Below are 144179 nucleotides of genomic sequence, written 5' to 3'. Positions count from 1 at the left end.
GGAAGCTTGATGAGCACACGTATCCAACATGCCAATCTATTCACTTAGTTTAAACACAAACAGTAGACTATGTCAGAAGGATGTGTGTCTTTTGCTTATTTATTCTACTACCCTTTTAGTAGTTTGGGTGCCATGCGGCTGCAGATGGAGTGGCTGTGGTGCTGCTGCCTCTGCGGCCACTTAAAGCAAGGTGGAGGTGATTCATCAAAGGGCTCTGCGGGGCCATCTGTAGAACAGACTGACAAATGTCTCCCTCCTTTGTCATAAGGACACACGTCTCACAAAGCTGGCGATTAATGCCCCTTTTACAACACATTTATTTGTCACCCAGGTATTTATCCCTGTGGTGTCTTGCACTGTATTACCATCACTGACAAGACCAGGAGCCATTTTCCAAAGCCGTTCTCCAAGGAGGGCAGTCCATGAGGGACCGGCCGGGGTTATTCTTGCAGAATTTTGATAGGCTCTCCTTGCTGTTTCCAACCCCCCCTTCCCTTCTTCCTCTAGTCTAGCTCGGGGGGAAACATCAGAGCTGGAGATGAAAACGTTGCCCAAAGACTTCATTCACATTCAGGCGTTCATGCATTTAACAGAAGTGAGGAAAAGGGAAGGGTGGAAAGAGGCCCAAGAAAAAAGGTGGCGAGGCTGCAACCTGTTGTTTAAACATTCACTCTCTGACCCAATCATGTGTGCTGAAATCAGAGTGTAGAACGAACCGCCGATGGCGCCCTTGCCTTGACAAAGAATAAGAGGGGAAGCAGGTTGTGTCAGTGATGAAATCCTTCTTGTTCCCCCTGCATTAAGAACAGGTTGTAGTTGGGAAAAGCCACTTTGGGGGCACACACACACACACACCCTTGTGGATCTGATTGCTTCGTTGTCAATCTATCTATCTCGCTGGAACGTTGGTGATTGCTCCAATGCACCACTTGGTAAATATGACGGAGGTGCCATTAGACAAGGTCAGGGCCGCTACACTTGTTATCTCATTGCATGGGTGTAGCGTTTTCAGTGCATCAGCCCCTGGCCCCTTCACCTGCTAAAGGAAAGATAGTTTATTTTCAGGAGGGACCATCCCTGAGGAAACATGGTGTCTTAATATTTTATTTTTTTGAGAAAACTACACAGTAACTTTGTTTTAATGTGCAGATTTTTTTTTTGATTTTTGATTTTTTTTGGGCGGGGGGGGTGTACGTTTCCTCAAAAAGTGCAAATACTTCCCTTCCTCTGTTAATGTCTTCCCGGCAGTTTTGATATCATTACCGTTTTGCCTCCATCTGCAAAACGGACCATCCTGCTGCTTCTGTTTTGTGAGAGATGCAGAAAAAAGACGTGCACAAAAAAAAAAAAACCCAGAAGAAGACAGGTGCCTGTGTGTGTATGCACGTGTAAAGTGTGTGTGTGCAACAACAAGAAAAAACAACAAGACAGAGGATGAGGAGGATAGAAAGAAACTAAAATATACACTCCAAAGGACGACAAATATTTCCTCACTTTCACACACTCTCCTGGTGTGTAATCAGGGAGTATCACACACACACACACACACACACACACACACACACACACACACACACACACACACACACACCTACTGATGACAGGGAAAGTGAAGCTTAAAGCTTGCTCTGCAGAGGACTTGCCCTCTGGAACCGAATGTGCACACACACACACCAATACAGAGTCACTTGTTGGTAATGAGGGACTCAAATCAGAATCAATTATGAATGTTCCATCACGAGGCTTTGGGGCAATATCAAGGGAGCCAGGTATTAGACAGTAATGAGAAATGGAACACAGAGAAGTGTGGCCCTGCAGGCGCCTTGTGATGTCTGCAGGCGAAGTGTGACTCAATGGTTTAAATACATTTGCATTCATTCAATTGGCAAGAAGGCCATATTTTATTAAAGTGGAACGCATTCCTTCATGTGCCTCTAACAATCATGCGGGTAGACAAAGCCTTTGATTCTTGGTTAGAAGGAAACCAACTCTTTTGTGACTGATATGGACTGGCATAATTGTACCGTGTGTGTAAAAGAAGAAAGAGAAAGAAAAAGGGGAGAAGGAGAGAGAGAGAGTGAGAGTTAGTTCTGATCCCAGCCAGTCTACAATTTCTCTGCTGGCCAGAGCCTCGTCCGCCTCAGCCCGATGATTGATTCTTGTTTGGGGCCATACCTATGGGCATTATTAAATCAAAATGTAAACTCACTTTTATAACAAATTGCAGAGAAAATGCCAGTAGCCAGCTCCCCTCCTTAGGGCCGGACCTGGATTACTCTGACAAGTTAAGAACCCAATGAAGCTTTGCAGCGCTCTCCTCACCTGCTTACACAGCTTGGATATTTCCTCTGAATCCCAAAGAAAATTGAAGATTTATTCCTCTCTCTTCCTCTTCTTCTGGTCTGTTGTTGTGATGCCTCACGTTGTGTTTTCCACTGAAATAAATCATCGGATTACAACCAAATTAAAAAAACAAAAGTAAGTCATAACAATGATAAAGAAAAGAAAGACAGGCAGATTGAAAGTTACAGCTTTAGTGCACTAATCCACTAAAAATAATGAAACTAACAATGGACTGATCCCAGTATCTAGTATGGTCTGTGCCAAAGACTGGTTTGGATGATAACTCAGTGCCTTAATGCTCCATGTTTGTTATTTTAACAGATAAATGTATCTCACTTTCATCAAGATGAATACAGCAACTGTAGTTTAGTCAAGCTTATACGTAGATCTTGCTAGATATTGGACCGAAAAAACCCTCTCTTTTAAAATTGAAGAGGCTGTTGGTGAATGTGCACTGATACCAATGGTAGTTACAACTGAAAGACAATTCACCTTGAGTAACAGATCACAGTTTGAAGGCCTTTCAGATAAAAAAAAAAAAAACTGCCCAGATTTCGAGTACTTTAAGACCGAATATTATACTTCTTTAAAGGTGCAATATGTAACTATGACACCTAGTGGTTAAAACTGGTACTGCAGTCCAAAATAGGGGTGCAGAAATGCAACATTTTCTCTAATCGATTACTCTTCCCATTGTTAAAGCGAGTACTCGAGTAATCGTTTTGTAGTTCTTTTTTTTTCTGTGATTCTTTTCCCCCACGGGAGGCCCCGCCCCCAACTATGATGCGATGCCAACTGTATTTATTGATTGATTTGAATCTTCAGGATTTTAATAATTGTTAGTAAGATGCCTTTGTATTAACATTCAAATATGACTTTCTTACTTCAACAGGCAGCAAACCTCAAATAAAAATTCATATAGACATATCTTATGACCGTTTTAACACTTAGTTATAATTAGAGCAGTGAGTGTGGCGAGCAGACGTGCAGACATCAATGCGCACTCATCGCACATTAAAACTATTTTGACAGCAACATTCTGTTAACAAAGACTACAGTCTGCAGTGTAGAGCACACTTTACTCTGGTAAATGAAGTTACAATAGAACAGGTGAACAATTTAAGTGTCTGTCTGTTTCATCTTTCTCCTCTGTACGTAATTACACACTCGCTCAATCTCGCTCGTCCGTCCACTATGAGCTATTTCTCCCTATAAGGTTGTTCCATTTTGTAGTTATTAAAAGAATAATCATCTAAAATTCCAAAATATAGGAAAACATCTAGTTATGCTGCTCTGCCATTGGTTTAGCGGAGTAAAGCTGTAATCGCAAAGTGAAACTCCTTCTTTTTCTGTGCACTAAAAAGACAATTTGAACTGAACTTTCGTATATCATATTGCATATTTTGTTTGTTTGGGACTTTTTGTTCATTGTGAATTCATAGGGGGGTTAATTAAAGGGATATTTTTGTTCGGGTAGCAGCGTACAGATCAACAACGGACACGTTTCAGCACAGAGCCTTTATCAGCGCTTTGTTTGTCATCTATTTTCTTTTAGTACCTGAGTACTCGTTTGCACCCCTAGTCCAAAACAAAACATTGGAGAGAGCTGTCTCCCCCCGTCCCTCCCCTTGAAACCCGATGCCCACACGGGGTTGCCATGTCACGGACGTGAAAGCTTCAGTGTTTAGCCAGCTCTGCACCGGCCTTGAAATCTTTTTGTATTCAAATCTCTCTACATTTTTCAAACATTTCTGCTGGAGGAGTTTATTAGAAAAATGCAGAGGCTTTTAAGGTCGGGTAGAATCAGTTATATCTGGCCTGCATTTTCCATAAAACCGCCTTCCTTCTCTGGTCAAAACAAATACCATTACAGACTTGAAGAAGCCAACACTTTAACATAGCATGTTTCATTAATGTCTGATGATTTAGTAAGGTCATTTTATGATTAAATTCAGTAGATATCTTACATATTGCTACTTTAGAATCAACATTGTACAATAATTTAATGTTAGAGTACAAATGATTTCTCTAAGTACACATTTTATCACTTTTTGGCAGAATAAAGCTCTACAGGAAGCCTTTAATTCATAGTTTTCCAAACAAATATTCACTCAGTCTCCAGAACAACCACTGTGTCATCTTTTCTTCTGATTAAGTTTTTAAGAAAAAGACATCTTTTTAGGATTTTTTTGGACTTTTATGTCATTAAATAGCCTACGTTCGTAAGGAATAAATGTACTACAGGGGGCGTACAGCTACAGACAAGGTTCAAAATGAGTAACTCATTGAGGAACACATACTTTGGCATGTTTGGTCTTGTAAAAAGATTTGGTCACCGAAATTTGAAATTTAAATATCAGCAATCTTTTCAGTGACACAGTTATGTGACGAAGCTTTGTATGTTGCTGCTATCCAACAACATTTATCAGAGAAGTGCACAATTAAACAAGCACAGTTACACACACACACACGCACACACACAGACACACAGAAGTGGGCTGTCACTATCCCTCACTGAGCATAGCAGGGTTCTGAAAGGGCAACTTGGCCGGCCATCTGGCTTGCATATCAGCAGAGGTTATTGTGTCGACATCATCATTACTGAACACATTGCTGTTTAGCAAAGGTTATCCACAATCTGCACAATTATCTAGTACAACACGTGGACACACATCAAGGCCAGGAAATGGAGATATCAATGTAGGAAATTGTTATCTTAATTTTTACTCAGAACTGACAATAAATCAAATATTAATGTGTCAATCTGCATGGGGTAAATACATACATGAACACAGTTTCTTATTCCATAGAAATATATCTGTAGATCACTTTGTTTTCATTCTTTTTGACTGTACTTATTTTATATTTTATCAAATCAGTATATATTATGTTCATGTATCAGTTATATCCATACTATCTAAATGCTTTAAATTAATAGGTATAGAAACTAAATGATCTCAGCCTATGATTATGATTTTTTCACGTCTTAACAGTTATTCCATGAACTTAAAGCTTTTTTGATTATCATACTGAAATGAATTCATTCTGGTTTTGTTCCTAATTGCTTTACTGTCCCAGTTCCCGGTTCATAATTGCAAATATGGACACTAACACAAATACAGATTAGTAAATGGGCTGTGTTGAGCGAAATGATTAATGATGATATATGAAAGAAGCTATTTGCTGAAGGGGGAAACCCTTTTTAACACCTCTGTAATTCCATCTCTCCAACACAAGCATGCAGTAATTGTTTGGTATAGCGAGTCTCGCCTTCCAACTGTCACAATAAACTACTTACATGTTCGAGCTAATCAGAACATTTATACTGAGCAAAGACGTTGGTAAAGCTGTCAAACACACAATGAACAGTACGCACAGAGCCTACACGAGGCTGACTCCCTGTCTGTCTTCTCATGGTAGCGCCATCAGAAACCTGCAGGCTGAAACAAGGAAGAGGTGATGAGAAAAAAGACGGCTGGGAGGAGGAGGAGAAGAGGAGCGAGCTTCTTTGAGTTTTGATTGATATTCACACTCGGAGGCAGAGCTAAATATGATTCCTCATTAGACGGCAGCCAAGGCTCTTTTCAGGTACAGCCTTGCACTGTTGAGCTGAAGCTACTTAGCACCTGATTAAAACATGGAAACACTCCCTGTGGTGTTATAGGATCTGTGATAAAGCTACTCCCCCATAATTGCATTAACCATGTTGAAGTGTAAAGTAAAACGTCTCGGCTACAGTATGCTGCTAAATTATTTTATTTTTTCCTATGTTTTGAATTCAATATTGGTGTTATTAAAGATCTCCATAAAATATCTAGTTTGAGTTTTGCCATCTAGAACTGAAGTTTGATTAAATGTCAAGGTCCTCAAAAAGTTGAAACAGAAACCTTAAGCAAATATTTATTCATTAGGACTGTGCAAATGTTTGTTTTTTTGTTTTTTGTTTTTTTAAATCTGGATTAATAACTGAATTTGGTCATCCTGACTAACATCACCACCAGGGAAATCTGCCAATTTTTCCAAATGCCAACGTGTTAGGTACCATTTCATCTGCAGCTGCAGGTCTATCATTGCAGGTTTCCTTTTTTGTGTAATACGTATTATATTATGTTTGGCAAATTGTTATTTTTTACCACTTGGGTTTGGACCCCATTGCTGGAGGACTGCCTTATTTTTGCTTCTTTAATGTCTTTTTTTCCAAACGTTTTCTAATTCTTGTTTGGATTCATGAAAATGCTAGCAGCATTAGCAAAATGATAGCAATCTTGGGACCTTTCCTACAATCCAACAACAGAAAAGCTGTGGAAAATGGCTTTTTCCAAAACAACAAATTACTTCACTTCCTTCATAATTTGATTTGTATCCCCCAGTCATGGCTGCAACCTTCCCTGTGTTACGGTCTAAGTTAGTGACACGCCTGATGCACACAAGATGATTTTTCAGTGATGACTTTATGGTCTTGGTCTTGACTCGTCTCGATCCCTAAATGTCTCAGTCACGGAGTATGTCTTGATCTCGGTTAGTGTGGTCTTGACTACAACACTAATTCCTACAGGCAGCAGCTTTGTCTTAGCAGGCAAACACCAGCATGGTAAACACTGCACACATTTTACCTTCCAAATATTAGTACATCAACATCTTCACAATGAGCATTCAAACATACAGTTAGCATTAAGCATTTTTAAGTACAGCTGCACCGTCACTAGCATGACTATAGACCCGTTGTCTTAAATGTTTCACCTGCAGTCACACAATTTGACTTAGAGGTTTTTTTTTTACTCAGGGCAACTCAACTTTTTAACACTGTTCTTTTTGCTCAGTCACCACTGTTGCCAGATGATACAAAGCCAATGAGACAGTCAGCCAAGTGTTTCCATATTTCTAAATTATGTGTCTGTCAATCACTTCAACTTGAAAAATAATTATCACAGCTACAAGCTACAAATGGACCATCGCAGCCTTTAACTCATTCATTTGCTGCTTGTTGCTTAATTCAACAACCTTTCACATCCCTTTATCCCAGTACTCCAAGTGGGTAAAGGGATTCTGTCGCTCAGTTGGTAGAGTCTGTCGTCGCTCGACTCTCAAATGGAAGGTCGGGGGTTTGATCCCCAGCTCCTGCAGCAACATGTCCGATGTGTCCTTGGACAAGACACTTAACCCCAAGCTCCCATTGTTTCTTTGGCAGTGTATGGATGTGTATGAATGGATCAGTTAATATACTGATGATCACTTTACATAGCAACCTCTGCCATCAGTGTGTGATTGGGTGTGAATGGGTAGGTGTGACCTGCGACGTAGAAGCACTTTGAGTAGTCAGAAGACTAGAAAAATGTTATACAAAGCATGTTGGACCACAATTTCCACAATCACGTATATGACAACAGGTTCAAGTTTAGCTATTTTTTAAAGATTATATGCTTTAATATCAATATGCATAACTTTGCAACTAGTGCAGTTTTTAGAAATAAAAGTTTGTGTTGCAGCCAAACAAACTTATTCTCTGATGGCTATGTTTTCCCCCACCTTGGTCCTGCGAATGCTCTGGGGTTGGTAATGATGTTCTTCCTACCTATGACTTCCTACGCCTTGCCATAAACAAGCATAAGGTATGTTTGAACCAGCTGCATCCAGCTGTTTGTTACACAGGTTTGTTACAAGAGCAGTTGACAGGAGAGTTCTTACAGTGGAGAAAAACAAGAGTCTCAGGCTGAAGAACTGACCTGACTTAACTGCAGTAGATTCCCTCATGTGTTTCTCTTAAAAATTGGAGTAAAGTGTTTGTTTTTTTCATGCTTAAGGGGTTGCAAGTCATCTCAACTGAAATACTCTTAATTATACAGACCTAAATCCTGACCTTGTCCATTTGCTTGTGTTTGTTTATCTGATCACTGACCCGTTCTGTTCCTTCTGTGCTTTAAGAGGAAAATCACTGCTGAATGGTAATTATGTATTTTGACGAAACAATCTGAAACCCTTCTGAAGGAAACAGCTCCACCGACAAAAACTAAGTGGATAATTTAGTTTACTGCAACTGGCCAGAAGTTATAGTCACATAAGTTGTAGGAAAAAAAACATGAGGGCTTCAAACCCCGACAGTCATACAGGCTTAAACAGCTGCCCTGTTCCTTGTTAACCGTTTAAACTCTCTTGAGCCTCGAACGCTAATTGTCATGAGATACTCAATAGACATAATGAAGTCTTATATGAAAACAACATATTCTGCCAAAGTTAAAGCTGTATATGAGTTTTTGTTTTTGGTGGGGCTCAGTCGAAGAAAAGTGATGTCATGCCTTAGTGCACCAATCACATGTTAGCAAAGTCATCAAGAGCTTTCAGATTAAATACATCCCTGTTGTTGTAGATTTCAATCCTCACCAATTTAGCATAGCACTTTGTCAGACTCACGGTGGATAATTAATCACACATTCGAAAGAATCATCTTTCTTTTTTTTATTATTATTATTCTTTCTCAAAATGTTGTGCCTTCGTGACTCACAATCCATCATCCTTCAACTGTAGACGCTAATGTAGCCTTTAACACTTCTTTCTGACTCCACAACCTGCCAGTTGTTAAATTGTTCTAGTTTTTCTAGTTTTTTGTCTACGGCACCAACTGAAGCTGATTCAAGTGACATCATTTAAGGCAGTTTATCAGATTTCAAACCCACAAGCCATCAGCATAGCAGCTAAAGTAGTCTTTAGTCCTTCCTTCTGATTCAATATTCCCAAATTAATTTAATGTTTTCAAAAAATGTCAACCATTTGTTTGTCTTCAGAAAATGAAATCACACGAGGCAGTTTAATCAGAACAAGCATGGCTCTCACATAGGGACAAATGACTTTTTTTATATGTATAAATCCCCTAGACCAATGACCTTGCACAACTGTTAGCAAACAAGCTAGACCACATTTAGAGGACACCTTAAACACTACACAAAATAAGTAATTCAGTACATGCCGTTTCTTCATTTCATTTTTAATTTTCTGTTCTAGCGTGTCAGTGAGGTTAAGAAAAAGTTCCCTCTTATCCTTCGACTTGAGACCGGTGTGGTGATAAAGAATTTGATTTAAATTCAACTTCCTGTCTTTTATTAGGAACACAAAGAAACTTGGAGCACGAGGCAGATGGAAGTGGCTTATGTCTCCTTGGTAGCACACTGAGATGAAACCCGGATGGCAGCCAAAAAACAATGACACACAGACACACACCACAAACACTCTGACACACATGCACACTACATTTGCACTCCTACACATGCGCACACAAACACAGTCAATATTTCACCCCTTGCATCTGCCAATTACGAACTAGATTCGTTTGTGGAGAAAACATACACAAGTCTAAACTTAGCGGCGCTCCATACACACACACACTGTGAGTCAGTAGTGCACAACACAACAGCAGAGGACCCCCCAGGTGAAATCCCAGAATATCGACTGAATGATTCAACTCTTTAAAGTCGTTAGACTTCCCCCTTTTTTTTCCATATCTTTTGTAAACACCCAGAGAAAAACCTTCACTCAGATTTCCTCCCTTTTCTCTGTTGAAAATAATCCTCTCTGTGACAGCATATATTCATCGTGCAAGTATGATAACAGTGCCGAGTCCATTGAGAAAACCTCAGAAACCGATTCCCATCCAGCAAACAGCTTGAGGGTGACATGGCCTGGAGGCTTTTCTCTGTCCCTCCGTCTGGGTTTCAAGAGGGCTTTTTGGATCTGCAGAGGAAGGCGACCACATGCTAAGAAAAACTCACGCTACGCTAGGTGTGTCTTCCTATCATGCTGGACCACAGGGAAATTTGATAAGCGCTGAATTGTGAGTCTCTGTGCGACCCTGATGTGCTCACTACCCATGTCAGACGCTTCCCTGAGCCTTGTTTACAACACCCTTAAGAATGCAGTACATTAGATGAAAAACTTTGGACAGCAAATACGTTGTTTGAGCTGTTGTGCCCTCTCCTCTGCCTCAAAGCTGTTTGCTACCTTTGTTCTTTTTCCCTGTCTGCAATGAAACAGCCAGCAGTTCAAACTTTGCTGAATTCTTGTTTATATTAGAGGCTGCAATATCTTACCTCACACTGAGAATACATTTGCAGCAAAATAATCCAATCATGTTCCATTCCTGTGGTACGTTTTATTGTTATCTTTGGTTTCTTTGTGTACAAAACCATTTAATTTCATTTTTTCCCTTCCAAGATGATGTCTGGCTTTATTAAAATGATTTTATGAAGCTCTGGGACACTGCTGAAACAGCTTATAAATATGGCAACAAGCTTGCTGTGTTCTTAAAGTCACACAAATAGATCTGGGGAAAAGAGACATTGACACTAGCTGCTCTGTTTCAAAAAGACAGAAAGAGAAAGCTAATAATGAGGGGCTAAAGAAGTGCAACATGGAGGAGGGGAGAGAGAGGCGAAGGGCTCCAGACAAACTGCTTTCATTAATTCCATTTGTTTCTGTAAAAGGGTGTGAGTGTGTGACCTTTGCGGGATCCAACCCAGCTCCATCATTTTTACTCATTATGCAAGAGCCGATAAGATCCAGGCTGACACCTGTCTCCTCAGGGAGCGATTAAACAATAAAAACAATAAATGAATCCTCTGAAACTTTGTAAACCTACTATCCGTGTCTTGTTAAGTGAAGAGTAAAAATAAACCACAGAATGGATAAAAAGACTAAAAAGCTAATAAGACTTGAGAGCATTTTCAAGAAGCCATAAAAGCCGCCATTAGCCTCGATCGTCTGAACTTCAAGACGGCAACAAAAAAAATGATTCTGTTGGGAGAAAAAAAAAGACTTTATTCAGCATAAACACGGTGTTTTATTCTAGTGTTTATCAGGAATGAGAGATAGATATTATTTAGAAAATCATTTTCTAAGAAGAGCCTTTCCTTCTAAGATCAGTTTTACTGAGTGACCAATCTTGGGACCAATAGAATTTTAGTAAAGGGGGGGGGGGTACATTTAGGAAAAGGTTACCATACATATATCCATTTTAAGTCTGAATAGCACTTTGTCTCATTAAAGATATTTTCTCAGCTCACTTCATTAATTCAAGCACAACAGTTAATTAGGCAATAGATTTTTATATTAGATACTTTCATGCTGCTGCAGCATGATGCACACATATTCTGCTATCACTGGTGAATTTTAATCAGCTACAATGCAGCTGTTTTGAAACTCATGGCAAACTATAGGGATACATACTATGTGGTTTATGCAATGGTTACAGAAGCCTTACATCAAATCGCATGGTTCCTCCATATACAGACTTCCACAATGGGAATATAATGGAAGAAAGATGTGGAGGATGTCAATAACTCTGTTGGGTGGTACCACATGGAGGCAGTGTATTCTCCATACTTGTTAAGTTAATTGTGGCTGGTGTTGTGAGAGAACATGTAAACATTTGGTAAATGGACATGGACTTACAGTATATGGTACTTTTTCTAGACTTCTGATTACTGAATTCAATTCAATTTCAATTCAATTTATTTTGTATAGCGTCAACTCATAACAAGTGTTATCTCGAGACACTTTACAAAAAGCAGGTAAAATACCTTACTCTTTGTCTGTTAACATTACAAAAGAGCAGGTAAAAAGACCTTACTCAAAGTGCTTTTACACTATAATTCCCAATCAACCATTCACTCCACATTCACACTGATGGCAGAAGCTGCCAAATGGCAAAAGTGCTCAACCACCTGACAGTATTACTCCATTCAAATGCCACTGGTGTAGCCGCGGGAGAAATTCAAGGGTTCAGTGTCATTCCCAGGGACACTTTAACATGTGACTCCAGGAGTTTGGGATTGAACCCCTGACATTCTGATAGAGAGAGGGCCGACTCTACCACTGAGCCCACAGCCGCCTCCATTTTAAGAAAAGTCATTAAATCTGCGTGTGAAGACACGACCATAAACCAAACCTTGTTACATCAGACTAATGAGGGCACAAAGTATCTCGTACTTTTCATGTTCAACTTTGAAAAGGCCAGATAGTTTTTCAGTTTATTTTGTCCAATCTGCTAGCTTTCGGGTTTTGTTTTTTCAAACACAGGTTTTCATCTGACCTGATTCCTGGCTTTCCTTACTAAGTAAATGTCTATAGTTTCATTTTGTTGTTTTTTGTAACAACACAATTTTGTAACTTGTTGCTTTTAAACTTTGTTGGTTTTCGAGCTGTAAAATCAAGATATTAATTATTAATTAGCTCTTGCAGTGTTGATAGAGAGTTTATTCAGCCTCTTAAAATAATTGGGATACATGTTCCTTTAGTTTCCTGTGTTTGTGCTAAGCTAGGCTACTTACTAGCACTTAATATGCTAGCTTGATATTCCGATTAAAGCCATAAGAGAAGTGTCTTCTTTAAGCAAAACTTTCAACATAATGTAAAGGCTTATTTCCCAAAATATCCGGAGTCTTCCAGGCTTTTTGTTTCAGAATAATCAGTTTGATCTATTCCAGTGAACTTAGTCTTTGTCTCTCTGAGCTGTTGCTCTGAATTCAAACAAAGGAGGGGAAGTGATGTTCCTACCACTTACAAACAGCCCTGAGGGGCTCCTACCTTGTGAGGGGCATCGGAGGCCATGGCACCACCCTCCTCCAGGCATCTGGGCACCAGCTTGAGATATATTAACTTTCACATTAGAGCCTAATAAGGGAGAGCAGCGGCGGCTCCTGCGCCCTGCCAGTATCTTTCATGTGCCCAATTACTGACAGATCCCCAAAATCATATTCACCTTTTACCACCTTTAATTAGTTCTTTATCGCTACTGCTTTTCCTGGATGTCGACTCCAAGCCCAATATACTGCTGTCAGCACGGTGCGAGACGACTGCATTAATCAGAACCTGATATCCCCCAAAGATGCATAAGCATTTACAATCTGTCTCACACTATGGATTCCAGGGGTTTCTGTCACCGTGGGTTATCTACACTTGGCATTGTCATACTGGGCAGAAGTGCAACTGATACTGTGTGGTTGAATGGAATAAAGAAACAGACAACAGCAGGGGAACAAGAACTGAATAGCAGAGGAGCTGAATGTCAATAAAAGTCAATGCAGGTTTTTTGGTTGAGCAAAAGATGACAGTCAGATGCATTATGTTTGCAACTAAGACATTTTTGGAAACAGTAAATTGTCCTAAATTTCTATCTGCGTTGTTTTTTTTCTTCTATAAGTCGGCATTAACTGTGACATTTAAGATCAAATTTACATAAACAAACTCCCCTTTGATTTGTTTACTGCATATCTCTGCAGAGTGTTTATTAGCGAGGATTCTGACAGCCGATACAGATTTAAAGGGCGGGGGTGTTCAAAACATGTGATAGGTCTGACATGTTTTTAATTCCGCATTAACGTCTTCCTGTTGGAGCCAAACAGGCTTGCCATTAGACGTTCATTATATTGATCGCTCAGCAGCGTCGAGTCTCGTAGGAAAATGAGGTTTCTCTCCTTTTTGTCTGTCAGCTAATTATTGAAAACAAGATTTGCTTGTGATTAAAAGAGAGGATCGTTGTCGCTGCAGACACATTGACATGCTCAAAACACCTCAGGTGAGTGGAGGGAGGTGGGTGGATATGGTCAGGGCAAGGTCTTTCCTCCTTAAGCCTATTAAAAAAACAGATGCCAGATTTTGCAAGGTTTGCCACAACAAGATGGATTAAATTGCACCATATGTCCGGATTATTTTTCTCCTGATTAAGGCACTGATTTTGTGCAAACCTTTATGTAGTAGTGTTTGCAGTTCTAGATAGCCCATTGAGGAAAAGGTTATCGATGCTTTCTGGGTTTATTATTTAAAGAGTGATTTCAGAGACAATAGCTGAGATTTTTCTAACACTCTCTTTGATGTTTGCTATGGCACACAAACAAAAAATCAAAATTCTAACATAATTAGAAAATGATCCACTGAAAACCTTAAAACTATTTTTAATTAAAAATCTGTTTCTTTTTTAAAATCTGCATCACCTCCTTTTTGGTAAGCTGCTCAAATGTTATTATTTCCCTTTCTATTAACAGCACTCACAAGACAGTGGTCTAGTAGTGACGTTCACATATAGACAAGCTCTTTGATGCTTTTAATTGTATCAGGATATTATTATTATTTTTTTTTTAATCTATGTAATAAGGGAACTGCACACTAGCGTCAGAAGAAATATAGACATATTGAATCTAGAGTAATCGATTACTCCTTGCAAATTTAATTTTTATTTCTCTAACTTTAAAAATGTGTTTTTATTTTAATTTTTTTGTTTAACACTTGCTCAGAGTTTCTGTCACATCAGTGTCTCTGAGCTATTCTGGCACCACTCTGGTGTCAAGTTGGTAAAGTAGCCTACTTTAAAACAAAGCTTTGATAGTTATCTTAGTGTAAAATAAATGTATAATCAGCAAATAAAGTGTCTATTTATTCAACTCAAGCACATACATGTATTATATAGAGCTCCTTACATCAGCAGGTGAGTTGTTTTCCTCTAAAATCTTGATATTAATGGCCTCAAAAGTCAAAGAAAATTGAGAACAATCTGTCAGCCACTTGAACATAGCCGAGTCTTGTTTGGATATTATTTAATTTTATCTACATACTGAGGACAAAACGCAATGAATTTCAAGAACACGTGTTCATTCTTGGTTTCTCAATGAGCTGAATCACTGTAAAATGGCTAACTTTTAAAAGTGTATCTATATAGATGGTGGTGTGGCAGGAAATGTGAATTTGTGGATTGGGTGGCCATTTGTTTTGGGCTTGAGCCTCGGCCCCCCAAAATCTCTGTGCATGTCCCTGTTGGGCAAACATTATTGACTTCTACTTTGATTTCTTTAGAAAAAGATAAACAATATATATAATTTGACACATAGGTTCAATGTTTAGCTTACTATTACAATTCTAGGATATATAAAGTAGCCATTAACTCTCTATTGACTTGTCTGTATAGTCCTGTGGCTGATTCTATATTGTGGTACTGTAGCATCACTCTATGCAAACACAGGTTTCCCCTCATTATATCAGGCCAAGCTGTATATGATAAATCAGTAATGGAGAAATTTGATCATAGTTCCCCATGGAGCTTGTCTTCCTCTTCGATCCTATGCCATAAACCGTCTCCTGTCCCAAGAGGAAGAAAGTAATTGCTCATTTTGTAGATACAGCACCTTGTGACCAATACACTACTTAATTATTTACATGTCTTCCTAGTGGGCCTTTGCTATGTATCGCACAGAGTTATTGAAATATGACAGGGAGTCGTCCCCCCCCCCCCCCTTATATCTTTGAAAATACTGAGAATTGATTTTCTTTTTCATTTTGCAAGACAATAAGAGCGAGTAAAGTGTGTCTGACTGGCAATGCATATTTTTGTTGCATGTTGTAAGGAGTGACAGGTTGATTCTGCTGTGATGTAGTGAAGGTAAAGTCTGTAGCCGCAGGTAGAGGAATGCCAGAATACACAATGTGGAGCTGTGGAGTAATTGATCAGCATTGCTGTCTATTCTCGGTTTCACTGCAATATTTCTGGATCGGGTACTGTTGTAAGAACCCTTGATCAACATGCTGAATCATTACATGTAATTTTCAAGTTGAATCATAAATCACATCAGGGTGGAAGGAGGAGGTAAGGTGCTTTTTTCTTCTCGAGTTTCTCTGCGCAACATTTTTAAATTTGACTTCTCGCCATCGTCATTTCTCCCTCATTGTTATTCAAGTGCCTCCTTTTAAAAAGAAAAGGTGGAAAAACATTGGCTCCCTATAAGTCAGGCTTTTGACTTTGCCACACATAACTTATTTTGGAAGCGGAAAAAATAGATTCTGGGTACAATAAAGTTGCAGACATCCTCCCTCGACCCAAAAAAGAGAAAATCAATAAAACAGATAATAAATTGTGTGGGCGTGCTTTGTCTTTTTTTCTTTTCTTTTTTTTGCCTTTTTTCTGCTCTGGTGAGGCTCCCTCGCACAGCAGCAGCCACACTCTCAGATGGCATTGTGGGACTATGAATAATGCATTTTTCATTTACATTCACCCTCATCCTACAGTATGTTGGGGGCATTAAGAGATGGTGGGATGTACAAACACAGAGGTTGGAGATTATTGATTCAAGAAGGGCCTGTGAGGAAAAACGCAGTGCATCTGTTGTTTCTATCAGGGCTATTTTCTTCTTTTGGCAAAGATTCAATTGGCGTGAAGGTGGGGATGATTTCAAATGTAGGCAAATGTGCGCATGCAGGCGGCTAACGAGCGAGTTACAGGGAGAGAGAGAGAGAGAGAAGGAGATGTGTGTGAGAGACAATCCTCTCCGTGTTTATCAAAGTGGAGTAATCAGGTCAGTTACTCATCTCTGACGTCAGCTAATCTCACACTTGTTTGTCCCTACCACGGACGGATGACACTTTATGAGCCATTCCTCACTGATAATATTTACCCGTGTGCATTGTTAAATGCATGATGTCATCTGATGTAGTATTGAATCACACAGGCTGCATCATAAACTTAGTTTGCACCCTGACATCAGGAGGGGTGGAATCTAAAATAAAGTAAAGGCTGTGTTGGTGAATATGATTGGACCGATAAGGAAACCGAGACTAAGCCAGATGTTGTATTCCTGGGTGTGTCTTTGGAAGTCTCGGCTTGCTTATTTCCTGGTTGCTGAGCTAAGCTGTATGAGCAAAGCATCGTGGGAACCGTCATCTAAAGTCAGTCGGTCATCCTGCAGAGAGGAGACACAAAAAACTGAGCCAGATTTTTCCCCAGAAACTGAAAAACTTTTTTTCCTCAGGAACAAAAATGTTATGCAATGAAAGCTTCATTTTCTTTCAAAATGAAGACAAGCCACCCCCCTCCCCCTCCCCCCCCTCCCCCCCCACAACACCACCACCACCACCTTTTTTAGTGCAGTCTTGGCAGAATCTCTCTAAACTGAATTATGTAGCAATTTGCCATGTCTTTGATGTGATAAATTTGAAGCCCTCCTGAAAAGTACACAGACTAGAGGGTCTGGGAGGAACCATATTTGCTGTTGTGTGGCTCTTTCCCCCCTCCTGAAAAAAAAAAAAAACAGAAAGATGAGACTGTAGCTGTCGGGCTTTTTTTTTTTTTTTTTTTGCATAAAAGTGCTTCGTTTATAGTCCGGGGGCTTCCTGATCGGGGCCGATTATACCTCTGTGGCTATACAAAAATGATGACTATTCAGGAGTGGAGAAGGATGCTGACTGCTAGTAACCTCAGGAAAAGGACGGTGAAATGAAGGCTGGGAAGGGTGTGTGTGTGGCTGTGTATGTGATGTAAGTTTAGATTCATTATAATGAGAGGTTAAATTAAGAACACTCATCTCAGATGATGTTTCCTTCGTGAAAAATGAAATGCAACTACGTTGTACCTCCTGTTTTTTGTTTTTTTTAAAGCGTTGTGAAAAAAGGTTGGGGGTCTTTCATTTGTTTTCTCTTTCATTCGGTGTAAAAAAACAACAACATAAGGTTGTGTGGATCAATAGTGCTGCTCCATTGGTGAGTTCCTTGGTATGGGTGACACAGCTCCGCAGTTATTTGGAATTGAATTAGGGGGGCCGGGGAGGGAGGCAGAGATGATGAAGAGTATCAATCATCCTGTCTCTCGTGTGAAGTTATTTGTGGGTCGACAGAATCGGCAATAATGAAAGTTCACTTGTTCACCACTGAGGGGTTTGTGGCTTCAAAATTTACGCTCCCCGGGATGCCAGACCTGGAACAAAGGAGGGCAAACGTTGAGTTTAGAAAGCAATGTCGAAACAATTCTGGTGATTCTTTACAAGCGTTTCTGTCTTTTGTCAGTGTTTGTTATGGCAGGAGCCTTAGGGGTTTTGAGGTGCAGCATTGTTCAGCTCAAACACAGATTGCAATGTCCGTTCAGTTTTATCACCCGTATTAACAGAATCCGAGCTGCTGTTATGAGTTTTTCCTCATATCTAACTGATATCTGACACTGTAAATACTCCCTTTTGTTCACAACTTGTCCATGATGGCAGAGCAACAACATAAAAAGCCCTTCAACCTCTCCATTCTCCTCTTTTCCCCCACTCTGACAAGACATTTCCCCTCCCTCTTCCTCTATTTTTTTTACAGCTTAGTAATCACGCCATCCCTCCTCAAAGATTTTATAACATTACTGTGAAACTGCCCTCTCTGCTGTCTCAGTATTAGAGCTCCTGGTTGCGATGGAGAATAGCGTAAGTGAGATTGATTGAACCCAGCTGGTCTGGATTCCTGCTGTGTTGGAGTCATTTATGCAGGGATTGGCTCATAACCTGTCAATCAGATGGATGGATAGACAAGGAGGAAAAGCAGAGGGTGGGACTGAGGAAGTGTCACTGCTGTACCACCCTGACTGTGTGAAAGGTGCAGGTTCCTCCTGTTTAACCCATCTGCCACAACACATATGGAGGACTAAATCTGTCCTGGGTTATTTTGGGGAACTTATGTTTGAGTTTGTCTTGATACCATAGCTACATTAAGACCTATAGGACACCGTTAAACCTGAGATAAATATTCATTCTGAGCAGGCTGTACTGAAAGCAAACTGACATGGTTGAAAATTTACCCATATTCCATTGTAGTGCTTGGGTTTTTTTTGTTTTTTTGCAGATATATGTATGGATATGGATTTGTGGATTTACGTAGTTACAGTTTTGCACAAATAATTTTTCCATACACAGGAAATTCATCCTGTACACTTAGAGTACACAGATTCTTTCCTAAAATGTAATCTTTTTCTAAACCCTTCCAAGTATTTTTGTATCAGAACCAATCAGATGTGATGGTTTCACAAGGTGATTGCATGATTCACATTATTTGTCTGCGTGTTGTGGCTCAACCTATTCTATCATGTGTATTAAAGAATATGTCGCTCACTCACTTCCTGTGGCTGGAATTGAAAAGTGGAACCTTATATGGTCACATGCATTGGAGGACTTGTTGGTTTCGGAGATCGATACCACAAAACCCCAGCAAATTTGACCAAAATCGTTAGCATGTATTTTTCACAATAGTACTTTTGGAAAAAAAATACACTTTTATTTTGGTGAAATTTCCTTTAATTGGGACAATATGTTAAACTTTAGTGCTCATTATAGCTCTGTGTATGTGTAACAGGGCTGAAGAAAATTAGGAGTGGTCAAGTAAGACAAAACAGCTGTGGTTGATTGTAAGTTGATTGAAAGCATTAGCAATGTCATATGTTGTTTAAATAAAGTTTTTACTGAAATGATTGGGGACAAGCGTCGTCCGGCGTCCATTCCTCTTTAAAATGAAAGCACTTCATGGACTTCAGATGCAGCAACAAAAAAAAATGAGTAGACTCCAGCATTTTGTGCATCAGCATCTGTGCAGATTTACCCACAAATTAGAGTTCTTGATTTGGGCAGCACATTATTATCCAAACACATATTACTCTCTGTAATTGCACGGCCACATAACTTCATTATTCCACAGATCGGAATTTCTTCACACAGGTAGCACTCTTTACATAAGAGGTTCCAGTAATGACACCACGGGTCCTCTGAACTGAGAGATTAGCATAATGATAGAATGCAGTGCATACACACAGTGCAAGCTGGATGGTAAATTCTCGCTAATAACTGACTTTATTTGAATATCAAGGGAATATTGGGCGGGAGGGAGGGAGCAGAAAATGATTCGATTTTTCTAACATCTCTTTTGTTTTCCATGCATGTTTTTCCTGTGAAGCATTGCATTAACATTTCTTTACTGTTGTGGTATGGATGTGGTGCACTGGTGAATCACTTTGAATACTGATACACGTGCCTACTTCAAACAGCAGCACATCTGTCGCTTCCATAAAGAAAACAGTATGTCTTGCAGCTGACACAGACTTGTGAATGTGGGCGAAAATGTCTTGTCTACGCATGTTTATTTAGCAGCAAAAACGTTATTTTGTAATTAGTTGTGATGACATTCAAAAAGGATTTCTTCTGCTCATTTGTGCAAGCTGATGAAGTAGCCCTGTTGTCAAAAGCCTGTTGCAGGATTGCTGTGGCTTTTTTGCAGCGAATAACTGGAGCTGATAAATGAGGTGTCTGACTGTCCGGGCTGGGGTGTTATCTCGGCGCTGCTATGTTCAGCCCGACTGCTGTGTAGGCGGTGAAGGCAGGTGACAAGAGGGGAGGGAGGAAAAAGGAAGGAGGAAGAAGAAGAAGACGGCGAGGGTGTGGAGGGGTGCAAGGGAGCGACACAGTGACAGACACAGAGACATGCAGAGGGTGGAGGAGACAAGAAGAGGGGGGGAGGGAAAAAAAACAGGGGGTTGGGGTGGAAGTCTGGTCTGTCAGGCATGTGATGTATCTCATCTTTGTTTTCTCAACCCCAGAATATTGTGAGGATGATGTCGTGTGTGATGGTGCCACGCCCCTGTCAGAGGGGAGCTCAGCTGTGTTTGAAGCTAATCAGGTGAACTTTGCTCCTCACATAAGGTGAGAAGAAGTCTGTGCTGCATAGTTATAGGTGCAATTCTTAAAATAAATATGTGTTTGTGAGTTCATGAACAATAGATGTTGTTGTTGTTGTTTTTTTAACCAAGGATTTATAACACCATGAGCCATTTACTGCCATCAAATGCTTTTCATCTGCAGATTCACAGCCTCTTATCTTGTTAGTGTGAAGGTGTCAAATAGATCATAACACATAGGGAAGAAGATGTGTTACACTTTCTCAAAGTTATTGAATAAGACAGTCTGGAGAATGACATTTTCAGGATAATTGCGAGTGAGCCTCTGGGTTCAACCGTCAATTATATTTGACACCCTATAAGACATTACTTTGTTTCCCATTTATTATCTTTCAACAACAACAAATGGTCATGTTAACATTTGAATACATGCATTTTAGATGTTATTGATAACGACATTTCCAATGTGTTCTTTTTCTATGCCGATTGTTCAATTGAAATAATAACACACCACTCTAGCCAGTCAGAATCAAGCAGCTGCTATGACTGACACACATCAGAAAGTTGCTGCACCACTTTTCCCCTCCAGAGGCTAATGTGAAGGTCTTTGGCATGGGATAGTTAGGGGACAGCAGATAGTAGAGAACAAAGGGCTTTCATATAAAAAACACACCACAGTGTTTGTCACATTTAACCCTTTTATCTTCTTCCCCTTTATATTTTAGGACTGGTAAACTATCGAGGGCAGCATCTTAGCTGTGGACTCCTCATTCCGCTTCTAATGAATGTAACGCAGCTCTGTGATGAAGGCCCTTTCGCTAAAAGGTACTTGAGTGTGGGTATATGAATAAGTACATTGTGTTACTTTACAGTACATGAGAGTAAGTGCAGAGAACATTTCAGAGGCTGCTTACGCCTCATATAGGATGTGGTTTTTGTTCATATTTCTACACAGAATGGGCTCCCTGAGTGCGTGCCAGATTTTGTGCCAGATATTGGTGGTTTCAATGGAGGGGAGAAAAAATAGAAAGGATGAAAGTAGTAAATGAAAGGAAGTGAAGCTTGAGCTGGATGATTGTTGCTAGGTAATAATGACACTAAAAGTAGGAAAAAGGGAAAAAAATAAGAGAAATGGATAGTGGCAAAGAAAAAGGCGAAACTAAAAGAGAAAGAGAGTGTGAGGGTGCAGAGTCTGAAACTCTGAAACTGTACTTCCAGAAGTCAATAATCAAATGCAGGTAATTGAGAGCAGAGTAAACTAGTCAGCACTCCTCGAGAGCTTCTTTGTGTTTGAGGAGACCCACTGACCTCCTTCCTCTCGCCTTTCTTAGTGACAGTAGACTTTTGTGCGTGTGTGTGTGCGTGTGTGTGTGCGTGTGTAGGCGTGTGTGTGTGTGTTTTTTCAGGGGAAAGGGTTAGGGAAAGTATAAGAAGGGCCCATTCAGGATGAGCTGACATGAGCGGAGAAGCCGATGAGGAAGGGGGTTTGATTCCGCCTTAAAAAATGAGCTCAATAAGTGAGTGTGTGTAGCCTATTTCAGGCAGGACTGTTTTGCTGTCTGTGTTTAAGTTATGGAAGTGGAGTGGTTTTGCAAAGTCGTTCTGCCACTACTACGATGACATTGGAGGTAGTAACAAAGACATAGCATCATCTGCCTGAAGAGTAGAGCCGACAGGACAGAACAGGGCCATGTTTGTCTGAACCTAAACAACAGCATACTGATGTGTTAATTCACAAACTAGAACACCAGTTTTTAAAGCACATTTGGAATAAGGTGATAATAAAAAAAAATATTTTGTCTGGAAATTGTTGATTTAACAGATTTCTTTTTTTGCTAATTTGCATTTATATTAACTCACTTTCACAATTTTATTTGTTTGTGTGGTTGGTGTTTGTGTGTATTTGCTTGGATTCAAGGCTTCTTAAGTACACAATGTATCTTCAAGGACGACACTAGGCTTATATAGACATATAACATGTGTCATCCAGTAATGGTCATGGTCCCAGACAATAAAGAAGAGGAGAAAAACACAAATGTGCAAATAAGTAAAGGATAGTAGCGGCTTGTTTAAAGTAACCTGATGATAGACGTTTTTATTTTAAAACCAAGTAAGATAAGTGAAGTATCAGTTGTTTTCATTTTGCACACTCATGTTGTGTGTGTACATCAGTATGTCTACATACCATTTGTATAATGTATCAGAGGAACATCAATGTGGAGAAGTGGAAAATCCATTCTGTGACATGTTACGCCTTTCTCCATGACCTCCTCCACCAGGAAAACATCCAGGCCGTATTTTCTGTAACGTAAATGACATCTGTCTGCTTCCTGTCTTTGTAAACAGAAATGAAATGCTCAGGGTCAGGGCCAAATCTTTTCTACCCGTAATGATATGAGACAGCAAAAGGTAGGCCTGGCACGATGCCTCATATCTGCAAAGGCTCATTCAAACAACAACAACAAAAATGGCAAAAAAAAAGAAAAAAAAAAAGAGCTCCTTTGCCTTTCCTTGCAACCCACTCAAAGAGATCTCATAAGAGCTGCACAAATGTTTGCATGTAGACTAAGTGTGTCGCCAGTTTGCTGTCCTCTGCAGATGATCACAGCAGAGCGAGCCAAGGCCGCTCCACCACGATCGCCACAATCAAACAGTGGCAAATGGTAGAGCCAGAGGAGGGAGGGAGAAGCTAATTGAAAGCCAAACACTCCACGGCCCACTGGGATCGTCTTTTCTTTTTTTTTTTTCATACACAGAACGTGCCGAGTGCTCCGTATTTAATGGGAGGAATATCAGATCCTACAAATGACATGGAGTCTCTTCCAATGGCGCTGGAGCCTCCTTGTGCAGCGCAGCGCATGGCGCTGAATGCAGGAGGAACAGCTTGGCGGGTTCCCCGAGGAACAGACCTGCCGACGATCTGCAGCTGTGCTGAGAATTGTCATTTTTAAATATTCACATATTTAATCAGCTGAAAGGGCTCTCACAACACACAGATACGCACTTTCGCACACACACACACACACACACACACACACACACACACACACACACACACACTCACTGGTTAGCTGCCTCGTGCAGCAGGGTTTGCTTGCAAAGAAAATGTTCATACTGTGATCATAGTTTATGATAGACTGCGATTTATGAGACTTTATTATTAACTTTGAGGGTTATGTTAACTCTGTTGGAGAAAAAAGCAAAACCCTGAGTATTTTGGCAGAATTCAAATGATCGTATTTCTATTTTCTTCTGTAACAGACTCCTTTATTGGAAGTCATCAGGAGATTTACTACCTTTCTCCCCTCTGTGTTTGCCATATTTTTTTTTTTCAATTGTAAGTTGAGTACAATGTCAAAGAGAACCAATGTTGAAATCTCAAGGCACAAAACCTTCAAATGAGGTTAAAATTACTGGAAAATGAAGGCTGATTTACAGAGCACATCTCGCCTTGAGCAACACAAACTATTTACTGAACTAAAAGGTTACCAAACATGACAGTATGAACTAGTAATTAACGCGTAGCCGAACTCTGTCGTTGTTTTAAGGCAGGTACTAAACGGAAGTGATTGCTTGACTTAAAGTGCTAGATTATAAATGAGTTCTGTGTAACACCCAGGAGAATAAACATGCACACTAACCGTGTGAAAGTGCCAAATGTTTCTGATACCGCAGTGAGATCCTGAGGCAGCATCAATTAGCTGTGTGCATTGCTTTGACCTGTCACTTGGATATCTGAGCACCTTTTATCATTGTGCACAGTGTGGAGTATGAGAGGCATCATCTTTAATCATGTGTTGTTGTTTTTTTTTTGTCTTTCTTTTTTTTTTTGCTGGGGTAAAAATATGTCCCTGCGCCATGCAGAGTCCCCAGACAGCCATGTTGTTTACTGCCGATTAACAAAGCAAAAGGGAAGTCAAGACTGTGACACCAGGTAATGTGAATGAGGTGCCACAATACCACAGCAGGAGCACAGGAAGAATTCCAAAGCAGCAAGTCTGAGAGAGAGAGAGAGAGAGAGAGAGAGAGAGAGCAGGGCTAGGAGCAGAGGGGGAAGACAAAGAGAAAGAAACACTGAGAAAGGGGGCAGAGAAAGCGAGAGCTGAATAGACAGTGATGCGCCTCACTAACAATCTTGCAAAATCCTTTCTGAGAGAATACAAAAAGAGTGTTTGGGATGTCAAAGATTTTTCAATACTGTACCAAATTAGGAGATAAAAAGAGACTATTGTTGGTCGTTTCACAGATATGTTACAATCAAGACCAGATGATTTTTAATTCATAATAGTTGCAATTACTGAAAAGTGAACACAGACACATTTTAAGTCAAGTGTCAAGAAAGGGCAAATGGGTCAAGTTCCAATGGAGCTCACTTAAAGTAGTGAAGGATTGAAAGTAGTTTTGCTTTCAAAACTAATTTACATTTGTAGTTTTCACTGTTGTTCACACTTGCACAAAACCCCTGAAAAACTCCTGACGATTTCGGGGTGAGCAGCACATGTGAACGCAAACAGCCAAACCTTTCAATCTGACTTCTTACAGAGTTTCTTCCTTCCAGCCCTGTAGTAATTTTCAAGTCCAAGCAAGCTTCTGTGAGAACATGGCAGGATCTAATCAGGAGAATTCAGCTCAAGCAAGTGGGAGGGGGTGATGACATTTATTCCCTGTGATCGGTACATGACCATAGACTGTATGCATGGGACCGGTACAATCTCTGTGCACATAATTAAGCGGCTGCATTATGTTTTCTGTTTGCCAGTATGGTCTTCTCCATTCTTTGGCTGAAATCGTGATTCTGTCTAACAACACCAAGCATTGGTATAAAGGCAAACATTGTCATTATAGAGTCGTATAGCGGAATCTGTTGCTAATTGGCCACTTCCTCGTTGTTCTTTTTATGCTATGTCATGCCCCATTAGACCCCCCACACCCCCTCCAGTCCAACAGGTATACTCTCCCTCTGTGAGGTGCATGTGTGAACAACCAGATCAGGCGGATTTCAGGGGCAGTCCTGCTGAAATACTCTAGGAATTTTCAGGAGTGCATGTGAAAACGGCTCATTTAACTTATTTATGTAGTCAGAAATAACCATCAAGCATTGCTCAAATTATTTCACTCATCTTGAGCTAAGGTTTTCTATAACCCAGCCTCTAGTCAGGTGAGAGGAAAATCTTACATATTATGGGGGGAAACTAACACAGCTTGTTATTTCTTAATATTTGCCACCCACTAAGGTGTAAGCATGGTCTGTGCCACACGTAAATAAACAGCACAGCTTGACCAGGCAAGTCCTTTCCTTGACCCCAAAAAGCATGTGTTTGACTCTCCAAACATTCTGCAAGAAACTAATGAGAAGTGACATGACAACTAGGAGAAGCAAGATGACACATCTACCCAACATTACTGTGGGCAACATCCCTTTTACATTTTCCTAATATCCTAAAAATACACTTTAAACAGGATGGGGAGTCTGCCAAAGGATCAAACAGGCACAAGTGGTGCACCAGCTGGTACCGTGGAGAATACCTTGGATTCCTGCAGCACAGAGACTGACGTAGCTCTTGCACAGGTCAAAGGATTAGCGGGTTTGTTAGTGACAAAGATGAGTAACAGGAAGGAAGAGGGAGGTACAAAGTGGTTGCTTTTGTTTGAGGTGCTTTTAGCTGCTTTCCTACTGTATTGTACATAACAGCTTTTTGGAAACAACTTATATAACACATTAAATCTTTAGCTTTAAAAAAATGTCCATGATAACAGCTTTTGTGTATTGATATTAAGGAAAATGAAGAAAATACAGATGAACCAGAAGTAAACAAGAAATATATGTCCACTAAAAAAAAGTGTCACAACACATTTTTTAAAGCGTACGTGCCTGGAAGACCTCTCTCCCAAATATGCATATTGAGCTTACTGAACAGCATGACATGCTACATGCTACATCATCTACTCAGTATATCACTGCTCTTCGGAAACTTTTTTGCTCTTTAATGGTTAGGACAGCGTAAGACAGGAAACAGGAGGAAAGAGTGAGGGATGAAGCAGCAAACAAGTGCAGCCTTCCAACCCTCCTTGGAAACTTATAGGCTATACTGGCAAAAAGACAGGCACCTGGCATCACAACTTAACCCGTGGTTTAACACTGAATGTACTATATGCATACATTTTGAAATTGTAAATTAACACTGTTTCCCTTTTACTTTTAAACGCTGACGTTCTGGGTCTTCACTATGTTTTAATTGCTGTGTTTTGTTACTAAAAGAAGAAGTAGGTACGTCAGAGCTACTGTAGCACTTGATCACCTGAAAGTCAAACAGCTAGCATCAAAACCTGAATTTCTCAGAAATGGCTTCATCTTAACACCCTTGTGTTATTAAGCAGTAGCAGTAACGTATAGTTAAAAAAATTGTTATTACTCATAAGCATGTATTATTCCGTACAAGCATTTGTATGAGCTGATATCCACATTAGCAAGCTAGCTGTTTATCACCATAGCTATTGTTAGATGTGCTTTTCTGAAACTTAACAACAATCGTTTAAAGTAGCCTTTAGCGTTGTTTGCATTTAAGCGTATCTCATGAAACTACAAAGTCCAATTTTAAGCAACTTCTGTTTTTTTTTTTGTTTTTTTTACCTTTTAGCTTAAGGGCTCACTCACATTAGGCAAAGTTGTCCCATATTGTGCTTATGCATGATTGTCCCCCCTCTCCATTCCCCCACTGGCCTGAACTCACACTGCTCCAGGACTAACCGGGCCTGAGCACGGTTACCTCTTATAAGTAACGTCGTGATACAACACATGCATGGCTTTCCGTAATAATGAAGCGGGATGCAAGCCGTAACGCTCAGATTTCTTGGATTTCTCCTTAATGATGGAAGTCCACATTGTGTACCTGTGCTTGTGCTCGTTAATGAACTGTCCCACACCTCTCCCAAGCGTGCCAGGGCAGAGGAAGTGTACTGTATTTGAGCACGGATTGGAGCACTCACAATATTTCAATGAACTGGACTTTGGGGGTGAAGAGTGCTCAGGATTGCCAAGTGTGAGTGCGCCCTAAGTCACAAAGCTATGAGGAAACATTGTAAAGAAATGGCAACTGATTGGTCCTCCTGGATTTCTTAACCATTGATTGGCTTAGGGTGTGAAAGACTTTTGGACCCAAAAAAAGTCCCTTTAAAAATATCACATTCCATAAATTCATGTAAGCTCTGTTGTGCAGTCATTCAAACAATCCCCAATACATTTTGTGTCAGTACAGTAGCAGAAATGTCCTTAGGCTTGACATCCAAGGTTCATGCTCCACTCTAGCACAAGTGCTGCTGAAGTGTCCCTGAGCAAGACTTTGAATGGCTGCTAGCACCATGAGCCCTGCTGTGTTCCTGACCCTGCATTCTGCCCTGCTGTAAGCCAGTGGGAAACTGAACAGCAAAGTTCCCTATGGGAGATATAAAGGAGACCAAGGATGTTTGTAGCGCTGTCAGTTTGACCAGGGAAGGAAAGAGTGGTGTGATCAATATTTCACACACCTGCCTTTCTTCTGAACCTCGCAGGCAAAGTTCTGTGTCTCTGACTGTCACAAAGAGACAAAAAAGTACAGGGAAACAACATGAACAAGAACACAATTCAATGTAAGAAACACAAACTTCTGGGGAATGAAATATAATGTTAATCAGAATAGACTTAATGATTTCTACTTTGGATTAAAATAGGTCAACTTGCTCACTTATCTGATTTGTGTCTCTGAGTACAATTGAGTACAATTGTCCACTAGCTGTACAAGAAAACTGTCAAAGAGCCTCTACACATCGGCCATAATGCAAAACTGTAAACCTGCAATGATTAATAGGTCACCAGGGGGCAGCGGAAACATCGTAACCATCGTAACCATCGTAACATTGAATAGTATGCACTTTTACATTGAAGTGTAACTATTACTTGTTACAGTCTGCAAAAGTGACTTTTTTTTTCATTTTGGTCAGAGTGTGATTTGTTGATTACTCTCAGGATGTTAAGAGACTCAAAATAAACACGGCAAAAAGTGCATTTAAAATGTTCTAAAGCTTAAAGTTGATATCTGGGGACCTTCTTAGCAAGTTAATTATTGAAAACTTCCAGCTGAAAGCAACATTTACAATTATTTGGAGGTGTATTTCTATAGCCCCTGCCATTATGTTCTTCTTTGTTTCCCCAGCTCACAATGTCAACTTTGTCTGTCTGCTTCATATATAGAGTAAAGGTGACGGTTTTGCTAAAATAAGCTGCCTGCTGTGCTGATAAAAGTGAACTGAAACGGTGAACTTGTGGACTTGTTGACCAAAACACTTCAATACTTAGTGGTAATAATGGGGACTACATTCAGTAGGTGTGTGAATATGTGTGTGTGTGTTTTTCATTTTCACTTCAGCAACACCCTAAACGCACTTAAAGTTGTTTAATCCAATCTTAGTATATCTTTCCTGACTACGGCTGCTGTTATAAACTTAACAGTAACTGGTAATAGGGATAGCTCGAGTCTGTGCACTAAACAGGTAGGATCCTGCAGGGGAAGGTGTTTGGGGGGTGGGGGGGTGGGAGGGGTGGAGGCTGATGATGGTGGATGAAAAGAGATCAGGCTAGACAAGACTGGATAGATTCTCCTCCCTGTCTGTCGGAGCTACATGGGGAAGACAGATTGAGGAGGGGAGGAAGTAGGAAATTGGGAATAAAAGGAAGACGGAGTACTGTTTTTGTTTAGTTGTTCTTAAACTCAAGCGTTTTTTCTCTCACTAGTTAATCAATTTGGCTTTTCTTGTTTGTTTTGTTTTAGCAAATTCTACCGGAAATCACTTAATATGGGTGTTTACCTCAGCAGACACAGCCACTGTCATCCACGTAGCAGCTTCATCGGAGCATCTGGATTTCTTTCTAAGATTAGATTTAAGGCCTTTTGAAGTTATTCACCGATCCTCACTGGTGCTGTATTGTATCAGGGGGAACCTTGTTCATATAAAACCTCCTCTCTTCTTTGTACTGAGTGGGATGTTATTTTTTTTCCCCCATGCCCTGTAACTACAGCCTTTCAGAACTGTACATGCACTTGAAGTGTACAGGTGAATACTAGGTTATGTTAGCCGCTTCTTCTCAGAGGAAGTCTCTGTAACTGCTGCAAAACGAACAATGAAAAGGCTCTTTTCTTCCCTCGTAGGAGTGGCAGGCAATAGCTTTGCAAATCCATACTCATGGAGTACTTTTATGCTTTTTGAAGGATCATTTTGAATAATAAGTAGAAAAGTGCCCTTTTATGGCTTTCATTCAAAGTATCAGTTCTCTAAAGTGATGAAGGAACGGTAACTTAAATGCTTATGAAGGTGAAACCCCTCTCTCTTTTTTTTTGCATGATGTGGAAAAGTTGTACATAAACATTCCCCTGTATGAGTCACAAGTGCAGTCGCGCTCAATGCGGTGATAAGTCAGCCAGGTTAAAAACACTTGAACATGTGTGGAATAACAATCTCTCACTGCAGGACGATTCGAGGCTAAACCAGCTAAATTAAGCAGCTTGTCCTCCGTTTGCTCTATTTGGATAGATCTCACAAGAGATAGCTATCAGCTCACTGATGTAGGTAGGGTTTATTTATTTATTTTTCATCTTTTATTTATTTATATGTAGTTTTAAATACCACCCACGTCTGCTCCACATTCCTCTTGTCTGCTCACTCGTTAAGATCTAGGCGCTGCAGCACCAGAGCTGACAGTCTTTTTACCTTTGTGATTCAAAGATCCAAAAGCCTTATATACTGCATATTTACTCCTTGCAAATGTGAGTTTACAGACATTTTAGCCCTGACAGATGCTTCATATTTAGAAAAAAGTGTTCATCTGAAGGTGGAAAATGATTTCTTTACTTCTGGAATAAACAAAAAAACACCTGCAATGACGATGCAACGCAGGTTGTTATAAACTAAGCAGCTCCAGGTCGGGATTTCCAAACTCTTTTTTTTTTTTTTTTGGTTTGGCTTTAATAAAGCGGATTTTAGTTTTTAAATAATGACTTTTGGCAATTCAAGAAACTGTCAAAGGCTTTGAGATTTAGTTTGAAGTTTAAAGACATAATTCAGACTCAATAACACTTTCACAGCGTTTGGATCTGAGGAGAAAGTGTTCCTCTTAAAGGCCCTGAAAGCACTCTGCTGAGCTACAGAGAAAACCATGAATATCCATGAAAGATAATCATACCAGTAAGTCAAATGTGTTACGGGCAGTCTGAGTTGATTCTTCTAGAAAATATGGATTATTACAGACTTTCTATTTCCTTTTTTGTTTTTAAAATATGCTTTAGATGCTGAACCACAGAAACCTCTGTGGAGGCTATAGAGGAGAAGAGTCTGCACTGCTGCAGCTTCCAAATAGAGTCTACCTCTGTATCATATTTAAATCTTTAAGAAAAAAGACAAGAGAGAAGCTGTTATTTTAAATTAGACCTGACTGAAGAAAAAAATAGAAGCATGTACCTCTAGTCTTTATCTCAGACACATATGTGATACTGTGTCAGTAGAGTGTCATACATAAAGAAAGATATACTCTCTATATTTGATTCTCCTCAACAGAGGAAAATTATTTTTAGAACAGAATCAGAGCAGGATGAGTTGCTGAACAAGGACATCTATGGGTCACATTGGATAATGCAATAATCATGATGGTGCCATTGTGCGCTATAAGAATTACAGCTGCAATAACAAATGCAATTTTACGAAGACTATTCTGCAAACATATATATATATATATATATATATATATTTTTTTTTTTTTTTTTTTTTTACACAAAATCAATTATTTTAATACATATTAATCCCATCAACAACTGGACATTCTCAGATAAATTAAATGCATACAGATCAAATGAAAACAAACGGCAGCTGTCATAGTTAGAGCTCAGTGATTGGTATTGCAGTTTGACATTACAAGCATATAGGTCAGGTCCTGCTGTCCCTTTCCCTCACGCCCTGGTAGCTCACAGCTCGTTTGATAGACATGATTCACATCCTCCAGTATAATCTTGCACAGAGCACAGGAAGCAGACAGAGTGAACATTAACCTTACTTAAGCTGCTGTTTTTCCTCCAGGGGATTTGGAAGGATTTTATTACTTAAAATTGAATGGCACACTTCAGTAGGAGGAGCAGACACGCACGGGCTAAAGCTACTTAGTCAAGCTGACACGTTTTGATGTCTTTCATGTGGTTAAGACGCTTAAGAAGCCAAATGGTTACAAATGTGCTTTCTCTTTGTGTCTTTTTGTTGTTGTTGTTGTTTGTTTTGCTTCTTTTTTTTTCTACAAAGACATTACATCACATGCCACAAAGACCACTTCATGTCTCCTAAGGCTCTTAAGACTCCGAGACACTCCTTTCAGGAAAGCTCTTTTTTTTTCCCTTCATCATGCTCAATCAGTGCAACGTTTAGTGTCTTTTGATTTTGATTCAAGAGGCTGCCCTGACCTTTGAGACCTGAGCAAAGAGAGATGAAGTGCTTCTGAAGATAAAAATATTAAGTGTTAAACAAAAGCTCCAGCTATTTGCTATTGAAATGTGTCCTTTATGTGTATTTTAATTAGGTGTATCTGCACCTACGTTTGTGCTGAGTCATGAATCCCAAAAAACAAAGAGAGATTACGTTTTTCTTTTTTGCACATTAGTGTTCACACAATCAAATAAGAATTCTGCAAGCTTGCAAATCAGGAAGTGTTCCCTGACTCAAAGCATTTTCTCTTCATTTGTACACTGACGTTAAACAAACCTAGTCTACGGAGCACTTGACAGTTTTTGAGATGAATAAATAAAAAGGAACACGTTCTTTTATCCCTGCAGATGTGTCTAATGACAGCTGTGGATATTTGACCGTCCTGCTCAAACAGTTCGGCTTGTGCCCGCTCCCAGCCTTCATTACTATTGCATGGCCTGTGGCCACTTTGACTCATTAAGACTGCATTACATTATTTACAAACTGGAAACTATTCAAGGAGCACTGTATTACAGGACTGGGAGTCACCCATTAAACCCCTAATTATGAATTATGAATAACTTTTTCATTTGTTATGCCATGTTACATTTTGCACCTTTATACGGTGAGGTGTATTTAAAGGACTTTCCTTTCTCTCAGGCGGCCGCTTTGGTTGTTTGTTTTTTGGGGGAGAAAAGAAAAGGACAGATTCAGGACAAGAATTATTTGTTTGACTTGTCAGACATTGGGCAAAGAAATACTTACACAGCCTAATGGGATTGAAGGATTTCAAGCAGAGTCTACATGGCTGCGGGGAGATCAGAGAAGCAGGGACGGACTGACAGAGGGATGGACTCAATAAATGGCTGCATGGAGACAACGTCAGGAAGATTAGTTGATGTAACATGTGAGGAGATTGAGATAACCCAGCTAAAAGAAAGCCTTAAAAGAAAGCCTGAGTCATGGTTAGCATGCAGATAATAAATGGGTTTCCCTTCACAATATGATAGTGCGCAAAAGAGCAAAGTCAAAAATGTTCTCTGATAGCTTCTTTTCTTGCAACGTACTGGCATCAGGAATCACAGTTCTGTTCAATAACCTAACATAACAGGAAATCCGCTGGTGAAGAGACAAAGTGTAGCTACAAGTTGTAAAGCACTGGCCAACATTGCTCACAATTCCTTCAGTTTGGATCTGATTTTAAGAGACTTCCCTCCAGGCCCCACTTTCAAGCCAGCTCCCCGTGTGTGCTGGTTTAGATTTACATCAATGTTAGAGGTAGAAGCTGCTCCTCTGATCTTCACCATCAGAGGGAAGAAAACTGTGTACACTGACGATAAACACTATATTTATTAAGTGCTAGTGCAGCTAAAACACAGCAAATATTTATACAAAAACTCTCATTACCAAGTGTATCAAGTGGCTTTGTTTGCATTATATCTTAATATTCATGAAGTCTTCAGCCGTGCTTACAAGGATCAGCCTTATATTCTCAAAGGACCATGAATGTGCCAACAAAAATGCACCAAAACCCATTTTATAGTCAAGCAAGATCTTCAAATGTAGAACAAAAATGTCAAGCCTCATGGCAGAAATAAAGACCCTCAACAAAGTTGTTAAGGTTCATCAATTTCAGTAACCAATTCTTTGTCAAGAAATACAGAAGATTCAGTTTCACTGAATAACATCAAACTTTTACCCACTGGAAGAAAAGTAGGATGCCAAAAAAAGGATCAAGATCACCCAAAATTTATATTACTCTTTCACCAGAGACATTAAAAATTGATGTACAAATATAACACAAATTTGGGGGCGGCAAGGGGACTGGGGCTGGGAAACGGAGAGTTGTCGGTTCATGTCCCGGTGCGGACCAAAATATGGAAGCTGGTCTGCTAGCTGGAGAGGTGCCAGGGCACTCTCAGAGTACTGTCAAAGTGCCCTTGAGCAAGGCACTTAACCCCCAACAGCTCTGGTGCGCTCCCTGTGTAGCTGTGTGTAGCAGCCCCACTCTAACATCTCTCCACTCCACAGGTCCTGTTTGTGCATGTGTGTGTATTTCAGGCCTATGTGTGTGAGAAGCATGTCTCACAATATCAGAGTGTAAACCAGAATTTCCCTAAGGGATTAATAAAGTATGTAAAAAAAATGAAAATAATAAAATGTCAAACTTGTAGCATTGAGGAGCAATCTCACAGTTGGCTTATCACTTGGAGAACATTCAGTGGTAGAACCTTTGGTCAACTGAAAAGATAAACATAATCATCCCTGCTAGCACAGCCAGAAGTTTGCTTGTTAGAAAATATGCACCATGTAAGATTCTACTATCGTCTCAAACTTCATTAATTTATTTAAAAAATATAGTGAGTACACTTTAAATAGCATCAATATAAATATTCCAGATTGTAGCCAGAGGCTAGTTTGCATCTGTATTGCCTTGGCTGGTTGGTGGTATACAAAACTTAACAAATTTAAACCACAATCACAAGAAAATGCCAAACAATGAGTAACACTAATGTCAGTACTTCAAAAATGTCCTATGAGAACTGCAAATCACCAGCAATGGTCATCGGCTTTTTGGCAGAAAAAAAGAACAAAAGACAAAAAAAGAACAATTGTAGAACTTTGGAGGATGACCGAGCTGCAGCAACAAAACTCCTGATTAAATCCTTAACGATTTCTAGAGATATTCCTTTTAAATGTTCATCAATATTACTATGCATTTCAGAGATATTCAAATTTAAATGTAAACAAGCTTGTATAATATTCCCACCTTTAGTAAGTGTAGATGAGACACAAGACAGTGGCAGATTACACCATTTAGGCAGAAAAATCTATAGTCCGACAAAAAATATAAAAATATTTCGGCAATAATAAGAAGCAGACAACTGGAAATATGTTTTGAATATAAAAAAGCAATCATGAATTCAGTTGCTAAGCTCTGCATTTTTTTGATGAATATAAGCCAGTGATGTAAAGCAGCACAATTAGCACACATCTCAGTGATTTGACTGAATGCAGCCGTCCTGAGGCTGTGACTAAAGAGGCAAAATCCACGAGCCTATCTGTCACAGAGTAAAAATGATGGATAACCATTCAAATTGAGAAAATATCATACCCAGGAGGAGAAATTACAGCTCCAGCTTAATTGTTTGGCAATGTTATTATATAAAGAATGGAAAGGCAGCATTCGCAAAGACAATTAGGATACCTCTCTTGCAGCTACAATGGGCTGAGGAACAATTAAAAAGTCACAAAGCACATCACCATGCTTCCTGTGAGGCAGACAGGTGTGTTGTACAAGAGGTGTGAGACTCAGCTCATTGCACCAGAGGCTCAAAACACCCTGAGCTTTTGTGGCCAAAACATTCACCCACCGTAAGACAAAAAAAAAAGGAGAAAATAATAGAAGGATGAGGCTGTAGAAGAGGGGGGGGCTGCCGAGTAAGGCCCACTCAGAGGTGGGGGAAGCTGTTAATTACAATGCAACATCTTGGATGAGAGAGCACATGTGGGACAATGGAAGTTCAAAGAGTCGTGAGTGTGACTGTGGTTCAATCAAAGTACAAAATGAAAGCAGTTTGGCCCTTGACCAAAAACAGATTGAAGCCAGGTATGTCATTAATTGCGCATTGTTCTTTTCCTTCCATGCTGCATGTTTTGTTGTATTCATGTTACTAACTTTGTGTCTTCCCCAGGGGTTTTCCATGCTCTCTTGTTCTGCGATAGCTGTCACTAAGAGCCTGCTTCTGTGCATGAGGTGACTCCTCCAGGGAGAATTTGTATTATGTCATACTTTCTGTAGTTTTCTTTTTAGTTGGATTATTTTTGCTGGTGTTTGTCCGTCTCTAACCATTTATCTTTTTCTTGCTCTCCCTCTGACTTTCTCCGTCAACCCAACCATGGTAGATGGATGTCTACCAATCAGCCTGGTTCTGCTTAAAGGTTTCTGCCGGTTCAAAGGAAGTTTTTCATTGCCACTGTTGCCAAGTGTCTGCTCATGGTGAGTTCAATGTGTGTCTCTGTGAATAATACAATGTGAACAATGAATAGGTTTACACTATTTTTGTTAAGTGCCATGGGAAACCTTATGTTGGGATTTTGGACCTATGTTAAAAAAAAGGGTTTGATTGATTGGTTGGATAATAGGAATGGAAAATGCCCATTTGCATCTGTCTAAAAAATAATCAAGGATTCTAAATTGTCAGCTTTTGTGTCTTTTATTTGTGTCTTTTATTTGTGTCTTTTTGTCTCAAAACAATGAGAGGATATTCGAGAGCATCAAGCAGCAGGGGGGCGTTCCCTATTGAGAAGGTGTGGTCCGCACCGTTCTATTGGCTGTGTATTGGCAGATCTACAGGGGGAACTCCATTCCTTGCAAAACGACAAACCACCACCTGTTCTCATTTCATCTCTCCCTGTCCTCGCTGTGCCTCTTGGACCACCGTTGAAGGGCAGACTCCCAGGTACTCCGTGAGGAATGGAGGCAAGTTTCCCATTCAAAACATTCCCCATCCATTTCCTGATGGCCGCCACCTGTTCACCCTCCTCCCCCCCCCCCCCCCTTCGAACCACCTTCACACCGCAGCCACTCACACCTCGCTCCCTCGTGAGGAATGGGCAGATTGTTGGGGGATGTGAGTAGATTGTCACTGTCACAGGGGGCAAAGGAGGAAAGGAGGTGGGAACTCTTTGTTACTCGGTGGCGCCTGAGCTCCAGATGTCATTCTTTTAAATGACATAATTATGACCGTCTTACGACTCCCCTCGGCCTTCAGTCTGCACATGCACACATGCATATAAACACATTATTCCTGCATATTGTTATTCAATGACTGTGCGCCTATACTTGTTGCAATTATAGGTGCAAAGGTTATAGGTATGAGCTGGCTAATTTAGGCTTTCTCCTGCTTCCAGAAAGTAGAAACAATAACAGCATTTTTAGTTCAAAAGAATTGCATGGAAATCATATCAAATTTGAAGAATGTGACCCTCACAAAAGGAGTGATTTTCTTGACAGATTATCAATCTCATATCAAACTGGCCGGCTTCTTCTATGCCGCTACCCTGGAGCTGGGGCCATCTGGATCGGCCATTTCTGGTCATTAAGCATGCTCCCTCCTTAAGAATCGTGAAGTGCTTCCTCTCTCCCTGAAAGAGTAACTAAGGCTGGCATCTCTGTGCTCACAGTTTGATCCACTTTGTTTGCTAAATTCTATCTTCACTTGGTGTGAGAGAGATATTTTTGCTTTTTGGAGGAGCACCATGATGAAAGGTATTTTGATCTGATGGCATACAGCCTGACAGTGAGAGCCACAAAGTGGGAGCTACCAAAACCGAACTTTAACAAATATGCACTCGAAAGAATTCTAAGAAACTGTGAAGGATGATCACACCCAAATGCCATGATGAGCAGTTGTTTCAGAGGGGACCTGGTAATGATGATGGTAGTCCCTTCTCTAGCTGGGCTAATTGGGGTTCAGAGGCGTCTAATGCATGATAGATGGAGAAAGAGAGGGTCTCGTTGGTGCGTGGATACTGCTGGCACGGGATCACAAGCATTAATAGAGCTGAACCTTCCACTCTGGACTGAAAGACATCTGTTGCCAGCAGGTAACCCCAGCTTTGTCATTACCAGCTAGACCCACTGATGTTTTCCTGGCATGACAATTTAAAGCGATATATATGTTTGCTGGCTAATTCAAGCTGTCAACATCATCCCTGTTTGTAGGTGAAAAATGGGTGCACCACGCAGCGCACCAGATGGCAGAAATGGATAATCAATCTGAGACAGCAGACATGTGACGGATGGATTCTCCAGAGTAAACAGTTTCAAACTAAGAGCCACACTGAGAAGAAATTTGCTCACAAATGAGCACTTTTGTGAGGACATTATGCACTGAAAGGAATGCAAACACTGTATTTACTCTTTATGCCTTTGGATAAAGATTTACAGCCAAAATGTATGATCCCAATGATAATTAACTGCAGTCCAGTGGAAAGAAAATACTGAAGAGCTAGACTGGAATCTGCTATTCCTCGATTCACTTCAACAAGCAGGTGAGATGTATTTAGCTACAATTAATATATTTTTACTAATCTTTTAAATGACTTTGAAAACAATTTTTTTTTCAACTATTTTCTCAAACACTGTTACTGTTTTGGTTCACTGTCTGCGCTTGTTTTTATAGAGAAAGCTCTTACACCATATTCCTACCTGCTTATAACCAAAAAGCAGAAGGACAACAGAAGAAGCAAAAGAGACACATTTGAAGAGTAGCAGGGGTGTGTCCAGACATTTCTGACTGGGTTGTCCCTAATGGGGCACTGATTTATGTAGGCGTGGGATTAAGTTTTGTGTGCAGATTACAATACAGTATCATACAGATGTTATATTGTTGTGTATGTTTTTAACATAAACAAGTCTTTTAAGCCTAATTCTTTAAGGAATCAAAAAGGAGATGCATGTTCAAAGTCAAAATTTAAAGTATTTCAAAATTGCATGAACACTGATTTTGTTGCAAAAATGCATTCACAACAACAGCATACTTTTTTGTGTGTGCACAATGTTTCAGTATCAAAATGTTGCCAATACTTTTTCATTTTTTGCAAGTTACACAGTTTGCTAAAGTTTGCTAAAGTTTTTGCTGGACTTATTCCTCTCTTATGCTCCTATCAAATGAATTACATAATATTACACTTATTTCAATTTCAAGCACCTATGAACGAAAATGTGCAACTAGTAGCAGCCTGTGCAAAAAGCCCAAATAGTTGATTGAAGTCCTGTCTCTGACAAAGCAAATAGCTCATAAAAACAGAGCTACAGGAGATATAATGGACACATTCACCAGGCAGCTAAGACTAGGCTACAACTGAATGAATCTGGTTGCCTCCAGATGTGTAAATTAGCAACACTTTCCTCGGGAGTTCATCATATCTGCTTAAAATGTGATAATATGGGAAGTTGTGTTCTCAGCTTGTTACTGCTGTGCTAAAGAAAAGTTATAAAGTTTTAAAGAATCACTGGGGAATTTGCAAGTTGGCTTTTTTGCTAACAGGAGGTTGAGAAGATCGTGTCTTCATGTCTGAAGGCCACGAGGCAGGAGCCTGTTAGCTGAGTTTAGCGCAGACAGAAAAATGATGGAAACTGCTAGCAAGCCTACAACTTTCCTGTATTAACAACTCCTAAACTAGCTTATGAACCCATTCAGGCAAATATTCTTACTTTATATGGAGTGTAAAAAGACAACAAAACCTGCAGATTCCATGTAAAATTGGATTGACTCTTGGGCAAGAGTATTTGTAAGTTAGGTGTATCGCATTTCATTAGCCACAACTTGTCTTGAGTCTTTAGTTACTCAAAGGACTAAACAAAATAAAGCTTGTTAATTTAAGAAGTACTGCAGCTAAATGTACTTATGGCAAATTCTAACATGGGCCAGGATAGCTGTTTTTACGTAAATTGCTCTTGTGCTAATGTCAGCTAAGTGGATGCTGGCGTTAGTTAAATGTTTGATGGAGAGACATTAGCAAGGTAGGCCTATAATTTGACACTTGACATGAAGTCTTTTAGCATAATTCCAAGTATATTGAAATAAAATGCTCTTTTTGATCCCTTCTTTCTTTTCTTTTTTCTTTTTTTTGACCAACTTTTTCTTTATTTTGACAGCCTTTACTGGTGTATATCATCCGATAAATTAATTAGGTAGTAATTCATACATCCATTTCATTGTCATAAGTACAATGCAAAAATAAAATAAATAAAAAAAAAGAAGAGGATGACAACACAACCCTGCAAACCTGGAGTTTTCATATTTAACTCATATAAGGAGCAGTTTGGGGAACTATCAATATGCATTCTGTAACGCTGTATAGGTGTTAAATAGGTTTGATAAATGAAATACAAGTTTGTTAATTTATAATTTTAGATTTTGCGATGAATGCGATGTATTTCTCCAAACATTTGTCCAGTTTATAGATGACTCAGAGCAGTCTTTGTTCCATTTTGATACAATTGCTAAGGGAGTTTGTATTTTTTCCAATAAGGTATTATAAATCAGTGAGACATGTCCTTTAGGTAGAAGTAAAAGTTTCTTAATACATATCATGACTGGATGAACAACAGGTGGCTGGTCAACCGGAATATTAGCAGCACGTATGGCAGAACGTAGTTGTAAAAACAAAAAGAAAGTATTGGTTGATCATTTATATGTTTCTTTTAAATCCTGAAAGTTTCTTAATCCAGACGTACCCATGATGTCACCCAGACAATGTATTCCTGACTCAGAGCACTGATTTAAAAAAAAAAATGTGATCCTCCAGACCTCAGAGAGCTGTTATAGAATAATGGTGTGCTGGCATGCCATTTAGTTTTCCACTTATATAACTTTTCAATTTTTCTCAGATTTTCAATTGCATAACTTATTATTTCACCATACTTACTTATGCATTTACTAATTGAGAGCTGATTAAACAAAATGTCTCTCAACGCAGCTGGAGCTACCAGGTCCCTCTCAATTTTGATCCATGGTATATAGAAATATTGTCATTAAACCAATTTATAATGGGATGAAGGGAGAGTGCCTGAAAATACAATTTAAAGTTAGGGACTCCTAACTCCTTCTTTCTTTGTAAATTAGCAAGTTTTATTTTAGGACGTCATCCTTTCCATAAAAATCTTGTGATGATGCTGTGTATTTTATCCGAATACTTTGGAGGAGGTGCTAGGGGTAACATGTAACTACAGAAATTTGACCTAGGAAGTACATTCATTTTAATTATTGAGATTCTGCCGGAGAGAAAAATAGGTAAGTTATGCCATCTCTCCATATCATTTTTAAGCATGTTCCGAGTGCTGGCATAATTCTTATAAACAGTTTTTTTAAGGCATGGAAATATGTTTATTCCTAAGTATTTAAACTAAGAGACCACTGGTATATTGAAATGTGCGCATTCGTCTCTACTAGCTTGATTTATAGGTAGAAGCGCAGACTTGGTCCAGTTTATAGTATAGGTGGAAGTGAATTCTTTATATCAGAGAAAAATAAGAGGATGTCATCAGCAAAGAGTAATATATGATGCTTGGTAGATTTAAGTATTATTGGTGTGATGTTTTGTGATGTCCTAATAGAACAGTGGCCAGTGGCTCAAGTGACAAAATAAACAACATTGAAGAGACTGGATCACCTTGACGACTGCTTCGACTTATTTTGAAGGGAGAAGAACAAATATTGCCAGTGACTACACTTGCAGAGGGGTTTGCATATATTGTTTTAACCATGTTGATAAAAGCCAAAACCCATATGATTTAGTACACACCATAAAAAGGGCCATTCAAGACGGTCAAAAGCTTTTTCTGCATCGACTGACAGTATGGCTGAAGATAAAAGATGATCAGAATGCTCTAGAATATGTAATAGACGCCGTAAGCTGTCAGCCGATAGATGCTTTTTGACGAATCCGTTTTGGTCAGGATGTATCAATTTAGGCAAGTATTTCTCAAGACGAGTTGAGAGCACCTTAGAAAATAGTTTCTCATCTGCATTTAATAAAGACAAAGGGCGGTAGCTGGCACAGTTACTGGCATCCTTGTCTTTTTTTAAGAGTAGTGTTACTAGGGCTGTATTTACATCTCTTCCAAAAGATCCTTTCTGGATCAAAGTTTTAAACATTTCAAGCAGTAGGGGACCTAAGATACTCCAGAATTTAAACTATACCTCAGGATGAATGCCATCAATTCCTGGTGATCCATTCTTTCTCATTGCACCTTGTATGAATCAAACTGACAAATGAACCCAAGACCTTGTTTGATTTAGTATAACGGCGTTGATGAACAGACAGGACAATAGGCAAATGGGCTCTTGTCCAAAATCTTGCCTGAGGCCCAGATTACAGTACACCAGGCAAAACTGGCAGGCTAAAAAAATTATGCAATTTCTTTCTCTGATATTTTCACTAAAATCATTTCGATGTTTGCTGAAGCAGCAACCGATTTGACATATTGTGGACTGACAGCCTTACTTCAAAGACAAGAAAAGCACTCTGGGAAAGTAGGCAACATCCTGAGTATGAGTAAGTGAGCAGCACAATGTTTGCAGACAAACCCAAACCTGCTGAGATGCCGTGTCACTTCATGACAAGTTGCACTCTCTTAGCAAAGTTGAAACCCTCCTGCTAAATTCGGAATAAAAGCTGTTTGAATTGCTGGGAATTTAAAAAAATATATATAAAAAAGAAAAGTTACAGTGAAAGGCAGAGAGAAGTCCTTTTATGATGGAGGCAACTCCCTATGACATGTGACCACCAGTGTGTGTGCCATGAATAAATCATCCCGAACCCGGGCAGAGGGAGTAAACAGTTGTGTGTCTTCACCTCAGATGCCTGGAGAGGCCTGTCAGACACAGCAGTTAACAAAGCCTTCCTCCTCATCATCATGCGGGACCATGTTGCAGCAGATCCAGTCCAAAGTCCAAAACCTGACACGATTACCCAACCCCCCCCCCCCCCCCCACATCTTCTCCTCCCCCTAAGAGAGCAAGATCTCTGTGTTTCTCCAGAGGCGACTTAAAGTGAAGTTGAAGCGAGAATGGTTGCAAGGCTTCTAATGTTTCCCCAGAGTCTCCGCTTCACTCAGTTGTATTTAAAGATCGCCTGGATTGTCTTTGTAAATTAGGCTACCAGAGCTCTGGGATTAGCTGCCAATTTGTACTCCACTGTGGAAAGAAACTCTTAGAGACCTCCGTGATTTTATCTATTAACACAACTTCAAGCATGATCAGGCTCTTGTGGAGTGCGTCGCTAGCTCCGAGCTATGATATGACTCAGACTCTGTATGCAAGGAACAATTGACAGCAGGAAAGCACATTTTAACATCATTCATAAAAGAATATTCAAGGAGATTTTATTTTTTAGAATATAGTTTATTTATAATTTATTATTGGCAGATACAAAAAAACTCTTGAACTGTATCCAAAGTGTGCAATAAAATCACTGTTGATTTTTTTCCCAAAAGAAAAAATACAAAAAGACCATCTACTTTGGAAAGTTGACAACCAATGTAAACTGGAGTGAACCGGTTATTCTACTGAGGGTTTACTAATAGCTTCTAATGCTCTTTTAACCGACTACGGTTGTTAACAAATTGCAAAAATCTGCTTTGCTCTCCCAAGATGATAACCAAAGCCATTATGTGTACATACATCTGCATTGGTGACATTCTAGTTCCCCATTGTTAAATACAAGAAAGGCAATCATATCCATGAGCAGCACAAATGTGTAAAACACATTAAAATGAAAAAAAAAAAAAAAAAGAGAGATTCAAAATGGTACCAAGATGTTCATGTGAGAGAGGGGAAACAAGGAGGGGGAAAAAAGGGGGGAGGGGCATTTCCAGACATAATGTAAACAATCACCTTCACTCACCGAGATGCACAAAAAGACCATGTTAGAGCTTGTTAAGTGCTTAACAGCTGTTAATGCAAAACGCTTCAGCAGTCCCAACAAGCTTCAACCTCTGGAATCAAACATTGAAAGCAATAATGCTAAATAATAAACTAAATGAGTATTTAGAAACATCCTAGCAGCAACACCATATGAAACTGGTTCCTGCTTGTCAAATTAGGACGACAAATGGCAAACTAAAATGCAAATACAGTTGTATTAAATCAGACTATAATTTTACTTTCACATTTCAACTGAAAAGCATACACACACACACACACACACACACACACACACACAAAAGTAAATTCATATCCACATTCTTGACATGATCCCATTCCTTGACAGCCGAGAGCATAAACAGAGGCTTTGATATTTGATGCTGGTGCCTTACCCTTTATATCCCACAGATATGACACAAACAATACCAGTTAATCGAAACAGCTGAATGAACACATAAGGACGAATGTGTGACTCTATTTCTTTACTTCTTTTTTTTAAAGGCCATCTGAAGGACAACTCTAGGCTGGAGAAGATCCAAGCATGTCAAATGATGAGAATATTCAAGTGCAAAAAGGTGTCAATGTATTTTTTTTAGATAATTCTCATGCTTTCTGAAACTGTTCTTCAGGCAGATAAAATGGAAACCTCAAACAAGCGTACATTCCTTTTTGTACAGCCCCATTCCCCAGATGGAAAATGTCACAAAGAAACAAACTCACATCAGGATTTTAAAAGGAAAAAATACATCTCTTGAAACAGAATGTCCAGCCAATGTTTTGTGACAGAAAAAAAACATCCCTCTACACAGCCAAACACACACAACCTAGATCCTTCATTCCTATACAACTCAAAGCTTTTTAAATGCTAAGTCTTTAAACATGCAACACCGTTCAAAGTTCCTATCTAATTTTTTGCTGTGCTAGATTCATGGTAACTTCCTCAGACGCAGACACATCCTGCTCACTAAAACTAGAACTATTCGCTAACAACCTACCAAACTTGTCTGAGAGCCCATTTCCCAAATACTTTTAAGGACACTGATGTCAAAAAAGATGCTCATTCATAAGGTGAAAAACACAATTCCCTGTCACTGTATCCATATAAAGCACTTGCGTAGCATACTGTGTGCTCTTCCCTTTACTCTGGCACATACAGCCATGTCGAGACAATCTGAGGGGCAGTGCAGCTCTGTGGGGACAGTGTGATAAGCAATGGTAAAAAAAAAAAAAAAACTGTATGCTTTTATGTTTCTTAAAATGTCCTTGAAACCCGTGACACTGATGATGCAGCCGTGCAGCAGCTGTGACGGAACTTTTTGTCATATCCTGAAACCCTGGCGTCACTCCAATATGGCAAAGAGGACTTAACCCTGGCTTTGCCCAAGTCCTTTTACCAAAGCTCACACCATTTTTGGGATTCTTTGATCTGACTCCAGCTCATTGCTAGCATTAATAGACTAGACATCAGCCACTTTTACAGATATAAATAGGAATCAATTGACTTGAGTTCTGCTTTTTTTAGTTAAGGTTAATTTTCTTTTGTTATAAACTGCCTAAGGTAAATGCAATTGTGCATTAAACAGCCTTTTACTCAGTTGCGCTTGAACAACACAGCCAAAATCGTTCAATCTTCTCTCATCAAGAGTAACTCTACAGTGCCTTTAAATGACAGTCTTAAAGCCTTTACTACATGCAGATACAAGCATTACAGATAGTGACAACGTTGTTAGGCCTGAGCTGCAGTGCAGTTTTTGTAACATTCCTAATGCAGAAAGATTTTACATATTCCAAAGAGGTGTATACATCAATGTGATGCTGTTTCAACAAACAGCACATTAAAATCCAGCATTGTAAGTACCTATAGGCTTGCATGATATATAATGGCTACGTGCAGCCACATATTTTAAGGCTATTCTTCTACCTCTGACCAAAGCGTCCAAACCTTCTCACAAACTGGCACATTTTGAACATCTTTTGCAACAAAGTGTTGTTAATGTTTTGGATTTGGAAAACCCTCAAAACTTCAAAGAGAACGAGTTTGTAAGAAAATAGACCTGAATGTTAAAATCAAAACTAACTGGCCCAATCTACATCACATTCATTTTTAACTGTTATTTGGTTGATGTCAAGGCATGAGCAAATAATCCTTGAGGAAGATCCTGTATGCCAATTAGTGGAAAATTTTGTTAACATGAAAAACACGAGTTACCGATCACTACTTGTTATACGATGAAACCTAGCCTTGCTATTAATATATCTTATGATTGCATAGTATAAATTCAGAATGAAGTTCTCGCTTGCGATCTGATCGTTCTTAAAAAGATGGTTAAAACGCACAATTTGACAAGTAATAAGAGCAAAAGATGATCAAAATTGGTCAGTCAGTCTGCAGAATTCTGGAAATCAGATATAAATACTTCATTGCATCAATACTTCTCAAAACTTAAACCTCATCTTTGAAACATTTAATGAATTTAGTGGATACAAATTCAATGGAATTTTAAATTAAGAGTAGAATTTAGATTTTTTTCAGGCCCAAAATTGAGTTTTTTATCATTAAATCTGCTCTTATTGCAGACCTGGATGTTTACATTTCACCATACATCACAAACCAATTCTAAATTCTGAACGTGATGTATGCTACACTAACTTGGCTGTATACGTCTGCTTTGTTTTTGCAGAAGCTATGTACTGGACAATGTTTCTGGAAGTGGAGCCTACTATAATCATCGAGCAAAAAAAACCAAAACACCCAGATCAGTGGAATGGAGGACTGAACAGTGACAGAGTCACCTGGACACAAATCAAGAGCCACCGGAAGCTAACATCTCCAAACTGTGGTTATCTGTAAACCTTGTTTAAATCTCTTAACTGAACACAAAAGTGCAAATTGCTACCACTGCCTTATCTCTGGGTCCTCAGTAGTGCTTCTCCTGCAGATAATCTTTCATCTTGTTAGGCAAGGGCAGTTTCTGGATCAGGTCTATCCTTGTGTATTGTCTGATGACAAAGCGACAAAGGTACTGCAGGGAGCGCACTTGCATAAACCGAGACACTGGGTTGGTTAGTCTGACAGGATAAGTTGCAGACCCTGGTAACCGAGACCTGGAATAGCAAAAAGCTCCATTCTCGGAGTCTTTGATAGAATGTTCGATTAAGTCGACGATGGATGTGTGCCCCTCCACGTCAGGCTGCTCATAGAAGCTGAAGCGTCCGTTGGAGTGTTCAATGCGGGTGTGCAGGGTTTTGTTCTGTGACCTGAAACTCAGACTGAGCAGGTACCTGTCATCTGAGCTGTCTCTCACGAGGAATGAGCCGTCTGCCAAGTTGACCAGCTTCTCCTCCGCCTCCCAGCGTGTGATGGGGCCCCAGTACCAGCCCTGCCTCGCCAGCTTCTTCAGCTCCTCCGTCAGACTGGTAACAACCATGGGCCCACTGCTCTGGACAGAGTCGTACACTCGACTAACCCCAGGAGCTGAATTTGGGTCAAAGTTGAGGTGGTGTCTTACTCTCTCGGCTACCTGGCTGTCTGAAGAACTGAACCCTGAAAAAGTCCTGGGAATTAGTAACGAATTACCGTTACTTGTTATGGGCGGCAGGAGAGGAGAGAGCGGAGGTGGGACCTCGACTCTCGAGCTTTGGAGCATCAGACCAGCGGAACCGATGAGAAGACTATTAACTGAGGTTTCCATGAAGAGATCTGGAGGCAGCCCACTAACCAGTTCATGCTCCTCCTGTCCCTGGTCAGTGTGAAGGGATGCATTGTCTGCTTCTGTACCCACCTCCATGGGAGAGGAGCTGTCCAAGCAGCAGGAGTGGGACCCTTCTGGATACATTCCCTCATCTAAAGGCATTGTGTACTGGATGTAGTCCTGGGGAGTCAACCCCAGCACGTCAGGCACATCATTTTCATCTATATTTAGATGCAGCTCACCGTTCTGTGGCTGCTGGAGATTCTTTAAGGATTCTGCTTGGTCTTGAAAGAGCCCTTCCATCTGGAAATCATGAAATTCTTTCCGGACACCGTTTAAGTTGGGACTGGGGCTCGGGGAGTGAACCATGGCTTTAACTTTTACTTCCATCTTGATGCATGCTTCATCAGAGTTAACGGGACGAAGAGGCCATGGCGAGGGGCTGTAATGGTGACTACGTAGGGATGACGATCTAAGGGGTCTCTGGGCTTTCACCTCATTGAAGGTGATGGGCACAGACGAGGATGAGAAGGTGTCATCATCATCCGCTGAGCCTATGGCCGAAGAGCTGCCTTTCACTTTTGCCTTCTGCTTGGCAGACAGCCTCCTCTTCAGTGACCCCATCAGGCCCTCACTCTTTGAGCGCCCCTTATTCTGGCCCCCTTTGTCCTCCTCGCCACCGATGTCACAGCCGGAAAGCTCTTTGGTGTAGCAGCCCCCAAAAAGTGACTCGTCCTTCGAAAACTCAGTCGTCACTGAGGGCTGCTGGAGCATGACAAAGTCACCCTCCTCTTTGCCCTTTATGCTGAGGGACTTGCGGATGGTCTTAAGGCTTATCTTCTTCATTCTGACAGGCCCTCCAAAGTGGGGGCATGGGATGCCTTCCCAGGTATCCCGATGAAAGTACTATCCACAGTGTCCTCCCATCAGGCCACACCAAACAAGTCATGCAAACAGTGGAGCTATCATACCCTGTGGAGAGAGAAACAAACATGATTATAGATAATACATTTATACCTGATAGTATTGGGTTATTAATAGGAAAGTTATTGATGCAAAATCCAGGGTAACACACAGCGCATAGAAAAAAAATAATTTAATAACAGCAGAGCAGATTGCAGCAAACTAGCCCAGTCCCCAGGTAGTAAGATGGTGAACATAGGCTCTGAATCTGATGTGCTCCATGTAACAATTACTTTCGCAATTAACCATTACTCAAATTTTTGAAATGACAAGAAGAGAAAGTCATAATTTCCCGAAGTATAATATAATTCAAATGCCTTCTCTTCTCGGGTCAAAAAAAAAACAAAAAAAAAAACAGCCCCAACCCCCTTTTATTTAAATAAAAAATGAACAAAAGGATTAATCACTTATTGTAACACTTATTGTTCATAACACAACTGAGTTAAAAAAAATAAAAAAATAAAAAAATGTAAGAGCTGACTTAAAGGTTTAATAGGACGGTATTGACAGGTATAAAATGCAAGGCACATCTATTCATTTAAAAATTAACATGAATAAGCAAAATCAAAAAGGTCCATATTTGAATCAAATGCTGTGTTTCACCTGCTGCTTGAGGCCGCTGATCCACAAATATAGATAGACGATTAATATCTTCATGTGTCATGCACAGCTGTCACTGGTTTGATGTGAGCTCAGCAGCACTGCCCTATTGCATTTTTTATTTTTTTTACTTAGTACGGACCATGTTTATATGTATATATACACATGTATAAAGAAAGGGGTACAGTACCTACGCTTCCTGAAAACAGACTTGCGCATCTTCAGGCTGCCTTACAACCTCACACAAGCACTTTAACGTGACACTATTAATTTTAACTGCAATGTGCGACCTTTAAATCCAGCGCCAAGTCACAGAACATGTGCCTGTGTGCCAATGTTCAGCGACCACACTTGCATATCATGAACAAGCTAATACCAACCATTGCCAGTCATCAGTGATTATGCAGCTATGGCAGTTCTGGCAAAAAAAATACAACTTAAGGCAGTATCTTGTGTGTGCCACTTAAAGCACCTAAAATCCAGCTGCATGTTAATCAAGACAGCTGCTCTCTTGATTACTCACCATTATGTGCAGGAAAATGGTGACTCAGTTGGATGGGTCAAGTTCCTCTTCCACCACTTTTCATTTGATGCTATGGAGGAGAAAAAAACAAGAAAAGAAAAAGAAAGCTCGTTTGAAGAGTTCAGAACTTTCATTGAATATATGACAATAAATGGGAACACCACACAACGACACATTGAACAACCCTGATAAGAAACAGTGTTTATAAATAATGCAACGTTAGCAGGGCCTCCGGACACAGCGGCATGCCTTTAGCTTAGCTTCTCACCTTATTGACTAAATTGACTATTACACTTACTTCAACTACAGGTTTTATGACTGAATATAAAAACAAAGACCACAAAATACAGTTTAAGTCTGTTGTTTAAGCCGTCAAACTACCACTTCAGCAGTCATTGTCTTGCTTGAATGACAACATTAAATAACCACTTAGTATGTTAGCATTCCTACTTTCAAAGTCAATATACAATGTTTTCACATTTTTTTTAAAAACATGCACCTTAAGCTGCCTCTTACCCGGTCGCTTCTTCTTGTCTCACAGGGTGAAATAGCCCAGAGATGTTGACATTGTGTCTTGTACAAAACGTTCATGCAAGGCTCTGCGATTGTTGGCTAACGTTAGCGTAGCTTACTACCTACAGCCACTCAGCTAGCTCTGGGAACGTTTTCTGTCCAAAAAAAAAAAAACATTGCAAATTACCTTCCCTTTCGTCAGCTTCCGTGCCCATACGAAAGCACAAAGGGTCTCTTACTATGGTTTTGACTCTTCTCTAAATGTGCGGGTTTATGTTGCCGACTAGAATGACACAATAAGGTGACATCTCTCTGCCCCAGGTTGGCTAACACTTTGTAGCTCACGGCCTTCTTCCTTTCTTCCTTTGTTGCCTGTTGAATTGTGGGAGCAGATTCAGACGCAGCGAATCAGACGCGCACATCAGCTACAGCAAGTTTGTGCATCCCAGAGGCAAAGCCAGACAAATCACAGGAGACATCCGGTGCACATTTGCACTCAAACAATTAAGAAAAAAAAAACAAATACTCTCAGACATATAAATGAATGGAAATTGTTTTGTTGTGGAAAATATCAGCTACCTGCAGTTAAAATGAATCATGCAATATTCACCCTAAAAGAATCCACCGCTAAATGCTGTTAAGAAAGAAAGAAAAATATTTGATCATATTTCCTGAAAGGTGGTTACAGTATTGCCACATGAAGAAAAAGGATGTGGTTGTGTGCAGTGGCTGGGTGGCTTTCATGCATGGAGGGAGGTGTTTCGAAAACACCAAACTAGAACTTTGTGAACTTCTGCATTAAAAATGAAGTTGCTGTTTTATTTAGTCTGACGAAATAAGATGAAGAAATACAGTCTAAACAAATCTCTTACTTGAAAATTAAGCATGCATAGGCTTTTTTTTTTTAGTTAAGAAACGAAACTTTATAATACAGAAAAGAATGCATGGAGGCTATTAGTCTTCCAAGCAGGTGGCCCAGGTTCGAATCCAGCCTGTGACTCCTTTCCCTGGCATGTCATTTCCCACTCTATCTCCCTGATTTCTGACTCTATCCACTCTCCTATCTCTATATTAAAGGCACAAGAAGCCCCCAAAAAATCTTTAAAAAAAAATAAATAAAAAAGAATACGACATTGTTAAAGTTAAAAAAAGGTGAAAGAGAAATTACTTTACAGGAAAAAAAAAAAACAGGGAGTAGTTTTTTCAGAAAGTTGCATAATCACTGATAGTGAACATAAAAGCCATAAGAACATAAACCAGCTCCCCGTGTCATATGAGATTATTTTATAGCAATCACAGATGACGTGCAAAAATGTGTGAAGATAACTTTGATGAGTTGATCTACTGTCACAGTACAGTGGTTTCAAAATGCCTGATCCAAGCTATTTGGTCTTTTTTTTATTATAAGAAGTAGCATAAGGAGATCTAGTGTGACACTTGTAGCATTGCTGAAAAGGATTGATTTTACCTCCCAACTGTGTTCAATCAATTCTATGGAGTCCGATCTTTTATTCTCAGTGTAATTCTGAAAGGTTTTTTTGAACATGCCTCTGAAACTATAGATTTCAAATGATGTGTCTGTTTTGTTTACCCAACATTTGTATTCCTATACAGTTTAATTGCAGAATTCAACTTTCCCCAAGTGCAATAATCAGGTTTCTACGAACGTCAGATGACTGGAGAAACATTAACTGCTGAGCCCCCCTCAAATATTGCTCAGCCTTTAAGCAGTAAAGTCTTTCTTATTTGTATTCCAAAAACATCAAGCTAGCTCTCCAAGTATTTTCATGCGTTTGATACAACAACTTAAACTCACACTTTAGAATGATACATTGGTTGCCTAATTAGTGTCAGTATTGTTTTAAAGAAGATTGTGTTTACCCCTGCCAGGCTAATTTGGTCCATATAACGAACATTACATTGTTTTTTCCACACTGTCAAGTGTATGGCAGGCCTTCGCCAACCTGCTTAGGGCAGCCGCATGCAGACAGGCTCTTGCAAAGACTCTAATTACCCGGCCCTATTAGGGTTGATCAGGCTGCCTTAGCTTGATGTGTTGGCAAAGGAGGGGAGGGCTGTTGGGGGGGCAGCTCTAAGCTATAGCACCAAGGACACTGGGAAGCAAGGTTGCCATGTTCCACTTCAAGCTAATTTAGACCTGACAAACAAACTTTAGTGTAGTTGATATTTGCTGCCAGACAGCAAAAACAAGAGTTCAGCTGTGGTTACAAAGTAGTCTGTTGTGTTATGACAGGATAAACAAATTAAACAGTTACTAATGGGAGGCTGTACAATTTCTTTTAGTTTCATTTGAATGAGGTATCTGCATGTTGTTTCCAAAACCAGAGAGCGAAAACTTTTAAAAGACCGCTCTATCTAAATCAATAGTTCCAAAAGAATTTCATTATAAGCACAGCTAAAAACTTTGAATCTCGAGACAGGATGGGATATTACACACACGGAGTGGGCCAAACTGTTTAATGAGATACCTCTACGTGTGGGAAAGCTCCTTTCGTTTAATCTCAATTTCAAATGAACGCTGCATCAGCCATAAATTATTTGGACGCCATGCCTGCAATTGCTTCCATTTGGCATGGTCCTTAGCCTGGACAATACTTCTCCATCTCCTTCAGCTGTACAAAAGTGAAGCCAAAATATCCCTCCAACGGGTGCTGACATCTTTCACTTATGATGTCACTTGGAGCCAGAGTCAGTGCAGTATAGGGATTGGGTGCATGAGCTGCAATATCCACGTCTCACCCCTTCAGCTAATCAAAATATAAACAATAAGGGCCTGTCCACAGACAGCGTTTTTTTTAGGGGAGATTTTTTGTGCTGGCAGCACCCACAACCTCAGTTTCAGAGAGTTTCACCTCTTATTGTTGCTAGGTTACAAAAGTTAACTTCTTTTTCCCTCTGTAATGACTTTTCGGTGTATTTTAAATAGCTCTGTGTGCTTAATATTTAATATTTACTTTGACAAAGATGTAAATTAATCCTGTCCCGGCATCAGTAGCAGCTTTTTTACACACAAAAATAAGAGTCAGATTAGCGTCTCCTCCCCCTTTGTTGTTGACAAAGCTGATCTCAGAAGTCTCGCCCCTTCCTGATTTTGATTGATCAATAAGGGAGGGGTGAGAAAGTTGAACTGTTTTCAAGTGAGAGCACTGAGAGCACAGCGACAAAAAATTGCTTATGCTGAGGGCATTAAAAAACGTTGAACTGCATTTGATTTGTATTGTAAATGGGCGTGGCCAGCACAAAAATACTGTCTGTGAACACAGACCCTTAACTTACAGATAAAACAGCAAAGATTGCTCAGGTCCGCACAGTCCACAGCAGAACAGATCCTTGTGTTGCTACAGTAGGCAGAAACTCAAGTTCAATGACTCTTGGGTGTTTTCACTGTTTCCCCTCTCCATTCCTCCGTAAGTTGCACACAGCACCACAGGAGTTGAATTTGTCAACGGACCTGCTAATCATGGTATTTTGGTTTGTCTCTAGTAATATATATCTCAAATGCTGACATTAAGCATCATATGAATTTTACATTCCAGTCAAGGGATATACATTCAAAGATAACACAAAAATACAAAGGAACTAAATGTGCTGTAATGAAGTGGCACAAAATAGACTCGTAGTTTAGCAACTTAGTCTAATAAATCTCTTGATACAGAGGTTGTTCTGACGGTTCAGATTATGACTTGGTGATTACAATAGTTTGCGATTATGGTTTAGCACCTTGGGTGGCCACTCAGATTTTTGGGGTCCCAAGCCTTCCCTGGCCACCCACTTTATTTTTCCCCGCTGGTTATTTTGTGTGTTTTTCTTTACTCGTTTTGTAAATCAATGAGAGCCCCATTTCTGAGTCAGTTCATCTTTCAGTCTCTTATGTAAGACATCCACAAATATAGAGCTTAATTACTGTTACCAGCGGCCCACACATCATGTACTATGACTCAAGCTATACAGACTGGAGCTCAGTACAAATGGATGCCTGCTTAAAACAATGAAATAATTGTCGATGCTTATGTATCAGTCAACACCATCCTTGAATTCACATCAATCATTCTTGAGGTAACCCCTTCTATTTTGTTGTTACTATGTGGGGTTCTGAGTTTTGAACATTTACAATAACTTTATGACGAAGTAGCTTAGCTGATCTTGTTTTTCACTTGAGGGCAAAAAGAAGTCTCTTTTTTGGCAATAGCTTCACACTGCACATATAGGTTCACTCTCGCTTCTACATCACATGTCCTTTAACATTCACTTTTGAAATCCTTATGTATATGCTGAAAGAGATGGAAGAAAATTACAAATAAAGGAGGTTGTAATAGGGAAAGGGTGAAGTACTTTCCCTATTCTGAAAAGACTGTTTGACTGTTTGGGAGAGAACAGAGTCCTTTAAATAAAACTCCCTCAAAAATAATATATTGCAGCTTTTGCTCATGAGAAGAATTTTTTTTTTTTTGGACAATTTAAGGGCTTAATTTCAAAGGACGCTTATTTTTCACCTACTTAGCAGTTTAATTTATTTTTACCCCAGTTTTAGTTTTCCTCATCTTCATCTACATCTCCCTCCTGCTCTTTTCTTAGTTGGCAAATAACGCAGATCCTCATTGTAGTTCTGACTGAACATTCTAACTTCCCTTTTTTTTAGTTTCTGAACATGGAGTGCTGGATTTTGAGGTACCACCCCAAGGACAGGGTCAAAAGAAATGATGAAAAAATGCTGAGGAGGGCCTTTGAAAAAAATAATATTCAGGGCCTGGGATACTTTCATTTCATTTGGCATGATTTCCTCTCTGAGATCAGGCTTACATTCACTAACAGCCTGAGGTGGTTTCTGGCATATGAGTAATTCAGCGTGATATAAAATAAATGACAGACTTTGCATATGCATAAAAAAATCCTTGGAATGAATAAGAAAAGACATGCAATTAAAAAAGGAATAAAGAACTAAACATACCGCCTAACAAAAGGTGTGCTCATGGAGCCACAAAGATGTGTACAGGGAATATGAATAAATGGATAATTGCAGTTTGTGGGACAGGAGGCAAAACTGACAAAAACATCTGAAAATACATGGGGGAAGAATATAGGCTTCCTCACGTGTGTTGGTCACAAATTCAGGTCTGAATGAAATACACCTTAGTGCATTTTGCCTTCATTGACTGGGAAGTTCTTCCTTTCAACAGTCATAAGCTACTAGATGACCCCAGACACACAGTGGTTGTCAAACAGTGATGCTTTTCTGTTCACTGCAGACTCAACAGTTCCTGAGAACCTCTGGTCTGACCTATGGCAATGTATTTTTTTCCACCAGAAGACATCCTTGGCTGTTTGGATGTGAAATCTCTCAGTGTTTTCATTGTATGTCTGCAGACTGTCAACCACATTCATAAAAACTCAGGCATGGATTCTATGGAAAACTTTAGACAACAAATGCTCCAGCTTGTTTACAATGCAGCTCAAGGTGCAAAGGTTACCGATAACAGCAAATATATCTCAACAAAGGGGATGACAGTATTATATTATATTTTATATTCAATGTAAAGTGGTGCGGCCACAATATAATACAGCATTTTAGGTTTGATTATTTGGTTCAAAATTCTGTAAATTTGATGTTAAACTCTCTGGACAATTCATAGATATGAGTTACATTTGACTAAAGACTGAATAAAATTATTGAAGATGTAACATGAGAGCATTTAATAGTGGTTCAATAAATACCTAGGAGCCTACATGTGGAGACGTGAATCAGTGAAGGACTATGAAAGCATAAATTGTCATTTTCCTTCTACCCTCCTCAAAGTCTTCAAATAATCTAGGTGACAGTTGAAAATACTGTATGCCGCCAAATTAATTATAGGCTTAAATCTCTGCGGATTTCTCAAAAGCTTTGTGATTATATTATTATCATAACACATTATCGTTTGCTAAGTTTGTTAATTATCACCCTGTCTGCTGATCATATCCACATGAAATCCCAAGTGTGCGGTTGCATGCAATTGGATTAACTCACGCACAGAATATGACAGGAATTTATGCTTGCACTTGTGTAAAGAGGCAACCCACATCACCTTTGATTTTTAAGAATGTCAATGTTTGGTAGGATTAATTTGATGACAGGATAATGGGGCTGCTGTCAGAAATGCTCAAAACTGCTGCTGACTTGGTTCAGTATTGAAGAAATGCAAAGGCCTTCACTGATAGCGAAAGATCTTTGGGAGACAAAATAATAAAGTAGCCGACTAGGCTGACAAAATAACATACAAAGTTTTGCATCTTGCACTTTCACAGATGGGCTGAAGCACCAGTATTTCTCAGTTAATATAATTTGGGTATCCCATAGTTATCCCTAATTTAGTAATTATTGACCAGTTTTGTCAATGCTGTTTCTTTAATAGGCTATTGAATGCATCTTTATTTGGTCTCTGTGGCCCTTAAATTGCTGCAGGTTGGTTTTTACTACTATTCTGTTTGTAAATATGATTTAGTTATGGAAAAAATAACTTCCCTTTAGTGCTTTTATTATTGTATCGATCCACGAATGTATTTTGAAAGTCCCGTGAACAGTCTTCTCTTAGTTTGTCCTACACCGTTTTGTCGCCGTGAACGCACCACCGTCCTCAACAGGAAGTGCAGTGACGCTGGCGCGTTTGTTGAAAACAGACCCGGGGCAGACGTTGTTGACATGACACTGGCAGGCGACCAGGCACAGAATGTAACAAACCTCGTTCATTTATGAAACTATTCATCTCAACAGAAGAGGGGACAATACGCTGAACATGGAGTTATCTCCTCTTATAAAGAAAATAGGTAGGCTAACTAAGCTAACACTCAAACTTTCTGCTCTTCCTCCCGGACGTTTGCTTGAAGTTTACTCTGCTTAAATGTCTCTTATTAACTAAATACACTGTTTGTTTGTTTGCTTTTTTTTTACTGATCTTAGGCCACTCTTTGGTGGAGATAAGAGTACGAGCATTGAAGAACATTATATGTAAGCTGGACCATTCCCTGATCACGGTCTCTGACATTGTTCAAGAAAAGGAGCTCTTCGTGTATCTTCTCGAGTGGTTCAATTTTCCGGAGGTGCCGATGCAGGAGGAGGTCCTTGAATTGCTCTTAGCTTTCTCAAAGGTGAGTTAGATTATTTTAATGCATAGGTTATTCCTCTAAGGGGGCATTGCAGGATCAAAACCTACTTCATATTTTTTTTTTTTTACAGTGCTACACCCTTTCTTTTCATGACTATTTATTTGATCATTTTGTATTCCAAGCATCCTTCAGCAGCGCAGATGCTAAGAGACGTCGGTGCTGTAGACTTCCTCACACAACTGTCTCCTAATGTGGAACCCAGACTGCGAGCTGTCATTGATGGAACCCTGGACCAGCTGTTCCAGCTACCTGAGATACTCCCCAGCCATGCAACGGTCTATTCACATGGACAGCGTACTGCAACTCCAACAGGTGTTGCAAGTTAAAGCCAAATAATTGTTTGTTTTGATTCTCTCTGCTGCAAACTGTGTTCTTAATGTTAGATAGGGTTGAAATGGGGGGGGGGGGGGGGGGGGGTTTACTCTACCTTTTCAGATCTTTTAAGAATTTGATTAAAACATTCATGATGTCAATTGATAATTTAACACGTGTTGTCTCTGCTGCAGCACCTATACTTGTTCCACCTGAGGAGCATTTCCCTAAAACCGGCTTTTTCACAAAGAGCATGCCAAGCCTCACAGATGTTCCCCCTCAAAGGATAGCAGGTACAATTATTTTTTAACACTTGATGATCCTTTTTTTTTTTTTTTTTTTTCCCTATAATTGACTTGACTTTACATGTTTTATCTCTCTGTGGTTTACAGTGCACGAGACCGTGAGATGTCTGAGGTTTTCAGTGTTTCCATGGTTGACTTTGACAAACACAGACAGACACATTCTTTCATCCAATGAAAGGTGAGAGACATGAAAATTACTAATATATGCATAGATTTTTAAAAGAGATCGGGAGAAAAAACACAATTTTTTTCTAATGAACTTTACAGGAGTGTGCAGTGATGTTGAATGACTTCATTTTAATTTCATATTCCTCGATTCTTCTGGGTCAGCTCTCTTAAAAGCAGCAACCACAACTTGGTGCGGACCACATGTGAACTTCTGTGTGATGTCATAATGCAAGACTTCCCTGCTGAGATCTTCCTTCAAAGGCCCAGTATTGTTAAGGTATTGTCCCATAACCTTGTTACTATACTTTATTCTAGTTCTTGAAAAAAACTGCTTGGATGAGACATGTCATAATGGCTTTTCTGGCATGGTCACTCTTACTACTGTCAACATAATAGTGTGTCAAATAATGTCCTTAAACTTACCGTCAATTTAAAATTCGATGTCCCTGAACTTGGAGGAGGTAGTGGCTGCCTCTGAGGGCTTACTTTACTTCAGCAGACACTAGATGTGCTGTGAGGATAAAGTTTGGTCATGATGTACCTCTTACTGGGTTTGCATTTCCTTTGTGGGATATTTTGTTCTCTGCCTGCAAAAGCCTCTTCCAGGATGAGCAATTCTGTAAATTTGGTGAACAGACAGTTGGCTGTCTGCAGCTGTTTTAAGCTGCACTCATCCTGGTGTTGTAATCTCTCCTGTGCTACGTTTCAAACGAGAAGATCAACATGCTCGTGTCATGTTTGTCTGAATTCATATGGGGGGGGGGGGGCAGGCTGATTCACAGAATCGGTCTGCAGTGCACCCAATCTTTTAATTTTTTTTTATTCAAGAGTAACACTACTCCCCATCGCTGTAAAACAGTGGTCTACACTTTTTGTTGTATCGTTTAATTGACAAAGCGCATCTGTTATTTAGGCTCGTCATTTCTTTGGCACAGACAGATCGCTCGAGGAAACATCATTTTGCCCTGATGAGCCACTGTGAACATTACTATTTGTTAATAAAGTGCTGCATTATACTACATGGCTCTCAAGGCAGTATTAGCGAAGTGTCACGCAGCAGTCTGATCATCAAAGAGAAATCATTATGGCAAAGTAGTTTTCTTGTGGCTCTGCTTGGCCCTCAGTTGAGTTAGTACAGCTATTAAGCTAAATTAAATGACTTGGATTTAGAGACATGACATCATTAGCTGCAGAGGGCAGGGAATCTGAACTTGGAACAAATTGCTGCTTCAATAATTCAATTCCACTTGCCCTTTTTATTTAGCAAACTTATTACAACTTTTCTATCACTGTCTGGGTTTAGGTCCTGTTTGACACAGCCTTTATGTGATGATTGTGTTTGGTCTGTTTGTAAACAGAGCCATAAACCAATTTATTTGCCCAATTACAATAATATCCTCATTAGGTATTACTGGTGGCTAATTAAGTGTTAGAAAACAAACCCAGTGTCACAAAAAAACAACACAGCTCTGATATCCCCTTCTGTTCACAGCACCTTCTGTCCCTGTTGAGGCTGGGCTCAGGTAAAGGTGAGACGAGCCACCTCCACTTGCAGGCTCTTTCTTGCCTGCGACAGCTTTGTGTGGGGCTCAGAAGGAGACTACGCTTTCATCAAGATCCAAGCTTCTACTCTACAAAGCAAGGTAGCATGTCTTAACAGTTAGCCTGATGTTAACATCCTGTTACAGGTGGGGTTTGGGGGGGGGCTTAAGCGAATAGCAGCTGGTATGTGGCTTTTGCATAAATCTTTGAAATTTGATTCATGATGATTTGATTTGAATTAACAAAGCATACCCATGTTGGTTGACACAGATTTGAAACCAGATTTAAATCATTTTAAATAAATCATAAAATGCATAATAAAAAACAACACAGCTAATATTTTGTTACATTACTGACTGATTTCTTAAATGTGTCACTGAAGAGTCTTGTCTTAAATCAGTGATACAGGGTCTATAATCTGTTACTTTTTTTGTTCTTTCTTTCTGTGGTTGTGCAGATCCAGTGTCCCAGAACTCGTCCTTCTCCGTGTCCCACGACGTGCGGACCCAGCGCTCTCAGGCCTCATCTCCGGGGGCGGAGTGTTCTCCTCGGCCCTCTGTGGTGGGACGCACAGACCAGAGAGCCAGCGGAGACGGCCAGGACGGAGATGCAGCTTCCAATAGGTGTGTATGTGTAGATCAACTTACAGTTTTAGAAGTGTGCCTTTAATCTCGCTAAAATATTTTCTAGCTAAAAAACAAACAAAAAACTGCATCACATCAGTTCTAGCTTTCAAAGGCAGTATTTCTTTGCATGTCTATAACAATCGTGTTGCATTGACAGCAGGGCTTCACTTAGTTCATCTTCTGTCACACATCTGAGGCCTTAATGTTATTATGTTAGTCTCTGTAACTTGCTTGTAGGAATATCTCTTAGGTATTATCAGAACTGTTGTCTGTTCACCAGCTCTTGCGCTTTACAAGAGATTCTTTTTCCTTTTTTTTTTTTTTTTGAAATTTGTGCACAGCAGGTCGTTTTAAGGCTTTGATTAGAATAAAATTGCTAGTGACACCAGCAACCCGCACACAGAGATAAAACGGCATGAGAAAGACTGTGGAGGATTTTCCTCTTCTTCCCCTTAAATATAAATAACACCATGAGCCCTCTAGCGGTCGGTCTACTGTGCTAAAAAATCTGCTCTGATTTCTGGGCAGGGATATACAGTTTCTGTGATCCATCCCTAAACAGCTTGTACGTCACTCCTTGTGTTTCAAGTGGTCCAAGTGCAGATCAGGAATTTACAGTTGTCTCTCCACCTTTTGTCTGTGATTCATCCAGTGGCAGCTCGCAGAGGGGTGGGGCAGCAGTCCAGGCCCCCGGGCAGACCCCCCAGTCGCCTGCAGATGTGGCCCATATGGCGCTTCCTGATCTAGGTGTAGAAGAGGTCCTGGAGCTGCAGTTACAGCAGCTCACTTTGGCTCAGTTTACTGTTGCAACATTGGAACATGCCATACCACTGCTTAAGACAGGTAAGAGTCACTCTAGTTTATATTTAGATAATGTCTTTCTGTTGATGGCAGATATACAAGTAAGATACTTCAAATATCCGCTCACTACACTGACTGCATTCCATCAGCATCTGATCCTGTCTCACAATCTCCTGTACTCTGGCTCCTTGTCTTCTCCTCCTCCTCTCTCCCTTCTCAGACTCTTCGCATGTGTACCAACGTGTTCTGGAGCTGCTGTGCGACGCCGTCCTCCTGCTCAGGGACAGCGTTTGTGAGCTGGTCTGGGACGAGCGCAGCCTGGTGGGGATGGAGCTGGCAAGTCGAAACACAACTCATGACAGCCTCTTATGTAGATGAATGGATACACTTCACTGGAAAGGGGGGAACTGGGTTGGCCACCAGACAATTTGCAACAGACACACAGGCATACGGTGCTTGACTGTCGAGGAGAACTGTAGGCATGTGATTGATCTGAATGAATTATGTAAGGTTTTCAAAAGGCTTTGTGCTGTAGACAAATAGCCTCTCATATATACATGCACACCTCCTGGGTTTATACAGGCTCAAATTATTGTAGAATGTATTCTGTTTATTATGTGAAGAAAGTCCATACATTTCTTTTTTACCATGCACTTTCATTTGTTACCCTGCTGACTGGTGTTTTCCGATTCTGGGGGACTTATACACTTGTCAGGCACCGGCCCCTCTGGCCCTCTGCTGTTTAATACATGCCCAGAGCCTCACAGCCTGAGAACTGTTTTGTCATCTTTATGTGGAGAGCAGCTTATGTGTGCCAGACCTCTAGGTTTTTCCTATGGGAATGGGCTGAACTGTTCATACCAGCCACATCAATGCATAAGGCATCTACTGCCCCCTGCTGGTGTTCATCCTCTATTGTTCAATTTCTTTTCCCAGAACAAAGTGGCTCAGAATAGATTGTTCCAATTTATTCATACTGAGATAGGGTGGATCTGTATCTCGTCCCAAAATAACCCTGAAATCTGATTACATTCAATTCCTAACCCCTGGAACGAACAATTTTTCTCTTGGCTCCCGCCCAGTAGCAGTGCGTTGGTGTGTGTCTGCATACATGCGCGTGATATGGGTACATGTGCGTGTGCTGCTGTGTTTGTGTGAAGCCTTTTGTCTGAATTTTCTGTGTGTGTGTGTGTGTTTTTAGAAGGAGAAGCTGCAAGCCTGCATGGAACTACTGGGGGATATCCTGAGCTACCATCAGAGCTGTTCAGCAGACATTCCCCACAGCTGTCAGGTTCATCACAGAATGGCTTACACAGGCACTGCTATATTCACCATTAAACTCCTACAGACCATCCTCCCTCCTGAAAAGGTACGTGGCAAAAACAAGAACTTTCTCAATCATTTTACGTGATTCCTACAATTGAACTCCAAAGTGGAAGAAACTTAAATAGTCTTTATCTTACACAGGCTAGTGAAAATCTCCCAGAAAACATAGCAACAGCTATTTTCCATCTATCTTTGGATACGTCATTGGGAAGCTTATTACCCAGCATGCAAGAGACAGCAGTGGCCTACTTGGAGCAGGTGAATTCCGACAGCCATGATCTCTACAGGAGAGTGGCCCGTGCTGCTCTTTGGATGGAGTCCACCTGCAACTTCCTCAAGGAAGCACAAGCTGAGGTATAAGCTCCACGTCATATAATAACAGCAAGCCAATACGGGGACCTTACATTTCCAGTTAAAAATCACTCAAGCAAAAATGTTCAAACTTTGTGTTAATTCTTGTGTTTATTTATGTGTATATAGGGAGAGAAGAACTGGTTCGAGTTATTGGAGCTGGCAGACCAAGCGATTAGTGGCCTCCCATTTCACCAGCACCTACCCATTGTCAAGGAATGCATTCGGATCTGCTCTTACCTGTATGATAAAAATCACATCAATTATCTTTGCAATGAAATCTTGTTTTTTGCTAAATTTCAGCCACCTCATTGTTCCGGGTAGAAAATCTGATAACCATCTTTAACTGTTCTCTTTGACCTCAAATGTACATTATTGTAGTATTAAGTTTGGGTTGTAATTTTCAAAGATTTCTCTGGACAACGTTCCGCGCTTATAGGTTGTTAATTGCACTGGTAGAAGGAGTGTACACAACCACATAAAATACTTACATAAATAATAGATACAATAGGACCCAGTAGGGAGCCTTGTGGGACACCATTTTGTAATTCAAAAAAATAGAAGATAGAGCATCAACTTGAACACATGACTTTCTTCCGCCAGTAATTTTCAAACCATTTAACGATTTTTAAAGAGCCAAGTTTGCTAACATTAGTAGAAACATACAGCGATTAACAGTGTCAAAAGACTTCAATAAATCTAAGTGACACACAGTGTTCTTTAGAGTCAATGGCATTCATATCATTTTAGACCTCCACTGTAACAGTAGCTGTACTGTATTTTTTCTTCTGACGCCTGACTGAATGTCACTGAGAATGCCATGTATAAACAATAAATATTTTTAATTCATGACCTACTAACCCTTCAAATACAAATATATTTATAATTATTTCCATCTTTTTTTCCATGTTTTATTCCTCATGCTGCCCATCACTAGGTGGAAGTTTGATCAGCCCAGCCCCCTTCTCCAAACGGAGAGCCAGAAACTGCTCCTCAAGCTGCTGTCACATACCTTGCTGCCTGTCAAGATGGAAACATACGAATGCTCTTTAAACCTGGTCAAGGTCAGAACATGCCATGTTTTTAAGACAGTCAGTTTTTAATTGACAGTGTGTGGGTTCATGGCTAAAATCATGGCTACTAAAGCCATAGTATGGTCTGTTTCCTGGGTCACCAATTTATTAAAAAAGTAGGTTAAAGATAGATTGATTGCAGATCTTTGACAGTGTGCTATAAAAACCGTCTTGACATTTGGAATCAGACTTCCTTTTTCATTTTCTAACCACCATATAGAGCACATGGCTACATTTAAAGTGAATTGGAACCCGTGTATGCAAGTGCAAGTGGGAGGACAGTGATAATTTATGATGTGTGCTGGTGTGATTATATACACCTCTAGGACTGCATTGGCATCCAGAATGTGTCACGACAGGAACCGAGAGCCTGCGGTGGAATAAACTTCCTGCTTCACCTCAGGGTGCTCTATGAAATAAGCGCTTTTGGTCTCCAGGATTCTGCGGAGAAGGTGGGCAAATGTACATGTGTTCTTTATTTATATTAGAACTCATTTGACTTTTAAATCTTTTTGAGCAAGATGAGAATTTAGGTCAGGGTTGAAAGGAATTTCTATGATAAACACACCTACTAATGATAATAAAAGTACATGGATTTCTGTATTGTGTGATTTCTTTGTGTTTCTGTATGCTACTTTAGATATGCTAAACTGTGAAGGTACACAGCTTTCATTTATACTACCTGCTTCTAAATGTTTTATCAGCAGTGCTTGTGTGAATTCAGCACTTTACCTGTGATCTATAGGTGAATGGTGCTGCCAAGGATATTCTGCTATTCCTACTTAAGGGACGATTGATGATGACAGCATCAACCTGGGAAAGATTCAATGAGGCCCTTTACCCGGTCATGCCAATACTACAGGTAGGGTTCTCTCTGTAGAGGCTGTGTTGCATTTGCACTGCCGAGCTCATAAAGCGGCATCATGTTCGGAACTTATTACATTATATTTGTGGAGCCGAGGGAAGCGGTGTTTGTTCTCCACAATCAAAACAACTATGATCAAAAGTGCAATTTTAGCACTCTTGGACCACAAAAGACTGCATATCGAGCTGCCAGTGAGAAAAATGTAGTTATTCTCTCATTTACATATTCTGTGTTATATTGTTTCCTTTTTGGGGGAGAAAAAACAAGCTTTTATTAATTGTTCACTTTCAGGCAACAGAAAGCCTGGAAATTCTTCATGAATATACATGAGATTTTGACTAGGCTGTCAAGTGTGATTTAATTCAAGAAGGCCATTCAGTGATGGGCCCGCCATGTCAACAAGAGATGAAATGAAACCAGCCGTAATCAAAGCAGTGCATATTTTATTTACTGTTGTGCTGCTTAGATGGAATTCCCCATTGTTCACTCTATTGTCTGCCAAGGCGGTCTGAGGATTGTGTGTTTCTGTGTGTGTGTGCGTGTGTGTGGCAGGGTTACGCTAGCACTCAGGAGTCACTTGGAAACTGTGTCCTGCTGATAAGTGACATGTCGGACGTGGCAAGAGAAAGTTTTCCAAGCATAGCCAAGCTTAAAGCCGCGCTGCGACTCCTTTTCACCAAACAACCCACGTGAGTATGGGCTCTGGGACTTACTTTGTCTGTTTTTGTCTCTGTGAATATCCGGGTGTCATATCCCTGTCTGATATGAACGTATATGAAGACGAAATGTTCCGCAGCTTGTGTGGAGAGACTTGAGATCTCAGTTTTTTGTTTTTTTTATCTGAAGCAGAAAAACTCCAGAGAGTATTAATATTTTGCATTACAAACTGAAATGTGATGGACATATTACTTCTGTCTGTAGCTGTCAGCTGATGTGCTCATCAAGTCATCGAAATCCTCAGTGTGGCCTGTGTGAAACAGCTCTTTAGTCCCAGTCTATGAATATTGATAGAGATGGAAATTAACACCAGACACTGGCCAGGAGACAAGCCCTGGTACATTTTGGCACCAGCTAATAGATTTGTCTGCCTGGCCAGACACTATTTGACAACCAATCAACATTTAGATGTTGTGTAAAAAACAGAAATCTCGAAGTGATAACATAATTAGCCCTCCATTTATATTGCTTTTATTCTATCTTTTAAAGCGTGATTTTTTTAAAGTAAATATCAATATTCACATTTGCATGAATTCTGCTTGTTAATAACAGTGTGAGAATAGAAGCAGTGCAACAGATCCTGCCCCACCTAACCAGCAGTGATGATGCTAACACAGCCAGACCAGACCTGGATCAACAACTGATCTCCTCCCTTCCAAATCTCTTCTGCCTCAAAACCCCTGTAGACATCAGGCTGGATACCATCAACAAGTCTGTCCTCAAGGTATAAATCTACATACACAGACGGAATAACACGTTAAGATACATTCCTGCTGACTTGTTGTGTTTGATGGCGGGCAGGTGGAGTCAGTGGAGAAGCTGTTTTGTATCTTGACTTCAGACTCAGTTGACATCTCCCTGAAAAGATCGGCAGCAGAGCAGCTTTCTGTAGTGCTTCAAGGTGAGATGTCTGTAAAAAATTTTTTATATATTGTATATAGAGTATACTTGAGTTTCCTCAAACTCATGTATTATTTCAACACCTTTCCTTGCTGAAGCTTGCCTCTGGATAGGCTGATAAGGATCATTTAAAGTCTTCTTCTGTCCATTTTCCTCCAAAAACTTTGTCCATTCTAATCAGTGTGATCATTAAGAGGCAGATTTGAATGAGAAACACATTGATTTTCACATGTTTTTGCTTTTGGCCTCTTCTAACCTGTGTATTTATGGTCCCTCAAAAACATATTTTCTATTTTACTAAGTTAAACTCCAAGTTCTTACAAATCTGTACAGAGGATTTCAAGCACAACCAGCTGCTTATAGTTGAAATTCCTCTAAAAGTTGATCTGAGAAGTTTATTAGGCTTGATACTTTATAATGAAGTATTTGCCTAAGTTATCTGCCACCCGAACAGAGGGTTCAAAGACCCAAATGAAACTCTCCTCCACAACATATCTTTAGAAATCTGCCCTTGTGAGATGTAGAATTTGCAAGGAGTGCAGATGTGTTTTTTTTTTTTGCCTTCCCACCACCATATGTTTTAGGCAACCACAAAAAACAAACAGTAGATGAATATGCAAATGTTTGTTGTCGGTTTATTGAATTGTTCTGCTACCTTCCCTGCAGACACCACAATGCATCCAGTGCTGAAGAATCTTGGAATTACCGACAAAGTCATTTCTTTCATTATGGAGAGTGTAAACGGCAACACGGTAAACACAAAACCTGCTTTGGCAAAGTGAGGAATAGATGTGTGCTGAGTGAATTGCTGTTGAAGCCTAATAAAACAAACCCCCGTATCTCATAAATGCAGTAACATGTGCTCCCAGTTTTGTACATTTCCTACTCTTGTGAGTACATGTGTTGCCAGCGGATGGAGAGGAAACCCACTGAAGCTTGCATGATAGAAGGATGAAGTGGCCTGTATTAATAGTGTCAGACAGGCTTTGGTCAGCAGTGATTTTAGCCGTCTAGTTCTTGCAGTCTGTTGATCACTCCCAGGCCTTAAATCAGACGCTGCTTACAGGGCTAAACGTCCAGCATTACTGACTACATGGAGGTGGAGGGACACACAAACAGGATGACTTTTCTCAGCTAACAAGTGTGTAAAGGAGATGTCTGCGAGTCATATCTGTCCCTTTATTTCGATTGCCTGCAACCTGCGTAATCACTGAATTTGAGTTAATGTTATGTGAAGAGACAGTAACGAGGCCGTGTGCATTTATATGTGTGAGACAGAAAGAGAATGTGTGTGTGTGTGTGTGTGTGTCTGTGTTTTCCCTGCAATTAGACACTGAGTGCGAATGTTGCTGTTTTTTCCCCAGAGCTCAGATTGCCTGCTGGAGCCTTGTGCTTGCATCCTGAGGAAGCTGGTGTATTCAGATCCAGCTCTGAGGCACAGCCTGGCACAGCGCAACCTCCTGCTCCTCACAGTGCTCAGGGGTACGTTCACAAGACAACTCATTAAGTAACAGCTATACACGTTGTGTGGTGCAGCCTGGGGGCATATTCTTTGAATAAAAAAAAATAATGGAGTTGACAAGTCATTCTTTGATGCACAGTTTTTATGTCACTCTGTAATAGGTGGTATTATAGCATGATGCAACTTGTTGCTATGGAGCTCAACAAAACACACATAGCTTTATTCGAGCTTTGTCTTCAGTGCTGATGCTGGCAATGTATGACGTAACTCACATTGTTGTATAATTTGTAGCTTAATTATTTATCAAATATTTTAAATACATTTGTATTTAATTAACTTGAATGTGACTGCCTGCATATATTTAGACTTTTCCCCACAGATTTAGGCAGACATATTCTTTTTTGAGCGTTCAAGAGATAGGTTTTATGCAAAATATGTGCCAAATGTTTTATTACAACTCAGTCCAAAGCATGAACGCTTCATTTCAGAGTCACCATATTGTCCTAATGTAAACAAAGCCTGGCTGGCTCTATCATTGTACGCTTCAGCACTTTAATGGTGAAATGAGTCCTGAGTCTCTAAAAGTACTTTAATGTTGCTGATGAGATGGAGAGACAAAGTTTAGGGTGCGGTTATTATTAAGTTGTGTATGTGTTGTCTTCATTATAGCATCCCTGATATTAAAGGAGAACAAAGGCAATGGGAGTGAGATTTCTGCCCTAATGAGCTTGCTTCTATTTGATGAAATTGCAAGCATTGAAGTCTGGTGAGTTTATTGTTTCTCTCTCAGAGCTTCCCATCATTCTAAAATAAATGTGCCTGTTTAAAAAATAATAATAATAAAAAAAAAATGTTGTGCTTCCTGTTTTTGATGTCATATCAGGTCGGACAATTCCAACACAGATGTGTCCCTCGCTCCGTTTTCCCTTCCCCTGTCTGTAACACGAAGGTGAGCTGATTGGTTAAAATATGAAAACAGCTGTCATTCATATTTAGGTCATCAAGTTCTCAACAGCAGTTTACAATTCTCCAAAATTTCCAGGTTCAACATCCCGTTCCAGGCAGCGACTCATCACGCTGTCAGCCCTTACTGCTGCGTCCTGCCCTCTTCCTCTGACCTGCTGACCCTGGCGCCTGCCCGCCAAGCCCTACAAGTGGCCTGGAATACCGCATGGCATGCCGGGATGGACAACCTGCTTGAAGAGCTTCAAGGCCATTCAACCAATGTTGATGAGTGAGAACCTTTTTGAACATAGTTAGACTTAAGAATAGTTTCAAACTATCCTGAATCTGTCTATTCAATGTCCATGTCCTCATTAGCACTTTGCTATTCATTTTTGGTTTCAGTTTGAGGAAACAGTTGGATGGTGGAGAAACTGATCAGAATCATAATTCCTTTGCAGGATTTTAAAGTAGAACAATCCTGCTACACATCACTCTTTTGCAATGTTCTCTTTAATGGAGAAATGCACTAAAGAATTACGTCTTGTGTTTCATCTGTCTTCATTTACTTCTAATGTGACCTAATTCAAACAGATGAGGATGTCTCTCGCACAGATTTTACCAGCTTGATTACAGCAAAAAGGTTTAGAATGTGTCATAGATGGATCAATCCATCTGGAAGTAAATTTCATACAGTGCTTTAATTGAGACAAGAAGACGTATTTAAAGTTCAAGGCAATTTTGTTTGAATCCATATTGTTTTGACATCATTTGACTATTTCCTTGAACATTGCTTCTTGTCGTAGCTGCAATGATGCGTGCTTCTGCTCGATACAGTGATATGTAATGCTCAGAAAACATCTTTCTGTGGATGACTTATAAATGTCTCATCCCTTTGGATTGCTGATCAAATGTGTTTATTAATACAGGCATTAGTATTCTTTTCATGATGCCAATTAAGAAATACACATATATTATCAAGCATTTACATTTTGTTCCCCCACAGATTTCATCTTGACTTAAGGCTGTCAGAAGCCCAGGTTCTGTCCCTGCAGGCGGTTCACCTTCCTGCTGCACTGCAGGACTGCATCCAGGCCATCGTCATGGCAGCGGGACACAGTTCGGTGACTTCTGCCCTCTCCAGGCTCAGCCTCTATTTGCTTTTTGACAGACTGGCACTCCCTCAAGTTGCCACACACAGCTGCAGAGACACTCTCCAGTCCCTCAGTTGGCAGGCAGCAGTGACCAGGTACTACCCATACGATGTCAATGTACCATGTATTTATTTGAGGTTCAATGCTTAGAAGCAAGATCCTCTCCACTTTGTTCTTACTGCTGTCAACTAAATGTTTTCCATTGCTCATAAAGGGAAGAAAGGCTTCATGTGTTTGTCTTACTTTGTAGAATTTCTCATGAATTTCTTGAATTGCCAGCCTTTTTTCTTTTATTGCAATTAGGGCGTCCAGGTTTTCTTTATTTTCTTTACTTTTTTACCTTTTAAAGTGCCTGATATGCGCATTAAAGCTTCACTAAAGTCTGGGATTGATTCATAATTTCTCTTCGAACCAAAACGTTCGAGTGACATTATTGAAGATCTTTGAAGTTATTTTGAATTTTCTTTCAGCCAAAAGTTTTACCTGTAAAAGAATTGAACAATGCTGAGAAAGTTTGTCAATAGAAATTAAGCGTAATGGTCATATTTGAGTAATTGTACCAAGAAAAGGTATTAAATGATCACCAGGATTTTCCTTTCACAGGGCTCTCTTCCTCTTGTTGACACGGTCTCTCTCTCTTCCTTTCCTGAAGGTTTCTCAAGGTGCGTCCTGCCTGTGTCGAGGATGAGAGGTTGCTGGTGGGCATTGTTGCATTTTTGAATGCCTACTTCAAACAGGTGCACACCGAGTCCACATCTGACTCCGAGGACAAGGACCTGCGCTGGATACTGCAGCTGCTCCTCAACCAGGTACAAATAATTCACACTTTCTGGACAAGCAACGCCAGCTAAACCTCACTTCTATCATCCTGTAGCCTGCTTGGTTGTGTTACAGAGCCATGGTTGTAAAATCCATGGATCATGCAGTCAAAAGAAAAATTAGCAAAATAGCAGCCATCTCATCCGTATATTTTTTTCTTAATGTGTTTTAATGCACTTGTAGTTTGTCTTTGCTGTCTTTCTATGTACAAATGAAGTATCTGTGTTTGCATCTCTGCTCGCTAGTAATCTGGTTAGGCTCTCTCCTCTCCAACACAGAGGGTTATATATACCTGTAATCAAAACAAGTCACATGCCATCAGAAAAGCCGTACTGTCTCATAACGACAGGGAAAACAGTTTCACAGTGTGGCACCTCAGACCTGCAGCACAGATCATTTCCTGAGCTCTCAACACAAAGTTGGAGTCATACGTTTTGCCTGAGGAGAAGGAAAACTGCACTGTTTTAGCAGCGAGAGCTACTTTTAGGATTTAATCAGTCTCACCTTGGCTTCCTCATTAATGTGTGTGTAAACAATAAGCCCTCCCCTGGCAGCTGAAGCAGACTCAGATTGAATGCCTGGTAGGGGTGAACAGCTCTGCTCTGACTTTTCTGTAATTACTGAGCTGTTTCAGGAACATCTGTTGTTCTCTTCACTCCCATCAACTATCTTCTTCGTATGCACTGCTGAAGAAATAAATTCTGCATGTTTTGCACTCCTAGAGCTGGGGTTTGCATGGAAATATAGCCCGTAGTATGCGCGTGATGCTTATTGAAACATTGCTGGTAACCTTTTCCTTTCATGGGTCAGTTTGTTAGAATTTAGAAAAAATCAGCAGATAGAATGTTTTTTTATAATCAATACTTCATAATCTACTTAAGTTACTAGTTCCATCAAGACAAAGACAAAGATGTGACTAAATATGCATGCGGATAACAAAGTACTGTTCATTACTTATTACTCATTTCTCTCATTTCAGCTTGTAGTTTTCTTTTTCCTTCACAAATGTATTTTTTGCTAGCCAAGATTAGTAAATCAAAGTTTCAAACAATTCCACATATTCAAAAATAATCAAATAGATAGATAGATGGGTACTTTATTAATCCTTTGCAGGAAATTACACCGTCACAGCAGCAACTGCATTCACAGTCACAACACCACACAAAAAACTAACAAATACAAGACATCAAAAATACTAAGATCAGTTTTAAAAAAAACTAGACTAAAATGTCAGAATTATAAATAATAGACATCCTAGAAATGTAATGAAAATGTTGGTGTCCATTCATATAACGCTCATCTAGGAGGCTGCATCCCTTCTAAATTTGCTGCTCGGTGTGGAGACACAGACCTCCACTCAAAACTCAGGGGAGCTGGAGGAACTGAAGAACCATGTCAGCCAGAGACTTCAGAGAGAGCTGACCAGCTTCTTCAACATCTTACTCCTTAGACTGACACACACCACTGACAGGTAAGCATGACAGAGCTTAGCCCTAATGCTAAGGTACTCATTTAAAATGTATTCAATTCTTAAAGGTAGCAGTAGCATCCTTTCTGCTTTTCAAATAATAAGCTCTAAATTCTGCTCTAAATGCTGCTGTAGTTCAGGGGCACAGAGGCATAACTTTTCTGTTGGCATTATGCCTTGGAATCTCTACAATTCTAATGAATTCTAAATTAGAAATGAATGAAAGCGCAGTTATTTTTACTCTGTAAGAGCTCGGAGAAGGTGAATGAACTCCATTTGAATGCTATTCAGCCTTCCTGTGCGGTTATAAAATGAATTAACATCAACAGGAAGAAACAAAGTTACTGAAATGTTTTTCCACTGTAGGGAATGTTTTATTATTTTTCACATAACTTGTGATGAAAAACCTGCTTGCTTAGTCATTCAGACATCAAAATTGACAGCATCATACAAGCATTACCTACTCATGATGAAGAATTTGCATTAGAGTTATTATTTTTGTCTGTTGTCTGCATCAACCATCCTGTCTGTATTTCTCACTCTCTCTCTCACTCTGTCCTTTCCTTTCTGTCCAGGCTCTGTCTGGCGCTAGCAGGCCCCTTCAAGAGCCAGCTGGCAGTCCGTTTGCTTCAGAGCCTGCGGGTGTCCGACGCCCCGCGTTTCTACGGCCTTCCCAGCCTGGAGAGGACACTGCAGGGCATGGTCAGCCTGACTGCCCAGCCTGGCTGGAGCTCCCACTGCCCTGACCTGGAGCCCATGTCCCTCTGCTCCAAGTATCTCAGTGGTCTTTTAGAGGTGTGTGAGCAGTGTTCTGTGTCTGCTGAGTACGTGTGCATATGTTCATGTGTTGCACAGGCATATGCACGAAGCATGCCGACTCACAAGAGCCAAGACTGCCAACAGAAATGAATAAAAGGCAAAGCAGAGTGCTTTCTGAGGAATTAATTAAAAATGAAGCAGAATATGGTTACGGGACATGAATTGCAAAAGGTAAAAAATCTCATTGATTAGATATGCCACACTGAGAAGATGCTGATGAGATTAATCAAGCTTGCCTATTCCATCTGTTCGGTTGTTCAACAGTCCGTGAAACAATAACCTAACACAGTGAAGACCAGCTTGCACAGCAGTCTTCAGCACAGAGGTGTCCAAACTTTCATTTTTGATTGAGAATGAAGACCCCTGTGGAATCGACTCTTCTCTTTGCACAATACCTTTTCATGTTGGTTTGGTTTGTTTCAACAGGCTGCTCTGATTAACATGAGATAAAGAGTGAGGGTTAGTTTCCTTTTCAGTCTGAACCCTCTGGTGGCTACTTCGATCTTACAATCCGATACCTGACCCCCATGCCCTCCACCCTCTGACCGACCTCTCACCTGATACTTTCAGCACTGTAGGGCCCTAAAGCTCAGCCAGCCTTAGGCCACTCTCTCTCTCTCTCTTCATCAGCTCTTCAGTGCACTTCCACATCCTGATGGCGAGAATCAAAGCTAAATAATTAGTCTCTGCTGTATTTATTAGGATGCAGTGAGTCGCATACAGCAAACACTAAACCGAAGCCGTCTTGGATGTTCAAATGACAACGATCCAGAAAGCAGGAGCATCTTGTGATAAAACCACTTAACAAATATGTTTTGTGACCTTCTGTGCAGGTGATCTCCTCTTTCTATGTAGAGTGGGGAGGCAACTCCCTCTCTTTCATGGGGAAAGGTGTGACCAAGAACGCTGTCGTCTGCTTACTTCACCTCTCCCATGAGATGATGGCAGACACCACAGACAAGGCAAGTGTCAACAATGTCCTGTAAGTGAAGATACTGCTGCTTACAAAGGAATCAGTGATCCGATTCATGTACTGGAGTTTTTCCCCCTTTCTTCACCAGACTCCATGAAAACATTTTAAAATGTAACCAACCTTGAGCATGTTTTTCTTTCTATTTTGTCTTCATCAGGACTTCATAGTTCATTGGTCTTTGGGGACTGAGGCAGCTGCCGAGGAGGGTAGTGCCTCTCAGCTTGGTTTGGCCTGGCTCATTCCACTCTGGGTCGACCGAGATCAGGAGGTACGGACAGTCACTACACTTACAGAAACAACATTTATGACACTACAGTCTTCAATATTTAGCTGCTCACTGCTCGTCTCTACTTCAATAACTTTCTCTGTCATCAAATTGAGTTTCAAGAGGCCTGACATTTGGGACGTAATGAAACCCATAAGATTTGTTCCAGAACTCACAGAGAAAAAGAAGCAAATGACGGCATGTCATACCAAAACCCTCTGTCTGTCTCCGAAAATAACTTCCAACACAAGTCACTCTAAAGAGGCTCCCTTGACTCTGCCATTTCTGCTTTAAATGCCAGTCTTATGAATAACCACCACGTACAAATTTGAAGGCTACTTATTTCTAGTCTTAAGATGTACATTTAACTCTCTCTTCTCTTTTCTCTAAACACCCACCTGAATTCTCGTTTCAGGTGAGGTGTGCCAGTTTGGGTCTGGGTGCAGCTCTGTCCTCGGTGCCCAGCGGGTGCCAGGCTCTGTGTGCCAGCTGTCAGAACATCAGCGGAGGTCTGTGGGGCACGCTGCTCAACATCCTCATGGATCAGCAGGAGAGCAGCATGGTCCGCAGAGAGGTATCATTCTTAGTGCCACTCGTGAAAAAAAAAAAAAAAAAACACCTTTCTGAGATGTTCTGAGCTTAAATATAGAGCTGTTTATTATTTATAGTTATAGAAATGACTGATACATGATAAAGCAATAATTGCCTTGTTTTAAGGACTGAACAGTACTGTGTTTTCTTGTGGTCAGTGAGTGTGGCTGGACTTCTGTGTATTACCAGTCAAATACAGGCAGATGGCACTGTTGCTGATGCAGTCTCACTTGACCTAGTGTGTGCGCAACTTTTTTTTTGTGTTTGTTTGTGTGTCCAGGCTGCATTTATCCTGCAGAATTTGCTGGTGATGCCCATGCCTGCCAACGCAGAGGAGGCCAAGGACTCCCACTGGCAGGTCAGCAGCTCTGCCAGCCAGTTAAAAAGCCTTTATAGACCATGAAGTGTTTTCTTTTTTTTTTATCTCTCCCTATCCTTCAGTTTCTCTTTGTGTCTCTCCTCTTTCTCTTACCAAACCAAGTATTTACTTGAGTCCTGCATAGTTCAGACAGGGTTTGCTAGTTTTGAAACTCTACTGGGGGTGCAGCCCCTCCTCCCCCGCTCTCCCAGTAACATAATGAGGTTTAAACCCTCATCATCAAAAAAATCATCATCCTTATTTGCTATTTGCCAGAAGCAGAAAATAGATCCATATTACTCATTATTACCTTTAAACAATGCTTTTTGTTTAAGATAATCTGATCTAGTTTTATTTGACAAAAGCTTGAGAAAGACAGAAAGGCAAACTGAGGTTGTGTGAAAATGTTTGAGATATTTCTGATACATTTATCAGTAACATTTTCATGTGCACTCATCCCTTTATATCCTTCTCATACTCTCCTGTCTCCCAGCACCCATGCGTTCACGATGAGGAGTCCGGTGTGTCTCTAGTGGGTCTTCCAGCGCTTCAGGCTCTGCTCTACCACTGTCAGTACTTCCAGCATGTGGCTGTCTGTGCCTCCAGTTGTTACAGAGGCAGGTACACTTTCCATCTGCAGCCTCGTGCCGGCTCCACTGGAGGACCAGGCCTTCAAGGGGGCAGTTCACTGGGTAAGTGTTGGTTTTATGATGATTAGATCATGTGGCCTTTTTTAAATGGATTGCACTTTAGAGGATTCAAGTATAAATTAACAAATGATTGTTGGTCTAGATTCTGAGAACTCTCTATGGTTTTGGAAATGTGATCCACCAGCTCCCACTGCAAACTCCAGCCGACCTTCCAGCTCCCTCTCCACCTCGAGCACTGTGGTCAGCAATGCTTCATGCCTTAAAAAAATGCACACAAACCTGCACGTTGTTAATGAATAGCTGCATTAAGTCCCATCTGGATCCTCATGTCTGCATGTCGTTGTTGTTTACAGATTCGAGGTTCAGGACCGCACACCCCTAAAAGTCTGTCTCCATTAAGCGTCACAGAAGAAACCCCGACCAGCAGACTGACGGCCCAAGGTAATGCTAGGACAAAAATGTCTTTAATTCAGTGAAATAAAAAGTGCATAGGAGTTTTCACACACTTGTTTTTAAAGTAACAGAGCATGGTTTATTATTTATACCAAATATACTTTCACATTATTTCAAAAGCAGTGAATGTTTTTTTGGTCGCTTGCAAACAAACTGGAACCATTCTCCATATTTGTTTATTTATGTCTCCGTCTTACATATCAAATTGAAGAAGCAGTGCCTTGTTTTCCATTGTTTTCTCTCTAATGTTTTTATTATGTGGTCACAGCATCTTTAGCAACACACAGAAGAGAATCAAACAGTGAGCTATTGGAGATGTCTCTATCTGCTCTCTTGTTGTGTCTCACAGGCCAAAGCGACACAGACACAAGCGACGCGGTCACCTCCCAAGACTCCCGACTGGGCGAGCCCTTGGCCATGGAGCCCGTTGTCATGGTTACTCCTGAACTCATGGCGGCCCACTGTGGCCTGCTGGCTAACCTGCTGGCCATCCTGCCAGAGTCCACCCTCACTGCTGTGCGACACAACCAGCTCCTCCAGGCACTGGCCAGGTGAGAGGCTGCATGCACACACAACAACCACCTCTGATGTGTTAATCAGGAAGAAAAGTCAAGGAATGGTTGCGGTAGACTTTTTTTTTTGTAATCTTCTTTATTCCAAATATGCAAATGTACACGCAGTTTAAACTGCATGAATCCTTTCTCCTTGCATTGAAGTGAATAAAAAGCTATTTAATGGTAAAGTAACGTAAGTTATGAGGACATCAGGAGCATCTACAACTTATAAAATTAACACTTTCATATATTTTGGTAATTTTTTAAAATCATAATTATAGATGATGTGGATAAATCTATATATTTATGGTGCTGTAGAGAATGAATGCTCACTCTTACCCTGATCACCTCTTCATACTTCTTACAAACACTCACATTCTCCATCATCTTTCTCTCTCAGTCTGTTGGATATCGGTCCTATCGAGAAATGTCTGAACGAGCTAAAGACGCCCAACATCCTTCCAGGAGAGAGAGAAGACATCAAGAGCCAGGTGAGAAACATTCTCAAAGACAGCTCTGAAGAGTTTTTTTTTCAACTTTTTTTTTTGTTAGTGTGACTTACCACAAAAAAAAATGTGGGTTGGTACGGCGCAGTGCCAGCTTCAGTGCAGCGAGAGGTTGTCTGAGGGCACCTCCAGATTTCAGTGTGGGTGGAATACTTAACAAGCTTAAACTCAAAGCATTGTTTTGCAAGCTTGGAATATTAACGCTTTCAAAGGAAGAACTTATTCTCCCTATACATCCGTTATCACCTTTTCTCTAACCTCAGATGTTCTGTAAATCTTTGCAACGTGTCCTTCCGCACGTGTTGTAAATGCTGGAACTCTGCTTCTTTCTACATGTCTCTAGTTTGTCACGTTACTTCAGTTCCTGTCCAGCTTCTCCAAACTGCTGCAGTCATGTGTCATGGTGAGCCAGGAGCTGATTGGTCAGATGGACTTCCTGAAACAGCTGTTAGGGACTCTTGTGGCAGTGCTCATGCTGGATACCACAGGATTAGGTCAGAACTTTAAGTTATATTCAAGTGGAAGTCATCAGTTTAAAAGAATAAAGTTCAGGAGTATATTCCAAAATGTTTCCTTAAATTTAAGATTAAAAATGCATGATCTGTGTCTCCCTTTTGATTTTGTTAAAAACCTTTTAACGATGCTACAAAAGCAAGCCCCATTCTGACATTTGTTCGTCCCTCCCTGCGGTGTGTTCTGCAGTGTGGCGTCGTGTCTGTCTCGTGTCATAAAATTTGTGACTCACTCTCTCCCTCTTCAGATGCAGGTTCCCGGGACACAGTCTGTGTGTGCTGGGCAGACGTGTTTATGCTCCTGGCTACTCTGGTGAGGAGGGACAGCTCAGCGTCGTACCCATCTGTCTCTGCTGCGCTGGGGAGACGCTGGCGGACATTTGCAGGTACACAGATACTCTGCACTGTCTGTGTGTGTGTGTGTGCCTGTGTGTGTGTGTGTGGGAGGGGAGGAGTGACTAAATTAATTATTGTGTTGTAGGCTGCAAAAAAATCAGGTTGAAAATCATCCATTATGGATAATTTCTCACAATTCATAATTATAGTTTATTGTCTTTTGGAGACATTTATATTGTCAACATCCCTCTGAGCTTTGAGATCTTATACATGATGACATCACGCTATAAAGGTCGTTATTTACTTAACCTAAAGACTGATAATCGTGATAAGGATAATTATGCTGATTGCAATAACTCGCTAGATAATCAGGATTGGCACTTTAGCTATAATTGTGCAGCTGTAATTGTGTTACAAAAAAAGAAATCTCACATTAACACACATCATTGCATCATTTCTGTGTGTATTAACTTCCCTGAACAGATGCTAGGATTTGATAATTGCATCCTGTCCTTAAACCACCTCCTCTCCTCCCACTCATCTTCCTCTGTGATTAATGGCACAGCAGAGGAATCTGATGAGTCCGGTGAAAGATGAATGCTGAGCCTTTGTGTGTGTGTTTACTTCTGTGTGTACATGTTGATGATATCTGCATACACATTCAAATGATTAGTGTTTTCTCTGCCAGTGCATGGAGAAATACAGCACTGTCGAGGGATCTCAACTATAAATTTGCCATTTTGTCACGCTGTGATTAAGTGTATTGCTGTGTCATTCTTTAAAAAAGAAAAGTATTCTCTTACCAACTTGCTCTTTTTTTATTTTCCCCGTGTGTGTGTGTGTGTGTGTGCAGGAACATTATCTGTGTGTGTGAATGAGAAGCTGTCAGATCATCTTCTTCACACAGTGGCTCTGCAGTTTCTCTGTGCAGTCTTCATAGAAGAGACAAAGAGTCAGGGTGTAGAGGTCACGACCTCAAACTCTAAACCTGCCTCAGCTTTGTCTGACATTGTGAGTGGTCACTCAGCCAGCCAGCTGTGTGAACTGTTACTGCAGGTAGGTGGAGGCGCAGGGGTAGTCTGTCTAGACCCTGGTGCACAGCAGGAGTTCACTGTGACTAAACTTGATTACTTTTCTATACAACACCAGTGTATGTGCTCAGGGCAATCCAAAACTTTGATGCTAACTTTCAAGAGTGTGCGATTACGTGGACTGATTGAACACTGTGTTCCTCCTTCACTGCCGATGCCAGAGTTTTGAGAAGAGGACCCTTCAGGACCCTTTAAAGAAGCTGACAGCCAGAACCCTGATGACACTGTTAGCCTGCAGCCCCTCCGCTCAAATCCATGCAGCCAAAGGTAAAACCCCAAACCTCAGGCTACAGTCAAGCTGTCACCTGTTGCATACACTTTGAAATGTTTAAGTGGGTCGCCGGCTTGTCTTGTGGCTTCCCATAAGACATATCATGTAAAAGACTCTTCGTATGAACTCAAAATGTCATTATTTAGTGGAAAAGATATCTATTTTTAAAACGTCTTTTACAAGAAGGCCATTCATGATAGAATACAACATCATTTAGAGCTGTTTTTTGAGAGTGCACTAGACACAGTGAAGAGAGATACATTAGCCCTCTTCCCTTGTTCTAAAAAAATATTATCACTGACAGGAGGAGTTTTGTTTTGCCATCTCCTCGATCTAACTAATGCACATGAATACCGAGAACAGGGGTTCCTAAACATTTCATCTCATGACAGCAAAAAGACCGCCACTGTCCCTGGAGATGGAGGATTTAAAGTGTTTTTACACTTTCATTTCATTTTCATTTCAGTTAGTTATGTAGTTTATTTGAAATGGAACTACTTTTTTTCTATCCATTTTTACAATAATGGGTAACATATACAATTTTAAATTATTTAAATTTGTTTACTAGTTTTTGTGGAAGGCATCTCGATCACGACTCTCTGGGGGTCTCGACCCCCCTTTAGGAATCACTAGTGTAGAACACTCATGACCAGGTGGGCGAGGTGATGACGTTGACATTAAGCATAGGTTTGCTGCTTTATACTCTGTACTGCTCGCCTTGGTTGTCATCTATTGTTTTCTTATGCTGTATTTGTATTCTGTAAATGTCCTTAAATACATTGGAGCAATATTTACCCAGAAACACTCACTATTATTGAAGTCTCCTCCTCTTCCTTCTGTACCGCTAGTACCCAGCCACCTCTTCACCTTAATCAACAGGAGTGTGTTGAGGTGTGAGAGTGTGTGCGGCAAAGATAATCTCTAGTTGTGAGGTGCATGTGTGAAAAGTGTTTTCTTGAAATGATCACAACCTGAAGGCCTGGAATTATCTAGAAAATGTCAGGAGTCGATGTGTGAAAAGGGCTTCAGAGTCATTTCTTTACGGATGCTTTTTACGAGTGTGAGAATCTAAGACGAGGTCAACAAGATAAATAAAGTAAGGAGAGAAGTGTAGCTACAGACCAAATATGAAGATGGGAATGTTTATAAGTCTTAATAAGCTAGAAACAGTGGGAACACTTCCCCAGAGACTACATTAAATCAAGTCACTTTTTCAAATTAAAAAAACTGAATTTGTTCTGGTGGGCGCTTCAAATGCGCATAGAGCAGTAGCAGTGCTTGTATGAGTGATTATATTTTCTTATAAATGTCCAGTGTCTTTACATTTTGCAATCCATGCAATCAAGTAGGATTTAACCTCATTCTCCTTTTCTTCAGACCAATTTATGGTGGAATGGGCCTTATGATTGACACTAACAGTTTTTTGCTGCAGAAATACATGCAAGATTAGAAATGTTCCTTCTATAACATTTGACGTTAAAATGATCAGGTAACACTTTAAAAACTGACTATCTGTTGTTGTTGTTGTTGTTTTTTCCAGCTGGTCTTATTGACAGCTGTGTTGAGCAGATGAAGCAAACTCAGTCTCAGCTCCACCTGGAGTCGGTCCGCCCTGGGAAAGCATCTCACCGCAAAAAGGTGAGCAGAGACCGGATGGAAATTTCCAGCCTCAGCAGTTTGTGTTTCTTTTTATTTTACATGGAGGAGTTCTTTTTTTGGGATAAATATTATGAATACCTGTTGTAGTTCTCAGCAGTAAGTCTCCTTGCTGTTATGGAGCAGCGTAGAGTGTGTTTTTATCTTGAACATGGGAACATAATGCTCTTTGTTGTGTCTTTCTGTATTATCAGGAAGAAGGCCGTTTAAAGGAAATCAAGCTGACTGTGGAGATCCTGCGGAGCGCTCTTTATCGCAACGATGAATGCAAAGTGAGCCTCTGCGCCTTGCCTTTTAATTCCCCTCTGCTAATTGTTTTTTAATGGAACGTTAAAGTACCAATGCTGAGCCTGTAAATGAGATTCAGCTAAATGTGCACAGTCCTGCTAACATGTCAGCAAGTTTAGCTTCTTAAACCCTGTAATGGCATTACTTATGAGGCATATTAACTGGTTTTCATTTTTTAAGTGGCCTTTTAGTCACTGGTGGTTACCTTGGACTAAGTAGCCAGGGACACTCAACTGCTGTGTTTACCCTGCTATTTTCTACTCCCTGTGTGTTTTCTTCTGCACACTTACAAAAACACTAAAGCAATTCATGTTGATTACTTCCATCTGTGTTTGTGCATTCGTATAAATTAGGCTTTCTCTAATGTTTTATATTACTTTTTAAGTGTGCTATTTTGGTGCTAGTTTAAGCGTGTGTGTGTGTGTGTGTGTGTGTGTGTGTGTGTGTGTGTGTGTGTGTGTGTGTGTGTGTGTGTGTGTGTGTGTAGACGGTGGCCACAGATGCTCGTCTGACACTGGCACTCTATGCTCTCTGGCCTTGGCTGCTATTGGACGACCCCACCATGGAGGCGGTGCTGGAACTTCTGTGTGTCTACACGGCCAACTGCGCCACAGGTCTGTTTGTCCGCGTGTGTCTGTCTGTATGTCTTATGTGTTTGTGCAGGCACTGTGCCTGTCTCATGCCTGCCCGTCGCCTCCGTCTGAGTCACGCACCCTTCACACTAAGAGCCCCATTGTCCTCCCAAAACGACCGCTGAACAACATTGTGTCTCACTGTACAAGCAGCGCCTGCTCGCCTGCCAGTCACAATAGGCACACTGTCATGATCAGGGGTCAGGCTGCATGGCTGTCTCACTGTATGTATGGCACTGGGAGTCAGACCAGTTGGAGATGATGTGGGAAAGCACAGAGCGTCTCTGTATTGCCTGAGATGTTGGTATTCCATCATGCAAATGTAGGAGCTGTGTACATAGAATCGAGAACAGACAAAGACTTGCAGAAAAAAAAGCTTGTCGAGTAGAGAAAAGGAGAGATTCATTGGGAGGAAACAGTAGGGAAATTTGACTTTGATAAACAGCTCATGGTGCCTTTTATGCATTTGTGTGTGTGACTGGTGTAGTTGTGCAACTGAAATCAGTTTCATCAGTGAAAGGAAGTTTCATGTGCAACGTGTCTGTGTCTTTCTGTGCGCCTCTGTTTGATTGGCACCGGATCCTCAGTGGGTGCATGTGCTCTGATCTAAACTCACTCGCTTTAGACCCCTCGTATGCTCAAGCTGTGAGGTAGCAGAAATCAGTGAAGTCAGGCACAGTATTTCCCTAAAGGTTAACCGAACAGCAGGTTGTGTTCAGGCTGCATGCAGCCAGGCTTAGTATTACACCATCCACCCTCAGGCTACCATTGCGTCTCGGGAGAAGGCTACATTTCCTCTGACTGTTTCATCTCTAGTCTACCTCCTTCATCCAAGGCTTTGTTTGTACTGCTAGTTCAAGTTAGATTGTTGTTTTTGTCTGTGGCACACATATTTTCACAGTTATTTTTGTAGCAGCCCCAAAACTTGCTCCTACAGACAGCCAGAAAGAAGAAAAAAAAAACTGTTTTTTTTTTTCTACACTTCTATGAAATGATCAATCCAATATGTTTGCAAAACGAATTAATGAGATTTGTGTTAGCAGTGGGAAGGCCTTTAACTCTCATTAGAGGAGTAGATCCATTATCAAGTAGAGCTCTCTTGTCAATTCTATGGTAGACTGGCCATCTTGACAGGTATTGAGATAACCTCAGGCTATCATCAGCATACACCCGCTCACAGTGCCAGCACGTTGTAGGCTAAACCATTCCAGGATGAGCATAACCTATAAGCTGCCATGTTCTCCAATAATCAACATCAATCAGCGTCACACTGTGTCCTGTTCAATTTGTATTTAAACTCCAACTGCAGCAATTAGCCCTGTCAGTTACACTGACGGTGGATGTGGTTCCCAAACAGAGATGTTTTTATTTGACTCTCTATTTTTTGTATGTTACAAATTTGTGTTTACATTTCTGAATGGGGTTGTAATAGAATCAATCGCAGCTATTGCCTCGGGCCTAATACTATCCCTCCCTCCCAGAGTCAAGAGACGGTTTTCATCATCAGTCAGAGCTGTGCTGGTGAATGATGATTAAAAGACAGTAAAAAGATGAAACGACTTTCAGCTAGAGCAATCTGGATGTACATGGAAGACCTTACTGCTACTTCAAAAAAAGATTTTGAACACTGTTAAGTTAAATAGATACATCTTGCTGTTCATTCTGTCTTTGTGCAAGACGTCTACTCTTCTCCATCATATTTGTCAATCGGCTAGACGGCTTGTTCAGCAAAACGAGCCATGCATGCATGTTTGGGTATTGTGGGCAGACAGCCGTGCAGCCGGGCGGGTCAGTCTTTGTTTTTGAAGCTACTGGGACTGCTGGCTTTCCAGCTAGTTAGCTTTAAGATAAACAGAAAGAAAGGGCAGCTCCAAAAGCAAGGAGAAGAGAGCGCTTTGCTAAATGTAACACTGTATTTATTCTGGACTTTTCTCTGTGTCTACAAGAGCTGCAAACAGTGCATAAACAGACAGGATAATACAGAGACAACAGTGGAATTAATACTTAAGACATTATTGGTAAATCTTGTGTCAACTTTGCTGCAATTTGAATTTTAGAAAATAAAAAATGTGGATCAAGTATTAGTGATTTTTTTTTTCTCCCTCCTTTGCAGCGTGCAGCTCCCTCTGTTGCGGTGGTCCGGGTGCTGCAGCCGGATCTAAAGGCACCCTGATGCACTCCATCATAAGGCTGGCCTCAGGGGTCGCTCCAGACAGCAGCCCCGTCCAGAAGCTAGCTTTCTCTCTCTTGGCTAACCTGGCCATGTCCAGAGACTGCAGAGGCCTGCTGCAAAAGGTAAGGCTGACACACAGTACCAGACGTACACCAAATAATGTCAAAGATATAGATGAAGACAATAATGCATGACTTTGTAATGATTGGTGTTGACAGAGTGCAATCTGAAACATTGTTTTCAGGATGTTTCAGCGTCATCCCCCCCACCACAATATATGAATCTTTTTTGTAATTGATTTTTTTTAGATGAAACAAATTTAGATTCAGCAGTTTTTCTTAAAGTCATCTCAATTGGCTCTGAAAAACCATTTAACAAGTTTAATAAAATTAACACGAGTGAGATATTCAGTGTGACAGAATTAAATAAAGATACATGACATAAGCTATAAATGACATAAGCTTCTCTTGCACTTAAGCTGTCCAAAATCTCGCCCTCACACTGCGCTGGCTGGGGAAATATATTTTCTATACTTAGGAGCAGCTCTTAATGATCTGTTCACACGTCTCTCAAACTCTTGTATTAACTCGATGATGTCTGCTTCCTTGTCTGTCATTCTCAGAATAACTTCCTCCAAGCTTTCCTGTCAGTGCCAATCCCTAAGGCGGGTAGTGTGAAGGCCACATCTGTAAGTTGTGGCAGTGGGAGCCTGCTGGGCCTGTGGCTGAGGCTTCTGGTCAATCTCTCGGTCACAGAGGACGGCCAGCTGAGTATCCTCAGGGTGACCGGAGCCCTGGAACTGCTGGCAGACCTGGCACCGCAACGACGCCATGCTCTGCTCACTCTTCACAACCTCTGCTTCTGCCCCGCCAACAAGCCGCATGTACTTGCCAACGGTATGCAGGGGAAGAAAGGGTTAACTTTCAGGATCTTCAATTGGGATTATAAAGTGTTTAAAGAGCAGAATGAAAAAAAAAAGAGTGTTTTCGAGTTTGCATTTCATGGTTTTAGTAAGTAAGATTCTTTTCTTCTGAATCTTCCCAAAACCTTTTTTTTTTCTTTTTACTTTTGGAAAGTTCAACAGAAAACGGTGGGAGGCTTTGTTTCTGTTGAAAGTCCTAAAAGTTGTCATTTAGCAGATTCTCAGTTTTTTTTTCCCCACAAGTCATAGTATCTTAACGACCAATCTGATCACTGCGATTGAAGGAAATGATTGCATGAACAGTGGGTTGGTATTAAACAAAAGGATAGGCAATTGATGAAAACATTTTGGCCAGAGACAATTGATATTACTCTCTTTGTGCTTGATTATGGATTTCGAGCGAGGAAGTGTTTAGTTAAGCTAAGACTGAAGCAGGGCAAGGCTAGCTGTTTCCAGACTGATGTAGAGCTGCTTTAATGTCCTTGACATGGCAAACTGCCTGAGCATGGACACTAAGGAGGGGGGGGGGGGCAGCTCTCTCAAATGTTTTGAATTTGGGCTGCAGTACACATTTCTAACACTAGGTGTCAGAGTTACATATTGGTCCTTTAAGGGAGACTGTTCAAAGGGGTCTTGGAGCCACAGATAATGAACACGAACCCAGAGTTATTTGACCTAATATTTGTTCCCCGGTGTAGAAGCTGAAAATGCGTTTTTTTCTTTGAATGGCTCCTACAAATCCTTAGATTTAGACATTTTGCTGATCTCAGACAAGCAGATTGTACACAGTCTAGAGCGCTCAAGACAACAGACTGACATAACAAGTAAAGTAAACAAGTGGCTTGTAAAGAAGCCGAGCATCTTGCAAACTAAAACTAAAAGATTACATTTTTCGAAGCTGCACTCATGTAGAGCTCTATAAGAAGTAAATGTTGGACAAATAGTCATCAGGTGGAAGGACAAACAAGTTGCCACGTGCCTGCTGGATGAGCACAGTAAATGAGCTGTTTGGAAACTTCAGTATTTTCAAACAAGTTGTATTTAAATTCAGAGAGTACGGATGCAGCAGGTGTACGGATGCAGCAGGTGTACGCAGGCCAATGATTCATAGATCATGTATAAGTATGATGAAAGGAGAGGAAGTGGCAAATTGTGCCCCCTCGCACAGTTTCCAGTTGCAGGTGTGATGTGTGGTCTATGCCAGGTGGGTGTCATTTCTTTTAGTTTCCTGTGGAAATATCACTTCCTGTGTTAGTTTAGCAAACAGTATGAGTTACTGTATGTGTGATATGTACACATGATCAAAAGACAACATGAGGAAACAATGCAGATAGTGACTGTGTTTTTTTTTTGTCAAGCTTGTTTTTCTTTGAATAGTTTTATTTAGAGCTAAAAAAAAATAGCAATATATGGGTATATCAAGATGAACAATTTTTTTTTTTACATGTACTCTTCTTTTGCTTCAAATTGATGTTTATCATATTGAGACGTTGTTTTTCTTCCAGGCACAGCCATGAAGGTGTTGTTAAGCTGTTTGGACAGTAAAGACATGGAAACCCGATGTATGGGAGCATCTTCACTTTGGGCTCTGCTCCACAACAATCAGAGGGTACACACACACACACACACACACACACACACACACACACACACACACACACACACACACACACACACACACACACACACACACACACACACACACACACACACCTGCTATTGTGCACTGACTATTCCATTATTTGGATTCTGATGTACCGCACAGTGCCAATTAGAGGTGTGACTTCTAAACTTGTACTTATATCACCAACCATTTAAACGTTAATTAGTTGGTTTTTTTTAAATGTGGTAACATGCACATGTCACTGCACAAAGCACTCCGCAACAGCAGTGCATATACAAGAGAGATGTACGGACAGTGGACCTTATCGCTCCCTCGGTCTCTCTCTGTTGATGTGATTCTGCACTCTTATCTCTCCGCAGAAGTTGAGAGGGAAGTTTTTTTTTTTTTTAAATCGGGAGGTGTGAGGTCCTCTCGCGTGTCAGCACTCTCTCTCTCGCTCTCTTGTGCACGCCGCAATTTTATGAATAAATGAAAAATTAAATAAAATCAGGTCGGAAATATACTTGGGCGGCCCATCCAGGTATCATCTATGTGTGGGAACCACTGCGTTTATTTAACAAGCCTGACGCCGCCACGCGCTGCCCCCCCCTTAACATTTATACGTTTAAACGTTTGACCAAATTGCTAAACGTTTCACATTGGCCCAAAAAACATTTAAACGTTTTGCACCCCACCCGGTGTCAATTTATTCTTAGCATGTCTTCACTGTGTGGGGTCCTATAAAAACATATATCTGCTTAAAACGTTGTCTAGTTCGATCGTATAGAAAGAGATGACCAACTGTTTTTATCACCTGATTATGAACGGATAAAAGCTCTCCCTCTTTCTAATCTGTCTCTTTAATTTCCCCTCAAAGGCCAAGACTACTTTGAAGTGTCCCTCTGTTCGATTAAGAATAGAGGAGGCACAAAGCATCTCTAAGAAAGGTATACATTTATTCACTTTGATAATGTCCCTTCTCAACATTAGCTTTTGTGTGTCCTGTTGTTTACATCTGTTCCTTTACTTTCCTGTAGCAGCAGACGAAGAGAACAAGCAGGAGCCAGTGAGCGCCTACCTGTTGAAGTGCCTTGAAAACCTTTCCCAGCTGCTCAATAAGTGATTATCTATTGTCTGTTTTTAAATCATGTTTTATACATATCTAAGATGAATTCATTTTGATAATAAAGAGCTAAGTGTCAGAATTAAACTTTTGACTTGTGCGGTCGTAATTCATATGAGCACCAATGAGAATGATTTTGCATGTTTCAGGAAGTGACCCCGTTGTGGCTTTAAACAGATACATATTGGTTGTGGTGTTCTTTTTTTTTTTTTTTCACCCAATAGCACACTGAATGAGTTGGTGATAAATAACACAGACACTAAAAACCATGTGTTGATGTGTATTTGTCAACCTCTGCATCGGTCTTGAAACCTTTCTGTGTTCTAACCTCTCTCCTTTTTTCAAAAGCATCTCCAGTATTTAATCTAGTCTTACCACGTGCCTGTCTTGGAGCCTATTAGATAAATGCAGAGGCTTTTTAGGTCGGGTACAATCAGTTGAACCAGTTCACTTGCCCTCTTCCTCGCTGCAACACCTGTTGGTTTGCCGTTTGCCTGGCAAACTGAGGGGCGTCAAAAAGGGCCGTGTTGGGCTGCCTCGAACTGCCTTTCTTCTCAAAGGTCAAAGGTCAAAAAATAAACAGACCATTCTGCACCAGAATTGAAACTTAGGAGGACATACTGGCTGCTGCAATGTTGTCAGAGGAGCAAAGACTTCAAACTAGCATGTTTCCTAAATGTCTGAGGATACAGTTAGGTCATTTTGTGATTTTCAGTAGATATCTCACATATATGACCTTTAAATCTCTTAAATCATGTAGAGCTGTCAGTAATTCAGTCTGAATAACGAAAGTCAACCTCATGGGTGTGGGAGCACTTTGGGAAAACTCTAGGGTTAGCCTGATTTATCCTCTGGGTACCATAAATATATACACCAGAATTTATGAAAATCCAACCAAGAGTTGTTGGGATCTTTCTGTCTTTGCAAAGTGATGGACTGACACACCAATATTGCAAAGTTGTATTTCAGAGATTATCATCTCTGAATGATTGTTGACGTTTTTTTAAATACACCCAAAGTATTCAAAAGGAAAGGTATAAATAGTAATCAAGTTCAAAACCTTTTCAAAGTATCCACATTTTTCAAGTACTAAGTGAATAATCACTGCAAATAGAACATCTCGGTCTGGGTCCCACCTTGCAGTGTTACACCATAAGCTTGCCTCCCATTCCCAGCACTGGTGATAAAGTGGCCCACTGTGTGGGATGAGCTAACAGAGTGGGCTAAGTGTGAAGTGTACCCCCCCCCAGTTGCTCAAGTGTTTGTCTGTAGCCAGAGAGCTAGCAGGAAGTGCAGCTCGGGTGCATCACTTCTCGTCTCATCAATGCTGCTTTCATTCTCCCTCGGTGGGGCAAGATGGAAGCTGTACAAAAGGACCACCGGTACTTCGTGGTACTCATCTTTCTTCCTTTTCTTAAAGGTAAGGACTTTAGCTTTTACTATTTTGTGATTCAGGAGTGGTTATGTGTTAAATGAAAACCCTAAAACTAACACTCAATGTGACTTTTAGAAGTGTAATTTCCCTGAATATTTTTAGACTCTTTGATAGACTGCATTCTTAAATTAATTATTCTGCAATTTATTTTTAGTTGAGCTGGTTTAAAAGACTGTACGAAGGCTTTTTATTCCCAGTTTTTGCAAGATATTATTATTCTAAACCTGCCAGAACTCTCCCAGGGGCATCACTGGACTTGAAATCAGATGTCATTCAGCTCGTATAAAAGGTTTCGGAAAAAACTTGGAAGCTTGATCACCGACTATTGTCAGATGTGTTTATGTGTACTGGCTCAAATAAGCCTCATTAGCATTACCCCAGGGATGGCCTCAGAGCTGTGAATGGCTGTGTTAATCTTCAACCAGAAGATTTAGGAGGGGAATAAGTGTGATTATATAAGTGATTGCTAAACAGCATGGATATAAATATAATTTCTTAGTATTCACAGATAGCTATTCTTCTTTAAGTACATACTTAAATTTGTACTTTCTTTGTTGCATCTTTTAATATAAGTCATGATATCTATTTCAAAGTTCTGGCACATTAAATAAACTGAAAGCTGCACTCTTTACAGTCGCTGTCCAGCAGAAAGATGCCGTCACAGTCCATCTGGAGGAAGGCATGGTTCTGGACTGTTTGTGCCCCTGGAACGGCAACCTCAGCATGGTGTCCTGGAATAAAGTGCCAGACAAGGAACCTGTAGCTGTTTTCCATCCGGAGTATGGCGTAGCTTTCTCTCAGCATTATCGGGAAAGGATAGAGTTCCTGAGGACAACGCCGATGGATGGAAGTATATCCATGAGGAACGTCACTCACCAGGATATCGGGCTTTATCACTGTTCTGTTCAGACCTTCCCCCAAGGCCCCTGGACGAGGAACATTCAGGTGGAGGATTTAGGTAAAAGATTTTGGCAGGGATTACTGAAGTGGAAATTCTGAGTCATTTTAAATCAATCCCCCCCACTGAGTGACTAAGAGAGGAACAAGAATCAATGTTGTAAATGAATGTTCTTTATTTCCTTCATGTGGTTTGATTTCTTTCTTCCTGAGAAGCTATTTCCTCTCTGTCCTACACCTTTTTGTTTTACAGATACACCCCCAGAAGAAGACGATAGCCCAGAGCCGCCCACCCCAGAAGATGTAAGAGTGGACACGGAGCTGGTAGCAGAGCGGAACAACAACCTGACCATCAAATGTAACCACGTGCACAACGGCACTGTCTACCAGGTCATATTGGAGAAGATGCCGCACAGCGAGCCTTGGAGCATTATCGGAGTGTGTAAGAAGGTGGAGGGGGGCCTGGTGGGAGAAGACTACAGCGACAGGGGGGAGGTGAGCTGTGCAGACAGCCTGGACGTCAGTCTGCATCTGACAGGCGTTGTGCCGGAAGACAGCGGCTTCTACCGCTGTACCTTTAGCACGGACACAGGAGTGCAGACCACCACTGTGCTGCTCACTGTGGCCCCTCCAGGTACAACATATACATGATCTTATGAGTTCATTATTTTGAAGTTGATACGAAAAAGGATTTATGGATGCAAATATGTCCACAGAGTGCAGAGATTTAAGAAACACAATGAATGTAATAAAACAATTGTGATGTTAACCCTAAGCGTGTCAGTAGAGTCAGAGTCAACCACAACATCCTGTGTCATGTCTCACTTCACTGTTTCCATAGAGCTGTGTGTCTGCACACTGCTTTAACGTGATGTGGTGTCAGGGTTAAAACACAAAAAAATGACACGTCAGTCACCACTGACACAATGACCACAGCTTTCTGTTGAGTAGGAAACATTGCTTTCAGTACAATTTTGGTTTTGATAGCATTACGTTCTCTCATTTTATACCCAGGTGGATTCAGCCTGTCTATGTACATGATGTATATTTACATCGGGGCTGGAGCTGCAGGGCTAATTCTTCTCATGGTCATTATTATACTCGCAGTGAGGCACAGGTAAGATCACATGATATGGGTCAGTCTTATTTAATTCAAACTGCTAATGGCACTTCAGTCTGAAACAATAAGATATGTTGAGTTGTAACTTTAAGGCCAACAAAACTTAAAGCTACTGTGAGGAACTTTCAGTTTTTGTTGATCTTTGTGACCGCTGTGGACAAAGTTGTACCTCTATCTCTTTTCTTTTTGTCCTGTTCATGTGTAGGACAAAAAGGACTGCTACTTTTTACCCATCAAACTTACCACTGACTTTGACTCTTTTCTGCCGAAATTGTAAAAAAAAGGCCCCTCAGATCCATGCGCCTCGTCTGACCTCTAACCCATGGCGGCAGTGCAGAGCATTATGAATAACTATAAAAACAATAATTAGTCTGATCAGTCCTCACAGGAGCTTTATACTTCACAATCTAACAGTTGAGCTAAAGGCTAACGTCAGCATGCTAACATGCTCACATTGACAATACTAGCATGCTGAGTTTTAGCAGTTTATTTTTTCTTTTTACCATCTTAGTTTAACATGTGAACATAGGCTTACTACTGGGGCTAATGGGATGTCATTGGCATATCCAAGGCAGATCAATCTACCACAAAGGTTTTCCATCTTTAGGGGGGCATGAATATCTGTCCAAGACTCCCCAAATTGTGTTTATTGTTGAGATTTATTTATTTTCTAAAGAACTACTGAGACTCAGGTTCATACTCGTGGTTCTGCAGTGGCCACCAAATTATTTGGACTGTAATTGTTTTGGACGATTTCTACTTGAGACCTGCCAGCAATGGTCATATGTTCCACTACTGTTGCTGACTTCTGCAACTGAAGCCCCATTTGTTTTTTGAACTTTCTTGTCTTTTCCTGTTCCCACATTTAATCATCTGAATTGTGGGAGTTTTCACCACCACGTTTGAAACCATTGCACTAGATGTAAAGTTGGGCAAAGTCATTAAAATGTATCCTCCTTGGACAATTAATTCAAAAATGATCAAATTGCACTACATTTCGAAGTGATCTAACATTTTTTTTTTTTTGTCCTGGATGAAAACAGCTAACATAGTTAAAGATGTTACAATCTGTTCTTTTATGATTTATAAAAAAAAAGAATCAGTACATTCTGAGGTCACATCTGAAATTACCCATTGCTAAAAACAAGTGCTTCCCCCCCATTTCTGTTGCACAACACAAAAATCCCAGCAGGAAGAGGAACAGGAGAGAAGAGTACAAAGTCAAACTGCACCCATCTCAGAGTCAGGTGAGCCTCACCTTAGTAATCATTTCTACTCTTGTCTTCACACTCGACTCTTTTACGGCTCTTCCTTACCTTCTCTTCAGACATGCACTGAATTATAAAACTGTTCCTCTTTATTAATCAATAAGTACCAACTCATCCTGTTCTTCATACAGCACATTCTGTCTTCATGTAAACATCGTATTTGTGCTTTTTACTCAACTGACGCTGCTTCACTGTGACTGACCATGTAGTAGATGTTTCATAATATTAAATTCATCTTTTTAACAAGAACACAAATTGGTTGAAAATGTAATCTTTTATCACATATTATACATTGGGATTGTTATAGTCACCAATGAGTACTATATTCAAGTGAAGCTACTTCCATATATTCTTTTAGGTCAATTTCTTTTTTCTCATTTTATTTGGTTGAGTGAGGGAGTACATCAGTACATTCATTGTTCCAACATAACTACTAATCATAGTTTCATAAGAAAAGGAAAAACATCACATTTCATTGATAGACCCGGCTTATATTGTTTACTCACACATACCATGCATCTACATCCAAATCTATCTCATAGGCTGTTCTCCATCCATCACCCACAAACTTATACTTTGAAAAATAAATTATTAATCCATGGCACACTGAACACAACTTTACTGTATTTTATTGTGAGTGAACAACAAGTTTCACCTGTAGCTTCCTCAGGTTGTTCCCAGCACAGTCACAGGGCACACACAGGTGTGTTAAACACAAATAGTCACATGACCAATCATCACAAAAAACATTATTCCGGGTCACAGCCTTAAATGAAACTATAACATTCTAAAATAAAATAGTCATCCATGTTATTTTTGCACGTTATATTTTTCATTTGTATTAAACACACCTGTGTGTGACTGTGCTGAGCCAACCTGAGGAAGCTATTGGCGAAACGCGTTGCTCACTCACAATAAAATACAATAAAGTTATTTTCAGTGTGCCACGGATTATTGATTTATTTTTCATGGTATGTTTCTGCAACGGAGCGCACCTGAGAACTTCTAGGCTGGGCCCAGGGTACCCTGTTGGTCATTTATATATACAGTATATATTTCCATACACAAGCACCAAGAATTACAAACACACACACGTTTTATGACTCTTTAAGGTCCATTTCTTATAAAGTAAAACTTGAATAAAATATATAAGCAATCTTTTGATACAAATTTTACTTAATATAACTCTATATCTGAAGCTCCTTTTTTTTGTGTGATTTGGTACAATGTAAATACATGTCATCATAAAGAGGAGATTTAGATTGGGCCCTTTCTTATTTTCTTATTTTGTGTTTTTTTGCATGCTACTGCAGTAACACCTCTGTGTCTAACACCTCATCTACTAATACAGCCTATCTTAAATCCACAGAACAACCTCTATGAGAACATCTCCGTGTGCAGTAGGGCAAAGAAGCCCAGGCAGATCAGAAATGCTCCAGTGTACGCCAACATGCAGACAATACAATCATACAAAACCACTGCAGGTTATCCCTCTGCAAATTTAAGTATAAATCAGCAAAGAAAACAAAAAAAACCACATAAGAACAGGAGCTCATAGTCGTTATTTTATTTTGTTTTTTTAAATGGGAAGCATGCAGGGATCACAGTGACACTGATTCATATTCATACTCTGGTTTGAAAAGGAAGCAAGATGGGGCTGACAGATTGGCTTTAAACATGTCTTGCTCTTATTAATTAAATGTAGTATGTACTCCATAATTACTGTTGAGGATATATTTGTTTGGGGCAAAACAATAGTTGACAGTTACCGTCACGCAGCGAGAGAAGACAAAGGCCTGGATAATCATTCTTTTCACTTCCTCAACCCCTGAGTAAAACGATTGACAAAAGCCTGTATAATTGCTCTCCTTTTACTTTCATCCCTCCTGGTTTCCATTCAAAGCCTGACAATGGTGTCTAATCATCTAACAGAAAAGAAAAGCAGTCACTCAGCGCTGTACCATCGCATGAGTCTGTTGCTTTCCCCAAAGGGCTCTGTGTCTTGTATGGCTGCATCCTAGTTACAGAAGGCTTATATTATGAAAGCTACTCTAATGAGCTAATCCTGTGCTTATGTTTAAAACGGCTCTCCTTTGTCTAGTTTATTGATAAAATATTTTGTTTCTTATTTTGAATCATACATACAGTTTTTAACGCCAAGATGTCACAGGATTTCTTCTTTGTAGATGATTGCTAAGCTTGCCTATGTGCTCTTGTAAATCATTATTTAAAGTTTATGGACGTACCTCGGAGCTGTGTGTTGTTTATTTGTAATCTGATTCATTTATCTCCATAGAAATGGAGGCAGTGGCAGAGGCAGTAATGGATATGCAGGCTATCCTGCTAGGAAACAAGACAAATGTGGACAAGTTAGAAATATGGAACTCAAAGAGACAATATAGTTTGGAATCGAAACTTTGCCTTCATTCTCTCATCTTGCTGTTCCTGGAAAACAGAACAAGCTGCAAGTTTACTTTTGACTTTGAAACCTGTGATACTGTGTGGGTGACCAGCAATAGTGAAACTGATATGTGTGACTGTAAATGACTCCAAATGAAAATAAAAATGTGTCATGACTGCTAACATGTTTATTTCTTCTGTTGTGGGAGTGTGGCATATGAAAGCTGAACTAAATAAAATATATACTGTAAATGTCTTTAGAAAAGACAATTATCTACATATTTTGTGTTTGAGGTATTACAAGTTTGACATTTTTGAAAATTTGTTTCAATACAACAGAGCCCCTGAAGGCCCAAAAAGTAAAATAAAAAAAATTAAAAGTTAATATGTGCACAAATATATTTTGTTTCTACTTTTTGAGACTTCAGGGACACCATACATTACAGAGCATTAGAAAAAAAGATTAATACCATTCATGGATTTGTTATAGCCGTTGATTGGCTTAGCTTAGCACAAAGACTGGACAACATGGAAAATTAGGGTATCTAGCTCAATATTTCTAAGTGACTTCTCTGCTAAAAGCACAACATTATTCATTATATCTTCTTAGTTTTCTTAATTTGTTTTTCCCATAACACCACTCATTTTCCTTTTCTTTTTTATACATTTTGAGTTGAGAATTTCTTTATAAAGCGCTCTCTGATAACATTGGAATAAGCAAGTTTTCTGTTTACAACCTATGACAAGATACTGTGCTAAAGCTTAGCTAAAAGGACGCTAGCCTTATTCTTGCTCAATCATGAGTCAAATCAATCTACTATTAAAACTCTGCATAAAAGCAAACAAGTATCAAACAATTGTCTTAATGAAATACTACCTACCTTGACTCCGAAATTCCCTGCTAGCTTAAAAAAGTTGATACATGTAGAACATTCAATTTATTACCCTTTCATCATCAGAAACATTACATATGTACATTTAGTGAAAACTGTAGTACTACACTCAATGTGTTCAAAGTGCTAATAACATGTAACCTGACAATAACTGAACACAAACGAGTTTGACACAATTACAATCATGAAGCAACAGATAACATGACATTCCTACAAACAAGTGAATGGCTACAACATACATATGCCAAAAAGAATAGCAAATGATAAACACAGATATCTAGAACTTTCCTTCAGTCTGCAGTTTGTACTCGTTCTAATGGTCCAGATGTAGTGGATCTTTTACACATACATTTATTTATCACACTTGAGCTTAAACCTCAAGACTACACGAGCAGAAATGTGCCCAGACATGTCAACAGCTGTCTGTAATAGGGACTCTGTGATGCAGACACAATTGTAGATTCGTACTTCACTTGAGGCTCAACTTAATAAAAACATACGAGCTATTTAAATACAATTGACAAAATAAAGTGCCTGATAGCAAAACTTCAACATAAAATAAGTGCTTGTACTTGAATTTCAAGTTCTAGGGAGCTATTTCTCTGTACTTAAAACTAAAAACTCAAAGGAAGTGCTCTAATGTTGATCAAAGAACGTATTTGCTGCCTCAAACTGATTGTCATTGGAATCTATTTTATAATTTCTGAGTTGTTGCTTGGCTTTTCCGGATTTGAGAGATCTGTGTGTTTCTTTAACCTCACAAAAAGTACAACCATTTTAACCACAAATACTGAAAGACGGGACTAAATGTGTTGACAGCCACCAACAGGCAACAAGTGTTTTTCTTATCTCTAAAGGAGCTCGAGGAAAGGTTAGGATTAGAAGTATTTCATGTGGGATATGGCATTTCTGAGGCTACTGGGACTTTAGACGATTAAATATAGGTTATTGAAGGTTCAGTGCTTAATTTTGTCTACAGCGGTAAACTAAAACCCAAAGATGGTGATTTGGGTGTGTAGGTCTCACACTCTGCGGTCTTTGTTGGAAGGCACTTTTTACTTGAGGAGGACATTGCAGAATATCGTCACAGGGATCACGTAGGCTAACTTCACTCACATTCTACAGAAAAGATTTACTGAAATATTTAATGGTTTTCTGTTATCTCTTTTTACCACAATTACTACAATGATTGTTTCTTGTTCGTATTCTTGCTAATGGAAAACAAAATGGTATAAGGTATAACAAATAAGGTAAAGGTCTGAGATGCTTTTAAACACCAATGATCAGTCATTTTTATAATGGAAATGTTGCTTATGCAGTCTTTTGAATGCTTGACAACAGTTGGAGATGAAGATTTAATCAACTCTCAAGTCTGTAAGCAAAAACTGAAGCTAGCGCTAACATCTGGTTAGCTTAAACTTAGTTCAGACAATGGTAACAAAACCACATACCAGCACCTCTAGAGTTCACAAAATGAATACCATATATCATTTATTTACGCCGTACAAAAGTGCAAATACAAGCTGTGGTTTTAAAGCTGCTGGTACGCAGTTGTTTTTAAGCCTCAGCCTGACAAATATTTATAGTTGACAATCCTTGTTGTCAACCTATGATGCTATTATTTAACTCTCACTATCAGCTCATCACCATCTTTGTTCTCACATTTTGCTAATGAACCAGTTACAAATGCTGTAGAGGAGCTAGGAAACCATTAAACCCAGATTGCTTTCCCACTGTAGGGTCAGCAGTTTAAAATAGAGGATTTGCGGAAGTTACCTTCTCTCATCTCTGACTTGACAGTCCACTCTTACATACTCTTTTTTCGGAATGACGCTTTCCCTTTGCTGGTTGTTACCGAATAAGAGCTTTAGCTGATCCATCACTGCCTTCAACTTGGAACACTTTTCTGTGTGACTCATTGATCAATTTCACATTCTTGAGAGTGGGTAAAAAAGTACATAAAAGTTTGGGAGAATGATGTGTCAAAAAATGGCAAAATTTCTCTGGAATTGGTTGCTGAGGCAGCAAGCTGTTCGAGTGAGTCTAATGTGATTTTATCCATTTCACACAAAAAAACACCTTTTCTGATCATTTTTTAAAAGTAGAACCTGACGTGTTCGTAAATATAACATCTTGAAAAAAAAATGTTTCATTGATTAAAAATCTGAGTTCTATGGGCTTTGACAACAAATGAACAAAAAAAAACTACACTTTCATGATTTTTGGTGCATTTTTGTAGCTACTGTTGTTGCCACACAACATACAAAAAAAACAATTCAGGTTAATTTCCATAAACCAGTCACTCTACAGCAGACACTATGAAATGATATATTACACATGTCACTATACATATTTCTACATCCTTTCTACAGTAGTGGGCAAAGTGTTCAGTTTTGGGGAAGCCATTCTTTGTCATTGAAGCGGTCTTAGGCTGCAAGTGGATTCACAGCCACTAGAGGGCGACGGTGCCTCTTCCTGGTGCTGGCTCTCCCCCTGTTCTGGCTCATCAGATAGAAAGCTGGGGAACGTCTGTGCTCGAGGGATGAATGTCATTGACAAGCTGCTTCCTGTAGAAATAACAAGTGGGAAAGGAGTCAATGGAGCTCTTCTTTAAAGCAGAATAAAACGTAATCTCTCTTTTTTTTTTTTTACTTTATTTTCCGTAACAAACAAGTCCTGTTTTCTTAGACAATATGTTGATGGATACAACTGTTGCTTGGTTACAGCCCATGCTGATGTATTCATATGTTGACAAAAATAATCCTGGTGTTCTTCATTTAGAGAAAAAATATATTTAAAGCCTTCTGATGTAGGTGGATCTTACATAATGCAAAAATATATATAAACCCATAAAAGTACAATAGTTACAGACATGAGAGAAAATCTAACTTTTACCACAAGCATCTTCATTTCATAACGATTTACACTTGTATTTGTCTTTTTCAAACGCCTCCTTCCTTTCCTAGCTCTCACTCCACCTTTATCTAGATTAACTGGACCAATTTGTTCTGCAGTTCATCCTGGTTAAGTGAACTGAGAGAGGGGGAATGGATACTTGTGGGTGGAGGGCTGTTCTGTGCAACTGCGAGACCATTAATAATATATTAGGATGCTGTTTGGAGATGTGCTCAGCTAGGTAGGTTGAGGATAAAGTGGCTGGCAGGCTGCTGATCATGCACCGAATAAGGAGGAAGTGGCCACTGATGAATATTTCAGGAGGTGCAAAATCTAAAACACTGTAATCAAGTCCAACTTAAGAACAAGCTACCTCCAAATAACAGGTGACTGCTGCTTGTCACCTGTGTGTAGCATAGCTATAAATATGTGTAGTCTTTAAATCAAATAACTTTAACTGGATAGTTGAAATCTGATTGGAAAGAAAACTTTCTATAAGTAGTCATCTTCCAGAAAAGCATAGACAAAACTCTCCTGCAATAGGTAATAGTCATAGCGGATTTCCATTCATTGCAAAGTGAACTCATTTACACACACACACACACACACACACACACACACACACACACACACACACACACATACATCTTTTTTCTGCGTGTCCCCGTCACACTGTCACCAGAGAGAGTCAGGGCTCAGACCGTGAGATGCACTGCAAACCTCACAACACGTCAGAATATAAAATATGACTAAGTCAGCCTGGTAATCAATGTCAAGTGGATGTGTGAATGTGTGTCACAGAGAGTCACGGAGGGAGAGAAGTCTTGTTAAAAACAGAAGTAGTGATGCAGAAGTAAAGAAAGACAGGGTGAATAGAAAGCGAGAGAAGAAAAAAAACACTTTCCTGTGTGAAGTAAGGGAACAGCAAGACAGAGGGGCTGGTGTGGGGGTGAGGATGAGACCAAAACAGAGGCAGCCATGCAGGTGAGTCATCCCCCCACCCCAACACACACACACACACACACACACACACACACACACACACACACACACACACACACACACCTCTGTCCACAAGTCTTCCCTTCCACCTCTTACTGGAAAAAAGAAAAATGAGATAAGGCTCCAGCTTGAGGTTTTAAATGCAGCTCAGTTCATGAACTGCAAGTAAAAAAAAAAAAACTGGAACACTTTCCTTCCCCTCCATATTGTATTTAATAGATTGCTGAAACGCCTGGTGCGCAACCAGGCATATCCTTTTCACATCTTTGCCAAGACAATCCCTCCTCAAGCAAGGCCAATTTGGTCTGATAAAAAATAAGGCAGGAAGCCCAGTTCAGTCATCTTCTCTGTCATTAACAGCAATGTTTTTTGATGGACTATACATTTTGGATGCAGTCCCGTGACGTCATCTATCGGTTTATTGACTGCCTTTTTGAAGCCATGGTTTGGCTGGTTTCTGTTTCCAGAATTACCATATTTGAACAAGAGAGGGACCCTTGAGAGGACCCAAGTCATCAAAGCTAAACATTCTACACCTGAGGCAAAGTCATTAGCTGGCCTGTCTCAGAACCCATCAGCTATCAGTCAAGACTTGATCCTTTTCTGTGCTTGTGTTGCTGGCTTTGTTTACAGTCCGACTATCAACATAAGAAGCAAGAATTGATGTTTGCATGCAGATCTGTCTTAAGACAGTAATTAACGCTAACTTGTTGTTAAAATCTGCTATGTTCTGTGATTATTTATTCCCCTTTAACCTTCCATGTGGACCATTTTACTGCGTATGGATAATGTCTGCTGATAAAATCGGTTGATGTTACTTCTTGTACTACAAACAAAACCATAACACTTCCGGTTCCAACATGTTTCCTTGGCATTAAGACTGAAAAAAATCTAAGACAATTTTTGTACAGTAGCTTGTCTGCATCCCCAGTGGTAGAACACAAAATAACTTATATAATAATAATATAAATATATAATAATATAATTCCAGACCATTGTAACTTCTTCAGGGAAAAACAAACAAAAATGTTAACTCCTTTGCACTGTCATACAAACTGAATGTCACTGAATGACTTTACAAGTCAGCTACGGTGAGTGCAGACACCAATTCCTGCCAATTAATGCTGAAATATAAATAAAATATTAGATTATAGATTTACATAGATTTTACAAGAAAAAAGAAAAAGGGGTACGCACATCCAAAGAAAAACTAACACACATACTGGAAGCCTTAAAAAAAGGCTGGCACACTGTAATAAAAGCTCCCAACTTTAATTTCAAAAGCAACGTCTCAATCTCACAGATCTTCTTCAGGCATTGTCAAGTCAACATCACGACGCAAGACAAGCAATGATAAGGCACAGACACATTCATGACACAGGTGATCTGTGATCTGCATGACTGACAGTGAACCTGCTCTCAAGTTGGACCAATCAGAAGCAGAGCTGGACAACACTCTATGATACCCCCGTATGCAACATTAGTGCCATAAACCACCCAGCAAAACGTAGTATCAACGACACAAACAAACACACCAAACAAAACGAGTGAGAGGTTACCAGTTTAGCTCAATATGAGATAAGTTTAGTGAATTAATTAGCCGTGGCGATGTCTAGCAAATTGCCACTAGGCCCACCTGTCACTTAAAAGCGGCCATGCCCCTTATTATGCATAACTTTTAGGCTTAATACAATTAAAATGATGAGTCATGTTAAATTTAAACCCATATTCAGCAGTCATGTATCGTACAAAACAGGCTGTAAACATGTTTATTTCTGCGCTGTGCATTTTCAATGTGGGGCTCTATGGAGATTGACCCACGTTGGCAGTGGGCCTCAAGTGGACAGTGGAGGTACTGCAGTTTTTGCCACATCTGCATTGGCTTAATCTTTTTTAACACCAGAGGCTCCCACTTGAGATTGTTATGTGAAGCCAGATCCCTGATAAGATCCACTCTTTTTGCAAAAGAAATACAAACATTAACATGTTTTTAAGTATCAAACACAAAGAGAGAAGAGGGTGTCAGCGACCTCCTCTACCTCCTCCTCCCCTGTCCTTGTGAGGAGCAGACAGTGATTTGTCAGTGCCTTTTCATTACCAGAGAAGGTCATGTCATCCTATCTGGCCCGGGGTGGCAGCTGCAGGGCCCGAGCAGACGGGACAGGTAGGGAGGGCACTAAGGCACACACACAGAGTCCTACAGATACAATGGCGTTCCTGGATACAGAAGCACCTCTTCATGCATGTCTACACAAAAACACACCTGTCTGCACCTTCCTTCTACACAGTGCCATAACCCAGCCGGTGTACTAGTCACAGCTGTAACCAGAGGAAGAGGCAAACTCTGGATTATGCGAGGCTGCTGACATGAATCTTTGTCTTTATTTGTGTGGTAAAACAGAAGTGAAAAATAGTCTCCAGGATTCATAAAGCTTCAGCTGCTGACTGAAAACTTCCCAACAATCGATCACAAAGAAACCAAAGCAGCTGAAAACAGTTTTATCTGTGATGAATATTTTATGGAATTTTTGCTATCGAAATATACTATGTTCCTTGTCCCCTGCTGCAGATAAGATAGTGCTATCATCCTGTTCTCCTATCGTCTTGACCCTGTGCCTCTAATACTTGCACCCTCTCAGTAACACTCCCAGCTGATCCCAGAATCGCACTCAGTTCTATTAGAATTGCTAATGCTTCAGCACTAAACAGTAAAACACAAAGAAATTCAGAGAATAAGAGAGACTGTTTCTGTGTGTTTCTGTGCAAAATGTAAAAAAAAAAAAAAATTACAGTAATAAAATGAAACCAAGTAAAAGAAATACAGACATTCTTGTTCCCTTTCCATCCCCACTATTAGTCTGTAATTGAAGTATTTCCGACAGGCAAGGCGCCTTTGCTCTTTCAGCTCCGAAACTTTAAAGTGCACTTATTTGTATGCATCAGCAACCTCACAAGAACACAGCAGTTTCAGTGAAATGCAAAAGAGTGAATAGCATTAGGAGAGTAGAGGTGGGAAACAATACAACGTAGATATATCGTTTTATCCTACACTTTCTAGACATTAAAACATCTATGTGAGGTTTTAGTTCAAAAAATATTTTTATTATGGGATATTAGGATATTAGGTTACATTTTGTTTTATAGAGCTATAAAGATGATCCAGCATAACTGTTTTTTTCTCCTACAACCCCCCCACATCCCTTACCTTTAAACAAAACACATTTGAACATTATTACTTTCAATTATGGCAAACTAGGCTTTTGGGGATGTATTTTTGAAACACTTCCAGCTCAATAAAAACAGATGTGACATCAATTAAAATAAAGGAAAACTTTACCGCCAGCTTCCTGCGTTAACAGGGGGAAAGAAATAAACAAATAGGTGAATAAACCTCAATGGGACAGGAAACTGTGTTCCTTAATTATTCCCCCGGACCCGCAGGGTATTTGAAAGCAACCCGAGCATGACTCAGCAAATTGACTGTGCTGATAGGATATTCATCACGCACGCAGGGAGCCAAGGAGCTGATCAGCCAGCCGTCATGGTCCAAATTCCTTATTTCTTATACCAATTTGCTGCTTAATCCATTTTGGCTAATATCAGCATTATTAGAGGAAAATAAGCTGATGTTTCTGTTACTGAGTCCAGGAGAAGCCACCATCCACTTCTATAGGTGAGTTACTGTTGGAGATGTACTTCTTGAAGAGATGTTCCTGGAAGTTAAACTGCCAGAAGTTGTACATAAATTACAAGAGTATCTTAAACATATTATAACCATCTCCTTCTATGAACAAGTAACATAATGTACAAAAATAAATTAACAACTTAATATCAGTCTGACTAAAAGCAGTGTGTCAAATAGAATAGATGTTTTTTTAAAGAAGGAATGTACACCATGATTTACTTTATTAACCTGAGGTTTGAAAAATAACTTTTTAAAAGTAATCAGTTCAAATTGTATTTTTATTTTCATAATTTGCCAATCAACATAGGAGCGAAATGTTTCTGAGAAAATACTCTCATTCCCCCTGCACTTTCCGTTCATGTTACAAGGTGAAGGGTTAGACGAAAGAAGACAATTTGTGACGCTATCAGAATTGTTCCACCTCTTGTGACCGCACCATCCTGAACAGACCCAATCTCGTCCAGGATATCGCGTTCGGGCCGTGTTAGCTTAGTACGCGAGAGTTTGTCCAGCCTCCGCTGTTGCTAAGCAGGAAATGCTATACTTCCAGCTCTGTGAATAGGGACCCAGCTATAAAATTATAGAACAGTAAAATTGACGACTCACATCATCCCTCTTAGTGGGTGGGTTTTATTATCACTAACTTTATGACAACTTCCACCTGATGTAGAAGACCAAATTCACAAGCTAGCTAGCTATACGACTCCTGCCATCTAGTAAAAGCTGTGAGCCATGTTGCAAGCACTAGACGCATCGTGTGTGTGTGTGTGTGTGTGTGTGTGTGTGTGTGTGTGTGTGTGTGTGTGTGTGTGTGTGTGTGTGTGTGTGTGTGTGTGTGTGTGTGTCTGTCTGTCTGTCTGTCTGTGTGAGCATGCATGACACGCCTTCCACAGTCCAAAGATCCGGTGTCGCGAGGGGAGCTAAACTCCTGTCACTCCCCAGAATCACCTTGTCATCCTCGTTGTCAGACAAGACCTTTTTCCTGCTGTGTCCTCAAACACACTGATGCATTCAATTTATTCATGGGAGAGGAAGGGAGATAATGTTTCGAGCTGAATGTGTGCAAGCTGAAGGTGGAGGGTTGTTTTGAACTGGACAGACACACAGAGAAAGTGTGGGAGGAGCAGCGGAGATGCCAGGGTGATGGATGAGAGAGGAGCTCCTCTGCTCACCAGAGTTTGGAGAGGAAGAGTTTAAAAACAGGGTTTACAGAGACTGAGCCTATAAATAATGACCCTGAGGTAGAAACTTATTTTTTTACTTAATGTGTTTATGAGTTAAAACATGTTTGGTAGAGAGGACTCTTTTTTTTTTTTTTTTTTTGCTTTTAAGTTTATCAGGCCACAATTAAATGATAATGAAAAAAAAAAAAAACACAAACACCAGCCACAGCTTTTCAAAAGGAAACAATGACGTCAGAGCGACTTTCATCTTCTGGCCTGGCTTTCTGTTCGGCTCTATCAGTGAAAGCCAAAAGGCCCCTAATCCTCAGATAAATCTACTAATCAACTAATACGATAGACAGAGCATAATCTCATCAGCTCACTAATCACCTTTCTGCCTCTGGTCTACAAACAGACATCAACATTCACACACACAGACACACCTTTTTCCTGAGTGCATGAAGTGAACACAGGGAAAAATACAGACCGATAATTAGGACTCCACAGTATGAGGAAAACATGTGATGTGTAATAATCTCAATATTGCAATAACGATAAGAAGTATGGTTAAAAAAAAAAAATCAAAAATCAAAGAGCCAGTATGTCTCTCTGATGATTTACAATATAAATGTGTTTGCAACATGGTTCTCCTGAATCACAAATCAATTCCATAAACATTTTTTTCAACACTTGTTCTTTACCAAAGAATTTGCAGCAATGTAGCTGATACCAGTCTTTAGCTAGCTAGCTAACTAGCTTTAGCCACATCTGATGGCATCAAAAATGTGTGGAAGCATGCCCAGTATACCTAAGTCTCCATCTAAAGAGTTAATGTACGCTTGCTGAGTAAGAAAGCAGTGATTGTTTACATTAAAGAAATGTCTTATTTATAGCAATAGAGGTGTTTATTGCGAATGCTTGTATCAAAATAACTATGAAAATGGGTTTAATTGCACAACCCTACTGACAACGCTGTTTTGACATTAAATGTCTAATGTACTTACAAGAACACACACAAACTATCTGGTCCATAATCATATGCTATTGATTTCTGTGTTTCTGTTTATGTAATGCTGAATTACGAAATGTTAACAGAGAGAAAAAAATTGTGACTGAATTGAAAACGTTTTTTGTGCTAATTCTGATTAAACTATGAATCTGTCCTTTACCTTTAGCTCTAAATGTACTCAGTGAATTATATCAACAAATAGGTTAAATCAAAGTATATGAGCCGTTTGTAATTTACCAAGAGTTTGCTCATTTTGTCATCTGATTGAGTCTGTTGCTTTAATTCACAAATGTGCATGTCTCATATTGCAGATCAGATGCCAAATGAAGAGCTAAGGTTTTTCTAGGTTTATTTGTGAAATGGGAAGTTTTTATTTAGACTCTCTTTGTTGTAGCCAATTGTCTCTTATTCTTACAGTGTCTCCTGCATGTTCAAATTCCCATAGCACCTTTCTTGTGACAGTCCAGCAGACCAATCAGAAGATAAGTCCAACAAGTTAGTTTCTTGAAACTAATCTTAAGTACTGAGAGTCATTGTTGAACATTAAACATAATATGTCTCATATATTGAAGACATATGAAGAACCAACGCTCAGTTATCATCCCCTTGGTTCCTGAGAAAAACAAGTTATGTAAAATGACACTTCCTCCATCACTGGGTGTAGTATTCCTTCCTTTCTGTCACTCAGTCTTCTTCTTTCTCCACCTGTCTTCCCTTCACCTCACTCAAAGTGCTGCACACATTTCCAGTGACAGAATCAAGTAAAGAAACAGCAACACTTTGCATGACATAATTAGTAGCTTCATGCCTGTACCTTGGTAACTGTAGAGATCTCCCACGCTGTTCTGACGCGTGATGTGCTGCCAGTAGGCGCTGCGTGGCAGGGAGATGGACTTGGTAAGCGTCTCTCTGGAGTGGATCTGAAACAGACACAGAGAGAAAAAACTTAAAGTCTCTCACTTTCTGTCGCTTGCTCGCAACGGGGGAAATTGCTCTAGGTGTATCGGTAAACAAAGAACGTGCGTATACAGTATATTCCGGGATGAATGGCATGTTTCCTCTCTGAATGGCTGCGTGGCAGATGAGATGAGGAGGCATTTGGGATTAGGATGTTGTTGTGCCGCTGGGTGATGTGTTTTAGACTACTATTTGCAGTGTGAGAGCCAAAAAGTGACTTGGTATAAATGAGAGACCCATATTTTAGCAGAATATCTGCATTCACTTTGTGGAATGAAGCAGAATTAGCATATTTAATGATAAGTCCCCCCCACCCTTATGCAACTATTAGTGGTAAGTTTCATGTAGCTGTCCATGTGATTTATAGAGCTGAGGCTAAATGCTGCATTTGGAAAAGTTCCCAAATGGTGAGGTCCAAGTGCACGGCCATATGGTCAAGGCTCATCAAACACTAGGCAGGCCTACATAAATAAAGAATACAGATGATAGCAGGGAGGAGGAGGAGGAGGGGGGCGGGAAAGGAAGGAAGGAAGTAAAGGGATGGAGGGGTGTTATGATGGAAGGAGGGAGCGGAGGCCAAGACCGTGGGGAGTCGGACTCAGCTCCCGGTCCAAGACAGCACAGGGCAATACCTAGAGACACATGCATGTTCACGTGTGTGAAAACCAGGATTTATTGCTCCTGTGTTTATGGGGTCCTAAAAATATTCCAGTTATGTACTTGTTTGATCAGGCTAAATCTTACACTTATGGGAAAAACAATGGAACTATATATATAAATATAATTTAACAGCATTAGCGGTAGATCAAAATATTGATTTGGCATGTTGATGCATGTGAAATAATTATGGAATCATCGGTGCAAGATATTGATATTTTAACAAAAAAAAAAACTTTGGCAGTCTCAACAGATTTAATTTCCAATTAAAACTCACTGCATCATTACTTCATGTCTCCTCACTGTGGCGTTAATCAGATCTCATGATGTATCATTGTATGATTGTACAATACGTATATTATCCCAGAATCACTGTATCGTGATGTTATTGTTATCGTGAGCTACATTTTGCTTGTTGGATTGGATTGTATCATATTGTGTCCCGCCCCTAATATCTGTGTGCATCAACTTCTGTCTCTCTACAAATGATCCCATATTATTAGATGTTTGTGTGTTTATTTGTAATGTTGGCAGTGCTAGAATAAATCAGTGGGCGTCATTGTGACACAAAGACAACCAAAATGTAAAAAATGTACCTGGGAGCTCTTCTCCATCTCCTCCATCATCCTCTCGTGCTGCTGGGCGATGGCCAGCGTGGCCGAGTGGACCCGCTGGTAGATCATCTCCCCCTCTCGCGTCTGGAACGTGAACAAACCCTCTCCTGTGTCACACATCCTGCGCCAGGAACACACACACACACACACACACACACACACACACACACACACACACACACACACACACACACAAGACACACACACACAGACAGAGAGAGAAGTGCAAAGGCTTTGATCGCATTCGCTCTTGGATTGCTGATTTACAAATGTGCATGGTTGAATGTGCGCTTACAGAGAGGCGCGCTGATATAATAGTCCACTGAAGTTAAACTCGCTCACAAATGCGTGAGTAGATACAGTACACAAACAAAGACTAGCACCCACAGAGGCACCTGTCACATCAGTGCCTGGAGGGATCTGCAGCAAACGTTGATATCCTGGGATGTTTTTGGATATCCAAAGTTTCTTTGTTGAAGTTTTTACAACACTTCAAAAAAGTTTTTTATTTTTTTCATTCCCACTGCCAACCCTTCAGTCACACAGACACAAAAGTACGTATCTTCAAGCACACACACCTTCCAGATTCAAAAGTGAACCAAGTCGAGTCTCGTCCGTATCTGCGCAGGGAGCTGAGAGGCCACATGACGAGTTTGAGGCGAGCGTTGTGAATGTCCCACAGGTAGATGTTTTCATGGGTGATCTGCATGGTGCACTCCCCGTAGATGTCCAGGTTCGGCGTGGGCATTAAGTACACGTTGAAACGTTCTGCATAGACAAAACTCTGGATTACTTCAAAAAGAGATCACAATGTAACATTTCTTTCTTACATAGCTACAGTAGCCATGACGCTAGTTTTTTTTTGTCCACATTTTGAAATGTTCTTTCTCTATCCTGGTGTAATTTAGGTGAATAAATTGTAATTTATAGTAGCATTAAAGTGTGACATTAAAAAGATTTAAAACATCCAGATCCAGACACAGTTTGTCCTTGACAGCTTGTATAATCCACAGGACATACTGCGAACAGTTGTGAATAAGACCCCTTATTCAAACAATTATTAGCTTTTTTGCCAGTAGTTACATTTTAATATAAATACCATTTATATACTTATATCTGCAGGCTTAATATTTTGGACTAGCAACAGCCAGAAGCCCTTTAGCTTAGCCTAGCACTGTGACTGACCTGGTGGGTATTGGCGAAATTAGCTCAGTGAAATTTGCTAAATCAGAAACAAGCGCCTCTTAAAGCTAAAAAATGAAATGTTAAAATACAAGCAATTTATTAAACCAAAGCTTTAGAGGTTCTATGCGGGCAAATTGTTGGTATCATGAAGAAAGCCAGGCGACATGTTTCAAACAGTTGCCTTCTTTGCTAAGCTTAGCTATGCTAACCATCTCCTAAATTCAGCCTCAGCACTTAAAGTTGTACGACTTTTTTTTTTATTTAACTCTTGACAAGAAAAAAAATATGTGTGTTTTTCAACACACTAAACCTATTGATTGGTGAATAGGACTGTTTTTGTCAGACAACATCTGAAATTTGACTTGCCTCACAGCAGCTTAATTTACAACACTACAATTAAAGACAAGACAGAAAGACACATAAAGGCTATTTGACACAATGTTCAAAGACTACACAAATATTCAGAGGCCTTAAATGTAATTTTGATCTTGGATTGAACTCCATATTCCGTTTTAGGATTTACTAGGATACAAAAGACTGCTTTAGTCTGACCTCGTAGAAACATGGAACCCTAAATCTCAGGTTTGATTTGAATAGTTTGAAGTATTATTTTAAATTTACACACAATTTCAGATTTTGGTTTTGTCTTCTCATCAGACAAATATTTGTATTTATGGGAATTGATCTATCACTTGCAAGACAAATCATTCTGAATTGTTTTTTTTCTAAAAGGATCCTTTTAGATGTGGCAATTAAACAGATGTTATGTATCTCAATGAAGACCACTCGGAAAAGAAATGACCTGCAAAACATAGTAGCATTAAGTAGTGTCAGATGAAGATAAAAAGTATTGACTCAAGTCAACATTGCATGCATGGTCTGGGTGGACTGTGGAACCAAATTGCCCTCTGGGATAAATCAAGTTTTCCAAGTCTCACTTCAGGAGGAAACATGGTCACCAAAAGACTGAAACAGTATATCTGTTGCACCTTTGACAGAATTTGTACTGTACTCACTTATACTTTGTTTTGTATCCAATGTGGCATATGCAGAGTAAAACAACCCTTTACAGTGTGTACATAGCCATCCGTCGTGCTGTGCTGGGATCAGGGAGCCAAATCTGCCTCTTCACATTAAACAAACTCTCTGAGGCAGGCAGAGGAAAGGAAGAGGGGCAGAGGTCCCCATAATCTAAATTAGTTCTCACTAATTATGCTTAATGATTCAAAATAAGCCATGTGTCTGCAGTGGATAGGAAATGGCAATGTCATAGTGAGGCGTATTTTTAGGGACAGTGAAAATGAACTCTGATCTAATTATGTGCCCCTGCTGTTTGGGGAGGGCTACTAATTGAAACACCATCGAAGGCCCCAAGCTTCTTGTTTCATTCATTAATACAGGCAGCAGAGAGGGGATGGCTCTGTTTGTCTCTGTAACAGTGTAGCTCAGAACAGCAGGACTTGTGCCACAAGAGAAGGAAAAGGGATTGAGTTTTTACAGTCGGCTGGTTCACCGCAGCGCAGTCAAAACTTGTGTATTGATATGTTGAATAAACCGGCCCAAGTTATGTTGGAGAATGCAATTTCAGTTTACAGCTGCAGTGAAATGAAATGGGTTGAAATTACGGCAGATTCTTTTCAATTACTCGCCCTTTTTACAACTTTAAACTGCTCTTCTTTGCTTGTTGCCTTTTCAATTTCCTCTGCGAGTTTACAAATTACACAGAGAATGAGCTCCGCTGTGATAGCAGTGCCCTGTTGTCCACACTCTTTTCCATTTCTATTTCCTGTGAGTGAAATATGTGGGGAAGCACATTTATATCAGATGGCTTCAGGAGCCATAATCTCATTCATCTCTGTGACAAGCTTCATTATGAGGGAAGCCAGTGATGCACAGCACTTCTCATTAGGACTGGAATAGAGCCCCGACCACAGCCTGTGACCTGTGCTCTAACTCACACACAAAAAGGTTTCGGTCAACACACACACACACACACCCAAACGTACTTCAGAAGTTAAACCAACATGTGCTAATGTAACTAAAGACGGAAACAGGGGACTTTTGGATCAGGTATTGACAAAAACTGGCCCTAATTAGCCAGGCCTAATTGGACAGCGCTGTTCTGCTCCCTTAAACCTCTGAGGGCTTGGTTGCATTAACTCATATGGGATTGTAGTGCAACCGGTAAATGCTCAGTGGCGGGAGTGAGAGAGATTGACCCTGAATGGCTGTCTGTGTTAGCAGGGACTAATTGGGCACTCACCGTTCTGCTCCCGCTGTACCCCCGCTGCTAACAGGTCTGGCTCTCCCAAGCTGATGTCGTTGAGACGGCTGCCGAGGCACTCAACACACAGCAGCTTACACCATTCCTCGGCATCCAGCTCTGCACACACAAACACAGCGTTGATGCATGTTAATGATAAAACACAAACACACAAATCCACTCAATAACACTGCATGGATAATAAAACAACCCGTCAAAAATCATACTAACGCAACCATGCTGTCTTTACTGTGTTTGCACATGCACAGGCCCATAAATCACCCAATGAATTTCAGAATATAATGCTGCACATACAGGACATGAGCACAGCAAACAGTATCCAGGGGAGAGAAAAATCTATCTGATCGATTAGGTGTAGAGTAGATTAAAAGAGGAGGTGGATTCTGCGAAAGTCGGCGAGAGATGAATGCTAGTTTTCTCCTCCCCCCTTTGCCAATACTCAATAAAAGTAGCTCTGCTGAAACAATATGACCACAGTCTCAAATGAAACTGGTGATCATCTAGTCCGGCAATCAATAAGCTATTTTCTAAATTAAACGAATGGCTTTAGCTCAAGCTTGAGAATTGGAAAGGAAATGTACTCATGAAATAAAGTGAAGAATATTTCAGCAGAATGAGAAGGCCTTATCTGACTACTTGTCGAAAGTAAAATGACAACTTCTCCTTTTACAAACATAACATCAAATATAAAGTTGACAAGCACCACAAGCTGTTAAGCCCAAGTTAATCAAAAATACTTCAAGATTGAGAAAGCTTCAACGTCTTTATTATGATTGTCAAATTGCTGCTACCAGAGCAGCGCTTACTTAAGCTATTTACCATAAAACTTCAATTATTAGCCTAGCTTTTATTTACTCCAGTCTATGAAATGACCCTGCCTTTATTTGGGACAGACGTCAGCAAGAGACAAGCCTTTAATTATTTTCTAACAAATCTTGTGGACAGCAAAGATGGGAAATATAAGACAATTGTGAATTTACACCAGAAAGAATATTTAATTTTGTACAAAATTAGAATGTTCATAATAAAATCACAAACAGGTGCTGTGTTAGCCTATGAAGCCGTAAACATATCAGAATGTTTTTAGTTGTTTAAGGCATATGTCACAGCATTACAATTTAGCACAAAAAGACGAAGTTTCATAATCCCAAAATGTATTTCCATCTCTAAAAACAGAGTCGACCCTCCTGTCACTCACTGAGGTTTAAATGTCTTTAATCTTTATCCAGATCATCATGCAGGACACTCTGAGAGCACTAATGTTTAATGCACTTTATTCTGTCTTTCTTGATGTTGAAATTAATCTTTAATTTTTGTCTTGCTGACTTTTGCAACACTAAATGCATAGAGGCCTTTAATTGAGACCTGCATTTATTTGTCAAAAAGTGATGGCAATACTAGGTTAGTAAAGGGGACTGGGCCTCAAATCTGTATTGGGGTTTTATTAGAAGTTTTATGGTATGTGTTATTTCTTGTAATTTAATGAATACTTGAACCACACCTTATTTGTCACAGGTGTTAGCTTGGCAAACAAGCTGGCCAGGGCTAGCTTAGTTTAGCTTAGCGCAAAGATTGTGAGAGGGGGATATAGCTGCTCTGGCTTCCTCCATTTTTGAAACAATTCTACTTGCCTGCATTAGTTACTGATAAACATGTTATATTGTGTGTTTTTTTTTAAAATAATTACAACTAAAGAACAAAATGCTGGGTTTACGGGATGTTAGCCAAGAGCTTAGAAAGAAGCTAGTGGTAAGATATGGATAGCTACGTTTATCTCAGCGCCAAGATAGCAGCTGAGGAATACAGCTGGTCTGGCTTTCTCTAATGTTTGAAGAAAACATGCCAGCTCAGCCTGCTGATAAACATGTTATTTCTTAATTGTTTAATCCATAGGTCTACAACAACAAATGCACAATACTCTGGAGTTGTATGGATTGTTAGTTAAGCTAATCCGCTGCTATAGAATTTAGACAAGTGTCAATGTTCTCATAAAACTAGCTGCAAGACAGCAGTCATATCAACATCAGTCTATTCCTTGAAGGTTCATCTGTTAATGTGTAATATTGGGATTTAATCTGGAGAATTATGTTTATTTTCTCTCCTTAAAATTAAAAGAACCACGCTCTCAGTTATATTTGAACAAAGCTGGCCATTAGAGAAGGGAAGGCATTTATCATAAGACTGGATTCTTTCATCGAACGCTAATTGGAGACAAACAAATTCATGTATCAAATATACGAAAGTCTGCGTGGCAGTATGTTGTTTGTGAATACCAAATTGCTTCCTGTTCAGTCAGAAAAAAAAGAGTCTACAGTGTAGATGATTTCCAATAGTCTTGTGTGGGCTTTTGGTTAGAGTTACTGAAGTATGAAATGAGCCAAATGCCGCAGTTGGTTATCTTTGAAGCTCTTTAACTCCAGGCTGGAATTCTGGGATATGAAGCTTACTATGACCAGTGATGCGTACAAAGAGACACATGTGGAAGAGCGGGAACGGCACAATGATTCATTGTCAATTATCTGAAAGTCAGCGTCTGCTTATGTACGGTAATATGTGTGGAGGTAATTTAATTTCCCTTAATTCACTTCAAGCTAGCTTGGGTAATATCTAACAGCCTGTTTGTCAGATCAACTCTGGTGTCCAACGGGACAGATACATACAACTTTGCAGGGTGAAGGAAAGGTCTGCTGCTGCCTGAAGCACTTCATTTACACACATAGAGAGCAGAAATAGAGCCGCACACACACACACATATGCACTCTTACAGGCAGCAGCTCTGCACTATAGCTCTATGCTCATTCCTCTCCAGATTCAGCTCATTTAGGCTCACTATGGCCTTTAAGTGACTCTAAAGTCCCACAATTTTGAGGCCAGTGAGTGGAAAATCAGCTAAACAAACACTTCATCAGCACAGTGGCAGCCACGATCATCTATGTGCCATGCATAAAGAAATATGTTACCGTGTGGTGGTGGTGGTGGTGTGTGATGGAATAGGATGGAGGATGTAAGAAAACAACAGGATGACGTTAGAGGAAAAGGAGATGTGAGAATTGAATCAGGTGATAGTCAGGAGGATGCTTGTCCTTCCTGATTACAGAAACTGCCGGCGGTTAAACGGACTAATACAATAACGCTGTTTGGACCTAATTCCGCTGTAGAATCTCAGACATTGATGCGATATCAATCTGCAGGTCACACTCTGCTTTTATCTCTGTATTGTGCATGTTTGACGGATGCTCTCAAAGCACACAGCTGTCAAAGAATGTGAAATCTAAAAACAGTCTTTTCTTCAGTTCCTTGTTTCGTTGACAGCACACTAAACATAATGGCACTGCTTGGGTCGAAACATCATTAGGTTATTTTTTAAATAGAATATGAAGGGATATCATAGGCTTAATGACTTTTTTTTTCCTTTTTAAAAAGAAGTCAACACGTTAATAGAATCTGTATTCTATGGCTGGAGTTAGAGTTGTATCCTTGGATGCCCTTAAATACGTTCAACGCTTGTTTTACAACTGCCTGGTGAGGTTTTCAGATCCAAACTCCGAGTGATATTGCACTGTAGCAGAAAGGCTGGATGCCAAATGAGTTCTCATGTAATCTATATTTACAGATTAAACATAAAAATGTAGAATGTGCACTTGGGGGGTCTTCATTTTAGGATAGTGTTCTGTTTTCTGTTTACAGTATGTGGTCCAAGGAGTATTGACCAATCAGGCTTAAGTGTCTGCAGGAGAAACAGTCCATAGATAGCAAAAGCAGGTGGAACTCATCAGTGTTAATCCAACAATGACTCAATTATCTCTTTAAACGGATATCTGCATGCATGTGAAGACAATAATCCACCAGAAGCCATCATTCCACCGGAAATGTCAACTTCATGCCTAAAACCGTGTCCTAACAGCACGCGACGCGAGCGAGCGAGCTGTTAGGACACGGTGTAGTGCTGTGTTGCAAAAACCAATGGTTCAACTTTCCTGACTTTCTTCTGAATGCATGAAACAATTATCAAAAAAACCTCCATTCAACAAACAAGCATTTATAAAGTTGTTTTCAGAGTTCAGACCTGAAATAGCCTGTGTTTTTACTTTTTTGCAAATCTGCATCATGCTGCTGTTTTATTGAGACAGAAAAGGAAGTCCGCTGGCTAAAGCGGAATTAACGAGAAGTTGGCCATAATTCCCAGAGGTGTAGATCGTTGTCAGATGATAGCTGATGGCTTCTAAGATTGACTCTCATGTAACCTGAACCAGCTGGACCAGGCCAATGTAGCTTTCAAAAATAGTTTTACTACAATATATAAGAAAAAAATCAATTACAATTTTCTCCCTGGACCTGAACATAATTAAATAAGCCACATTAATATCACATATTTGTTATGCTGTATTCAATTGTGGTGAATAAGGGGTGTAAATGTGAGTGTTTCAGGAAGTGTAGGACTATGGGAGGTCTGTGGACACACAGTGATAAAGACATGCGTGGGATGGTGTGAGGGGGAAGGCTTTAGGAATGGAATAAAGTCAAGAGAGAGAGAGGGGAAGGAAGAAAGAAGTGAGTGATCATGGGAAACGGCGTAAAGGCAAGAGAGAGTTCACTGCTTTTAGTTCAATAATATTTCCCCTGAGCTTTCCTGCTACTCTCCATCAAAAGATATTTGATCCTATGTCGGCACACATCCACAAGGCCGGAGTCGAGACAGAGATCTTCATCTTTTTCTGTTTAAAGGATGCAAAGGCATAATTTTGCATCTGGCCTCCTCTAAACATCCAGCTCCATCTGAAGAACACACCACCCATGTGCAGATCATGCACCTCTTTAGCTTCCTGTCCACGTATTAGAGGCAATCTCTATTGTTACAGTCTATAATTGGGTTGAAACACACTGCAAACGATGCCCAATATCATTTTTCATACCTGCAGTATGAAAATCAATATTTCGGAACAGATCCTCCCACTTCTTAATATAGCGGCAAATGAGCATCACTTGGCTCATCTCCAATTCTCTGCTGCCTCTTTCACCTCTCACTTTCTCTTTCTGCCTCTCACTTCTGACTCTTCCTCCGCTTCGTGAAAAACTTTCCTCAAACCACCCCTTCACTTTTCATTTGCATGTAAAAAAAAAAAAAAATTAAAAAATAATGCCTTCCACCCTCCACTTCAGCCGAGAAAGATGAATTTTGAATTTTGAATGGGAGGGAGGAAAGGCACTTACCCGATTCACAGGCAAATGTCTTGGATGTTTCGTCACAGAAGATGATGGCCACAGCGTGCTTTTTTGTCTCCCGCGGCATTCGGGTAATGTTCTTGATGTTATGGAGCTCAGTGATCTAGGAAGGGGAGAGTGGCAGAGAGCACATTAGCTTGAGTGAACAGAGGCAGCAGGAGCAGGAGCAGCAGTAGGGCTTAAGTGCCATCTTGCACTGCTTCGCTGAAAGTGCAATAGTAGTTAGAGGCTTAGCATATATAACAGGGCCAAGTCAAATAGAAATGTGGGTGATCTTTGGGGATAAATAAATAATAGAAGTTTTCCTGATGATTACAAAAAGCTCTTCACAGCTACAATGTCTGCTCCTTCGACCAGCTGCGATACAATATGAAGCATGCGATGTATTGCTATTTATTGTAAAAGCACTCCATGAGTAAATGTGGCCTGGTACTCATTCTGTACAGCACTGCATCCTCTGCTCAAGCGCTCTCCTTCAGCCTGCTGTTTCAGTCAATAGAGAGGAGTGAGATCAAAAGCATCTAAATCACTATACCACGAGATTGATCGTGAATGGGAAAAAAAAGAAGATTACATTTAATTGAATATCACCTGCATTTACAGGCCATTTTGTTCCCTGTGTTCACTCTGCCTTGGAGATAAGGCCCATTACATTATTGTAGTCCATTGTGCGCTAACTGTGGGCCCTTTGCCAGGCTGTTGGGAATGAATTATCTGGGCTCACTGCCCGTGTAGTAAAGCTGAACTGTATGAGGTTAAAAGAGCAGACCTAATAACACAGTCAACATATGTGGAATACAGATTTCTTTGTTCGATAACGTTATATGTAATAAATTCAACCTCTATCTGATATTACCTGCTCAGCATTCAACATACACAGAGAGCGGGATCAAACAAAAAGGATATCAGAATTCATGCAAGGCAATGGGGGAAAAAAGACCAGGAAAAGGAAGTTATGGCTAGATAGCCGATCTTTTTTTTATTTGTTATTTCTATCCTCCAGAAAGATACTATCTTAATATTTCATATGAAACCAGGTTATGTTTTCCTCCTGTGAAGACAGTATATATTTGTCCGCAGGCGGGCTATTCATACATTTAACTGACACTTAGAAAGCCTCAACCGTGGGAATTTCTGAGCTGTGAATTCCACCAGCCTCTTATCTCTTTCTCTGTTTGTGTATATGTGTGCATGTTTCAGTCTCTCTTCATGTCTATATATGTGTGTGTGTGTGTGTGTGTGTGTGTGTGTGTGTGTGTGTGTGTGTAGCTGTGTGTCTAAGGGGAGAGGGTTTGGGTGCATTCCCAGCCCAAGGCGCAAGAGTCCAAGCAAAGTGAATCATCAGTGATGAGGCCTATTCCTCATCTACTCTCCTCTACTTTCTTTTCATGTATTCAAAGTTGTGAGTTAAATCCAATATTAAGAAGACTAAAAGTTCACTGCTACGCTCGCAGCTTTTTGATGCCGTGCCAGCAGAGGTTGGCCAATATGTTTAACAGTCAGCTGGTTAAATGAATCAAATTGACAATGCAAATGTGATCATGTTTAGAAGGTATAATGTTGACCATGTTCACTCTCTGAGTTTAGCACGCTAACATTTGCTTGCTTGCTTAAAACCATCAGCACATGGAAATGTCATTAGTTTGGCAAGTATTGAGTGGCTTTGTGAGGCTTTTCTGTGGCAGAAACACCAGCATGCTAAAAAGGTTTAAAACCACAATGCTAGCATGCTAATGGTCAGCAGATATAAACTACTACAACAGGCTGTTCACTCTCTCAGGCTAACAGTAATATTATTGACAAGAATTTAATTTTAAACCATGATAACGGACAAGCTGGGAGATGAAAGTTAAGACTGCAAACTTCTAAAGGGCACATGAATGTCTGAAAGCCTTTTATAGATGTTGACACATCATGGGGAGAGTACATGTCAGTACAAAATTTAAATCTCTCCAACTGTGGTAAGAAATATATTTCCCTCTATACCAAAGTGTTAGACTAACCCAACCAACAGTGTGTGACCAAGACCAACCTGTAACCTTTGAAGCTGAAAAGTGAAGTGAACACCAATCTTCCAAAAATTGCAATTTCTTGACTGGCTGCTTTAGCTGGCTTTAAAAAAAACTCTACATATAAGCCTATACAGAAATAAAATAAAATAAACTTTACAGCAGAAAACAATATGTCTATAGATTGGTATTGGTAGCCCGATGTGTATTAGTAGTGCATTATCCCTTTTTATTTCATGGAGTTGAATACTTGTTCAGTTCGTGTTGTTTTTCTCAGTTTCTCTTTAAACTTTGATACAGTGCAAGTGAGCAGTGAGTGTGCCAATTTCTGTTCGACAAGCTTTCTCAGCTGTTTTAGACCTATACAGTATATGTTGACATGTATATTAACAACTCTAGGCAGTTATAACATGAAAAACAATATTTTGCTGAGGGGAAACACTGTTGCAAACTCTGTCATCAGCCAGCTTAGCATAACTTTATTTCTCGCCAGCTCCAGCCTTTTGTCCAAGTCACTTTTGGCTCCAAAAAAAAACCACACTGAAAAAAAACTTGAGGCATTAAATCAGACGATTACATTCCAATCGGTAAAGTCAAGATGGCTACATCCAGAGTTTTATACAGTCTATGGCATGAGCTAAAAAATGTCTTAGCTTTTCCAGTTATTTCCACTTTTTGGACTTGTTATATTTAGGCCATTTAAATACAGCTCCATCTTTTCACTTTATCTGCCTCTGCCAGGAGCTCAGGAAAACTCTAGATATGTAGCACACAGAAAAACAACTTTTCACAGGGCTAAAAATAATGCTAAAAATTATTCAGGGATTGTCTTACTGTGTGGACCAGTGCGTGTCAGAAAGAGAGAAAGGCATAAGAAAAGACAGAGTGGGGGTGAGGGGGATATTGAAAGAGAAAGAAAAAAAAAAGTCAATCCCCATTGTGTTGATTCTGTAAATCAGCCACCATTGCAGCCTATTTCCTCCTAAAGCACTGCAGCGTTGAATGAAGCCCTCAGACGGGACCTTTCTTGATCTTTGTGGCGATGCATTACCAGGTGCACTGGTGCATATGCGCACTCATCGCTCACTCCAGCGCCTGCTGTATGAGATGCCTCTGAGAGGGGGGTTACAGCCACACTGGGTGCCTCGAGTGACAGCATGATGCAGTGGGCAGGGAGACGCTTCATTCACAATACATGGGTGATACTGAAGCAGCAAGCGTTGCAAGTAGCATCTACCTAGCTTGTACTTGAAAGTGTACTGTAATATGAAAAACTGAAAAAGACTCCACAGAGTGTGAGAAATCCCCAACCTAATTCATAATCACATGGTTACTAAATCAGCTCTCAAACTGCAGTCACGTATCGGAAACCTGGTGTCAAAATCCCATATCAGTCGCTGTTATCTCCTCTCATTACTGTAAAACCCTGTTCACACAGCTACTCCTTTCACTTCATCTCCTCTAACCATGATAATGAGCCTTAATTGGAGTGTTTCAAATGGCTTAAGAGGTAGAGAAAGATGTTTTATAGTCTGGATTATTACTTTAGCAAGGGAGGGGGAGAAGGCCCCAGAGGAAAGGATAAAGTGGCAAAAAGTGTCTTCATAGATCCTCTATCTTCTGTAACCAACGGATACAACTTTTCATATGGGGGCGAAAACAAGGTTCTTGGAAGCGGTGTGTATTACAGTTCAGTGCTCAGTGATAGTATTTATTCTATACGGTACATTTTTAAACTTCTCTTCTTCATACAAGAATCCACCAACTTAAGTTACCGAATGTTATCATTGAGTACAGTTTCAAAGTATTACTTTTAATCTTAGTCATGACCAGATATAATCTCCTAACAGAAGCTTTAATTACACAAGTTCTCTAATTTGCAAAACAGGCGCTGTCTCATAAATAAATGAATAAATCAACCAGAGACTATTCTTTAAGAAAAGACAAACACTTATGATCCTTTTGGGACCATGCATATCTGCAGGAGATCTAATATGAATAGGTGTTGTATTAGCCTAATATCAGGCTTTAGAATTGCCCAGCTTGAATGGTTGTCTGGTGGTGATGTTCTATAAAAGATCAGTGAGACCAAATCTTTAGCAATTAAACTCCAGACATTATAAGTATTGATTTATTTTTTCTGGTCACTTCATCTTGTCTTATTGTGATGGACCAAAGGTCTGACTGACATCAGTTTCTTTTTGCCTGAACAATGTCAACACAAATGTAGATTTACCACATTGCTGGTGAATAATGACATACTATATATACTATAATCGAGTATAATACAGTGTCATCTATATCCATACAGCTCCAGAAACAACCTTTATAGACTTTATTTTTTTCCTTTTTGAGGCGTTGTGTAAACTTTGATTTTAGAAGGATTCTCTCAATTTTTATTTGCTTATGCTGCACTATACTTAAAAGTAAAATCTTAATTGTTTTTTTTAATTTATTTCCATTTATGATTTCAACATCTACGGCTGGGAAATGTTAATTGCATTTCACTTTATTTTCACACATTTCATCGGTTGATAATTGTATTAACTGAGACAATAATTGGGAGGTTCAGAAATAATATATTACATTTTCTTATAGATCAACTGATTAAATATTAGACAAATATTTTCACCTCTTATATTGCTGTCACTTTAAAGCTGTTTGTTTGTTTTTCAGCTCTGTGTTTACCTTGTTGAAGCTCCTGAAGTACGCCGCCTTTTCGTCCGGGTACTTCTCTAAACGTCGGGGTCCTTTACTGGACGCCTTCTTGAACACCAGCCAACACCTCCGGAATATCTGACAACAGAGAGAGATAGCAACCCTGTTACTGAAGAACAACCCCAAAAACCACAGAAACACATCGAGGTAACCAAAGATACAAACTAAAGCAAAACACAGACTGTCAGGACAGGTTGATTTAACCACAACAAATGGACACATAGGACTCAACATGACAGCACATTAACAGCACAGACAAATCTGCTCTGATTTAACAAAAGCAGGGGGAAGAGAAATCAATGCAAACTGTGAGAATTCATGTGTGTATTAACCATTAAAACCATTCAAAAAATTTAAAGTAAAATCTCCAAACAGAGAAGTGAGAAAAGTAAATCAAACCATCACACCTCATTGATCAAACGCCTCTTAATAAAACTAAATGGGATGTATTTCATTCAAATGTTATTATCTCATGCCGTATACCTTCATTTATTTACTGTAGTTATCAGAAAGGTCTGTTTAGGACAGATGATTCTATTATCATAAGGAGTCACTGATTTCATTATAGTTTTATCTCATTATTGGCTCAGTGGACGTGAATAAAATCAATTTTCATACTTTGGTGAGTTGAAGAATTAAAAAAAAAAATCATTTAGCAGCCATGTTAATCAGAAAAACATATGAATATACCATAGCAAGGTAAAGTGTTGGCACGCTATCTTACACTTAATTCAAACTTTTAGTGTTAATGACTACAAATTTAACTTTTTTCAAAGATCTGTGAATGGCAGAATCCTAAAAAGTGTTCTTTCTGAATCTTATAACTCAAAGTCAATTCAACCAAAAAAATGCCTAACAGGCTACAGTATGTTCAATACAATTCAAATTAACTTGGGTCAGTGAATTTGATCAGTTTAAGGATTTCCTTCAAGTTGGCAATTATCTCCCTTAATTCTGGATCTTTAATTTGTTCAGTGATTCATTCCTTTGTCTTCCAGTATGTCTGTTAATTGACTAGTTTATAGTGTGCTGGGCACTCACACTTGCCATCCCATGAGTCTGAGGGAATCCCCTCAGTGCTGGGTCAGGTGTGTGTATTTAAGACCAGGTGTAGGAAGCCTTCATATCAACCCTATGGGTTCCAGAGCTCTGTGATGACTCACTGGTTATGTCTGAAACACACACTCATTACCTACCACTTGCTCCCTACTCCCTTCATAGGGAGTTCTCTTTAGTAGACTATATAGTGCACTAATTTGTCACAATAAAAAATAAACTTTTCAGACACTACTGACTCTCTCACCCAGTGCTATCAGAGGCAGTGGCAGGTTAATTCATTGTTTTGCTCTTGTTGAAGGTATGCAAGTCTACAGAAGCACCACAAGAACATGTTTGCATGATTTGCTCACCATTCAGTTTCGCCGTGTGTTCGTGTGTATGTTGGTACTGGATACCCCCCACCCCCACCCCCACCCCAACCAATCACTTGCAATGCTTGTTGTAATCCCTCTTGGATAACTAAGGAACTCCCAGTCCGCATTTCGAGTCCCAATCCTCCTAAACCTCATGACACAAAAGGACAGATACAGGCTCCAGCTTCAAGCGTTAAGCTGAATTTCAGAATATGTACAGTATTTTCAAATACAGCCAAATTACTCTTAAAAACTGCACGGCGATTCGATCTTAAGAACTTAATAACTGAGTTTCAGCCTGGTGTAATGCGCTTCCTTTTATGAAGGCTGTGAAGAGGACTACTGATCTGTTTCGTTTTCTTGCAACACAAAGTGAACACACACCTACACACACATACACAAACTGTCTCCGTGTGTGGTGCAGCAGATTACTGTGCATTGTATTGATTACTGGACCACAGCCTGGCCCATCTGCATGCTGAAGATGACACGAACACATCTGACTAGTTCAAGGTCAAATCATTAAAGGGCTACATGAACAAAGACAAACACGCATACACAATACTTAGATGAACACACAAACCACAAACCACAAAAAAAAGGATTTCTTATCTCTTCTCGCAGATGAACTACATTCAGAAATATGTGTGTATGTTTCTTAGCACCTTAATGTTGTCATCTAACAGCATGGTATGGCAATTTAAGATCTGAAATGATTTCTGCTTTTATAACATTTCAAGCAATTCAAATAGTTTTTCCAACTGTTTTCTTTTTGCTCTAAACCCCACATTTTGAAAAACATGACTTTCCTTGGCCAGCAACATCTCTGAGGATCGATTTTTAAGAGCTTTTGATATCATTAAATCTGCTCCATTATATAATTCCACAGCTGCACTCATAAAGCATTTGGAAAAGCCAGAATTTAAAAAGAACATATGACAAACTTTCTCACAAAGGCTGTATCAAGATGTTAAAAGCCAATATAGACAGAGCAGTGCAGTGGAGAAGCAGAGGAAGTGTGATGGGATGGACAATAGGTTATGAGTCCTATGTGGCTGCCTATCTCTAATAATGGGACCTTTCTATTTCCTGCTGGAGACAGGCGCTATCACTCTGTCTGATGTATGATTGCCCTGGGCCTCATGGTTGTGTTAGGGAACCATGGATGTACGATTAATTTGTTTACTCATCTGGTGTACTTCATAAAAGGCCCACAGAGTTGAACTTGGCACTTTGCAGTAATTGACTAGAGTGGATCCCTAGGTCCTTATCGGTCTGCCTTGATGGGCTTGCATTCTAGTTAAGTGTTGCTGAGGCCCATTATAAACAGCAAGCAACACAAAATAGACCGCTACACACTCTCTAATGCACCGTGGATCATTCTCGGACCGTCTGTGAAATGCTTTCACAAAGTACGGAAACAAGAGATATGTGATAAAATCTTACAGAATTTATTACAATAATGACACACTTACAAATCATGAATCAAAACTGCAGCCTAGACAGAAATAAAAGCATACATGTGCATCCATTTTTTCAATGACCATTATCACATTTCCGGCTATCAAACCCAAAAATTAAAGCTAGCCTCAATTCCACTTTGGGAGCTTGAGTCAAAGCTATGCTGCCTGCTTGCTGCACACAAAGTAATCCACCCTAGGAGTGCTCAGATTAAGTAATTATACCAGCACAAAAGCAAGCTCAGTGAGATAGCTTATGCATAATAAGAACTAGGGGGTATGAATGGAGAGGGCTTAATTTTGCCTGTTCCATGGTTGTCAATGCTTTGTCAAGGCGGTTCTATTCTCTGGCTGCTGGTGGGTCCGATTCAGAAACACTCATACACTGATTGTAATTATACAGGCGTGAATGAGACTCTCTGATGGTTTGGTGCAACTTATTTAATGCCAGAGCAGAGTATAAAACACTATTTGGCACTGAAAATCAAGTCACAAGTTACAGGAGAAAACAGAGATGTGTTTTTACTTTTAGATGTCATCTGATACCGTCTGAAAGCAGTCCCCACCTCAAACCATCCTGTGAGTTACCTTTGGCCAATCAGGTAAGCATTCCAAAGCTTTATCTCCAGAATTAAATATCCAAGGCATAAAGCAAACAACAAATAAAAATGGATTTGGAAGGTTTACATAGGCAAAATGGCAGGATTGTGGCCAAAACCGATGCTGCCTTTGGCTTTGATTACGGCAATGTGCAGAGGCTGGCCAGCCGACCTTTTCCTCCACAGCCTCTGTTATTCTGTTTCCTCCACAACTCGTCCAAATTGTCCTGTGATTGTTTTTTTCAATATTAGGTCCTTTTGGACCTTGAATGTTTGATTTACATCCATCCACAACTTCCTGTTTTTAGAATTGGTCTACTCCCATTTCTACTTATAGTCATTCAAATCAATTATTTTAATCAAGTAAGACACATGTAAAGCTCCCAAGAATGCAGACAAATAAAGGCATCATCAATAAAATTGACTTTTAGAATCGTGTAATGGACCCTGTAAATAGTAGCCTATCAGCGCAGTCCTTGGGGATTTGGGGGAACTGCAGCCCGAGCACTGACAGTGGTGGTGTGTAGGAAAAGGACAGACCGGCACAGCAACAAAACCACAAGACCGCAATGACAACAGGGAAACTCAACGGGTATAGTGGTTTAAAAGTTTGAGTTATGATAGTCATTGGTCCTATTTAAATTATGAAATCATAATTTAGGTGTGTTACTGACTAAATAAGGACTCTAAAAGCTTGCTTGAAAATGGAAAAAGATTATATTTTTTGGGCGAACTACAATTGTCATGTCTGCTAAAAACAATGCCATATTTTGTGTAACTCATGGAGATAAAATGTAACACTGGCTGGCTGAAAAAAGTTGATTTGTTGAAAATCCAAACAGGTCTTAAGGTATGTTACAAGTGAAAGTTAATATCAGGGCATCCTGCAAGTGTCCTAGGGGTAGGTGTGATATAATTACATTTCATGGCCGGCTCCTCTCCTCGATATCTTTACTGCCAGACGGACACATAGGAGACGGGCTAGCGTGACTTTTTGAAATTTTCCAAAAAATTGATTATTAACTGTTTGAAGTGCAGAACACAGATCACATGTTGCCATAAATGGTCTTTTGGCACAAGCTTCTCCATCTGGTATGGAAGCCTTTACTGACTTTGTGTGACCGTGAATGTATACTTATCTGCTTGTGGAGGTCTGAGAATACACATGATGGACTCTAAATGAATCAATTGGAATCTACAAATTACAAGCAGCTAAAGATTGATTTTGCCATGTGTATTTTCTAATTAAGCAACTTCTAAGCAGGGGTCTATTTCCTGGAATTAAATGAACTCTTAAGGAGCTTTTCCATAGGCCTAGTTGCTAATTCTGACGAATGAGTAAAATGCTTCTTAGACAAGAGCGCTGTCTCATATGCACTCGCACACATCCTCCATTCAGCACACGTACAACTTCCACCTTCTCAGCACTTCTTTATAATGAAGGGTCAAATATAGCCTCAAAATGTAAGTCTCTTGAAAACCAAATAATTCATTTGATCCACTGATTAAAATGCTACTTTCAGTGCAGGGAAGTACCAGCAGGTCAGGAGGATCGCAACAAATGAGGAACCTTACGTCAAGATTAAAATAAATACTTTTATTGTGTATTAATTTGAATTCGGGGAGGTGGGATGAGCCCACAGGGTCACTGGAATCCAAAGGAGATTAGTTCATTAAAATTGAACACTTCATTAACACAATCTTAGAATGATTTATTAAAGAAAATCCTTTTTTCAAAAAAGACTTGCCCATAACTTTGCATTGTTAATGAGTGTGTGCATGTGTGTGTGCACTGCGTGTGTGTGTGTGTGCGTGTGTGTGCATGTGTGTGTGTGTGTGCATGAACACTGTGATCAAATTAAAGCAGCCATGCAGTTTCATTTTGTATCCTCAATTTCCGTACACTGAATGTTAAAAAACTTGAATTTATCCAAGATTCAATAATCAAATACTAAGCAGCGGCCATTTTTAGCATTAAAATGTTGAGGCATATCCAAATCCTTAAAATATCTATGTGCAGTCACTTTGATTTGGGTTTAACCTGCTGAAGGCAGCTGTGACAAGAGAGTCTACATTCCAAAAATGGAACCCACAAAAGCCCAGTAAATATGATTTTAAATATAGAAATCTGTCACCTAGACGAGTATAATCTACTTAATATTCTGTTTACAGTACCCATGCACATAATATTTTGACAAACAAACAAATGGCATCTTGGAGGCCTTTATGTTTAAGATGCTAGAAAAAAAAAACTACCCTTATCATTCTAATACAATAATCCTGAACTAAACAGTGATGAACTAAATCATATTTAATGTGTGTTTGTTAACCATTTTGCTGCAATGGGTGGCGTTGGTCGTACGACATCATAAAACACTTCTTAAAACACATGCCCATGGACTACAGATGTAAATTAGCTTATAGCTAACTCTGGTTCAGGTAACAGGCTGTACACTGTAAAAATAATAATACAAATTTAAGCAGGTATTTATGAGTTGCAAGAAAAAAACAACTTATGAAAAAGGAATATGATAACATAGGCCTATAAGGATTCTTTAAAAAAATGCATTTGAAGGATTCTTGAAGGGAAGTAATTTTGGAACCAATAAAACGAAGGCCCAAATCTCTTTCAAAACTGTATCTATAAAAGCGAGGCTAAGCTCGTTATCCCTGTAAGCTCTCTTCCATGAAGAACAGTGGTGAAATCAGTTGTAAGAAAAAACTGGCGAACAAGGATAGAACGGAATAATTAGAGTTGTAGGCAAACTGTGAGAACCAGCTTGAAGAGCTCAATTCTTTGATTACAATCGCAGCATCAAGTGAAATCAACACTGAAAAGGCTTCAGAGTGTCTGGGGCAAATTTGAATTCCACTTCTTTAGTTTTTCAAAAGTGCTACCCCTGCAATGTGACTGACCTTGAGCAAATGTGTTTATTTGAGGTGTAAAAACTCCCAAGGGAGTTTTCATTTTCTAATCATCATCTGTGTGGATTTATTCTACAAATGTACGCCAATTATTTGTATTAAATGTGCAACCCAACAAATCCTGTATGAGATCCTCTTTCTTCAGGTTTGAAATGCGACTAGGTCTTTATTTTCTATGAAAATCGACGAGTAATTTCCAAACATAGCAAGGATGTGTGTAAGGTAGGAAGAGGCAAAAGCGGGGAACATTTGAAGGGCAATCCGTTCACTTTTAGGGAGTGTTTGTGGCAGAGAAAACACTTCAGGAGGCACTTGGCAAGGTACAGAGAGTTCATCAACACCACCAGCTCTACTACGACAACCACACTGAGACTGTTGTTGGAGGGGGGCGGAAGGAGGATTAGAGCCAAAGTACGATTCCAGACAGACAGATGGAAGCAGACTGTTTGATGGGCTTTTATAAATGACTCAAAAGGAAGCTGAAAACACATCTGTCTACATTTTTAAAAGAACAAATCCTGCTTTGTAGTGCAGTGACATTTTATGTTACTATAAATGTCTTACAGTTTATTTAAGTTTCCTGTCAGGTGTTACTATCCGACCAAATATTGGGTAATACCATGTCTGAAAGGTTTGGTGGAGAGTGTAGGGATCCTGACACCTCATGGTCCCCAGTAATGGTCCATTTTTAAAGCCCGAGTCATTTTCTATGCACTGCCTTAAACGAGCTAAAGTCCATTCACTCCATGGAGCATTATCAACTTTCTGGCATATTTAAGAACTGTCTCGTCCCCCTCAATAAAATATGGGCCTTTTTTTTTCCCCCAAAGGCAAAATCACTTGTCATTTGGACGAACTGAGAAAGTGTCCTCTAAGACATGGGAAATGATTTCCAATGACAGCTGGCTTCAGGTAGATGACTAATCACACGGCGGAATAAAAATAGCCCCCTGTTAAATTCTCAGGAGCAGTGGGGAATATTGAAACACAATCATAATACCTCAGAGGTGCAAATGCATTTATTACTCCTCAGATATTTGATCAAAAAAAAGGGACAAATGTGGGAAGAGTTTGTGCCCTCTGGATGATTCATGTGTCCTACAAACTGATTTAAAGATGATTAAAGCTGCTCTTAAAGGCAATAGTCGACATGAGAGCTCTTCAATCAAGGTACTGTAGCTGCGTTACACTCAGACATGATAACAGGACGCATTTGGCTGGTATTTAGCTTGTAGAATATGGAGCTATCTTAACAGGAATCTGGGGAAGAAAAGGAGTGAATACATCACCATGTAATCATTGTCTTTTTTTCTAAGGGTTAGTCGCGCACAGTTTTCTTGGATGAAGGAGTGTTGGAATGGATTACTGCTAGGGCTGCAGTTAATGTTTTTTTTGTTACTTTTAATCTGTGATATATGTTTAGCTTGTGGCATTTTAGCACTTCAGGTAATTATTTTCAAGTTTAATACTTTAGATGTGTGACTATATGTAAGGGTTTAGGTGCCGTGCATACACAGTTTTATATTTGATATCTTATTTTGATATCAAATGACAATGAGGTGTCTTTATTTCTGTCCGTTATCATGAAGTCTTAAAATGCAGAGTCGTGAAAGACGCTCATTACACTTTCTAATAGCATAAAGTAAAATTTTGAAATAACTTGTTTTTCAAACCAAGCATTCAAAACAGACTTTCCATTTACAAAATAACAAAAAGCAGGACATCCTGATTGAGTACACATCTGGATCAAGCAGGTTTTGGGCTTTTTCTCTTATTTTATCACAGAAACGATTATTCCATCATCAAAATGTTTGGCACTTTTTTTTTTACGTTAAATTAATCGCTGCAGCTTTTGTAATCTTCAAAGAAGCTTTTGAAAAACCGTCCCTCTGACACGGCATGGCTCTATCTGTGTTTGTTTCTCTGTCAAACTCCCAGCCACACTAAGGATGAAGTCTTCCTTCTCATTCAGCGCTGCATACGGTTTAGTGTTCCCCTGATGATAATGACGCCTGATGGACTATGACAGACCGGGCTCGGCAATATCAGCTCGCGGTGCTCGCAATCAATTTCAGACGGCGGCGGGGTGTGTGCCACGGTCTCCATCTTTCTAATTTGATTTGTTATCAGGTTGGACAGTTGTTACAGCAATCATTGCTGCGATCACTCCATCACCACGACCCCCACCTTCCCCCCTTTACCCAAATCCTCCAAGGACGACTAAAACATTTGAACAATTATCCACCAAATGCGACTACAAAAAGTTTCTTCTAATTGCACCCCTGCTCAGTCTATTACTCTCTTCCCTCGCCGCCAGCTGTCATCTTTGACTCGATACATAACTCTCATCCCAACCAACTTTCTCCACTCTTGTATCAAAATATATCTCCTGCTGCTGCATTTTAAAATGTTTGGACATCCCATAATTTTATAATTCGCCCCCGACTACAGCTGTTGGCAGGGTGGCGAGCCAGCCGCGCCCCAGTTAATCATAGATTACTTTATCTGGGCCATTCCAAATCCTCATGTGTAATGCAGTGCTACCTCAGCGGCAAGTAATCACTGCCCCCCAACTCCTTACTAAACACACACACGCAAACACACACATGCAGGCACATGTCCCCTTCTTACTTTCCTCCCCTAGCCCCTCTCTCTCTTTCCTTGTGCCCTCTTCTAAATTTCGCCTCTCCCATTCCTCATCTCTTTCTTGTGTCTACGCATGATTGGACATTCTCATCAAACATTCATGAGCCAAACTGGTCCCAGTATGTAATAGCATAGCATTAGAAATCATTATGCCCACTTGTTAAGGGTCTTGGCTCCTCCTGGGTGGCAAACACACAGAGTATCCACAGAGTATCCATATCTGAAAACTGGACCGACGGTCACTATGTGGCATGAAATATGAAGGATATCGGGTTCCAGCTGATTCCTTTCCCAAAAAAAGGGTCCCTCTGCCCGATGTGACAAAGTCTGCAAGGACAGGTGGTATTACAACGACCATATAAAGGCCTGAAATGAAAACAACGAAAAATGGAAGAAAGAATGAAAATAAAAGGGAGCACGAGGGAGAGAGGGCCAAAAGAAAGAAAGTTTACTTAAGGGACTGGTTGGAGAAGTGAAACTAATTATGAGGTGGTGAGAGCAGCTGTTGAAAAAGTAGAGTGTCGAGCTAAGCCAGTGCCATGGAAGCAACTGGCCGCAGGCCTCCATTAGGATTCATGATAAATTAGGCTTTTAAATAGGACTTGTGGTCACAGCAATGAGGATAAATCATAATGAGTACTTTTAGGTGTTCCATTCACAGGAATTCCTTTTCTCCTCGCACCAAATTTGAAGAATAATGACATAAAACTACAAGCCAAGTCTTGTTATACCGCCTCTGCTACCAGTATCAACACCCAATACTGCCTTAAATGCAGCATTGTGAATAATGAGTACTCCAGTTAATGCACTAATCTGATGCTATAATTTATTGGCCCTGCAAAATATAAACAGGTTTCAGGTAAATACATTCTTAAAGTGATAGCAAAGAGTTGAACTGTGGATGTGTAGACAAGAGGAAACTTAGACGGAGGGTCGTGTGAAATTCCTGATACGATGAGCTGCGATCACCTCAGAACCTAAAGCATTTGGTAGACAAGCAGGTGTCTATCGTGTTAGCTTTGAGGCATACTCTGTAAGGTTGTTAGATTAGTCGTGAGTATACATGGCGACATAACCAGGTGTTGAAAAGCTTAACACATATCTGATATCGGAAACAGCTCTAATTATCTTGCAAATAACATTTTACCGGCACAAAAGAGTCTTTCTCATGTCGTTTCTTGTTACTGCTGGGGAGGCAAGAAAGCAGTTTGACCCACGACTCATCAACATCAGAGCGACTGTCGAAGAGCTTGTTTTTGTAGGCGAAGCACAAAAATAGCAGCAAATGATTCTAAAGGAGATGTAGGTCAATATTGAAGTTTCTCTCTCAGGTGTGAGGGAGTGAGAGTCGAAAGGGGGAATAAGGGGCTATATAGATGTACTGTCACCCTGATGTATTTGGGGCAGGGAAAGAGTCAAAATGCAAGAAAACATTGTGTTTTTACATAAGGATGAGGACAAAGGATTACACCGCATTCATAATCCAATAATCCAACAATTCAGTTTCATAATGTTGTCGTCTGCACTGTTGCAAAGTTATTCTATCACATATTTCAGCCACTATTGATTCCAGTGACCCTGACGTTGGCAGGCATTGTTGGCCACAATGCAACGTGGACTCTTATCCATGTGTAAAACATTTTTATGGCGTGACTTTTCTGCTTTAAGTCATCATTATGACAATTGCCTGCTCTTTAAACCATCTCTCATCCAAACCTCTTTATGTGCTACAGCTTTAGTCAGCAATCTGCTCCGCACACACGCACACACGCACACACGCACACACGCACACACACCAGACAACCATAGAGCAATTTCCATTTAATCCACGTACTAGGCTGAAGCGTTCACAGACAATAACGCGCCGACAAAGACAGATTTGACTATGGCAGAATACCCTCGCAGACGAGCGTACCAAGACCACCATGGACAGAAAGCAACAAAACAGAGCATGTGTTATTTCCTTTTTTAAAACCAGAATGAGATGTCCACTATTATGTTTCCTCCAGTCAAGCTGTTTTTAAAACCAAGCTAAATCCATAGAGGAAGAGAAATATGGTCCTCAGTTTATGTTGTGAATGTAGGAAAACTGTAATTTCTCTTGTCATGTTGGAGCTAGTGCTTGCAGCTTACAGCTAAATTAGCATCTTGGCCAACAGGTGAGGGGGCCGTTACATGGAAACTGAATTCAGCGCTTCAGACGTGGCCGTCTCTCCTCTGTGGGAAGAGAATATAAAGTAAGGAGGATGAAAGGAGCTCTGGCCCACACACCCATGATGCAACTCCAGCAATTGACTAGCTTAATTACCATTAGCTGACCACCTGATTATCATTTCAATAAAGACTGTGAAATCCAATGAGGCATAGGCCCACTGTGCAAATAAAGGCAGGATATTATGAAACCAAAGAGTGTTTTCCAGGACACTTTGTGTGAGTGTTTGTAATTTGAATTTCATCAGAAGCCCTAAAAGCAGTAATCCTCATGCATTGGTGCAGTCATCCACCCTGCCACCCCACCCCACCTCCCCCAGAGGATTAATTCTAAAAGAGGTACTTGCTCACTGATGTTCGGGGCCTGCTTCTCTGATACGGTTAGCTGTGAAAGCGGCAGGGTTCTGTGTCTGCGACAACTATTCCCTTAAAAACCTGAAAAAGCAGAGATTTGTGCGCGCCGCAAGTAACTCGACTCAACCACACTCGGTTGTGGATCAAAGGGGAACGCGTGGGGAATAAACACGTGGGAAATGTGGCACTTCTATGTCAAAAGAAGGGTTAGCGATGGAGTTGGTCGTGTTGTTTTAGACTCATTTCCTCCCAAAGGAACGTGCTCGCTTGGAGTAAGTAGACCGCGATTTAGTGTCAATGTGTGTCTCAGCATGAAATCATAAAAGAATGCAATTATCACTTTGGCCAACAGACATTTCAATGCAGTGCGAGCAGCAACTACAGAGCATAAGAGGGCAGTGAGAGGGAGAGGGTGGGGTAACAGCATTCAACATTGACCCCAATGTGTGTACCCAACTACAAACGTCCTTTTGTCAAACTAGAGAGTCCTAATCTTCTGGCAAATTTTCAAAGGTTCATGGCCGTTCAAAAGTTTCCCATATTACATCCTCTTTCTTCTTTTTTTATATTTCACTCAAACTTTATCCAATTGCTGCATGTTTCGATTGTTTTACGACTCTTAAGGGCCATTATTTTCCCATTATGACCTTTAAATGATCCGCTCAAAGTGCCACTGCCAAGGCCACCATTGTGTGCTCCATTTCCCTTGGCAGACCTTATCCAAAATTCATTCAGCGCACACTCATTCTTGGGGAAATATTAAAAGCTGTTTAATAGAAAGGGGATCACATTGTCTCGGCCTACACTTGAGGTCGTTTCGGCTCATTAAGCAGAGTGTGAATTTAGAAAGTCAGCAGCTTTGTTTTGCTTTGCAACGTGAGCGAGTAGGCTGTGGTGTTTCATGTCGGGGCTGGGCAGGTACCAAAACTGTCACCTCGGAACTCCCTGAGAAGTAACCTGTCACCTCCTTACTATTAAAAGAACTCCCCTGAGACAAAAAGGAGGGAGTGGAGAGGAGTGTACGAGGCATCTCCAAACAAACAGAAACAAACAGGGCAGACTGCTGGCATGAATTGGCTGCTATTTCCCCCCTGACAAGGTCAAGGTGTTCTTTTTACAACACGTTAATAATACAGAGCCTCACAATTAGTGCCACATGAAACAGCGTTGTTTAGTCGACAGCTTGGCCTAATTTGCATTCTTCGACAAGGCGTTTTGCTGGCATTTAAAGCAGACCAGGTGAATTATTTAATTCTTTTTTTAAGCATACGACTATAATGATGTTTACCTATGCAGCCCAATGAGTAAATTAAGCACACAGACACAGAGACAAGCCCTTAGCACAAACGCATACATACACACAGCTGAGGCTATCTTTGGCTGCACACTGTACTGAATGTGCCTGGCAAGCAGGCTGATGAAAGGTAACAGCATGGGAAGAACTCATTATAGACCGTGGTTCAAATATAAAAAGGGTGGTGGGACTTTTATTTTGCTAAGAATAACTGCATCCTACCCCCCTTCTTTAACAGTGATCACAAATCTGATTATCAGGAACAACAACTTGATTATTTCTTGTTTTTATAAAAACACACATGCATTCAAACAAATACGTTTAAACACAATGTCGACATACAGCGCGCGCACACACGCGTGGACACACAAACTGAGGTTGAGCTAAGCTGCAGAGGAGAGCCCCGAGGGCCGGTGTTGTTGATTAATGAGGGGAGGAGAGGCGAGGAGAGGAGGATGATGCAGAAGTGTTAATGGAGCTATGATAGATTCCTCCAGGCCTGGTGTTTTATAGGTGAGACTTGGTGTTTCTGCACAATGGACCACACTTCCACAGAGGACTGTGAAGATCAAGCCCTGGGTGGTGAAATATGAGGATCAGATGGACTTGAATGTGAAGCATGCTAAATTCCCCATTTAAAACCACACAGATAATGTTACAATGGGAAATCATTTAAGTGGACCTTATTGCAATAGTGTTTTTTTGTTGAAAAATTACTAATAAAACTTAAACAGATACAAATTGTCTTGTAGAACGACTAACAACAGACTTCCTGCTCTGACTGACTCTGTGTCAACATTGAAAGGAACATCTAAATTGTTCTTCAGTGTCAGAGGTCTGATGCAAAAAAAATAAAGTCACAATGAGAGCCCTAAAAGTGCAACAAAATAGTGAAATTCAGAACTAAAACTCAGTAAAAGTATTTATATAGCTGCCTGAAATTATATGTTTTGTTCTCTTTCATAACAAAAGGACTTAACGACAAACAAATATTAAAATGATTTTCCTTCACTTTTGCTTACTTCTGGTTTAAAATCAAGTGCAGTCTGTTCTGAGGGTTCAGGGTCTGCAGGGATTGGAAAGATTAAACAGCCATGATGTGTGTCCTCCTCTACTGAGCTGTGACTTCTGCTCCAATGGGATTAGAGAACTTCACTTTTCAAATCAGCTCATCGGGAAACATGGGGAACACAAAGCTATAGACAGTGTCAGCTTGGTGTAACATGTGTTTGTGGACGGATTTCAAACAGAGAGACAGAATAAGACAAGGGACAAAGAGAAAACGTTTGTGGGATTTAAGGTAGAGCCCTGTTTGGTAGATTCACAGCATGACAATGAGTGAGTGCAACAAAAAAAAAGAGAGAGAGTGTTAATGCAACAGGGCATTAGAAGCCACCATATGTTCATGGCACATTACTTCATCAATTGGGTTTCTTCACATTACTTATAACAAAATCTGTCCCTTTTCACAACAGAAAGCTTTTTTGGTAATTAGTAACAAGGGGAATCAATGATGTGAAATGTTCAAGTGGGGTCTGGGCAGAGATTTATTTTTGAAAGCGACTATATAATAGAGGCACATTTTTCAGCATGAGGAACGACTGTTGGACTGCTGTTCCCATATCCTACTAGAGCTGCAATTCATCAGGCACAATGCGAGCTGGTAATTCGTCTCCAGGTCTGTGTCTGATGGTGGAAGCTGATAAAAAAAACAACAAAGGAAATGGCCATGCAATGTATAGCCCGGGATATCCCTCAAATAATGCACCGTGGGGTGGGTCCAAAAAAATCAATCAAAAGGAGAGCTGAAGGTAGGCTACATGAAGCCACAAGGCACAAATAATATCATACACAGAACTTGGCATACTGAAGTCCTCTGTCTCTAGAGTTGTTGTTTGGCCGTTTAAAAAAGATAGGGTGGTCTCTAGGTGAGAGAATGTAAAGATTTTCATTCATGATTTCTTTGCAGAACTCTATTCCAATTCTCTCTCTCCATGTTTTCAGTAGGTCTCAATTCCTACATAGCTGACTGTGTCTTTTCGCTCCACTGATAAGTACAGATCCTGTGGTGAAAAAATCTCCCGACAACCACCATTCTGGACGGCACGTCATTGTTAATAGCGAGTGCATGGAAGTGGTAAGATCCTATCTTAAACGGCTGTGCCATCTCGGACAATAGACCCATTGTTCTCTTCTTGTTTGCCTCTGCTTTGGTGCACCAACAGGAGGGGGGGGGGGGGGGGAACGTACCCACACACCATTACAATACATGCTGCCTCATGTAACAGCGACCGGACACAAGTACACTTGTGGGTCAAAAAAAGCTGAGTGAGACAAAGGAGAGAAAAACAGTTAAATAGCTATTGTTTTATGTAGACAGAAATGGGGAGGGCAGCAACACCGGGTCCAGAGAAGTACTTTAGGAGAAATAACTCTTGATTTGTATCTTATTTGTAAAGGGGAGAAAATGCTTTATATTCACAATTCATGTTTTTTATCTGTGTCCACAGTGAACTGCAAGCTTAGCATCAGACTCCACACGGAGTTCTTTTTTATGATCGCTTTCCACAGATGAAAAGTTTCGAGAGAGTTCATGTTGAGGCACTCTTACTTTACTTTAAAAAAAACTATTGGCTCTTGTTTCATTGATGGATTATATTGAGAAGTCTTAGAGATGTCTATTTTGGTACTTAAAACTGCAAGTATACAAGCCTCAAAGATGAAACACAATTGATGTAAAATAATTGCGTTTACATTTATAATTTCAGTTATAGTTCACAATCTTAGGGTTCTAAGATATATTTTTTTCTAAATAGATGTTTACATGTCCATTACCAAAAACAAAAGAACAGAAGGATTCTCTCTAGCACTGTGAATTACAGTAAATACTTTATAACAATAGTGATTGGTTGCCAATCACTATTGATACAGTAAAACACCTCTTCTACTTCTCGCTTGCTTCATTTCGGTGAGGAACCGAATGATAATTCAAAGGCGATTGCAAAGGTGGTTACATGTCACCAATTTTAGTTACATTAAACAGAAAATAAGAACATGAAACAAACTTTGTTTGCAGCTTAGACCACACAATGTTTGTCGTGTATGAAAAAAGAAAATGTATTTGGCTTTAAAAAAAAAAGGTGCAGATATTCTGTCGATAGTTCCAGCTCGGAGTAAAATTGCTCTTCATCTGTAATGTTTACATACTTAATTTCTTCCCCAACAGAGCCCAGATGGGAGGATAAATGAATTGCATATTTATCTCATGAGTAAACAACCCTAATTAGTTACTAACCCGAGTCTCTATGGCTGGTGGGAGTATTACATAATGTAATTCGTAATTCAAACAGTGATTAAAATGGATCCGTTTTCCTTATTGTCAGCTTTATTTTTGGGATGGGTCACTGTAAAGTCGACTTTAGTGCACTGATTGAACCTTCTTTCACAAAATAAACTTTCCCACAAGATCATAACTATGAATCCAATAACACTGGGCTACAGGATGCTATTTGTTGTTCAGTCCTTAAATGACAGAGGGTTATTTACCCTTTAACAAACTGTAAGCATACAACAATTTTCAAATGGTTCTGGTAAAAAAGTAATTTCAAAACCTCAAATCCCTTCTGCAAACATTAGAGCAGAGTAACCCATCTTTTTTGCAAATGATAGCCTTGTGTTCAGATGATGAATAGCCTTACTTAAACTCTGCAGACTCGATTATTGGTTTACTGATTATTTGTTTACATCCGAACTTTGGGCTGATTGTGTTTTCACTCCTACTTATTCTGGACCAGACGTAATGCATTTTTAATGTGTTTTCTGCTTTGACATTTGTGGTTTGACCACAGTGCTCTGTACTTAGATTGCAATAGGGTAAAAATGTAGTCCCTTTAAATGTGAATCCTGCTGTTATGAATGTACTTCCAGTCTCTAATACCAGTCTCTTATGTCTTTGCTTTAATATCCAATAGTAAGTTTGTTGGTTTTAATGTTATTTGGGCCTGAATTCAATAAGATCAAGCAAAAGTTAGACGAATGGTGCAGCCTAGTACACTGGAATGTATGTTATTCTCAGATGCCTGAGATTTACTTGAGACCAAATCATGAACAAAAAGAGAGTAAACATTACATTGTCTACACTGGATATATGTGGACAGAAATATCCCTCCAAGAGTGCTATTGATCTGATTGGCCAGATGATATATGCGCTTCATCCAATTGGGGGGAAATGCTTACATGCTAAGTGTTAATTCATGACAACCGCATATCAAATGTTTTTTTCTTATTAGAGAAATACATGCACTAGTCTTTTACAAAGTGTTGACTGTTTTTATCATAACTCCAAATTGCTGTTTTTTGTGAAGGCGTGATGTCAAACTAGGTCATGTTGAGGGTTTTTTTTTAGGTAATATATGTGGTGGGAAGTAATAGTTTATCTGAGTGTGAAGTGTATGTTTGAAGTTCTCTTAGAATATAACATATTTTCCTCTGAGCTGACATCTGATCCACAGCTCTTTTGAAGTGTCAAAACATGTTTGTGAATGGAGTGGCTGAATGGCAGACAGACTCACCTCCAGCAAACTTAAATGGAACGTTTTTTGTTCAAGCTTGAAAATAAAGGCTGGACAGACAGGAGGGTGGAAATATTCAACAGCTGACCTTTTCTACTTTTACACAGCGATCCTTAACCCGGGAAACATGTAACAGCATGGAGACTGACGCAGAAATTACCCAAAGGTCATGTTATTCATCCCCAATGGCATCGGCCATTTTTTCTCTGAAAGGGATTGAAAGAATTTGAGGTTATCACTATTTCTGCTCAGCCAGGGACACTTTGGTTTTTGGCTCTTGTATGTGTTTAGTTTGTCTCCATGTAGTGAAAAAAAATACTGTATGATACAAAGCCACAGGATTAAAATTAATTGAGAATTCGCACACTGTTCTCTGGCAGCAGATTGTTTACTTGTATGTCGCTCGCATATGGGTGCCAATTCTTCGATGTTGAACCAAGCAAATGTGCGTGAATGTGTGTGTGTGTGTGTGTGTGTGTGTGTGTGTGTGTGTGTGAGTGTCTTTGCAGTGTATCAGGGGTTTTGGCCTGTTGGGGGTTTTGGAGGGTGCAGTGCAGGCTGGTGAATAGGATGCTTTTGTGCTCAGTCTCTCAGCTGTCTGCAAACGGGTGAAGGAGAGAAAGGTGAGAGAGAAAGGGGGCATGAGGTGAGGGAGATAAAGCCAGATAAAGGGGTGAAGAAAGGAAGGGGTAGAGATCGAATGAGAGAGAGAGAGAGAGAGAGAGAGAGAGAGACACTGTGAAGAGAGGGGAGTACAGGTGAGAAGCGGTGGAGAAGAGAGCTGGTGGAGAGGTGAGGAAGAGGAGGGGAATGTGAGACGCTACTTGTGCATTCAAGAACACTGCACCGTTGTCTTTCCAGCAAACAAAGAGACAAAGAAGTTAGCGAGTGTTAATCGTTGCTATTCATGTCAGTGGAAAAAGGAAAACAAATGTCCCAGAATTTTTTTCTTTTAAAGAGAATGTGCCCCGCTTGGCAATTTTGATCACTCTGCAGAACACAGGAGTGACCTCATGGCCTCAACCTTCACACATGACGGGGTTTGGAAATGAGCCAATCATTCTAACGGATGCTGATGAGTTCAGTGGAGGCTGTTGCTGTTTCCACTGTATTACATATCACATAAAGAGAACCATCGGACTGTACTACTTTATAATGAAAAAATAATGTAGAATGCATTCTTTTAAAGGCTGAGCATTACAATAGAGAGCAGGCTGGGAGCATTAGAAGGTCAACTGTGATGCAAAGTCTTGATGTGTGATATTTGAGAGACCTTTAAAGCACTAAAAAAAGAAACATAGAAAAAAAAAAAAATCACATGAGGAGGAAAACACCCAGGACCTTTTGAGGGGAAAACTCAAGCAGGGAGGGTATAGTATCTCAGTAGGGCAGGGTGTCGGACACAAGTATCTTTTTGGTACCAAATAAAATATATCTGCAACACTGAAAATCAAAAAACAGACAAACTATTAGAAACCAGCAAAAACTACAAAAAAAAAAAAAAAAAGATCAAAAATGATCTCAGATAAAGTAGCTACCCAAGCAAAAATCCCAAACATTGTCAAGACTACAAGAGACTTGGGTTAAGATTGGGCCGTTAGGAAATTGGACATTAAAACTTTAGTATTCACAATTATAAGATATTTTGTAAAGCAAAAAATTAACAAATCATCTTCAATCAGCGGATTCATCCGTTATAGCAATTTAATTGTTTGTTGCAGCTGCACTGTCATTACATGTTTTGGGCAAATTAGTGATCTTGTTTACCCTCTTGTTTGTGGCGCTGATGATGATTTTGCCAATTTTCTCGAGTTTTTGATTCGGGCAACTTTCTCCTTGGGTTTCTTGTGTTCATGCACACAACAATGTCAGTCAATAAATACATACAAGCTAATGAATGTAGTTAAAAAAGTTCTCAGAATGCTGTCAGTCATTCCAATGTAAAGCAAGTGATCAAATTAAAGTGTAAACTATTGCTTTTGTTTGTTGTTGTTTTAGTTCAGCACAGCACAAGTGTCATATCTGCCAACATAAGTGTTGTGTTTTACCAACGTGCACATCTGTGTCAGAGCTTCCCGAACTCATCAGGTGTTTGTCCAAATACACACAAAGTGTTTGGAAACTTGCTCCATTATGTCAAAACTCATAATCATGATTATTTTTGATTGATACTGATATCATGATTATTAAACACGATTACATGATGATTTGACATTTGAACATCTGGATCACATGAATTGATCCAAAAAAAAAAAGTATACTTTCACATTCTAAACACTGTGAAACAATAGGAATAAACCTAAATGAATAAGTGAAAGAAAATAAAGATATCAAAATGATAATATATTAAAAATAAATAAAATATTTGTGAGGTACTGGTGGTGTTATCTTGTGGCCAAAATAAAATATAATATTCTGTGCATGCGGCACAGTCATCATTTAATCTTGATTATATATTTTTTTGGTATCTTGGAAATCCAACCTTGTAATTGAAACTTGATTAATTGCCCGGCCCTATAAATAGGTTTGAATAGTAAAACTGGGGTACTTATTGAAAGAAAACAGGGACAGGATGGACTACATGAAGGAGGTCTCCAGAATCTTTCACTCTCAGATTCATTTGAAGCATTTCAGTGCACATCAGACTTTTTGTCTAGATAATGACACTAGACCTCCCTCTTCACAGCCTTAAATACGATCGAGCTGTTGAGTCACCAAAACTCTACAGAAAAAGTAAAAGAATATGAATAATAAGGATGTTTGCGCTCATGCTGCAAAATAACACTTTTGGGATTTTAACATCCAAACAGATGTGTATCTCAGTCTGTTGCACGCTCTCTTAAAACACAACACAGAATCTTCCATATGCAGTTAGGCACTAATGAGATATTTTTTCCAGCATACATAAAAATTTTTGAGATGCAGTGCGTCATTGCCTGTTGATTCAGACATAGCTAAACCTACTCCTCCATTAGATTCTTGTTCTTCTCTAACTGAGTCAGAATGATAATGGCTCTAACTAACCTTAGCGTGGACGGATGAAAACTTTCTATCCTCCCACTCGGGGGTCCTCTGAGGCCATCGCAGCGTGGCGATCACTGATGAAATAGCAGCGAGTGGCAGAGGGCTGAGGGAGTGGGCGATCGGGACACAAACTGTTTCCCTCAAACAAGCAGCAACATGAGCTGGCAGAGACATGGCATCCATACCACCACACAGCCAATACAGCATGTGTCCTCACACACACACACACACACACACACACACACACACACACACACACACACACAAACACACACACACACACAGAGTCTGGCTAATTGCATATGCAAGAAGTAAATAAAGTGTTCCAACTGCATGTAAGAGAGCTCATTTGCATATTAACAACAACAAATGTCTCGTGTTTTCACTTGTCATATCAGGCTTGCTTGTGTTGTGCAAGTCCTTCAGAGGTATGAAGGATTGTCTAGTACTCAACAACAAACCCTCAAAGTGTAATCAAAGATAGCCACAATAGAAAGCAAACAAGAGGAGAAGAGTGTTGATGAAGCCAGGTGATGATGTGAGGAGGCAGACATCATTAGCCCCCATCATCACACTTCATCAGAAGGAGAGGGAGTGTGCCCGCTAATGAGCTGGAAGTATGAACAAAAGCAGATGGCTTTATGAGTCAGACAATAAGGCACTCATAATTGAATGTATTCCATGCGTTTCCATTTAAACACTCGAGGAGCCATTTTTCTTCTCGCTGTATCTCAATGGAAAATCCATTATCAAAGGCATTGAAGAGCTGCCATCGCAGCGAATCAGCTGGATTTCAATGAGACGTTTCAGAGCTTGGAATAACTCATCATGCCTGAAAGAGAGATAAAGTATAGTCCCGACAACAGCCTGAGGACTATTTGTATAGGGCAGAGCTGCTATGATTAATCGCTGAATCAATTGCCGATTGAAAAGGAAAATTGATTGGCAGCTATTTTTTTAATAATCGATTAATTGTTTCAGTTCATTTTTGATGCAAAAATATCAAATCAGTGGTTCAAGCTTCTCAAATTGTCAACTTTCATGTGTCAATAAAGAGATCTGAGGTTTTGGACTATTGGTTTTGGCAAAAACAGCAATTTTTAAGGCTTCATTTGGGGATTTGATACCTTTTTTCACTTTTTATCACATTTATTGGACAGAAGATTTAGCTTACTGATTTACTGTAAAAAATTATGGGCATTTATGATTATTACAGAATGTGCAACCAGGGTTAGACTTAGACGGTATTCAGTATTTAATTATGTTGTCAATTCCTAGATAGCCTATTGTGTTATTCTGTAAGACAGAGACTAATTAAGAGAGTGTTTTATTTTTTACAGATTACTTTAGTTAAATGTGAGATATTTAGCGCAGTGGTATAACATGTATATCTCCTCAGGCTTAGTTTACCTTGTTTTTCCATACAGTTCTGTTTCAGAAAACTAGATTTAACGCTCAACTTTCTCAATGAAAATAAAGTTGCATCACAGAAACTGAAAACAAAAGGGGGGCAGGATGTGATTTACACTCTACATAAACATGACAGCAGCTGTCAATCATCCCACACTTTGACAACATCTTTTTGCACAATGCACAGAGAGAAACTTGGCCGCTGCTCCTGCTGCTCTAATCTGTTTTTCCTCTTGAAAAGCTCACAGCGGGACGGCTGTCTAACGGAGCAATTAAAGCCTCTTTCTTAATCCTGACGCCCCCGAAACAACTGGAACCACTCTTCCTTCTCCTCCTCCGCCTCCTCCTTTCCCTCCTCCTCAGCGTTATAGCCTACAGCAAGTGCAACACTGGGCTACTCACCCCCAGTTTCTTACTCCGTATCCTCACGTATCCCTGTTTCACTATGTCGTTGAAGTTGGAAGCCATGGTGACGGGAAGCGGGTAGCTCCCAGCCCGAGGGGTAAAATTCAACAAAGTAACCTCTTCTTTCCGGCGCGGAAATATTTCACTCGGTAGTCGGTCGGTGTGACATCCAGCGGCAGGAGAGCGAGCCGTGGGCAACCTGCTCCTGTGTCAGCGCTCAGGCTGCCCGGCTTTAGCGGCGCGGTCCATCCGGGAGAGGAGGGAGATACCATTCGTCAGCTGATTCATTGAGCACGAGAGGAGCGAGCAGAGCAGAGGCGCGCTTCCTGGACCACACCATCCCTGAAACAGGGAGGGGGCTGGGGGAGTAACAGCCGGAGGATGGGAGGGGGTATCTTCAAATTAAGGTGGGGGGGGGGGGCTGAATTCTAATATCAAGCCAACTCTTCTCATGAAAATGCTTTCACATGAAGCTTTTTCTCCATTTGACATTTTTTTTTCTTATGAATGAGCTCAGTCATAACATTGTGGTCACACCTTTTGAATGCTTCAGATAGGCCGCTTTAATAACACACTTAAAAGCTTACAGTTTTTAACCTGGCTGTAAAATCTTGAGCTTGAAAATGATTTCTTTTTTTTTTTTTCACTCAGTTGACCTAAATACAGGTTGTTTTCTTTCTTTCTTTGCAGTATTTGCCTT

At 40.1% G+C, this 144179-nt stretch overlaps 4 protein-coding genes across 13 annotated transcripts; 2 read left to right on the top strand and 2 right to left on the bottom strand.

Annotated features, from left to right (window-relative positions):
• Window positions 1-43152: 43152 nt before the first annotated feature.
• On the bottom strand, window positions 43153-50612 carry LOC109993000 (suppressor of cytokine signaling 6). Of its 2 annotated transcripts, none has more exons than XM_020645813.3 (3): window positions 49990-50612; window positions 49474-49543; window positions 43153-48359 (listed from the first exon to the last, which is right to left on the bottom strand). In XM_020645813.3, exon 3 carries the CDS (start codon window positions 48231-48233, stop codon window positions 46614-46616), a length of 1620 nt encoding a protein of 539 aa, XP_020501469.1. In that variant the 5' UTR covers window positions 48234-48359; window positions 49474-49543; window positions 49990-50612; the 3' UTR covers window positions 43153-46613. The 2 variants fall into 2 exon arrangements, with proteins under 2 accessions (XP_020501469.1, XP_020501462.1); XM_020645806.3 differs by having other exon boundaries at window positions 50174-50612.
• Window positions 50613-56651: 6039 nt separating this feature from the next.
• rttn (rotatin) lies at window positions 56652-87841 on the top strand. 3 transcript variants are annotated; one of them, XM_065948695.1, is made up of 49 exons: window positions 56652-56808; window positions 56942-57129; window positions 57270-57459; window positions 57654-57752; window positions 57852-57942; window positions 58095-58209; window positions 59425-59575; window positions 59932-60097; window positions 60753-60943; window positions 61122-61237; window positions 62103-62270; window positions 62369-62581; window positions 62708-62820; window positions 63516-63642; window positions 63978-64103; window positions 64397-64513; window positions 65069-65205; window positions 65786-65957; window positions 66035-66134; window positions 66800-66885; window positions 67498-67615; window positions 68265-68361; window positions 68479-68544; window positions 68638-68829; window positions 69544-69786; window positions 70344-70500; window positions 71815-71981; window positions 72554-72773; window positions 73631-73759; window positions 73928-74038; window positions 74451-74609; window positions 74907-74984; window positions 75478-75676; window positions 75819-75874; window positions 75988-76075; window positions 76437-76638; window positions 77042-77132; window positions 77491-77641; window positions 77908-78045; window positions 78849-79051; window positions 79248-79353; window positions 80898-80995; window positions 81208-81285; window positions 81789-81915; window positions 84047-84228; window positions 84729-85002; window positions 86534-86637; window positions 87509-87578; window positions 87669-87841. In XM_065948695.1, exons 1-49 carry the CDS (start codon window positions 56778-56780, stop codon window positions 87752-87754), a joined length of 6687 nt encoding a protein of 2228 aa, XP_065804767.1. In that variant the 5' UTR covers window positions 56652-56777; the 3' UTR covers window positions 87755-87841. The 3 variants fall into 3 exon arrangements, with proteins under 3 accessions (XP_065804767.1, XP_065804766.1, XP_020501996.2); XM_065948694.1 differs by having other exon boundaries at window positions 75777-75874; window positions 87672-87841; XM_020646340.3 differs by having other exon boundaries at window positions 75777-75874.
• Window positions 87842-88953: 1112 nt separating this feature from the next.
• On the top strand, window positions 88954-95057 carry cd226 (CD226 molecule). Of its 7 annotated transcripts, none has more exons than XM_065948697.1 (6): window positions 88964-89174; window positions 89824-90147; window positions 90340-90720; window positions 91101-91203; window positions 92399-92453; window positions 93844-95057. In XM_065948697.1, the coding sequence occupies exons 1-6, from the start codon at window positions 89111-89113 to the stop codon at window positions 94030-94032; spliced, it is 1116 nt and encodes a 371-aa protein (XP_065804769.1). In that variant the 5' UTR covers window positions 88964-89110; the 3' UTR covers window positions 94033-95057. The 7 variants fall into 7 exon arrangements, with proteins under 7 accessions (XP_065804771.1, XP_065804769.1, XP_065804768.1 ...); XM_065948696.1 differs by having other exon boundaries at window positions 88966-89174; window positions 92396-92453; XM_065948701.1 differs by having other exon boundaries at window positions 88973-89174; window positions 94771-95057.
• A 742-nt stretch (window positions 95058-95799) lies between these two features.
• Window positions 95800-143803, bottom strand: dok6 (docking protein 6). The gene is made up of 8 exons (XM_020645348.3): window positions 143477-143803; window positions 121139-121246; window positions 116430-116544; window positions 111198-111317; window positions 108328-108517; window positions 107732-107870; window positions 106336-106441; window positions 95800-98334 (listed from the first exon to the last, which is right to left on the bottom strand). Exons 1-8 carry the CDS (start codon window positions 143540-143542, stop codon window positions 98180-98182), a joined length of 999 nt encoding a protein of 332 aa, XP_020501004.1. The 5' UTR covers window positions 143543-143803; the 3' UTR covers window positions 95800-98179.
• Window positions 143804-144179: the final 376 nt, after the last annotated feature.

This window comes from Labrus bergylta, chromosome 20, assembly GCF_963930695.1.
Source record: "Labrus bergylta chromosome 20, fLabBer1.1, whole genome shotgun sequence".
NCBI classification, from domain to species: domain Eukaryota; kingdom Metazoa; phylum Chordata; class Actinopteri; order Labriformes; family Labridae; genus Labrus; species Labrus bergylta.
This window is presented reverse-complemented; position numbering and strand designations above follow the sequence as displayed.

Excerpts from the sequence above, each read along its gene's own strand:
- LOC109993000 (XM_020645813.3), bottom strand. The coding sequence starts at position 48,233 with ATGAAGAAGATAAGCCTTAAGACCATCCGCAAGTCCCTCAGCATAAAG.
- rttn (XM_020646340.3), top strand. The coding sequence starts at position 56,778 with ATGGAGTTATCTCCTCTTATAAAGAAAATAG. Across the intron at positions 63,643-63,977 it reads GCTCTTTAAACCTGGTCAAG|GACTGCATTGGCATCCAGAA; the intron begins GTCAGAACATGC and ends ATACACCTCTAG. Across the intron at positions 84,229-84,728 it reads GCAGAGGCCTGCTGCAAAAG|AATAACTTCCTCCAAGCTTT; the intron begins GTAAGGCTGACA and ends TGTCATTCTCAG.
- cd226 (XM_065948696.1), top strand. The coding sequence starts at position 89,111 with ATGGAAGCTGTACAAAAGGACCACCGGTACTTCGTGGTACTCATCTTT. Across the intron at positions 90,721-91,100 it reads GCTCACTGTGGCCCCTCCAG|GTGGATTCAGCCTGTCTATG; the intron begins GTACAACATATA and ends TTTTATACCCAG. Across the intron at positions 92,454-93,843 it reads TGCACCCATCTCAGAGTCAG|AACAACCTCTATGAGAACAT; the intron begins GTGAGCCTCACC and ends TTAAATCCACAG.
- dok6 (XM_020645348.3), bottom strand. The coding sequence starts at position 143,542 with ATGGCTTCCAACTTCAACGACATAGTGAAACAGGGATACGTGAGGATA. Across the intron at positions 121,247-143,476 it reads TACGGAGTAAGAAACTGGGG|ATATTCCGGAGGTGTTGGCT; the intron begins GTGAGTAGCCCA and ends CTCTGTTGTCAG. Across the intron at positions 116,545-121,138 it reads ACTTCAGGAGCTTCAACAAG|ATCACTGAGCTCCATAACAT; the intron begins GTAAACACAGAG and ends TCCCCTTCCTAG.